Below are 114143 nucleotides of genomic sequence, written 5' to 3'. Positions count from 1 at the left end.
GGAAACTCTGGTCTGAGTCTGGAAACGCATACGAATTCAGTGGACACCTGACTCTGAGGGTCAGGCAGCCTTCTGGCTGTAAAACAGGTTATTTCATAATCTTATCTTCATTTTGTTTTTCACACCGTGAAAGTGATTTCATTTTTCTTGCTTCATGCTCTGCTTCATGAAGTCACCATATATTCTGAATTCCCCCAAAATGATGAAATATATTTCCGCTCAGATAGAAAAAAGCAGAATTGAAAGTTCCCTTCAAGGGTCCATATAGTGAAGAGTTCAGATAAGTTCCTTCTGCTGCATGCCTCGTCAGGTTTTTATATGCAAAAGCATTTATAGGTTGTCTGAAAGAAGCAAGTATTGAGAAAGCTATCTCTTGAGGATAATCTAACATTTCCCTGGGCTATGTGTTTTAAATAGTTCATATGTATATAAAATAAGTATATTCTACTGATATACTGTACGAATATAAATTGCTATCAGCACTGTACATTGCACTGTATGATTGAGTTGAAGACTGTTATTTTTTAACATGTTATTTTTTAGCATGAACAAGAAAATAAAAAAAGTACATACAGTAGCATACTCATTTCATCATTCGCACCACAGAAAAGGACATAATGTGCAGAGACAGGAACAAATATTGAAACATGGCTAAAACAAATATTGTTCATAGATTAATTCCTCTTCATTAATCATGAAGATTAATTTAAACAATGCGTAGAGGCATGGATGGTGCAGTGGGTAGCACTGCCGCCTCACAGCAAGGAGGTCCTGGGTTTGAATTCCCGTCGGCCGGGGCCTCTCTGTGCGGAGTTTGCATGTTCTCCCCGTGGCTGCGTGGGTTTCCTCCGGGTACTCCGGTTTCCTCCCACAGTCCAAAGACATGCCGGTTAGGCTGATTGGCGAGTCTAAATTGCCCATAGGTATGAGTGTGTGAGTGCGTGAGTGCCTGAGTGCGTGAGTGTGTGAGTGAATGGTGTGTGTGCCCTGCGATGGACTGGCGACCTGTCCAGGTTGTGATCATAATAGCAGGCTATTTATTATTATTATATTATACAACGTTATAATAGCTTTAGCTTTGATTTTGGGGTACATTCACATTATAGTTTCTCCTTGAATTATCCAGGCTTTTGAATACTTTCTGTTTTATTTGTTGTTTTTATTTTTTTACATTACATTATTGGCATTTGGCAGACGCTGTTATCCAGAGCGACGTACAACAAAGTGCATACCCATAACCAGGGATAAGTTCGCTGAAAGACCCTAGAGGTAAGTACAATTTCAACTGCTACCTCTACAACAAAGAAAAGGACAAGGGCCTTTTTTTTTTTTTTTTTTTTTTTTGAACAAACAAACAAACAAACAGAGCAAAAAGTCACCAAAGTTAACTATCCAAACACTGCTTACCTAGCCAACTAAAAATACCGATACACAAAGCAAGTCACAGAGACAACAATTAAGGTTCACAGGGAGGTAGGGAGGGATGGGGAGAGGTGCTGCTTGAAGAGGTGTGTCTTCAGCTTGCGCTTGAAGGTGGGGAGAGATTCTATAGTTCTGACCTCAACGGGGAGTTCGTTCCACCACCGTGGAGCCAGAACAGACAGTAGTCGTGAACGTGAGGTGGAGGTTCTGAGAGGGGGAGGTGCCAAGCGGCCTGTGGAGGCTGAACGAAGAGGTCTGGCAGGGGTGTAGGGTCTGATGATTTTTTGCAGATAAGCTGGGGAAGACCCTTTAACTGCTTGGAAGGCTAGCACCAATGTTTTGAATTTGATGCGAGCCATGACAGGCAGCCAGTGGAGGGAAGTAAGCAGGGGGGTGACGTGTGAGTATTTGGGAAGGTTGAAGACCAGACGAGCTGCTGCATCCTGGATGAGTTGGAGGGGTCTGATGGCGGAAGCTGGGAGGCCAGCCAAGAGGGAATTGCAGTAGTCCAGGCGGGACAGAACCATCGCTTGGACCAGGAGCTGGGTCGAGTAGGGGGTGAGAAAGGGGCGGATTCTCCGTATGTTGTATAGGAAGAACCTGCAAGACCGGGTCACCGCCGCAATGTTCTCGGAAAGGGACAGTCTGCTGTCCATCACCACGCCGAGGTTCCTTGCACTGGGTGACGGCGTGAGTGTGGTATCCCCTAGAGAAATGGAGAGATCCAGATGGGGAGAGGTATTAGCAGGGATGAATATAATTTCAGTCTTGCCTGGGTTGAGCTTTAGATGGTGGTTGTCCATCCAGCTCTGGATGTCCCTCAGGCAAGCAGAGATACGGGCTGAAACCTGCGTATCAGACGGCGGGAACGAGACGAAGAGTTGGGTATCGTCCGCATAGCAGTGGTAGGATAGCCCATGTGCAGTGATCACAGGGCCAAGGGAGCGAGTGTAGAGAGAAAAAAGAAGTGGGCCAAGGACTGAGCCCTGGGGAACCCCTGTGGCGAGGGGCCGAGGTGTCGATACCGAACCAGCCCAGGCAACCTGGAAGGAGCGACCAGAGAGGTAGGACTCAATCCAGTCCAGGGCTGTGCCACAGATGCCCGTTGCTGACAGGGCAGACAGGAGGATGGAGTGATCCACAGTGTCGAAGGCAGCAGAGAGATCTAGAAGAATGAGGATAGAGGAGAGGGAGGCTGCTCGTGCGGCATGAAGTGACTCACTGACGGAGAGGAGCGCAGTCTCTGTCGAGTGGCCCGATCTGAAGCCAGACTGATGGGGGTCTAGCAGGTTGTTGTTAGAAAAGAAGGAAGAAAGTTGAGTAGAAGCGGCTCGTTCTATAGTTTTAGAAAGGAAAGGAAGAAGAGATACCGGGCGGTAGTTCTGGATGATGGAGGGATCCAGGGTAGGCTTTTTTAGCAGCGGAGTGATGTGGGCCCTCTTGGAGGATGCCGGAAAACAGCCGGAAGACAGGGAGGAGTTGACAAGGGAGGTGACAAATGGGAGAATGTCAGGTGTGATAGTTTGGAGAAGAGAAGAGGGGATAAACCCACATTTTTTTGGCACATTTTTATTTATTTTTTTATTTTTTTGTATCTCAGATTCATTTTACATGAAGGTTTTGGGTTTATTCTGTCAGATGCTGCATGAACCAGGGTCAACCTCACTCAAGAAGAGATATTATGATGATGTTATTATTATTATTAATATTATTATTATTATTATTATTAACAATGTTATTATTATTAACAATGTTATTATTATTATTATTATTATTATTATTATTATTATTAATAATGTTATTATTATTTTTTTATTATTATATTATGAATAATAATAATAATAATAATAATAATAATAATAATAATAATAATAATAATAATAATAATAATAGGCGGCACGGATGGTGCAGTGGGTAGCACTGCCGCCTCACAGCAAGGAGGTCCTGGGTTCGAATTCCCGTCGGCAGGGGCCTCTTTGTGCGGAGTTTCTGCATGTTCTCCCCGTGTCTGCATGGGTTTCCTCCGGGAACTCCAGTTTCCTCCCACAGTCCAAAGACATGTAGGTTAGGCTGATTGGAGAGTCTAAATTGCCCATAGGTATGAGTGTGTGAGTGAATGGTGTGTGTGCCCTGCGATGGACTGGCGACCTGTCCAGGTTGTATTCCTGCCTTTCGCCCAATGTATGCTGGGATAGGCTCCAGCCCCCCTGCGACCCTGTTCAGGATAAGCGGGTTAGGATAATGAATGAATGAATAAACAATGCGTGTGTTGTGTGTGTGTGTGTGTGGGTGTGCAAGAGAGAGAGAGAGAGAGAGAGAGAGAGAGAGGGAGGGGTGGGGGATACTAAAAATAAATACAACTAAAATAACTGAGCATACAAAGTCTGTTGAAAATTGAAGTTCAAAGAAAGTCACAGGTAATAGGTAAATAGATGAGACAATTTTCAGCCTGAACCTAAAACAGGCAAGGACAGAGAATTGTGAAGTTACAAAGAATTCCAAAGCCATGAATGTCTGTACTTCATGATGGAATGCTTCCCAGAGCAAGCGTTTGACTACAAAGCTTTAAGAATGTATTTGTGAATTCAAATAAAAAAATTAAAAAAACATGTAAATAATATCACTAGACCTGTTAAATGTGCTATGTTCACTGTACGTTGGTAGTCTTCATCCATCCCGTCAGTGTAATGTTGTTCAATCAAAGGATTCTTTCTATATACTGTGAGGGTGGAGACCATTATAACACAAAATGGAATAGTGCTTAAATGGACTTGGAATTGTTCCCTTATTCAAGGCTATTTCTGGAAGGGGTGGCCCAGCCCTGTTCTCTCCGTACATTTTCCTACAACAGGCCAGCTCATTAATGCAGACCTCTCCCCATCTCTGCACCCCATCGCGCTCCTAGGGGGTTTCCCAAAACTTAGTGAAGTAATCTGCTCTGACTCAATAGTGAGAAACTCCCACAGCCACAGAAACCTGTGATTTCACAGAAATCAGTTGTGTTCATAATAGCAGGCTATTTATTATTATTATATTATACAACATTATAATAGCTTTAGCTTTGATTTTGGGGTACATTCACATTATAGTTTCTCCTTGAATTATCCAGGCTTTTGAATACTTTCTGTTTTATTCGGTGTTGTTTTTTTTTATCTCAGATTCATTTTACATGAAGGTTTTGGGTTTATTCTGTCAGATGCTGCATGAACCAGGGTCAACCTCACTCAAGAAGAGATATTATGATGTTATTATTATTATTATTAGTAGTAGTAGTAGTAGTATTATCATTAGTATTATTATTATATTATGAGTATGATTGTTATGCTTATTATTATGAATAATAATAATAATAATAATAATAATAATAATAATAATAATAATAATAATAATAATAATAATAGGTGGCAGGGATGGTGCAGTGGGTAGCACTGCCGCCTCACAGCAAGGAGGTCCTGGGTTCGAATCCCCGTCGGCCGGGGCCTCTCTGTGCGGAGTTTGCATGTACTCCCCATGTTACATTATTGGCATTTGGCAGACGCTCTTATCCATGTTTGCGTGGGTTTCCTCCCACAGTCCAAAGACATGCAGGTTAGGCTGATTGGAGACTAAATTGCCCATGGGTGTGAGTGTGTGAGTGTGTGAGTGAATGGTGTGTGTGATGGACTGGTGACCTGTCCAGGGTGTATTCCTGCCTTTCACCCAATGTATGCTGGGATAGGCACCAGCACCCCTGCGACCCTGTTCAGGATAAGTGGGTTAGGGTAATGAATTAATTATTTGTAGAGCACTTTTTTATACATGGATAGTAATAGAAAGTGCTTTATAGTATACAAACATAGCTTATTTAAAATAACACTTTTTGATAACAGTGAAAGGCTAGAATGAGTTTAAGAATAGTCTGTCAATAATCAAAGTTGTTCTAATTAAGATTCAAGGTAAAAAGAGTAGTCCTCAACTGTTCACAAAGCTTTCCTGTCTAATTGCTAAGGGTAGTGTGCCACACAGTCTTGGAGCATGGAAATATAAAGTATCAACAAAAGTTCTTTTCCTTTGGATATACTGAGTAAGCAGGCCTTGGCAGATCTGAGAGCTTGGCTAGGAACACACTCAGGCAGACCATCTCTGATGTAGCTGCTAAACCTTTAAAAACCAACAAGAGAATCTTAAACTCAATTCTAAAGGAAATGGGGAGCCAATGTAATGTGGCCAGAATGTGCTGTATCTCCTGTTTTAAACTTATCTTTCTTGATAGATCAGAAAACAAACTGGTATGAGGAACTACTTTCACAGTTTATTCTTGTGTGGCAGAAGATGCCATGAACTGAACAGTTTTTTGTTTTTTGTTTTGTTTTATGTGAATTATTGTGAAGGTACTGAGAATAACTTTATTAAATAAGCTGAAGTTAAAAGACATACGCAAACTGAACACATACCAAATGCTCAACAACCACCTTACTCATTTCCACGATGACTCAGCCTCCACTAAGCTAAAAATATAAATCCAGAACTTCAGGCAGAATCGCTCCTTTTGAAAAACCTAGCTGTTTTTATTTCACCATAAAATAAGATGCCAAAGAACAGCAACATACGATGCAGCCAACTTAATAATACTTGCAAAGATGTATTTGAGATATCTTAAGGCAAAATTTTAATGTACTCACATAAATCCTTGAGATATTCTGTGAATATTGGTGAAAGAAGGTGTTTCTTTGACAGGTTTCTGTTAAATGCATTACATTACTGGCTTAAAGTGATTCAGATTTTCCCCATGAGTACAGTATGCTGAGTGAGTGTTCTCAGAGCCCTATGTGTTGTGGCTCTCGTGCCCTGCGTACACACAGCAGATTTCAGGAACACGAGCAGAAACACTGAGGTACAGTGAACCGTCTGTCTGTCAGCCGTTGACAACGAGAGGCAGAAATGATGTCAAAGGGATGCTTATAGTCATTACACGATAAACCATATATTTGCCTTGATTACAATGATCCACTCTGGAATCTATTTTCAGCCCCCTTCCACCACCCAAAAAAAAAAGTTACGCCCCTCTTCCCCCCCCCCTTCTCCTCTGGCTTTTTAAGCGAGTGTGTGCTGGAGATACTGAAAGATCGGCGGGGAGCGGTTACATATACAGCTTCCTGGAATCCCCCCTCGGTGCAAGTAGTCAAAAGCAAAACGAAAAACCCTGCGTTCATACCCAGCACAAGCCCTGTGTCCTCCTGCCATGCGGAGCTGGGGTTGTCAGTAAGTTAGTAATCTTGCCGGGGCACTTGTGGGACCACATCTCATCTTTACTTCACTGGATCTACGGGAAGATCGCATTCACTGTGGGACAGCATGGCTCTCAGAACCAGCAAAGGACCCAATGTCGAACTTTTTATAAAGGTCAGTTCCTTTCTTATTCTTCACTTTAAAACAGGAGGAATATTTACATGTAAACACATACATATAAATATATATTTACAAGCATTATTTATATATTTATTAATTTATTTATGTTCATATTTGAGTCGTGTAAATAAATAAAAAATAACTATGATTGTAATTATACAGGAAAGGTAATTAATTAACAGACAATGATAAAGTTTTTTGGGGGGGTGTTTACTTACAGGATTTTTGTCTACAAAGAAAACCAAAGGTGCCCGTTCAGGGCATATATATTCATCATATATGAGTAAAAAATTTTGAACTTGAGAATCTATGACACTTTACAGCATTCATTTGGAGTGAAATATACAATCTGGACCTTTCATTCGCTCATGGCATTAATCAGTTACCAGATTGTAAAGGGGCAGGAACCCCTGGAACAGTCAGCGTGAATCAGGGGGCTTCTGCCCACTGGGCGTTAACGTGGTAAGAGGTCCAACAAAAACATCTGATCCCTGTTTGTTTGCGGGTGCTGCACTCAGTCCTCTGAGCAGCAGCGGCTGTGACTGGGGTGGAGAGCGCCCCCTGCGGGCGGTGCAGTCCGCGCGTTATCTCCGCTGGCAGACGGCAGGGGCTCCCCCCTTATCGAGGCCCAGACAGGAGGTGACGCTGCTCCCTCCCCCCCCCCCTCCGTCTCCTCCTGACACGCCCAACATCCTGCATGACCGCCACTGAGAGAACTGCTCTCTATAGTCCAATGCCCTACAGAACAAATAAATAATAATAAAAAATATATATTATAATAAATACATAAATAATAATAATAATAATAATAATAATAATAGTAATAATAATAATAATAATAATAATAATGTGGAACATTACATTTGTTAAAGGAACATGACTCATTAGGACATATCGCGCACATCAGAAAAGTCTGATAGTCCTGAAAATTGACATTGAAAATTGACTGACATTGAAAACAGTGAACTGAAAGTCAACCGGGTCGGCAGAACAATTGTTTTGGGTACAAAATTGATCAGATGATAGTATGCTGCAGATCAGTGTTTGCCCAACTCTGACCATTATTTTTATTTTATTTTTTTAAAAATTATTATTATGAACCAGATATGATATTTTCACAAGTAATTTGTCCTTTGCGATATCCATAATTTAATTTAATTTTAATTTTATTCTTCTTCCTTTAAAAAAAAAAAGATTAAGGAGTGAAATGCCCATAGAAACAGAGCTGTACAGAGCTTAGTTACAGTACAGAATGAAGAGTGAGCTACTATATGCTGGATGGTGGTGTAACCTCTGTGTGTGTGTGTTTGTCCTCAGGCTGGGGCAGATGGAGAGAACGTGGGTAACTGCCCCTTCTGCCAAAGGCTGTTCATGGTGCTGTGGTTAAAAGGAGTCAAGTTCACTGTGACCACTGTCGACATGAAGAAGTAAGCTTCTCTGTAGTTAACCAGCAAACACCACAATTTTCCCAGAATGTTCAGGAAAATTCCAGTTGGATTCCAATTTTGGCTGGGCGATGCCATTGTGATGGCAACATTTCTCAAACCAGGACTTCCCAACGCTGTCCCTGGAGATCTACTGTCCTGTTGTTTTTGCTCCAACCCTAACAAGCACACCTCATTCAACTGCCAGAGAGTTTGTTGAGCTGCTAATTAGTAGAATAAGGTGTGCCAAAGTTAAAACTACTGGACAGTAAATCCCCAGGAACAGGTTTGGGCAATAAACAATTTTATAACATTTTATTGTGGCAACCAAGTTCATCACTGCCCTCCATACTCCAGAGTGTCAAATCAATGTTAACAGAGCAAAGTGAAGCTCCCACTTACATCCCGTGCCCTTGTTCTGTAGGAAACCAGCAGAGCTCAAAGACTTGGCCCCTGGGACCAACCCTCCTTTCCTGCTATACAACGGGGAGCTCAAGACTGACTTCATCAAGATAGAGGAGTTCCTGGAGCAAGTCCTGGCTCCACCCAGGTATGAGGTCATGTATTCACAAGCTGGCCAGCTGTGGCTGCTGCTGCTGCTGCTCACGGTAGTTGAAACGGTTAAAACTCTCCAGCTTGTTACACAGTATTTCCAGAAGCATTCATCCGTGTAGCCATGTGTACACTCTATTGACAGTGGAGGTAAATTTTCCTTCTTGAAGGATCAACTTTCCCAAATATACCCTGAAATTACAGTAATGTTGTAATGAGTAAATCTTTCCGAGCAAAAAAGTTAATATATTGCTGGCTAGGGGTACGATTTTTTTGCACCTACTGTATATGGTACCACCCCAGCAAGCAAAAAGCATTTTACAAGGCCATTAACTCCACATTGCTCCAGGGGGGAATATCCCCTGCTTACTCTAATCAACTGTAAGTCGCTTTGGATAAAAGCGTCAGCTAAATAAGTGTAATGTAATGTGTAGTCGTAAATGCTCTTCTATATGTAGAAACTGTGCAGATTTGTGTGAGTCACGGGCACTGCCGACTCACTGACACACCGCACTGCACATGACTGCAACTGAGGTCTGCCTCCTCATCTCCTAGCTATCCCAGCCTCAGCCCACTGAACAAGGAGTCCTTCAACGTCGGCGCTGATATTTTTGCCAAGTTCTCCGCTTTCATCAAAAACAGCCCCACCAACACCTGTGAGTAAGCTTGAATTGGAAACGCATGGGAAAACTTACGCCATTGATTTCACTGCCTAACCGTTTCAGCACTGGAGCACTGGTGGGCACTGTGTTACTACTCAAATGAACTATGAAATATAAACTGGACTGGCAGCCACTGATTCAGTCCTGTTCATAGGGCAACATGGTCTCTCGGGCCCAATAAGAAAAAATCGAATTGTGATGTCCTGGTGGTCAGATGGGTATTCATTTTTAGAACCACATAATAATGATCAGGATGAATGGCATCATTTTAATAAGAACTGTGAATGAGGTGTAGACCCCTGTCCAGGTAGTCTTTACAGTAGGTCACTTGATCCAACATATGGATCTTGCTGGAAATCAGCTGTACACAGTAATCTCTCCCAGTCAGAATAATCTCCTCTCCTCTCTGTCTCCTCTTTTCCTGCCACTCAGTCCATGAGAAGGCCCTACTCCGGGAGTTCACGCGTCTGAACGACTACCTGAATTCCCCACTCCCGGAGGAGATAGACCACAACTCCACGGAGGACATCCTCATCTCCAAGAGGAAGTACCTGGATGGAAACCGCCTGACGCTGGCTGATTGTAACCTGCTGCCAAAGCTTCATGTCATCAAGGTGAGTAACAAAAGCTGCAATGATGACGCACTCAATCAATGTTCAAACAAGCGCGCCCATTTCTTATGGAAAGTCTTTCCATTGTGTGCCCACAGGACAAGAAGCACAGCAGTGTAAAGTATAAACTTTTTTTATTATTTTTTTTTTAGGTTGCAGCCAAGAAGTACTGTGACTTTGACATCCCCGAGCATTTCACGGGCGTATGGAGATACCTGCAGAATGCTTACGAGAGGGAGGAGTTCAGCCACACCTGTCCGGCCAATGTGGAGATCGAGAGGGCGTATCTGACCGTGGCCAGCCAGAGGAAATGAACACCTGCACATGCCACGCACTCCATGCCTACTCAGACTCCTGAACAGGATGGAAGCTGAATGAACCACCCTGAAGCTGAACTCTGAATCCTTTATGAATAACTTTTTTTATTGTTTTGAATTAATCATGTCTTTCAAAGTGCTGCCTGGTGGTCCCTTCCTAAGAACCACCATAGTCCTTCACCATGATCAAAAGAGTCATTGACTCTCAGAAATGAATTGCCTTGTGTTTGAGCAAAGTAGAATAATATTGTACATGAAATGCACTGTAGGGAAAATTTGGTCATCAAGAAATTGTTTCTCAACTTCATGAATAATATTCAATTTCAATTACATTTCACACTAATGACCATGTGTGCATTTAACAGTATAAATATTTTAGGAGCATTATGTTCATAGTGTAAATACATAGAATTATATATTTTTCATATATGTATGAATTGTAACCATACCTGTATATTTATTTTAGATTGTTTATGGTGTGACTTAAAATTAGATAATGTAAATTGGATAATGCAAGTAAATAATAAAACACCCTTATGTATTCACACACCACATTTAGCACTGAATACAGGATTAGGGGCAAAATGTCAAAGTGTCCAAAAACATTAACACCACGTCTCCCCCATTCAGTGGATAGGCTGAGCAGTATTTTTGTTTCATTTGGGGGTGGCATTAGCCCAGGCAGTAAGAGCAGTCGTCTAGCAGTCGGAGGGTTGCCGGTATGATCCTGCCCTGGGTGCGTCAAAGTGTCTCAGAGCAAGACAGCTAACGCCCAAATGCTCCTGACGAGCTGGTTGGTACCTTGCATGGCAGCCAATCGCCGTTGGTATGAATGGATGACTGAGAAGCAGCAATTGTTGGATAAAGGCGCTATATAAATTCCAACCATTTACCATTTTAATAGCATGTACCTTTTAATGCAATTCATCTCACCATAACTATATGCTTACAATTTTAAAATACCTATCAATACAATGTTTTTTATTATTTCTGTGCATGTGTACACGTGAGCATGCAAATACAGTGCACAGTATTTCAGTGTTTCACTTTTCAGTATTTACTGTATATGGGACATGTTTTTCTTCAGTATAAAACTCTGTTGCCCCCTTGTGGAGAAATAACTTTCATCGCTTTTTCAAGTTGATATGTTCATTCCGTTTTTTCTTTGTTTTCATGACTGATAAATGCAGTTTGACACAGGACTGGTCTGGCGCTACACACACACACTCAATCATTTAAACCATTTTTTACGGAGATCTCTTTATTGTCTGTCGCTGCTTTCATTCAAATAAAAAATATAAATTTTTATTCGATATATAGTTTTATTCCTTTGTACAAAATGATGTACACATTGCCTTTGATCTGAGTGATGAGCCTTTAATGTGGAACACAAGGGTGGGGCGGGAGAAGGGAGTGGATTGGAGACGGGCGGAGAGGACACAGAGTGCTTGTCCAGGGCTTGGCTGCTTTTCTGTCTTCAGTAGAGTGGACGGCCGTTAGTTTGTTACACAGTATTTCCAGAAGCAAGCTGTTCAGGGGCAGAACATTTTTTTAAATTACTGCACAGTAATACTCCTGGACTCCGATGCAAGGATGGAACCTGAATTTTTCTACAGAATTTATTTAAAACATACGATCTCATTGGGCTTTCTTGATGAGTAAATATATTGTGCCATAACCATTTAGCCGGTGTAACGGGTAGATGCTCTTACCCCTCTTGTTGGTCTTGGGTGAACCCTCGGACCGACGGAAGCCCTGGGAGCGGAGGTTGTCCGCCGCAGCCAGCTTCACAACAGCTGCCTTAATATAATCCACCTAGGGTAAGAATACACAGCGCGGAGCAACCGATGATGCACCTGTCCAATCACATTAAACAAGCTGTGCGATGACGCACCAGAGTGGATAGAGCAACGGGTCGCTTTTAAACATGTTCAAAGTAATACTGAGAAATGGAAACATTGATTTGTTTCCAATAATTAATCTGTTAACAGTGTGAAATTGTATTAAATTATATTTATTTACTGTGTGAAGCATTTTATTGTAATCCTGTAGTCTGTTCCGCATCGAGCCTATCTACGTTCTTTTCTTTCTGAAGCTGCCGCGACCTTATCTCAGTGGGACAAGCTTGTTAAATAAGTGTTGAATAAATAATGAATAAATAAACGGTGTGCCAATCAGTGCAAACTTCAAATTTGCCTGCACTCTTACCATGTTGCTCATTTTCTCCTGTTGTAAAGGATCTTTAACACCTGGAACAGCAAGGGAAATAACAATTTACATTAGATGTTTGCACTCAAATGTTTGCATTGTATGTGTGCTTTAGTGTTAGCATGATTCAATCATGAAGGTTTAAAGCATATGAGAAAAATAATTCACTGTAAATAACAAGATTCAGACTGGTAGAATTTTTTTTTTTTTTTTTTTTAAACCTTGGATTTCAAACTCCCATTCACTCCAGGAGCATATTTATTATTAAAAAATACATCAAATGTGTTGAAATGTTGTTGTTGTTTTTTTAAATAAAAGAGGTGCGGCCACCTTGTTATCAAAAGCACAAAACTGCGGTTTAAGCTTCTAACTGAAAAGCATTACAAGGCTAATATCCTCTCTCCTCACCTTTAGCCCAGGTGTCCCTGTCCCTCTCCAGTGGTAGCAGGTAGGGGGACATGTCTTTGACCACCCTCTGGTCCCCCGCCTCATTATTCCCCCTCTCTTCCATTTCCACCTCCAGAATCTGGTTCACATCTGCCAGTGAAGTATAAATATTTATTTGTCAACAGAGAGCATTGAACTCTCGATATGGCTCAGGCAGTAAGAGCAGTCGTCTGGCAGTCGGAGGGTTGCCGGTTCGATCCCCCGCCCGGGCTGTGTCGAAGTGTCCCTGAGCAAGACACCTAACCCCCAAATGCTCCTGATGAGCTGGTCGGCGCCTTGCATGGCAGCCAATCGCCGTCGGTGTGTGAGTGAGTGTATGAATGGGTGAATGAGAAGCATCAATTGTACAGCGCTTTGGATAAAGGCGCTATATAAATGCCAATCATTTACCATTTCATTTGAACTCATCTCTGCTACTCACTCCTATACGATGAGAGCAACAGGGAGTAATCACAATCAATAGACAGACTCGTAGCCTCACGCTACTAAATGGTGTCTGCAGTTGCCTGACCCACGATGACCTAGACTGAATTTTTACAATGATGGAAAAAACAGGCCAAAGACATAAATAACTGGTGGATGTCATGTTGTCTTTTCCTTGATGCGTGATGGTCTTTCATCTTAAAATTCTTGGCAATAGCATTGGTCATACACTTCATTAGGTATTTTGTCATTTTGACATACACTATAAAAAAAAAGGGTTGTTTGTCTTCATGGGGTAACCCTTTTCTGAAGCTCTTTATGGAGAATCCTTTATAGTAAGTGTGAAAAGTGTGAAGCTCCTAAATTGAACCAGTTTGCCCAATAGCAGAGCCTTAGGAGAGGTAAAAGGATATACCTCTACTCCTTGAACTGCATAGGGTCAATCTATGTATTATACTAAAGCAGAAAAACCTGTCTTAGTCAAGCTTTCAATGGCAACAATAGTGCAAAAATGCACACCTGACTGGCTCCAGCCAATCACTGCTGTATAATTTGTATTTCTTTACTTACACATTTCAAGGACATGAATGGACATATAAGCTTATTTGTTGCATTTGCCCTAGAGTTTCTGCTGAATTCAAAGGCAAAATTCAAGTCTGGTGATTTTATTTCATCATTTTTTTATATTCAATTTCAGAATTTGGAGATGTTACATTTTTGAGAAGTTTTTTTTTGAATAAGGTGCACATTTAAATTAAATCTTTACATATGCACCTGACATATTTGACCCTACAACTTGACATAGCTTCTTTTAGTTACTTTATTGTGCTTCTTGGTATTTATCTCAAATAGCATAGATAAGATTTAAATGCTGAACGTAGCCTACATGGTTGTGGTTGCCACGTATTAATTCGGTCCCATTCAGACCCAGGAGACCCACATACCCCCATGATAAAAATAATAATAATAATTAACCTTTCAACACAAACAAAATCACAAATCCATGTCTGAGTCTGTGAAGAGCCTCAGTCTACCCAACCCAAAAACAATCATGGAAGTGAATTTTCCTACCTTCCTGGGGCACTAAGTTTGTGCCAGTGTACAGCGGTGAAGCGTGATTTCTCCTTGCAGCGCAGACCACAGCCAAAAGGTAGAAGAGGGCACAGGACAGCATGGTGACAGTACCTTGGGGTATTCAGTTTTCTTCTGCTCCACCCTGGCTGAAGGATGACTTTTATACGTTCCGCGGCCATCCGCATTGACAGGATCGATTCATTATCATGTCATTTTTCCCCGATGTTAATGGCTGTGACGCGATGGCAACTTCGTCACAGATGCGATCTGATGTGCGCTGTCAATTTAAGAGAACACTATCTGTGCTTACACAGAGAGCCCTAACAAATGTTTACTCCCTACCACACCAATCAGGGGCCAGTCAGTCAGCTCAGATTCTTTATGTCTGACAGCCCTTTGTTGAGCTCAGTGCTGTATGTCCAGACAATGGAGCACAGTGATTGTACACACGTGTGGCCCACTCTTTTCCCCAAATGCCACATGTGGACCCTCACCTCATTCCCCTCGACTCCCCTCCTGTTACGAGAGACAACATTGTGTACCCAGCAATGTTCCCCACCAGATAGACAAGGTCATAGTAGGTGCTTGGGTGGATCAGTGCAAAAAGGGAAGTGTTTCATATCACCAATGTATCTACATAAATGCCTACTTTGACTTTTACCTGGGATTAGTACTTCATTGATATAATATAATTCCAGGGCAGAATATTGATAATTCATCAAAGAATTGTGTTACGAAGGTTTTGTGTCCCATGTCTAATGACATATTTTTAACTTGAAATGAAATTGATGGATAAAACATGTTTGACAGACATCTACAGACAGATTTGTTTGAATGTCTTTATTAAGCTTATTATTAGGCATTAAAGTGCAGCGTGACATGTATTCTGCTAAATGTGCACAACGTGCACAAATTTGGCGAAAGTCTTGTCGAGTTTTAAATGACACGGTACAGACCGCTCTGTCAAAATGAAAGCTTTCTAATACGACAGGATGAGAACATTACCGAAAGTCCTGGAGCTTAGTACATTGATGGATGACAGCGTCTACACTGTCTATTGGTATTGCTCCTTCAAGCTCATGTCCTGCCACTATTGTTCATTTACCCAGTCTCAGATGAAAAATAAGGTCTAAACTTAGAAGCGATGAGGCACAGGTCTGAGGAGATTGGTACTCTTTCTTCTTACAACAAGGGCATGGCCTGATGTTTCAACACCACATTACTAGTTGGAGCAGTTTAATTCAATTTTAGATTCTTGCAGAGTTTTTTGCATTCATATGCCAATCATTTTGTCACATTCATTAAAAAAATAATAATAATAAAATAAAAACATTCACTGTAATATGAAATAGAACATTGAAGCATTTCCATATGCATTAACGGAATGTCTCTCGATATCGTGTATTGGTATCGGTATATCATACCATAGCAAATAATAAGAGCACCATCTGACAGACTGCATAAGATTGCCATGCAGCAGATCAGATTTCAAAGAACAATATCTTCTACAAATAAATAACAGTAAAAAATGATTTCAAAAAGTCAGCCATTTCAGCTACTTCAGAGATATTATGATTTCTGTACATGGCTTGATACAAAGCTCACTAATCATGCAAAAAAATAATAATCCAGCAATATCTGTTTCAACAAATGTATGCTTCCCTACAATGTTTCTCTTAATTTTCATTAAATTCAAGTTGTATCACACTTGTTCACTTCACACACTTCACACTTGTTCCTGTGTTTCAACTGCACTTCGTTGTACGTCGCTCTAGATAAGAGCGTCTTCTAAATGGTTCGTAATGTAATGCACAAAAAAAAAAGTAATACAATATCAAATTTAATTAAATATTTACACATTGAAGGAAATATGAAATGTCCAATTCTTATAAGCATCATAATGGTATCTAGTATTTAAATGAAAGCTGAATTCCATGGTGTAAGTGTACAATTGCATCACCTATGATCATTTCATAGGGGAAGCATAACGTTTTAGGCACAGGACAGAGACATGCGCAGTGCGCGCTCGACCATCACATTTCCTGGAGTCCTGTGGTATGTTAATGATTTGCGTGGCCAGTTATTGTAACGTGTCTATCTATGGCCGAGGGTAGCGCTAAGTGGCCGTCGCTCGTCGAATGGCTGAAATGAGTACGGTCGACTGAACGGATCGACTGTTAAACCAGTACTTCTAGTTGTGTGAACTGGTAGGTAAGTGATGCTTCTGATGTTCCTTAGAATCCGGTCTGCTATTTGCCAAAATAACAATGATTGCGGCTTAACGTTAGGCTAGCTACTGTCGTTTCTAGACACGACATTACAGCAGCAAAGTTATTTTACAGGACGTGATCCATGTGTTTGTGGTCGTTTAGATAAATTGTTGCCACTAATGTACAGCACGCGAACCTTATATTTAGCTAACTAAAGTAAATGTATTCCTCACTAACCGCATAGGGATTGCAATGAAAACGCGTGAAATGCTATTTCTAGAAAACGGTTTACCTAGACTAACCCTAGCTAGGTAGGTAACAGTAGCTTGTATTGGCGTTTAAGTTTAATGTCGTATGAGCTGGCTGAACATAGTTAACGTTAGCTAGTTGACGATGTTAGTGAACGAAGTTGTTTAATATGGAATAAAACTGAATCGCTAATGATAGCTGTACAAAAATGCAATACGAACGAGAAGAGGCGAAGTTTCGTTGTGCCGTTAGCTACCCTGAGTCTAATGCCACCACAGCTAGCCTAGCTAAAATACTGTTAACGTTTAGCTCTTAGTCTTAGCTTTTACAATATAAAAGCAAAGTGTTGTGGCCCTAATCGTGTTATGGTTAGCTACCAGGGTACCAGAAACCAAAGTGCTCATTACTGACTGGATTTTAGATTTTTCTGCCAAATTAACCAATATGCAATTCAGCAAAGTGTCTTGCATAGCTATGTTTTGCTAGGTTGTTGGCGACCGTTAAGCCTTGTAGAGTATTACTGACCTCTCAAAACAGAGCGTCTTAGTGTGTATTAGTGTGTACTTAGTGTGTGCTAGATGGGCCATTCTATGTCAACTCCAGGAGGTTGCACAACAGCACCGCTTGGATCTTTTTGTGTTGGTAGGCAATTATGAGATGTATAATTCCTGAACTTGAATTTCATACTCCAATTTCATTTCCCCGGTAGAGCCAATTAAAACCGGGCGCTCCAATGGAAAAACTCCTTGGGGCTCAAAATGTGATATTTAGAGGTACAAAGCTTTGTAAAGAAAACCCCTAAATGTTTGTACATTTGTACATAGGAATATTTAAATAAATGTGGTAATTGCCGTTTAAAACCGTGTAAATTAACTCGTTGAATCGTGTGCCCATGTAATCTTGTATCCATATGAAGCACGCAAATATGATGCACACACTACACCAATGGTAAGATGTAACCTAGAATGGATCCTATAATTTAAAATAACTTGTTTGAACAGATGGGGCTAACCTCTGAGGTAGCCTACTGTTCAGTTCAACTGAGGAAAAGTGGTTTTAGAAACTGTCTTTTTCGCTCAGACTTTGTGGGAGGAAATCCTTATGTTACCGTATTCTTTGTTTTCCTAGTTTTCCGCTGAATATGCTGTCGGAGGGCAGTTCGTTCATGAAGGGCATGGCCATGGGGGGCCTTTTTTGCCTGGTGGTGTCGCTCATTGGCAATTTCAGCTCAGGGGGTCAGCCCAATGTGGAGCTGCACCTCCACCACCACCTCAAAGCGCCCAGCAAGGAGGAGCTGCAGAGGCTACCTGAGGCCCACAAGCTGGAGCTGAGCCAGAAGGTGCGCGTATACTGCCTCATTATGGTTCAGCCCAAGGCACTTCTTTACTGGGCCACTGCCAAGGACACCTGGAGTAAACACTGTGACCGAGCCACTTTCTACACTTCCGAATCAGCAAAGGCACTGGAGGCTATAGACCTTAAGGTAGGCAGTCAAATATTTTCACTTGTAATTTTTACCTGTTGGCTGTTAAATATATACAACGCAGACTAATTAGTTAGTGGACTAAACGTATTTAAAAAGTTCTAGTGATTTAGTGATTTGATTTTTTTCAAAGAAATCACAACCACTGCGTGTCTTGTAATTCCCCCCCCAAAAAAATGAATTCACTTCCTAAAATTGGGACAATTGGGACTGCAGGTGCAGTTAATGGGTAAGTGGAAATCCGGGAGAGCGAGTGGAATCTCACGCTCCGCTTCGTATTCCCTTCCTGCAGGAGCAAGACGAGTGGGCCAAGCTGCGGAAGGCCCTGAAGCACGCCTACGACAATGCCGGCGACCTGCGCTGGTTCTTCGTGGCGCGGCCCACCACCTTCGCCATCATCGAGAACCTCAAGTACCTGGTGCTGAACAAGGACCCCGGCGAGCCCTTCTACATCGGCCACACGCTGAAGTCCGGCGAGCTGGAGTACGTGGAGTACGAGAGCGGCATCGTGCTCAGCCTGGAGGCCCTGAAGCGCCTGGTGGGCATCTATCACGAGGAGGACAAGTGCCCGGAGCACGGGCGCGCCCTGTGGAAGCTGAGCGAGGAGAAGCAGCTGGCCGTGTGCCTGAAGTACACCGGCGTGTTCGCCGAGAACGGGGAGGACTCGCGGGGCAAGGGCCTGTTCAACAGCAAGGGCGTGGGCGCCCTCATCTCCGCCAGCCTGGCTGGCAACGCGCCGGACGTGGTGGAGGGGTGCTGTTCCGACATGGCCGTCACCTTCAGCGGAATGACCCCCAACCAGATGCACGTCATGATGTACGGCGTGTACAGGCTGCGTCCGTACGGGCACGACTTCCGCGACTCCCTGATCTTCCTGCCCCTGGAGGGTTCGGACAACGACTGAGCCTGCGGCGAGGACCGGTGACGTCGGCGCTCGAGACGGCCGCTGCTGCGTGGGCACTGTTCTACACAAGGTGGTAAATCATTTTTTAGACGTTTCATGTTTTATGACCAACACTCACAATGACACGTTCAGACTAGTACATGTTCAGCCTGCAAAGGGAAATGACATTTTAAATCCATTATAAAACTGTGTGGGTGTGGGTGTGTGTGCAATACCAAATATTGACTGTAGTTACCACCTTGTAGGTACAGTTGGAATCCTCATATGACCTGATTCACAACTGGTGTTGGAAAGACTCGTATATACTTACAATTTATTTTGTTTAAATTTTTTTTTCTACTTTACGATTTCCCAAAATGTAATTGTTTCCACTGTAGTGTCACTGGTTTATGAAGACATCAGTCACATGGGGACAAAAAAATAAGGCAGTTTTGAAAATGGCCTACCAGGAAGGAAGGTCCCCGCAAAGTACGGATGATAAAAGATATGCAAATGAGAAGCAAATATTCCAGTGAAATTTAATACCATGTTGCATAACTGTGATCGGCACTGTGTACCTTTATAAATTAACTTGGTCTTGACTGAAGATGCATCTGGTCAGTACATTGATCACAGTGGTGCTAATCATGATGGTCTTCTTCTTTTTTTCCTGAGAAAATGAAGGCTTTCTTTCCATGTTGAAACAGTACTTGGATCTGTGATCTGTATGAAATTTTTCTAAAATGTGAAATAGGATGTATGTTATTACTTATGTGAGTATTCCCAGCTTAACAAGTGCAATAAGATATATGTCCCTTCCACTGGGATACAATTCAGCACCCTTAAAATGTGGAGCTATAGTTATGAGAAAATAAATTCTAGTCACATCCCATCACATTAAAATGTTCTATAGTTCAACTTCTTTTGTCCTATTTTTCACCAGCCATTACATTTTTACCAGCATACCAGAAAAGATACATTGAAGGTGATGCTTTGTCAAAAATCTAAATGATGTAAATTGTACCTGCTTTAATTGTGCAAATATTTTTGAATGACTTTTCTATATTTTTGGGTAAATGTAGGACCTAATAAATTGTTATGTGGTTATGTTTTATGGTGTCCACATGATTGCTAAATGTTATTTTGAATCAATTTTAATATTAAATGGAAGACAAATACTGTTGCTGTTTTTGTTTTTTTTACACTTAACTGCATGACCCTGAGAATTACAGGTGTTTTTGATATTTGAATCACAAATCATTTTAGCCTTTGTGTAGTGATTTCCAGCCCGTAAGGAATGGCCAATATATATTGAAAGCCATGCTAATGCTAAGAATTACAATGGTGCAACAAGACCTGCGTGTTCAGTAGCAGTGTAATACTACAGTGTAAAGTCAACTTTTGTTAAGTTTGTGATGCCCAATCATATTCATCAGTGCTCATGCCATTGATTCAGGAGAATGCAGACAACCACATGCTTTCTTGTGAATGGTGATGCTAGCCATCTTCTCAGACGGCATTTTGCAAATTCAGTTTGCGGACACAGAAAGAAGATTCATGCACAGTGCCCAATCGGTGTCAGCAGGTGTCACTAGTGTGCAATGAGACGCTGTCATCCCAACTAACTGAACCCTTCCCCACACCTGGGTGAGGCTGGAACCAATTGTGAGTCTCCCTGTACGGACTCAAGGGTGTGAAGGAACATGTGAAAAGTGAGTGCTGTAAATGCAAGGTTTTTATTGTGCATCACATTTAAAGCCTCTGCCAGTTAATTACACAGTTAAGTCCATTGGTGTAAACAGTAGACAGCCAGCGCTGAGGCCTCCACCCGGGAGTTCCATGTCACTTCTGTCACTTGTACGTTTTCATGTGCCACAGTCCGTCGTTCAGATAGTGCACATTCTCGATCCCAATGCCCTTGTTGACCTTCTCGCTGTTTCCGAGAGGAAAATGGAAAATAAATGCAATCATCAGAAACGAGAAGAGCATCATTTGTCACATTCTTGAAGCTAGCGGCTGTACTACACTTCTTTTTTTTTTTTTTTTTTTTTCAAGGCACACTCCCCCCCCCCCCCCCTTCCTTCTTTGTGGTTTTATTTCCCAATCAGGAATGGATAATTGTATACAGAGTATCATCCCATCACTGCAGTGTCCTCAATTCAGGACATTACAGTGAGAACTACTGCTTAATAAGGCATTTCTCACTCCCCTTCTCCCAAACAAGAAGCACTGCCCCGTTTCCCTTAAAAAGAACACAATTTACAATCTACAAATTTCAAAACGGCAATAAATTCCACAAAATAGAACACTTACATGTTTTCTGCTGACATTTTCATAACCCCAACACAGAGTGCATGTTGCTTACCCTCAGCCATGATGGCCTGAAATAGACATGTTAAAGATGCCAACAGCTGGCTATGAGTATTGTGAATAAAGCATTCATTCATTCATTATCCTAACCCGCTTATCCTGAACAGGGTCACAGGGGGGCTGGAGCCTATCCCAGCATACATTGGGCGAAAGTCAGGAATACACCCTGGACAGGTCGCCAGTCCATCGCAGGGCACACACCATTCACTCACACACTCATACCTACGGGCAACAATCAGCCTAACCTGCATGTCTTTGGACTGTGGGAGGAAACCCACACAAACACGGGGAGAACATGCAAACTCCACACAGAGAGGCCCCAGCCAACCGGGATTCAAACCCAGGACCTCCTTGCTGTGAGGCGGGAGTGCTACCCGCTGCACCATCCGTGCCGCCGTGAATAAAGCAGATATAACATTTTAGACCTTCATTGTAGGCAAATAAATGTAGAATCCATAGAAAATGTATTGCTTCCCATGGTGTAGTACATCTGATATCTGCAAAGGATACGACCACTGTATCTGTGGCAGCCGGGTAAAGTTTGGCACCAGGAGATGTCAGTCCTGGGCACATGATATTGGCTCCACTGAGGACAAATTTGATGGCTCCTTTATCTACTTGCTGATGTGGCAGGATGAAGGGGTCTGGGGGGAAAGGTTTAAAAAAATAATCTCAGCAGCAGTTTATAAAAAAATTAAATAAGTAAGCTATGGAGAGTGCACAATGAAAACACATTTGCCTTTCCCCACTGCATATGTCCACACAATGGGGGGGCGATTTCACTAATTTACTACACCTCAAATATTACAGGATATTTTAGCAACTGGCTCTACGTGATGTGTATCGGACGTAGTTCATTAAAAGTGAAACGAACGGTTAAAAAGACGACCTTTTCCACAGTGATCCCAGCATGCATCAGGCGCGAGGCAGGACAATAATATGAATCGGTCACCAATCATGCTTCACACAGAAAGGCCCCAGCTGGGAGGCAACAGTGCTATCCATTGCACCAGCCCCGAACGGTGACGCCCCTATGACAATAATCGATTTGCCTACTGCACGGTTATATTAATGAGATGGTGAATTAAGTTATGACAACACTGAGAGGCCTTACATTTATGCAGCAATCTGAGTGTGGGGTAGAATGGACCTTCCCTCTGTCTGAAGAACAGCAGCTCACCATTTACTGTCAGGATCTCAATGTGTTCATGACTGCAAACAGGAGAGAAAAGAGAGAAGCACACATAACTCAAACCCTTCAGAAGTTACGATGGCCCCACACCCAAATGCAGTGACATTCATTAAAACATTAAATATGTTATTTAGGCCTGGAATTATCGTTCAACAATATTTCAATATTACAACCAAAATGATAATCTGAATAAATTCATCATCACATATCAACACAGAGATATAATTATGCAATAGTGAAAAATTAATTAAATTAAAAATTGTACATGTCGGACATGTTGTGATTACCATCGCACTATTTTGACAGGATCCTTTTTTGGCATTATATGGTTTAGCCATGACTCGATATCAGGAAATTGGTCCAAAAGCTGATTTTTGATGCCCTTAATCACGGAAGTCTTCAGCTGAATGCAGTTGGAAACATTCTCTTTTTCGTCAAATCTAAAACGACACAATTGACAAATGTCTGAAATAAAAACTAAACGGAACATACTACCTAAACAGATTTTATTTAGCTGAAAGACAACTATAAAGTTAACCCACGAACTGACTTTATGCTGTATAACAAGCAGCGATTATCTGTAGACCTATTTAGCTTGCTAGATTAGCTACAATCACGCTGTGAGATCTATGACTCAGTTAATTTAAATGTTTTTTTATACGAGCCAGACAAAGCAGTTGAGAACGTTAAACTAATATATAATAAGCAAAACTAACGATAGACGGGAAGCTAGCCATGTAATATTTCTTGTGTTGCTAACTAGCTAGTCATTCCATTTTTCTGTAATAGAGCAAACAAACCCAACTTTTTAAACATCCTCGTTTGTCGATCCCGGATAATTTTTAGAACTGCTTTATTGTTTTAAATTTGTAGATGCCAATACCAAAATATGTTAATATCAAGAAAAACCGTTTAATCATGCGTCTATCTAGGAACATCCACGCTTCCACGGCTTTGCAGCAGATGGCGTTTGATATTTCCAGTGCGACAGTGTTGATCGGTTTACGTTACCATAGAGTGGCACAGTTTCTAGAGGACCAAAATAACTTCAGATGGAAAACATCCACAGAACATCTCTTGCTAACTGCTAGCTAGCTAACGGTAGAGGTAAGTCAAGAATAGACAAATGTAATGTGCTTTTAGGCATGACGTACCAGGCAAACACGGGCAGTTATTAAGAAAAGTTAATTTACGCCGATAAATCAGTTAAATATTTGGTTATTTAGAAATGTTCATAAAATACGTGTGTTGAAATTTCAGAGAACTTCAAGTTTGAAGTTTGGCACGGCGCCATCTCGCGGCAAAATTATAAAATGGTCAAAGAATCATTAATATTTGGAAAGTATCTAGACTACGTAGCTACCTTGCTAATAGCACATAAAGTAGCTAACTTTAGCTTGGAAGCTATCTGTTTGCTAGTCAGCTATTACTTTTGCTGCATTTACGCATGGAGCCAAGTACTTCCGGTGGGTCAATTTGTCATATTTCAAAGTTAAACTTGTATTGGGGCTTTTCACAATAGGTCCATTACTTTTTCTAATTCATATTTAATACAGAACTTCAATGGGATAAACGTTATGTATTGTTGCTTGTTAACTGAAATATGATCTCACCATTTTGGGAGAATGCGTGAGTGTGCAAGAGGAAGCAGTAACCAGCCATCTTTCTTCTGCCAATAACAAGAAAGAGAGGGGTCTAAGTGGAGCAGTAGTTTCCATATAATACATGTTTCCAACTAAAAAGAGACGTAGCAGATCATTTTTAAATTTCTGGAAGCAAGGTTCTAGAAAGTACAGTGCTTTAACGGCCTATTTAGAGACTCTTAGGGTTAGCAAATAGACTGCCTGTTTGAAATTATAATTTCTTTTTTTCATGTTTCCAACAGGTTTATCTTCCCCTAATCCCCTTCCGCCAACTCAGGAGGCTAGAACAGCAGCTTCTGATGGTAATAACGGCACGGGAAACATTTTAACATCCAAGAAGAGAAAATTAAATAGCTCCGAGAGGGAAGACATTGATTCGATTTCTTCGCCTCCTTCTAAAAGCAATAGCCATTCTTCCTCGTCGCCCTCGGACTGTTCCACTTCTCATCACATCAAAAAGAAGTTGAGATTCGAGGACTCGGTAGATTTCATTGGACTGGATGTGAAAATGGCTGAGGAGTCTGCATCATGTTCAAACAAGACTAAAAACGCACTTCTGGCTGGTGGTATCGGGCATCATGCAAATGGACTGACGAAGACCACCGGTTCTACTACCTTTTCCAACAGCAAACCTGGAGCCGCCAAGAAATTAGTTATCAAGAATTTCAAAGGTAGCTAGCAAGCCAGCGATCTGATTTGCTTGGTATTGTCTTTTATTATCAAACGCATGACTGTGGTTCTGTACGAATGTTACCTGTCGATACCTAAAGAGCTACGCATTTAGTATTTCGCTGTGTTGTTGCATTGTTTTAATATCGCGATCCATGTTAATTGCATTATTTTATTGTGAGCTAGTTATCGGCCTATATTACCTGGTATTTCGGAATGACAGTACTGTCAAAAATACTTATGCGAAGTGACCTCGAACGAAACTTGTGTTGTGGATTCTACTGTCGTCGCAAGTTTGTCTTTTCCTCACTTCTCATTTCTGTATGATTATAAAGGAACCTTTTAAAGGCCAGCATGCAAGTACATTTGTGTTTTCAAGGAAGTGTAAGGAGTCCGACCGGGTCAAACATTTCTTGAAATGCCTTTTTTCGAAAACCCCCTTGTTCTGCTACAGTGTCAGTGGCCTTTTTGTTGACAAGGCCCTAACTATCCTATCCTTTTGATTGCAGAAAAACCAAAATTGCCAGAAAACTACACGGATGAAACCTGGCAGAAACTAAAGGAGGCTGTGGAGGCTATTCAGAACAGCACTTCTATCAAGTACAATCTTGAAGAGCTCTACCAGGTAGGATAGGGGCACTTCACCATTCCCCAGTGGCACCTCAATTTCCTTTTGGTGGTGATTACAGCCCTACCGTCTCTGCTCTCTCTCCCTTACAAGTCCACCTCATTAACCTTTCTGTCCCCACAGTGAGGTCTTGATGAAATGTGTACTTTGTATTTGTGGTTTTATAACTTTGGCGTTCTTGTGTAAACCATTAACATTTTGCATGGCTGGGAAAAAAGGGGTGGGGCGGCATGGCATTCTGCTGTTATGGTCATCTTCACAGCCAACTGTGTAATAATGGGTTCCTTCATGTGTGGTAGAATAGGGGAAAACATTGGAGTTTTTTTCAGTAATTTAGAATACCGAGTGTACTCCAGTGTAGTGTGTCTGTAATCGATTTGGAAATGTACTGTGCTGTGTTTTAATCACATGCAATGTGTGTGTACCATACAGTAGTCTAACTCATGATTTCATTAATACTGTTTATTTTCTCACTATTTCAGGCAGTTGAGAATCTCTGTTCCCATAAAATATCTGCAAAGCTCTATAAGCAGCTACGGATGGTGTGTGAAGACCACATAAAAGCACAAATTCATCAGTTCAGGGAATATCCTTATGCGTTTTGGGAAGATGGTGTTAAAAATGCTCATGCAGCTGTGAAGCAGTGTTTATGAAAGCTGTTTGCTCAAATTGGGAGAATTATATTTTCCCACAGACCTTCACAATGATGCGTTATGTGCATGTCAAGCTGTATTGTTATGACTGCACAGAAGGATTCAATCAATAGAACCTCCACGTAATACGTTTTATAATGCAGATATTGCAGTTGAGTATATTAAAAAAATATATTATTTGTATGTATATTAAATGTATTGATGAAGGACTTATGTCATACAGGCTAAAGTGTCTTTTCAAAAGTTGTTTGAGAACCTGAGATTTGTGGAGAGAAACTATTAATCGACATAGTTAAGTCTTTACCAGGTCACTTGAACTAACAGTGAATTTACAAGTTTAAAATACAAACATTCATCATTCTGAGGTGACTTTGGACAGAGTTTCCGATTACCCGATCATGACTTTATTTTCATCTAAAAATGGTGTTGACAGAAGATTTACTATTGAGAATAGATTCTGCTGCTTTACTTTCTTTAACTCCTCCTTCACGGATGCTCTGGACAGTGTTCTGTTCCTGAAGAAGATAGACAAGTGTTGGCAAGATCACTGCAGACAAATGGTATGAGCATTTTTCTGAATACAGTTTCTGTAATTTTAAACAACTTCAGGAATTAACTATAAAATGCACAGCATTGTTTTTTTTGTTTTGTTTTGTAAGGTTGCAATAATTTAGCCATCAGTTAATAATAGCCGTCACAGTGCTTAATTGTCTTGTATACAACTATTGGCACATAGGTCTAATGTATGTTCTTTTTATATCTTGATTTTAAGTAAACTAATTTATTTATTTTGCAATAATTTAGCCATCACTTTATAATAGCCGTCATACTGCTGAATTGTCTTGTATACAACTATTGGCACATAGGTCTAATGTATGTTCTTTTTATTTCTTGATTTTAACTAAACTAATTATATTTATTTCTTCTTGTTTTTGTTGTAACAGATCATGATTAGAAGTATTTTTTTGTTTCTGGATCGAACATACGTTTTGCAAAACTCAATGCTGCCATCAATTTGGTAAGTACTAATGCTGATATCCATTTTACCTTGAGTGTGAATGCAGGATATTCCAAGACCTTTTTTATCTGCGGTAGTAAACCTAAGCTATCTCACCATCCCATTGAGGAATTCAGTGAAAGTGAGCTCCAGTTTAACGCTGTAATAAATATTCATCCACTGTTCGGTGGAACCCTTCGGCTTGCCACCTCGGCGATGTCTTGTCAACCAGTGTTTAACGTGGCTGCCCTGTTTCCAGGGACATGGGGCTGGAGTTGTTCAGGTTCTACATAATCAGTGACCAAAAGGTCCAGTGCAAGACAATCGATGGCATCCTGCTGCTGATCGAGAGGGAGCGAAGTGGGGAGGCCATTGACCGAAGTCTTCTGCGCAGTCTGCTGAGCATGCTCTCCGATCTACAGGTGAGGCCTGGGTTTAGTGAGGGGGCGGCCCGTAACATAGCGGTTAAGGTCGCAAGGTCGGTGGTTCGATCCCCGGTGTAGCCACAATAAGATCCGCACAGCCGTTGGGCCCTTGAGCAAGACCCTGAACCCTGCATTGCTCCAGGGGAGGATTGTCTCCTGCTTACAGGTGAGGCCTGGGTTTAGTAAGGGGGCGGCCTGTAGCGTAGCGGTTAAGGTGCATGACTGGGACCCACAAGGTTGCTGGTTCGATCTCCGGTGTGGCCACGATAAGATCCGCACAGCCGTTGGGCCCTTGAGCAAGGCCCTTAACCCTGCACTGCTCCAGGGGAGGATTGTCTCCTGCTTGCAGGTGAGGCCTGGGTTTAGTAAGAAGTGTATTTGCTAATGTCTCTAGCCATTTTGTCATCAGGAATTTCAGCAACTTGGAAGACTGAAATGTATAATAGGTACGATTTTTGTGTTAAAACATTGTTACACGACCATTGTAAATCCCTTCCTATCGTTGAAAAAGGCTCACTGACATGTTGACTCACCCTCTGCCTGTGTTCATAGTCCTTAAATTCGGGTTTCAAAATATACAGTTGAAGGCTCGACACTCAGTTGATGTACCAAAACATTGTATAAATGTACAAGAATTCAAGCTCATTGGGTGAAAATCAGATCTAATTGCCACAGCCAAAGGCGGTTCAACATCAGCATGTTTACAGAGAAAGGGGAGGGATAAACAATGTTGTGGTTTGAAGGTGTTTGTTGCTGCTACTTCTCTCTTGACTGAAATTACTTATTGTACCTTTAATAGAAGAAAGCACTTTAATTGCTTTTATAATTTTTTTTCCCCCCCATTACATCTCCCAAGAACTGAAATTATTTACAGAGGTGATTTTTTGAGGCAGATTGTTTGCATGCATATCAGAGGCCCTTTTCATGCACTTTGGCACATCTCCAAAGTTCAGTTCGTACAGCAATACTATTTCTCCAGAGGTTTGTTTTCTGTTCGCAAATGTAGCCAAGACCTGAGAAACGGATATTTATGGGGCTCATTCAGTTTAAGGCTCGAAGCTGTGGTGCAGGGATGTGCCCCACATTTTCAGACCAGACCATGGCAGTGCCAACCGTGGTCCATTAGGCAATGCACACCCAGGCTGTGGGAGGGTTTGGTCCATGTTTCATTGCCCTCTGGCAACCCCCTCCGCCACACCTCCTCCGCATATGAAAAGGCTTCCTCCGACTCCACTCTGTACAAGCTTAGCTGTAGTCTATGGTTTGTCCACACTCGCACTGAAGCGGCAGTGGGGTTCGCGCAAATAAAAAAAATAAAAAAAGGATGTTTCGGTTTAAACGGGAAAGGGAACAGCACTGTACAGGCTGCTTAGGAGTTACTTGAAGTGATTTTTGTTGCTTTAGGCCAGATTGTCAGGAACTTCTCTTTATATTACGGTATCTGAAATGACATCAGAAACCTCAGAAATTGAACGGTTCCTTTAAATTAAGAGGTGCACAAAGAATACATTTTACCAATATATTTGTCCAGTTGAATTTACTTTTTTTCAAACGTAGCACTAAGACCCGTGACTTGATTTCCCTCAAAAATTGTTAATGAATGATGGGGCGGCCTGTAGCGTAGTGGTTAAGGTAAATGACTGGGACACGCAAGGTCGGTGGTTCTAATCCCGGGGGTTGCCACAATAAGATCTGCACAGCCGTTGGGCCCTTGAGCAAGGCCCTTAACACAGCATTGCTCCAGGGGGCGATTGTCTCCTGCTTGGTGTAATCAACTGTACGTCGCTCTGGATAAGAGCGTCTGCCAAATGCCAATAATGTAATGTAATGATGTCTTGCTGAGCGTTAAGAGCGTACACACATGAAGCCAGGTCGGTTAGATTTGGTGATTATGTACTGGCTCTGGGTGTGCAGTTTTCCTTTAAAGATGGCTGCTGAATCCGGCTTTCTCCCACTCCTGACAGATTTATCAGGACTCGTTCGAGCAGCGCTTCTTGGAGGAGACGAACCGCCTGTACGCTGCAGAGGGACAGAGGCTGATGCAGGAGAGAGAGGTGATTTATTCCCCATCCGGGAAAGCGGCTGAATATCACCGCAGAGCACATATCTCTCTGCTCTCTGCTTTACCCCAGTTTCACAGACACAGATTAAGCCTAGTCCTAGACAAATTCTGTTTTGAACGGAGATTCTCCATAGAAAAACTCAATTTAGTTTTAGGACAAAGCTTAATCTGTGTCAACCAGCCCATAGTGTGCCGAAACAATTGTGCACAAATTAAGCCCCCCCCCCACATTCTTCCTCTCAGTCTATTCTGACTGCTGTAGTCTGATCAGTTGTAAGGTACACTAGTACTCTGCTTATAAAATGTTTGTGTTCACATTAACCCTTTAAGTCCCAACATTATACCTTTTCCACCAATCAAAATGACTGATATACTATTGTTTTGAGCCCCTATTAAAACCCTACTAAATATACCGAAGCCAAAACCCCTTGGGATTTGGGTGGAGCCTCTCGGTCTTGTGACTGAAACGGTTATTACTGACTGCTCACATGAATCCCTTTTTCCCTGCTGATATTTTATGAGATGAGTGAAAATGATCGTTTCAGTCAAGCCAGACTTTCAGGACCCCTGTCCTTTTCCTTTCTTCCTAATTTTAATTCCTAATGTATTATTTTTTTCCCAGGTTCCTGAGTACCTCCATCATGTTAATAAACGTTTGGAAGAAGAAGCAGATCGAGTCATCACATACTTGGACCAGAGCACGCAGTAAGGGTGGTTGATCTCTATGTCAGTGATACTCAATCTTACCCAGAAAGGGCTGGTGTGATTGCAGGCTTTTGTTCCAACCATGCAGTTATGCACCTGATTCTACTAATCAAGGATCTTAGCACAGACTCAAATGGCTGATTAGTGCAATCAGGTGTGTAAATGCTTGGTTGGAACAAAAGCCTGCACCCAAACCAGCCCTTTATGGGTAAGCTTGTGTATCCCTCCTCTATATTGTATGTCTTTGTGCCTCATTGAGATTACGCATTGTATTCCCCATCCGAACTGATTAGAATATAATCTGTCTCCCCAACTTGTAGAAAACCTCTCATTGCTACTGTGGAAAAGCAACTGCTTGGTGAACATCTGACTGCGACGCTCCAGAAAGGTATGCCCAAAAGGAGAACTGTGCCTGAATCCTGACCCAGAAGCTGGATATTACAGTGCTGTTGGCTGTGGTGCTTCTGCTTGAATTAGTCAAAGTTTTAACTATGTAGTGTAGACTGACAAGGGGCACTAATCAAGAAAATCCATCTCTTTTTAGGGGGGAAGGACGGTGTTTAAGGGAAACCCTCACCCCATTGTCTTTTGAAATTGTCCTCAGGTTTAAATCATCTGCTGGACGGTAACCGTATCCAGGACCTCTCTCTGCTGTACCAGCTCTTCAGCAGGGTCCGGGGGGGTGTGCAGGCACTCCTACAGCACTGGATTGAGTACATCAAGGTAGGCAGGGTTACGCTCCAAAATCACTGTCATTTTTACACTGCATATCCACGATCAACAGTCGATAAATGTTAATTTGTTATTTGTCAATTGAGAGGTAAATTACGCAAACCGTTCATTATAAGCATGGCGGCATGGATGGTGCAGTGGGTAGCACTGCCGCCTCTCAGCAAGGAGGTCCTGGGTTCGAATCCCCGTCGGCCGGGGCCTCTCTGTGTGGAGTTTGCATGTTCTCCCCGTGTCTGCGTGGGTTTCCTCCGGGTACTCTGGTTTCCTCCCACAGTCCAAAGACATGCAGGTTAGGCTGATTGGATAAATTGCCCATAGGTATGAGAGTGTGAGTGAATGGTGTGTGTGCCCTGCGATGGACTGGCGACCTGTCCAGGGTGTATTCCTGCCTTTCGCCTACTGTATGCTGGGATGGGCTCCAGCCCCCCTGCGGGTTCAGATAATGGATGGATGGATGGTTAATTATAAGCATTTGTGTGCTGTGGAGACATTTTTGACGGGTGCATTGCCCTGTCCTACTTCAGCTAAGCCCTGTAGATGGCAGCAGAGTTTAAAAGGGAAGTGGATGGAAGTTGTTTTGTATTTTGGCTCCTGGGTTGAGCCGAGTGCGGGCGTCATGTGTCACTACGGGAGCCATGGTGTAATTTAATCTCAGGGAAAATCAATTTGGGATGGTGCAATTTAAAATATACCAAATTGCATCATTCTGTAACCTGTGCCATTTAGGCCTAATGCAGGAAGTCCCGTTCCCCATCTATGTCTTTAAAATGTACTTCATTAAATGTACTACAGTGTGCCTGTCTTTCCCCTCTTTAGATGGATAGATGGATTACATTTATGTTGCGCTTTTCTAGACACTCAAAGCAATTACAGTGTTCAGTGTTGTGGCACCTCAACTGCCACCAATGTGTTGCACCTACCTGGGTGATGCACAGCTGCCATTTTGCACCAGTACGCGCTCCACACACCAGCTTAGGTGGTGAGGGAGAGTTTTGTTTTTTTTGTTTTTTCCCAATTGAATCGGGGATGATTAGGTGCCAAGTTGAGAGCCAGGGTTTGCCCCTTAACCCAAATTATTTTAGCCACCTTGGTGTGCTACAAATTCAATGGACCATTGAAGTTCATTAGAGGCGTTGAAATAAACGATTTATACTTTTATTATGGTACCGTAGCATTACAATGAAACTGAAAGGCAGATAAAGCAAAAAAAAAATAAAAAAAAGAACATAAGCTCATGTCTGAAATGCTGTTGGAAGGTCAAGTGGCTTGATGATATGATGATGTCAGGAGAAAGTCGACTCGCACTGAGGTGATGACAGTGTTGTCCTGGGTGTCATTCTAGAATATCCCATAAATGCTTGGAAGTGCAACGCAGGCTCCGTGGAAGGGGTCAGTCTTCCGTTCTGCAGAAGCCTTTTAAAACGCTATTATATTCCTATTATATTATGTTCACTTCCTGTACCCACCACGTGGAAATATAAGAAAAAAAAACTAACCATGTTGGGTGCATTCACATTATGTAGGCCTTTGGACTACTTGTTGAACAAATCCTTGGTGAGAAAAGATTGATTTCAGAGAAAAATGGGAGCGACACTGGCTTGGGCGGTAAGAGCAGTCATCTGGCAGTTGGAGGGTTGTCGGTTCGATCCTGCCCTCGGTAGGGATGTGTATCGTTAGGATTTTACTGATACCGATACCAATACCGATACTCCTTATCGGTGCCGGTATTTATCGATACTCTTATCGATACCACGGCGTGTAATTTAGTGTATAAAATAAAGACGTTACAAGATGGTAAAAGATTCAATCGTTTTTTATTACCACAAGGGGGGTAACACCAGCAACATCATTAAACAACTGACAGCACCTGCCTTTTAAGCCCTTAGCAAGTCAACATGTGCAGTGCGAGGTATGTCATACAGCCTTAGAGGTAACTCAATGTGATAATGCTTCAACAGAACAGAAGCTTAACTTAAAATTACAAATGCTTCTCAGAATAGATTAAATAAATAAAAAACCTAGGGAGATGACCAAAGCCCTTGCCTACATGTTCAACCCAACAGACACATACATGTAAACAGAACAGTGTAGGGGAGGCGCTTCTCCTGACGCATTTAGCCCTAACAGTTTTTGTTAAGGAAAAGCAACATATTTACTTTCTCTGGCAGCAGCCGAGATCGCTCTGGACAGAGTGACGTCACGCTATACACTCGGATAAAATGGCGCTGCGCATGTTTAAAAAAAAAAGGGTAATTTAATTACTTATTATTTTAATCCAGCTTTACTGGCAGTCTTAAACCTTTAAGGATGTATATATTGGGAATCAATCTTTATTCCAATTTAAATTATGCCAACTTAATCTAGTATTTCACTTCCCCTTTAATGATTCATACACTCACCGTGACTTGATGAAGAAGCAATGTCGGAGTCTGCCTGCACGGAGGGCGGCACGGTGTTGTTAGCGTCTGCCGGGTTGCTAACTTTAGATGCGTTGTTTAGGCAGTCAAACACGCCAAACTCCTTCAGCTTTATGCTATGGGTAGGTAGACTGCAAGTGTTTCATGATGTTGCTGGTGTTACCCTCCTTTGACGCAACTACTTTCTTTCATATATTGCATTGAGCCGAGGATTCATTGAGTTTGATGAAGTGAGCCCATACCTTGGAGCGCTTAGCTCTTACAGCCGACATATTGACTACTAGAGAAAACAACGGGGCGCTGCGTCATAACCTGTCGACGGCGGCAGTGTCATAATTACGCGACGGTTAGGTAGACTTAAAAAATACCGAAAACAGTATCGTTTGTCCAGAATCTTTAGCGGTACGCTGGTACCGACCAATTAGGTAACCGGTAACCGGTACCAAAAAATACCGGCTCTCGGTACACATCCCTAGCCCTCGGTTTGTCGAAGTGTCCCTGAGCCCTGACACCTAACCCCCAAATGCTCCTGATGAGCTGCTTGGTACCTTGCATGGCAGCCAATCGCCGTTGGTGTGTGAATGTGTGTATGAATGTGTGAATTAGAAGTGTCAATAGTGCAGCGCTTTGGATATAGGTTATATATATATATATATATATATATCTCAACCATTTAAAAATAGTCTAATAAATGTGGACTGTGTTGGGTGTGCTGACATTTCACAGGCCTTTGGAAGCACAATAGTCATCAATCCTGAAAAGGATAAAACCATGGTGCAAGAGCTGCTGGACTTCAAAGACAAGGTGGATCACATCATCGACATCTGTTTCCTCAAGAACGAGAAGTTTGTCAACGCCATGAAGGAGGCGTTTGAAACTTTCATCAACAAAAGGCCAAATAAACCTGCCGAGCTCATTGGCAAGTATTTCCACTTCAGCCGCACGCAATCACCCAGTCAGCAACGGCAAAGAAAGATTGTGATCTGCGATTGGCAGCTGTAACCTGTGTTCAACTACTAGGTGCTGCAGAGCCATTCAAATTCTCTTACGCACCCAGTTGTTCTACACAGCTTATAGCTACTGTACTAGTGAGTAGTATTGGATTAAATGTCAGTGGCATATCTTCCAATGCATACACAATTGTGTTTGTTGTGGTGACCAACTTTTAAGGGCCATTGTTTCATATTTTATTTGCAGTCATATTTCTGGGCAGTATTACATCTGTTTGGCAATCTGGGAAATGCAAAAAAAACGTAAAACTTAATTCCATGGCTTGCTTTGCCAATAGAACAGGCCATGATGAAATATTGAGAAATGTGGCTCAGGAAATATAGAGGAATCCCATGAATTCCACGTGTGGCGCCCATGAACATGGACCTTGCCTGTTCAAGTCAGGGGAAGGCAATTCACTTCCACTGATCAAGAGTCCAGAATGGCTGACAATGGCCTTCAAGTGGTCGTTCTGTTGCCATTGGTTTCTGCCAACCAACAGCCAGGTGCTCACGGGCTGTCAGAACACGTTACACCAGAATTAATTTAGCATAAAAAAAGGGAATGTAATGCTATTCTAAAAATATTTTTTCCGTTGTTTTGCAGCTAAATACGTGGATTCAAAGCTGAGGGCGGGAAACAAGGAGGCAACCGACGAGGAGCTGGAGAAGATGTTGGACAAAATCATGATCATTTTCAGATTCATTTATGGTGAGGTACTCGGGCTGTGTTGGCTTCCATGTTCGCTTGTTTGTCGTGTGTCACTGCTCACCCTGTTCACCGTATCTGACTGGGGTTTTGCCCTTTGGATCATTTATTCTGTTACCAGTGGCCCGTCACAGTGACTGATACCGTGTACTAAAGTCCGGATGTTTAATTGGTCCTTTCTTACTGTTGTCGTCATATCTAGGGAGTCGGTCTACCTGGAGGTAAACTGGTCTTTTAAAAGCTGCCTTCTGGTTCATCAATGCTATATCATACAAAAAATGACCTCTAGCTTTCTTAATATTCAATTTCCAAAGGCATGGTACAAGTTTCTATGCATGTGCCTGCAAGCTTCTTCCTCTCAAAAACATATAAGCTACTAACTATTGCTTTCATCTGTTTTGTCTTTTTTTTTACTAACAGGCAAAGATGTTTTTGAGGCCTTTTACAAGAAGGACCTGGCCAAGAGGCTGCTTGTTGGAAAGAGCGCTTCTGTCGATGCGGAGAAGTCCATGTTGTCCAAGCTGAAACACGGTTAGTGCCCACAGAGCTCGCGGTGAAGCAAAATAAGCCCACCATTTCCTGTGTTGAATAGTAAGTGGCACTGTGCATGCCTATGACCCTTCCCCTTGCTTGGACAGTTGGTTCATGAGCGATTCTATTGAGCACCGTAATGAATGGCCAACCTTGTCTTTGTTTAGAATGCGGGGCAGCCTTCACCAGCAAACTGGAAGGCATGTTCAAGGACATGGAGCTTTCTAAGGACATCATGGTTCAGTTTAAACAGGTAAGAAAAAGAAACCTTTGACAAAAAAAAAAAAAAAAGACATGTTTGTATTCATCCAGATAATGGATATTTGAGGATGTCAACAAGGAGGTCACCGCACATCAACCGATTTAAAAATAAATTAATACATTAAAGAAAAGGGCTTACTTTGTATCCAAGTGCTCCAGACTTACCCTCAGTCTTAAGAAATATTTGAGACTTGAATTCTTTAGGTTTAATGTATGTGGTAAATGTGACAAACCTGGCAAGACTGGCAAGATTACATTCATAGCCTCTTCAAATTTAGATAAATTTTGCTTTAACATTCACACCGCAATATTCAGAATACTGTATTTAGTTCCCTGATTAAAGTATATTTTCTCTCCCTTTAGTATATGCAATGTCAGAACATCCCTGGTAACATTGAGCTGACCGTTAATATCCTCACTATGGGTTACTGGCCAACCTACGTGCCTATGGAAGTTCATTTGCCTCCAGAGGTTAGTGCTTCATCAATAATTTAATTTCAAACTGCATTGCTTTTATGTATAGTAAATTGTACGTTGTGTAATTGTTGATATGAATTGTAATTTTATACATTGTTGTCCTGCTTGTCATGGCCAGGATTTTTAATCTCAATGAGACTTTTCCTGGTTAAATAAAGGATAAATAAAATAAATACAAAATAAATATAATGGACCACTTGGAACAGGTTTTGGTTTTTTTTTTTGGTTTTTTTGGGGGGGTTTTTTTAAATGCTGCTGTTTCTATTTTCCAGATGGTGAAACTGCAAGAGATTTTCAAAACATTTTATCTAGGAAAGCACAGTGGCAGGAAGCTCCAGTGGCAATCAACGTTAGGACACTGTGTGTTAAAAGCTGAGTTCAAGGAGGTAAGAGAACATATGAATCTATACATTACACTGGAAAAACAAGTTGCTTGAAAGTTGCACGTGTTTACCTTTTCGGTTTTGTTCGTTTCCCCACAGGGAAAAAAGGAGCTTCAAGTTTCACTGTTTCAGACACTTGTGCTACTCATGTTTAATGAAGGAGAGGAATTCAGCTTGGAGGACATTAAACTGGCTACCGGAATAGGTTTGTGTGTTTTCTGTTTAGCAAGAATGGGTAGAATGCTAATTTGGACAGTATTTCATTAATTAAAAAAATATTATAATAATAATCTCCACTTCCAGGCCCCATTCTTGTGATACCAGTGGATTTGTATGCAAACACAACCCTTTGTTTTATCTACAAGTAAAATGGCTGCCTTGGGAGTTTTCTAAGATATATTATATTGCGGATATTAAGTGATCTTTGGCCTGAACTTGAATGGAGGGGGCACGCTGGTGGTTTATAGCATACAGTAAAGTACTGCGTGACTGAGCATAAATTTGACGCAGCAAGTCCCTTTGCAGTTTCACACAAATGACTTAAAAAACAAACTGCAGATGTGACATTAGCTTGCGTTGTCGCGTCGGTGCGTTTGCATGACTGTGTTCCTGTGCAGAGGACGGCGAGCTTCGACGGACCCTGCAGTCGTTGGCCTGTGGGAAAGCTCGGGTCCTCTCCAAAACGCCCAAGAGCAAGGACGTGGAGGACGGGGACAAGTTCTCCTGCAACGACGACTTCAAGCACAAGCTCTTCCGGATAAAAATAAACCAGATCCAGATGAAGGAAACGGTAGAGTGGGGGGGGGGGGGGGGGGGAATGTGTACATGGGCACTCGAAACGCATGCGAAAGATCTCGCGTGCGCACACACAAAAATGAGCACGCATGAAGTACTGGCCTGCAAACACTCAAAAACATTCGCCAGAACTGACATTGCTCCATGTCGATGCCTTCTTCAGGTGGAAGAACAAGCCAGCACGACGGAACGAGTCTTCCAGGACCGACAGTACCAGATTGATGCAGCCATTGTCCGAATCATGAAAATGAGAAAGACACTTAGCCATAATCTCCTGGTGTCGGAGGTGTATAACCAGCTGAAATTCCCTGTCAAGGTGAGGGTGGCACACGTGCACATTCCGTTGGTTTGGAATAGTGTGAATTGGAAAGTGAAGTGGAACACTTTTGCGTAAACTTGAGTACGTTTCATTTTCAGCGGCGCTGCTGGTGCAAGTAGCCGAATTGACCTTCTCTTTCACTTCTCATTGCAGCCTGCTGATCTGAAGAAGAGAATAGAGTCACTTATCGACAGGGACTACATGGAGCGTGATAAGGAGAACCCCAATCAGTATAACTATGTGGCTTAGACATAGAACGGGGCTGTGCTTCTCCCAAGTACCCGGTCTCTTATCCCAAGCTCCAGTGGATGTCAGCATTATAGTGTCTAACCCAGCGACTGGCAACTGAATGGATGTGGCTCCCACAGAATGAGACTTTTTTGGGGAAGGTTGGGTGGTGGGGGGTGGGGGGGGTGGGGTAGCGGGGCAGGGATCAGTTTTCCTGTGGACTGCATGCCCATTAAAGAGAATATTGTCAGTTTTCAGATTGCTGGTCAGTGAAACAGGAGTACCGTGGACAAAACGACAAACCAAGCTTTTTTAAGGAAAGAAAACTATTTATTTTGAAACATAGATCTTTGTCCATTGTATGTTTATGGCAATCTGCTTCTTGTTTTTTTTTTTTTAAGTCACCTTTCTTTTAAATCACTGTATGCCCCATGCAAAAGATCTTTCTAACACTGCTCTTACTACATGTAAAAAGAAAAGAGAAAAGCATTCTAATAAACCTAAGTTCATCTGTTCTTCTTAGTAGTGTTTTAGAGACCTGTCGGATGAATGTTGACAGTAGGATTTCTTTTCAGATATTTCTGACTCTTGCACAACCTTTGAGGTCTGAAGATTAGAGACTGAAATTTAGTATCACATGACCAGGCCACTCACTTGTACTGGCAAAATAATGGGATCATTATTCAATAGGAAACTATTCATTTTGTGCCAAATGAGTGCATTTGTAGGATCTGTTTATGCTGCTAAGTTTTAGTTTTATGTTGCTCCTTTTTAATGTATGTTCTCCTCTATAGAAGTTCTTTTGGTAGAAAAATCTAAAATTTATGGTGATGACAAGTCACTTGCATCACAAACACAGTTTGTTGACCCTTCAGTTGTATGGAAAATGTGGACACCTTCCCCTTTTTGTTTCCCATGCCACTTATTCAGTGTTATTGGCTCATTGCAAATTATGCATATAAAAATGTTTGATAAATGGATAATTCCCCCGTGTGATTCCACACCAATTCAGGTGTCTGTAACGAGCACTGCGTCTGCAGATTTAGGATTATATGTCTGGTGTGTTTGTGTGGGACATTCTGTTGTTGAACTACTGTGTTTCTGTCTGAATACATCATAAGCATTTATTTTTATAGCCACATATTAAAGAGAGTGCAAATTTCTCCAGTTTTCCTATTATACATTTTGTATACCTGGAACGTTTTCTTTCGCCCTGTGATTTTTTTTTTCTTTCTTTCTTCGAAGCTGCAACCAAATTGGGTTTTCTGTTTTGTCAAAGATATTGTGCACTTATGCTCTGAAGGCTTTATGCTACGATGATTTCTGGAGCTTAATGTGGACAATCGTTTGGCGCTACGATTACATGTAACTTCTCTTGTAAAGCTGTACGATTCTCACAAGCAGTTTTCAAAATTACAAGAATGTCTGCTTGGTATATGTAATAAAGCAGAAGCAGATGTAAACATACCAGTTCATGGCTGTGAAAATGGCAAGTATTCTCAAATGGTCGTGGTGCTACAGGGAGAAATGCACACACAAAAATGTAGCCACGGAATATATCCTCATGTGATCCAACAATTATCCGAAAACCCCTTCTTGACGTTTTATTTTCTGTGACTTTAAATACAAAGCTCTCGGTTTTAGCCTGCTCAGCCAAACGTCTACGCTTTAAGGATATTTTACTGAGTCTGTGGCAACCTAGTTTCCTGACGATTCTGACACGTGGTGTCCTGTTAACCACTTATCTGATCAGAAAGTGCCAACATATTTGCATAGGCTAGATATACGTGATTGATAATGTTACTCTGAATAATGAGTGCTAGTGGAAATGAAATGCAGAAAATAAAACCCTGGTCACTATGATAAATAAAATAGTTTACAAGTTCTGCGCCAGGGCGTCTATTGATGTTTTCATAAGTCTGCCAGAGAGCTACGTTTTGTTTTCGTTTTTTTGGTGGGAAACTCTTTCGTTTTAATCACGTCCGCATGATGTTGTGAATAATGTAAAAATAAACTAATTACAAATCACTTGTCTGAAAAATCACTGCAGGAAAAATATATTTCCTTTTTGGATAAACAGAAGGTTCTCTGTTCTATCGTGAATTCAGACCGACAGCTGCACTGCTTAGTATCATATGTTGCGTTAACATTCTCGGTTAATATCTGTTTCAGATATTTAAAAATTACAATCTATAAGTATATTATCGATGGGTCTGTTGGATACATTGGTAACAGTATTGACTCAAGGCAGGTCGGCAAATCGTAGATGACAGTGTTCGAAATAACATTGCGACCTCCTCTTGCAATGTGTGCGCGATAATGCTTGAAGAGTCCGCTGATTGGCTAAGAGAGCGTTGTACGTTGTAAAGCTTATCATATGACTTTTCATTTCCTGCTGATCTGTGGATGTCCGTCTGAGTGCATTCGAGCTCAAGCTGGCAAACGTTACCTGAAGTGAACAGAGATTACAAGCTCCTGCTATCATCGCTCATTTTCTGTTTAGTTTAATCGAATAATACACCATGTTTCGTTACGCTTGCATGACATTATTCCTGGTTCTAGGGAGTGGTAAGTATTTATATGGAGGGGAAATGTTTCATTTATTGCAGTTATTTTATTGTTTGATAAACATAATGAAAGTTTTATTGTGTGTCACTGAAGAAGAGGCCTAACGTTAGTCGGTTTTTGTGCTCCATCCTTTCATCTTAAATTCTAAGTTACCTGTGATCCCGTGGATGGTAACTAATTAACGTGAGTTATACTTTGTGCCGTCGTCTTCGGATATGAGTATCTACCGGTAGCTTGTGCTAAATCTCTTTAGTTATATCTTGCTGGTTACCTTGCCGCCGTTAAAATGCCCAAGTACAGTGTATATATATTGGGCACTGGTGACCTCGCTAGTAAGTCGGTAACGTTGGAAACTTTGTTATGAGCTGTACGTTATGTCCCTGTCAAAAGATGAAACGGTCAGTGGAATGGCGTTATATCTAGCTAATGCTAGCTAAATAACTAGAACAAGCTAGTTAGCTAACGTTAGCTATATCCGATACGTAAGTTGGCTAATTTAACGTTGCGAGTTTGTCACTCAATGCGCTTGTTTATTAACTAAATTATTATTTAGCTAACGTTAAAATTGGTCAATGTTCTACAGAATGGACGATTATTATTTCAGTAAATTCGCTTAACCACTGGTGCTGGTTTTATTTTATCTTTGCCGTAGCTAGTTCCATCTCGAAATGAATGCTTATTGCGGTTTGTCGGGGACATTAGAAAAAAAGGCAGAGGCTATCTTCCGTAGCTGTCAACAAGTACGTTTGCGAGCGACGTTTCAGGTCGACCTCGTTAGACACGTGACAAAGTAAGTCTGAAATGGAGATACAGTTTTTCATTCGCGTAAATACCGTATCGTTTAACCACTTTAAACGACGTTTTAGTGGTGTCCTTTAAGACGTGTAAAGCAGAAATATTAGCATTAACTATCTTTCACCAACAGTTTTCCGAATGAGCGAGTTGATCAGTTTGACTTCAGTTTGCTGCATATGATCGCGTAATTTTCTCGCGAGTCACACAGGAAGTTGAGCCATGTTATGACTTCACTGTAGTTTCTTCATCTCAAGCTGGTTTACAGTAACCGCAGAGTCTGCGGGTTGGGAGGAAAAAAAGGGGTGAATTGGTCAAGTAACAAAAGCAGGATTCCTTTGTAATTTTGGATACTCTTACAATGAATAGCTGAGACCGTGTTTGCTTACATTATTGCTCACAAGCCCATAATATGTGCAAAAATGTTGTTATGTTGGCACCCTCAATATTCCTTTTTTCCCAATGATGAAGTGCGTAAATGTTACATTACATTACATTAATGGCATTTGGCAGACTCCTGTTGATTAGTTAGTTTATTAGACTAAGCAGGGTTACGGGCCTTGCTCAAGGGCTCGAACCACCGACCCAGTCATGTACCTTAACCACTACGCTACAGGCCACCAGTAAGCCAGTGGAGACTGACGTTTCAGCAGTGTGAGGAAGGACATTACATTGAAACAAAAGCCATTATGCCAGCCAATACTATGGTATGGTGGACAGTAGATTAATGTTGTTTGTACTAACTATACCAACATTGTGTTTGTGTGGTGGCTCTGCATCCCGTTATATCCAGGTCTGGTTTTGTTATACAAGCTGCTGGTATGTCGGAAGCTAATTAACTTCCACGTGAATCCCATTGATCGAAATGCTGCTTACTCGATCCGGTTTCACTTTGATTGGTTACACATGTAATAACTTTTACTCATTACATGCTACTCATAAGCCATGTGTTACAACATTGCAATAACCAGTCATGCCTGAGTCACTATCGAATCCAAGGTCATGACATGCGCGAGGGAAAAGCGTATTCAAAAACATTCTGAGCCAAAAGTACTATATAGCATTGTAATCTCAAGTCTTATATAAAATGTCAATTCTTTCGAAACGGTCCTGACTAAATGTCTTCTCGGTTTCAGAAATCCAGCTCTCATACAGCACAGAAGCATCTGTGACGGATGCAGCCAAGAAGTTGTGTCTTTATGCTAAGTTAAATGTTAGCTTCACTGTCACATATGAAACGATTGAAAAAAAAGTAAGTAGTTTGTCTATTCAACATACAGCATGAATTTGTGATGTTCTGTATTAACAGTATTAACATAAAACGTTTTAGATGGCTTTATTCAAATGTCACAGATTTCTATGTGGCAGTGTGAATATAGCCATCATGCCTACCTGAGAAATTGTCATTAATCATTTCTGTAGAATTGGTCTGACCTGGAGTAAATGGATTAATCCTGCATTTGGTTGAATTAAAAATTTGTTTACCACAGTTTGCCAAAAAAAATTAAATGAAACAAAATGATCAGATATTTAACTTCACGTGTTTTTTTAAATTTATTTTTGTATTTTTTTCTCATTTTTAATCAGTACGTTACTTTCAATAAATGTTGGTAGCGAAAAAAAAGAGTTGCGCAACATTTCCTGACTTACTTCCTATCGTTTTCCCACACATTCTGTGCTAACGATATTGTGCTAACTGGATGTATCCGCTTCCCAGAATAGCACAGCTACATTCCCTCTGCCTGAGCTTGTGAATGCTGCTGGGAGCACCTGTGGGAAGAACGCCTCAACACTGACTCTTACATTTGACAAAGGCCACTCCTGGAGTGTCAGTTTCAAGAAGGAGAATGAAAGCTACAGTGCCCGTGACATTGTTTTCAAGTACAATCTCGGAGATGACCGTATCTTCACAAATGCTTCTTCGAAAGGTATGTACCTTTTGCATAACACAAATATTAAAGCCCCTCTCTACCATTAATGTATTAAAAAAATGTGAAGAATGGAAGAAAGCCTTGTTAGTCTCTGCTAACTGACATGTTGTTTTTTCTTCTTATTCTTTTGATTCTGTACAGAAACTAAAACCGTGACATTCAGCCCTTCCATTTCCAATGTGGCAATGGGCACATATTACTCCTGCAAGAGTGAGGATACCATGCAAATGGGTTTGGTTGTACAGTCACTGCAGAATGTGTCTCTGCAGGCATTTATAATCAACGGGAGCAAGAGTGACATTGGTAGGTGTATGAGATTATCCTGGGGAATAGGTTACTCTGATTTATCTCTGGTGTTATTGTTTTATAATTCTGATCACTGATTTTTTACAATCCGAAGTCAGGTAAGAAGTTTCCACCAGAGGTGACGGTGTCAGTGATTGAACAGATAGTGTTGGAAAGGATTGAAATCACTTCTGAGCCAGTGCTTAAAGTATTTCTTTCCAAAACAATATTTGGTTTATTGTGTGACCAGCTTTCTATGCATGGGTGTAGCTAGCAAGTAGAAAGATAGATCTATTGGTTTGGTGGAATGTATGAAATGTAGTGTTTTAAAGATTAATGTGAAGTATGTTGTATAGACAAAGTATTTTTGTCAATGACTGACTGTGGCAGTGCTCACTGAATTGTTGTCTAAAATTATTAATTATATCTGCCAGATCTGCACTCACAAAGACATTAGGTCAGTTATTTTGCAGCATGTGATTTACCTGTCACATAAAGCTCATTATGGCCAGAGTGGAACATGAGTTTTCTCTGCTGACTTTCTTCATCCATATATGGCATTCTGAAAATTGGCACCAGTGCGTCTCCTTTCATTGGTGTCAGGATAATTCTTGTTTTTCTCACGGAAATGTAGGAAGTTGTCAGCTTGCAAGTCTACCAACCATGCATGTGTGCAGTCTTCCTCTTTTCTGATGGCCACTCTGTTCCTTGTTACTCAGGCTCTGTGTGTCCCAAAGATGTCCCGTCCACCTCCCCAGTGCCGACCACTCACGTAACCAACACCACCACGCCTACAGCCGCACCTACAGCTGCACCTACAACTCCCTCACCCCTGCCCACACCCACGACGGGAAATTACAGCCTCAAAACTGGGAATAACTCCTGCCTATTGGCCCAAATGGGCCTGCAGATCAACTTCAAGGACGGTGGGGTATGTATGTTGCAGAATGTATTGGATAAAGCATGTCTACTGTTGTGTGCAAAATGCAATTTGGAAAAATATGGCATTATTTGTTTCGTCTTAAGTATAAGATGCATCAACAGTGGCTCACACATTTCATGGTGCTGTGTGTGTGTGTGTGTGTGTGTGTGTATGTGTCCGTGTGTGTGTGTGTGTGTTAGCCAGAGCCAGCTGACATGGCTATGTGTTGTGCAAGCCTAAAATGTATTCAGTCATTTCGGTTTTTTCGACCTACAAATATATTCCTATCATTTTGTATGTATGTTGTATTTCATGCTGTCTGAGATGCTCTGTGTGCTGGCATACAGTAAAACGCTTTGGAAATGCCTGTTATTAAGGAATGCATCCACATTTCTTTAAAACATTTCATTCTCCAAATGAGCTGGACTTTCCCTACTAATAATGGGTCTATAAGACTATCTGTATGACCAAGTGTAAGATTCCACTGTGCCAGAGTATGGGTGTGACACTGATGGAAACTTAACACATTGTACTGTCATAACCCGCCCCCTAGCCAAGGCACTAAGACACTAAACAACGGAAGTGTCTGCAAGGCCAAGGCAATGCATGTAGTCTTACTGTGTGCTACTGGAACAGGGTGAATCAAATGTTCTCTATTATCCATATTCAAAGTAATAGTTAACTGTTCCACTGTGCAAACAGCTATACGTAGAAAGCTGCAAGTGCCCACCAATAGTGTGCCTCTATACTGGTGGCTATCTAAGTAGACATGTATATGCCTCTGGCCTGTATAGCCTACAGTGATACAATTGTATATCTTGTTACAATGCTAGCATATAGGCTAGTGACGACGGGATGCAGGGGTCCTGAGTTCCATTTCATCATTCCTAGCGGTCATGCAGAATTCATAGGACCATTGTTACATCCGTAACTTGCGTTCTATGTTTTTCTACAACTGTTAGGTGTGCTGTGGTGAGAGTCAGAGGGGATGCAGTTTAATGTGAATGCAATTTATAATGCGGATTGTTCAATGAAGTGATACGCAGGAGGACTTATCCGCAAGTCTCACAAAACATCCACAATGCTGCACTGCAACTACCTCAATTATCCCGCTTGCGTTATCTCTGTATGTTCAGCAAACCTGGTTAACCTTTCGTAGTATAGCTGACTCACATTGTATTGCATTACCTGTGGTTCATTACCAGATCTTTATTTAGTGCCAACTTGTACCACACTCCTACTGACACCAACCTGTTCCTCGGTGCAACGGCTTTCCAGCAACACCAAACACGATTATACTGATTGGTTCTGGGAGAGTTCCGACTGAGGCAGTGGAGTGGTGGGAGCAATGGTGCCACGCTGACGAGACAGTCTCTTCATCAATCCTTGCTGACCCTGTGTCAGCATGGTAAACGCAATCCAGTTTCCTTTTGGGATCTGCTCAGAGAAGCACACTTCTGAAAAGCACTCGGCAGGTCCTCTAAACATGCATTTAGCACTTACGCAGAGCAACTTGGAGAGAACTTTTTATATACAGCTGAATATTTCTTGAAGCAGTTATTTTTAGCAAGTAATTTTTTTTTTTTTAGCAAGGGTACATTGAATGGGCCTCACCCAGGAATCGAACTTGCACGCTCTTAAGCGGTTATGGTTCCCTTACCATTGGACAACACTGTCACCTGAAATGTTGATGTTGCCGAGGGTGGGTTACCCTACCCAAGGTATCATCAACTGTGGCTCTCCTGGGTAATTAGTGCTACTGATTGGCCAGACTATCTTCACACCTGACTCACTTTACATTACATTATTGGCATTTGGCAGATGCAGGAGACAATCCTCCCCTGGAGCAATGCAGGGTTAAGGGCATTGCTTAAGGGCCCAATGGCTGTAGGGATCCCAGCCTTGCGGGTCCCAGTCATTTTACCTTAACCACTACGCTACAGGCCACCCTCTCTGGTAAAGGCAGAGGGAAAACCAGCAGTTCTCAGCCTTTTGAGGACCATGAGTTGCTGATCCCTGCCCTACATGGTCCTGTCTTTTCAGTAAAATAAAGGGCCTTTTGTTATGGGAAGATGGGTGGGTGGTGTCAGCTCAGGATTTCCTGTATATTTCCTGCATCTGGGACCAGGAAGGTTTGATTTGAGTGTTTTGCTCCTTTCGTCCAGGTTTTGCAGAAAATGAACGTTGATCCGCTCAGCCTTGAAGTGAATGGGGATTGCAGCGTAAACAAAAGCGACTCCACCCTGGTACTGACATCTATCTCAGTGAACCTCACGTTCACCTTCAAAGAGGTACGCTGTCCGAACCATGCAGCTTAACCCAGCACCCGGAGGATGCATTCAACGAAAGCTTTCACTTAAACACTAAATATACATTATGTGTACCCCGTTTCAAAATGGCGTGCCCTTTTTAAATGTTGAAGCGTTTAACTCCTTGAACGGTTCCGTTATGAATAACACACTCTTTTTTCAGTACCTAATCATTGTTTCTTTCTTTAATGTTTTTCAGGATGGGAAGAACTTTGTCCTGCATGCGGTGAGCGTCACGATAAGAAGCGCCAACGGTAAGTGAAAATGTTTAGCGCCCGCACGCGTGAACAGGGGGTGTGGTAATGCGCAGGTCGCTCTTCATCGCACGGACCTCGGAAGGGCCGAGGCTTGGGTGACCAGACGCAGACGAATGCTGAAGCCCCATTTACCCCCCCCGTGTTTCAGGCACGTCCTTCAGCGCGGCTAACAGCAGCCTGTCCCTCTGGAAGGCAGCGGTGGGGAGCTCCTACATGTGCAACAAGGAGCAGAGCTACATCGTCACCGACAGCTTCTCGCTCGACACCTTCAAACTGCACGTGCAGCCCTTCCAGGTGACCGGAGACAGCTTTGCCACAGGTATGCCGACTTCTGCTGCACAATATCGCTCTTAGTAGGGCTGTCATAATTGCACCAAAACATGCCATACAGACCATTCTAAAAAAATATATAATAATAATAATTAATTCACCATAGATAATGGGTTTCTTAAATTTTCATACCATTTTTCAGTTTTATTGAATGTAAAAGCAGGTGTGTTTTCAGGTATACAATGAGACACAACTGTAGGCTAAATGCACAAATTGTAGCATACCCAACTGGCCACGGCTAGTAGGGGGTGAGGGAGACCGTTTTCAGCTTGATGTAACCGTTTTGTAACTGAAAGTATCGTTCTCTTCTATGGTGACACAAAGACGAGTATTGTCCCTTTTTAGAGTCCATTGTTTTAGACATTGTGACAGGATAAGCACCCACACTTTCCTTTACTGGGGGAAAAAAAGACGCAAGGAAAAGAATGTACATTTGCATGATAAGCAGTCCATCAGGACGGTTATTCAATGCCTCAGGAAACAGAAGTCAGGAAATCCCCCCCCTGCCACCACGGGACTACTGTTACCGGTTAGCCGAGATTTAATTCCAGTCAGTGCCGTCCTCTTATCTCGAGGCACTTGTACATGTTCATACAGATGGCTTGAAGTGTGTCGGAATGTACGACTGTTTCATCAACTTACAAATAATTAGGAAATGCAATAGGAAATGGGTCAGGTCTAATGGGGAATGGGAATGTGGCAGTGACATCACTGCGGTGGCAATTGTCTTGCACGTGGGAGTTCGCTGAAATTTGAGCCAGGTTAGTCGCATTCTCAGAGGAGGTTCATTACATTGCATTACATTACATAATGGCATTTGGCAGACGCTCTTATCCAGAGCGACGTACAGTTGATTAGACTAAGCAGGAGACAATCCTCCCCTGGAGCAATGCAGGGTTAAGGGCCTTGCTCAAGGGCCCAACGGCTGTGCGGATCTTATTGTGGCTACACCGGGATTAGAGCCACCGACCTTGTGTGTCCCAGTCATTTACCTTAACCACTACGCTACAGGCCGTTCATCGCATCAGGTAGGCATTCCCGCCCGATTCTGGGAAGGCTGACCATTGCTTCTGAGCGCAGCATTGTTTAGTGAATTGATCTTGTTCACGGAGCAATGTCTGAAAGTGTGGAGCCATTGATGGTCTGGGTCTGGTCTGGAATTTTCAGCTATGAGTCATAGAAATAAACACACAATGTATTTTGGCAAACAGGGTTTTTTGCATTGCCAATGTACTTTACACAGGGGGAACAGCTGTACGGACTTCTCAAAAATGGTTTCCCCTTTAGCGGTCTGTTTTATGCTTGTGTTCTTAATTAAAAATATTTAATGGGCATGAACTTTATTTTCCTATGTGATCGTGGAAAAATCATAACCATGCTGATTGGCGTTCAGAATCGCATGCCTGCATTTTATAATGAATAGATTTGTGAATTTATTTTTCTCCTTTTGCTAAATAACAATGGGGAATCCTGTTCTGTGTATTGATTTTCTCTCTTTCTGTCTGCAGCTTATGAATGTGCACCGGATGACACCAGCATCTTAATCCCAGTCATTGTCGGTGCAGTTTTGGCAGGCTTGATTGTTGTTGTACTGGTCGTTTATGTAATTGGTCGACGAAGGTCCACCGTTGGATATCAGACCCTCTGAAACCATCCCTGATTTGTTGACTTGATTGATTCTGATTTGTGTTTTTGTTCCATGTCTGAGTTTCTGTTCGGGGGCAAGTGCAGGTTCCCATCTCCTCCTCCTGTTTGTTTTTCACATGCCCACCATGGCCAATGCAGAGATGCACAAGGGCTTGGTTGCTATGGCTGGGTATTGGTGTCACCAAGGATATCATTTATAGCCACAATATTCTATGTCCACCATTTGTTTTTTTTATTTATTTTATATTTTGTTGATGGAATTGCATTGAAATCTAAGCTGCATGCACAGGAAGCCCAATTTTGATTATTACATTTTTAATGTATCTTTTATTAATTTGCCCCAGATATTTCAGTGATTTGACACTAGTGTGATTTCTTTTGCCATTTTGGACCAGTGAACCTGCACTTGTTTCCTCCAGACCACATTCCTGCACTGTTTTTGGCCTTTAAATCTGTGTACACCTGAAGCTCAATCTCTGCTCTCGTGGCTTCACATCTCCTTGAGGTTTAGGGTTGAGAAACCTGAAAGCAAAGGTTGAGCCTTTAATTTTTTTTTCCTTTTCAATTGTTGGCATTAGATTTAAAAAGGGATGTCTGTACCATTTAAATTATTATTCCTGTGATAAGTGCACTCCATTCCTGATTGCAATCGCTCTTAAAATTGACCTTGATTGGTGATCTTTGCTGCTCATTTTAATATTTGAATATAATCTTTGATTCCGAAACCTTTATTGAACGTTAGTTTGTGAAATTGCACTCGAGAGCTTTTGTAGTGTGTGTGAAGATTTAATTTGAGCAGCACTTCTATTCATAGAGTACTGTTAGGAGTCGGTGTGATGTTATGTATTTTTGTACTTCTGTTACACCAACGTTTTTAATTCTCTAGTTGCCCTCCGTCTAGTGTTGGGATGATCTGCCCTCTTTATTGGATCCTTCCCTGAAGATCATTGATCTAGGGCCCCGTTATACGAGTGTCCAATCCTAACATAAAGGGCCGGTGTGGCTGCAGATTTTTGTTTTAGCCGAGAACTATGACACCAGATTCTTCTCATCAAGATCTTGATTTGAAGACCATAATTAGTTAATTGGTTCAATCATAGGTTGTAGTGCTGGACTACCAGCAACCAGTACCCACACCGGCCCTTTTCAGATGAGATTAGATTCCCTGGACCCTGACAATGCTGGTTGAGTCTGGGACATGTCGATGTCCCAGAATCTATGACTAGATTAAGCCTGCCCGGGCAGGGTGGGTCCAAGACAGCGAGGGTTTACTTGGATTACTGCCCCCTAGCTATTTACCATACAGGTGACCTACAGGTTACTCCTGGGATAAACCTCTCCTCCATTTGGTGTTTAAGTCTGCTGCATATTGTCTGGCTACTAGCTCCAGGTTAAGTGCATTGTATTAAGAGCTGGCAAACTTTGTGCTTGTCTCTTGGGTCTTGTGTTAGAACATGCTCGTAATTGAGGAGAAATGTCTTATCACCAGTTTGTGCCTTGCTTTCTGTAGTCTTGTTACACCCTGTCTCTCCTGTGTAGTCTTGTTACACTCCTGTCGCACCTAATAATCAGTGCAGGGTCAGTTAATGTATAACCTTCATTTAGACTGTAAAAGTGCATTCTGGGAATCCCAGTTGCACATAATTCAAAGGAACATTGTGAATGCTTTTTTTTTTTGATGAGGATTTTGTACGATATATTGTCGATATTTGAAACATTGAGTCTTGCGTATAGCTGCTGTACAAAATGTAAAATGTCACGGCATATAAAATGTATGTGCCTGGCCGATTACGATTTAATGTGTATATTAAATCGGAAAACATCTTGAATATTTCATAAAATGTTTACCCAGTATTCTCTATAACCAAATGCACTCTGAAAATAATGCATTCCTTTGCAAATGCCGCTTAATTGTTTTCTTAACACATTAATGTGATCGGTTTTTAGATTCCTTAACACTTAATGGTCTTCTTTTCTCATTCAGCTGAGGAATGCCAGGCTGATCTACCAGTGAACTACATTGTCCCCATAGCTGTGGGAGTTGCCCTTGGAGTTCTGATTATTATTGTGGTGGTGGCCTATTTCATTGGACGACGACGAAACCAGACCAGTGGTTATGAGTCATTTTAAATTGCTCTGCTCTTTCAGGTCAGCCTGCTCAGCAGATTTGTCTGTTGTAGCAGACTGCGGTCAAAGTTCATTCTCTCTGTCTGTATGTGAGTTGCTGATGGTAATCAAATGTTTCTCGCTATGTAACTGAATCTCGAAAGATGCTTGCTTGAATAACATAAGCGCACATATTAATAAGCAACCAATGGGTTTTTTTTGTTTTTTTCCTAAACCACTCCTTGATTTGGCACATTATTGATATGGAAAACTCCATTTTGCTGTCTACTTTTTTTATTTAAGTTTTAATGGTGGGTTTCCTTTCAGCATCGTGTTCATAACCATGGCATTGCATGTTAATGTATTTGTTTGACATTGTAGTGATGTGATAAATGTGGTCTGTTTGTATTATTGTATTTTTTTCAGCTTTAAGAAAATCACTATCCAGAATAAATGATTATTTTTTTTTTTTTTAGTTTGTGCAGTGGTCTTGGTCTTTTTCAGTGGGTGAAAAGTTGTGAAAATGCCAGAGGATTCAGTCCCGACTCTTAAAAATAGGACCCCCTCCTTTCTGATTTCTGGATGCAGCATGGAACAATGGTGAACCTGCCTTCTCTCTGGGCCACCTCTTGTAATTGGTGTAAATTCACTGAGATTGAACTTCAGTGTTCCTGCTAACATTAATCCTCTATTTCTGTCTGTTCGTCTCCCTTCCCTCTCCCCTTCTCTGCTCCCAGCTGAAGAGTGCTTCCTGGATGCTGATTTGAGCTTTCTTGTGCCCATCGCTGTGGGTGTGGCTTTGAGCTTCCTAATTATACTGGTGCTTCTCTCCTACCTCATTGGGAGAAGGAAGAGTCGCACTGGGTACCAGTCTGTGTAGCTCCTTCTGCTCTTCAAACCAGCACGACGGGCCTTGCTCTTCTTTCCCTCTCCGTCCTTCTAATGTTGAACACGGAGGGGATAGTCCTCGCCTTGCCTTCTGCTTTACGTTGCTGCATCTCCGTTGTAATTTAATATTCTTGCCAAATGGCAGTTTCTATGGTGACGTACAGTACTGTGCAGAAGTTTTGGGCACCTGTATAACATTCTGTACAGATAAGATTCTTTCAAAAATAATTCACTGAAAGGAAAGAAATAAACGTACTATACAGTTTAAATAACATTTTAGTCCTTTTGGAAGGATAGTTAAAAACTGAATCAAATCAATATTTTTTGTGACCACCCTTCGGTGTTAAAACTGCATCACTTCTCTGAGATAGCCAATGCTGTCCTGCAGTGAGTAGGGAAGCCAATCAGCAGGGAGGTTGTTCCAAGCATGTTGGAGAACTTGCCACAGTTCTTCTGCAGACTTTGGTTGGCTCCTTGCTTCTCATCTCAGACCACCTTGATCAAGTTTTTATGTAAAAAGTAGTCAATTGCTTACAGTAATATGTTAGTTTTTTCAATTAAATACAAAAATAACTCTTTTAATTAAATCTTTTGGAAAAATGAATATTTGGTAATCTCAAATGTGTACCTTTATACTAACACACAAAAAATACACATAAATATAATACAGTCTAGGGAGCCTAAGACTTCTGCACAGTACTGTATAAGCAAATAAATGAGGAATATTGAGGAACGGTGTACAATTTCAAAACCTAGAAGAAAAAAATTTGGTGTCCCCCAATTTTTACAGCCTACCTGTAGAGGCGTAGGTGAAGCTTGAAGTTAATAGAATGCTGGTTCTGAGCTTGTGCCAGTAATCCTCCTACATAATGTTCTCAAATCTGCATCAAATTTTAAATGTGAAGCGCATGAAGTCTTGTCATTTTCAAGACAAATCTTTTTTGTCCCAACAAACGAGCTCCTCTAAATATACAGTATTGTTTAATCTGTGCTCAATTTGCTTTTTATATTGTATGAATCAATTATTATATACAGAGTGATTGAAAACTATTCTAAATGAATGCAGACTATTTCAGAGATTCCAGTGTTCAGTTTTGGCGTTTTGTAAAGTAATGAATGCTTGCAGATATTCTGAGATATATTCAAACACCCTTAACAAGACTTAACTTGTAGTGCAATCACGGTCATCATTTTGGGTCTACAGTGAAGCACGCAATTTATTTGAACTCAACTCTTAATTATTTATGAATCACTTCTCAGGGAAAGAATGGTAGTATACACATGAAGGCTCAAATTTAATACACAGCTGTAACTGAAAATAGTCTAGTTCAGTCAATGTCATCAGTCACCTATGGTTGGAAATGAACGAGAGGAGATTTGCGTTTGTTATGTCATGAAGACGGTTGCACTTTTTTGGTGGATGAACTGATGTGTAACCAAAGCTGTGGGAGGAGACTGATTTTAGGAAAAGGGCAATATGCTCAATTACATCAAAGCACAGCATTTGGACAGGGGCCTTATTTTCATTCCTGAGCTGTATGTATTCCCCAGCCCTTCCAGAGCACTGGTACAGTAACTCCAGAACGAGGTGAAGAAGATGATGTCCAGTACTAATGTGCATGTTGCTGTTCTCATTATCAGTCAAGGGATGTGCTGTACATTTCATGGAAGGGGCGAATATAAGGAAATAAATATGCTTTCCTGTTTTGTAAAGCTGTGTTGGCTTCTATGCTTCGAATCGTCTTGTGATTTTCTGCAGTGCAATCTGATGCTGGAGTCAGTCTAGTGCAGTGATTCCTGGTGGGTGTCACATTTCACAGAAACTAAAATTATTATTTTATTATTCAAAACTATTTAATTCCTGTTACAGTAAGTTTCAATCTAATGCCCTATAGGACTTTGGTCAAAAAACAAAGTCATAAAGTAGTTCTCGAAAATGTAATCAAGTCAGTCAGGAGGTAGAGCAAAGGTTCACAAAGCAAACGACCTAGTTTTGTTCCTTATCAACACTTGTGACGTGAGTCTAGGCTTGTCTTATCACCACGACCATAAATATATTCATAAAACCCAATATCCCTGTTTACGTATAGCATGGAAGAGGTGAACAATTATGTCTGTTGTCGGATTTCATGCCAAATTTCTGGTTTTGATAATGTAATTTGCCCAATGATATATTTAATTTGCCATGTTTGATAAAGACATGACCTACTGCCAGGCTGTGCGTGTGTCCTTGGGGAAAGCAGTGTAATGTCGTCCGATAAAGGAGTGAGCTAGGATTGTTGTATCGCTGTGTAGAACGTTAAGGCAGAGTAATTGGTTGGAACAAAAACCAGCACACACACTGGCACTTCAGAAGTGGAGTTGTAGCATGCTGACCTGTAGCATGCTAACCCCTTTAGCATACAGAGCCCTGTAACATGCTGACCCCTTTAGCATGCAGAGCCCTGTAGCATGCTGACCCCTTTAGCATGCAGAGCCCTGTAGCATGCTGACCCCTTTAGCATACAGAGCCCTGTAGCATGCTGACCCCTTTAGCATGCAGAGCCCTGTAGCATGCTGACCCCTTTAGCATGCAGAGCCCTGTAGCATGCTGACCCCTTTAGCATGCAGAGCCCTGTAGCATGCTGACCCCTTTAGCATGCTGAGCCCTGTAGCATGCTGACCCCTTTAGCATGCAGAGCCCTGTAGTATGCTGACCCTTTTAGCATGCAGAGCCCTGTAACATGCTGACCCCTTTACATTACATTACATTACATTACATTACATGGCATTTAGTAGACGCTCTTATCCAGGCCTCTGTAGCATGCTGAACCCTGTAGAATTCTGGCCTTTATAGCATGATGGCCTTACATGATGGATTTACATCTTCAATGAAAAATGAAACCAGCACAGAAATGTAAGGTCTCAAATAATGTGATTATTAATAAAGGGATACACGGTAGACAAATACATTTTGCTGCTACGGTATTGCTCATTTTGTTCAAAGAATCAAGAGCATGGGTTAGAAGTGAATATAATCTTGAAGACTAATAAATAGAGAATTCAAATTTTATTGTATACATATGCAATATAAAAAACATTGTCATTGTCTCTTGTTCATGGTTGCTTTCTAATTATTATTTTTTTGAACTCTGTTGCTTATGGGGGTCATCATTTGGATTGACTGGACAAGACAAAACACTTTAAAAAGGTTTTGACAATATACAGTCATCTATAAAACAGTACATGAATTGATATGCTTATTGGCATCTTCGGAAACATACAGTTAACTGCTGTATTGAAATTTCCTTTTAAATGTGTGAAACGACAATTTATTAATAGTTCTACCAGACTAAGCATGACAGTGTGAAAAGTGTCCTGCAGTCATTTGCCCTAGTTCTATTGGTCACGTGTTCATTGATGTACATGAGTCTGCCTATGTCGTGTACAAACAGGAAAAGTGTTCCAGCCCATCGATGGAAGGGCCAGGAGAAGGGGGGGTGTGCTATGAAAAGTAGCTCACTTCCATGGCAACAGCGCCAGCTGTCATGGCTTCACCAGCGCCCTGGTTTTCTCCAGCTGTGTTGTTCCGGCGGTCGGCACGGTGACCGCGGGTAGGGCCGGCGGCGCGCTCCCCTACGCGCCCACCTCCAGGGAGAAGGACACGCCGCCCAAGAAGGGGTCGGCGGGCGAGTCGTTGACGATGCCCTTACCGTTCAGCTGGCATCGCACCCTGAGGTCGGTGTCCAGCCGCACTCCTGAGAAACGCACCGCCACCAGCGGGGAGGTGTAATTCACCTGGAGCGACAGGTGGGCAAAGCACGTACCCCTTTCAGTCACAACTCCGCCCATTGACCGACTGAGGAACAGGTAGAACTCTTGAATAACACAAGCAGCTTGGGAGAATCGGGATCTACTATCAATATGTAGCCGACTCAACACATTTCAGTTCTTAAGCCATACTTACATGTCTCAGTTTCCCATAGTAAGGATAATACATCATGCTAAAAATGTTGTTTGGGTAGAACTCAATTTCTCTAATCATCTCCGGTTCTGCTTTCTGAAAGTGTAAAAGTCAATGTCTTGGTAAACTATTTAATTTTCATATGATGAGTCATGGGGACAGAGACGGGATCGAACACTGTTACCTTAAGAGCACAGGTCACGTTGACTGGAGTACCATAACCTGGTAAGTAGCCAATAATCTACAGGAAAAAGGAAATGAATCCACTTTTATTATTTAGTAATAAGAATAAACACATCGAGTCAGTGATACAGGCCAGCCTTGAAAAAATGCTAAATAACTCCAAACGCAAAGTCCCAAAGAGCTTTTTGCTCTTGTCTGTGTCAGGGATACAGTATATTCAGGGGTGCGATTTCAGAACTGAGGTGTTCTCACTGGGCTCATTCCAATCACTTAATCATGACTGGAAGACAACATGTTTATCAAGGTCTTCTTATCAGGTCTGAAAGGCCAGTTGGGGTGTGTTTGTTGTCAGTAATATGCAGTGACCTTGTGTGTGTGTTTGTGTGTGTGTGTGTGTGTGTGTGTGTGTGTTTGTGTGTGTGCGCACGTATGTGTGTGCAGTGGGAGGGAGGGGTGTCACCAGAATAGTAAAAAAGTAAAAAAAATAATCAGGGACACCATTTGTCACCTGTTGTTTGAAGAAAAATTATAGGAGTCTCACTGTCAATCTAAAAGACTTGGTTCAATGCTCTATTTGTGACATTATTCACTTGGTGCTGACATAATATTAACTTATTTAAAAAGCTGTTAATTTTGCAATGTTACAGGTTGTGGCTATTAGTTGCTATCTGGAATGAAATGTACAGGAGTGAGTGAAATACACAGATACATAAACATATACGGCCACTCGGCAATGCATATGCTATACTCGCAACAGTCACAAAATATTTTGCCAAACGCATATCATCCTACCCGGATTGCAAAACGTCAGTTTGTTTTGTGGCTCATATCCGACAAACAAATTCGGCAATTTAAACGGAGAAACGAGTTTCTATTTGTTTGCATATTGTTTGCTAACGTTATTTCAGTACGTGAACATACATGGATACATTTATTCAAACAACCGTTTCCAAAGTACGTATTTATTGTCAATAAATTTGTTACAGATGCTGCGGTGGGAAATAATTGCTTTTCAATGTGAACCCTGAACACTGGAAAACGATAACTCGCATATGAAGCGCCATATAGGCTAGTCTACGTTTCTGAATGAGCGAATGTGAGATGCAATTGACAATAGTTAAGAAGATGTTCAGATCGGACACATCGGGATTCTGGGATTACAGTAAATAGTTATGTTTGCGTAGATTTTTACTTCCAACGTTCCCTGGTTACATATTAATTAGTGTCGCGAGGCGAACCGCAATGTCAGGTGTTTGTACAGGCTACTGTATCCTACCGTGGAACTTACAAGTGATTTTGTAGCTTTAAATGGGCTGACCAGGTGCTGACCAGGTGCACTCAACAAATACAGCATCTAATTACACAGTTGGTTTCATGGGTCTGAACCAGACATGGATCAAATATCTATTTAATGTATTTAAAAATAATCATTTAAGTCAGTGTTTTATAACTGCATTGCTTTCAGTTACTAGTATTGATTTTCACAACAATGTTAGGATGTTCAAGAGCATTCTAATCACATATCGTTTGTGATTTTACAACTTAAAGGGTTAAAATAATGTTAGTTTAGCTGTTCACATGCAAATGTGGAATTACGCTCAGATGAGATCATCCCTGAGATGTTTCAGTGAATCATCATCCTCATATGAAAACGTTGCAGAAAAAAAATGTTATTGTAAAACTATGACACATTTGCAGGAATGTTAGTTAGTTCTCTAAGTAATACTTTGACCCAGGTCTGGCCTGAATTGGCTGTTGATTTTAAGGTGAAAACAAAAAGCAGGGCCCTATAGTCTGGCAGCACTCAGGGTTGGGGAGCCCCCTCTTTCCATACGTGCCATGTGCACCCCCTGTCCCTTACCCGGTTCATCTGCAGTATGATGCAAGGCTTTCCCTGAGAGTAGCCAAAGTCAGGGTCCTGCAGCCCGGAACACCCGCCCAGCCAGGACCGCTTGAACTGGCAGGCTTTCCTCTCTGCCGCCTCGTCACCGTGGTGCTGTGAAAAGTACGCTTCGCGAGTGCAGGCCATGTTCCTCAGCTCCTGGGTGGAGTCGTTGTACGCTGCGGGGGGGGGGGGGGAGGAACCAGAGCAGACACACCCAAAGCTTAGCCCTGACATTTGACATTTTTAGTCATTCAGCAGACGCTTTTAATCCAAAGCCCCTTACAAGTGGCATACGTTCTTCAGCAAGCGGAAGTCCATAAATAGCAAGAACACGCACGTAGAGCATGACTCTGGGCCTGGTGGCGGCTCTCTGATGCGAAAACAATAGTTTCTCCTGACAAATGTTACACTCAATGGAAAAACTATTATTTTCATCTCTACTCCATATCTGGCAACAGTGCAGTGTTTTTGAGGCTCATTTGATACCTTTTTTAGACCTTTGATGGCTTAAAGCAATTTTGCCAACACATGTTCTGTACTGTATCTAGTCTAGTCCAATTCCCATAGAGATCCATTCAAATGCAAAGCGTTTTACTATCACTTGTAGGACAACCTGAAAATGAGATATCCAGACGTATGATGTTGATAGGTCACAGACATCAGGAAGTCATGGCATGCAAAGGATATGCAACAAAATACAAAACATTACTACTTTCAATTACATAACATTGTTGTGTCCAGAAATGGGGGGACTATGTATAAACACTGCTGTAATTTTTACAGAAAATGATGGGTCTTTGTCCCAAACATTATGGAGGGCACTGTATATTACTCAAAGCCAACTCACGTTCTAGATAGTTCTCCAGGGCTTCCACATATGTCACCCAGGAGCTGCGGTCAGAGGCGTTGAAGGTGATGTGGAACCCATTGCCGCGTGGCGACATCGTCAAGCCTACCAACATGGAAACAAAATGCCTTAAGACCCCAATCAGCCATCTGCCTTAGCTTGTGTATTTTCAATTCATTAGGTGAGCACATGGGCTTTGAGAATTCAAAACCTTTCCAATCCTACACTCGGTGTAGACCTATTCCAGAGTTGTGTCATTACTGAGACAGGTTTGAATTAATACAAATGTCAAACAGCCATTTTCTTTCCCAAATATTTCCAACTGACATATTTTGCTTTGATAAAAATGGTGTTTTCTGCTCCATTATGGGAGACAGCAGGCGGGCCAGCAGTAGGGGGGGGGTGGTCCTACCTGGTGGCACCACCCGGTCATTGTAGGTGGGGGTGTAGGAGCTGATGGACCACATCAGGGCCCACATGAAGGCTGCAGACATGGCTGCCAGGAAGACATACAGCGAGGTGTAGAAAAGGAGGATGAGACCTGGGAAGAAAGAAAGAGCAGATATTATATTACATTACAGTGATGGCATTTGGCAGACACTCTTATCCAGAGTGACATACTGTTGATTAGACTAAGCAGGAGACAATCCTCCCCTGGAACAATGCAGCGTTAAGGGCCTTGCTCAGGGGGCCCAACGGCTGTGCGGATCGTATAGTGGCTACACCGGGAATCGAACCTACCGACCTTGCGGGTCCCACTCATGTACCTTAATCACTAGGCAACAGGCCACCAAGATGATGTCACAAAGGCCGAGGCTGTAATTGATCATGGTGTTCTACAATCTGTCCTCTGCCAGCATTTCCTCGTTTGGAAAATGTGAATGCCCTTCCCTGCACAGTCAAATTTACAGGGACTGGTCTCAGCCTGAGGGCGCCATAGCCCTCAGATCACAAAAGGGCCTTTCTCCTTGGGATCAATGGGAACTCTCCCAGCTGCCCTTCCATTGGGAATCCCTGTGAACCACTGGCTACCTTCACAGCGGTGATCCATCGCAGACACGCAGACGGGCTGACAGCTCCAACGAGCCTGATCACCCACATCTAGCATTATGTCACCTATGCCCACACTCCTTTCACAGGATGTAAACAGTAAATGGACTGCACTTATATAGCGTTTTTCACACACACTCATTGAAAACACACACACACACACACACACACACACGCTCACATGCCAACGGCCTTGCAAGGCACCGACCAGCTCATCGGGTGCCATTTGGGGGTTAGGTGTCTCATTCAGGGAAGACTTCGACACACACAGGGCAGGGGACCGGACCAGCAAACTTCTAACTGCCGTTGTTGTCCTCTTCCCACCCCCCGATACCCCCCTCCCCGAATCCGACGCACTAAGAGTGATGTGTGTGAAACTATGCTATGCTAAGTAGTGCAGCCCTTTGACTGCTGCCAGCTGTAGGCTGCCACTTGTTAATGATATTAATTTGGCAGCTAAAGCAACTGCGAGAGAAACAAGAACAAGAATAAGAACAAGACAGTGATTGTTGTCCTGCCGTCTGTTGGAATTCCCGCCGTGGGTTCTTTTAAGGACATTGGTTTGCTTAGCATGCTAAATCTGAAGGGCAAACTGCATCGCTGGGCGGCAAGCTGTGGCCAAATGTATGCCCTACAATCATTGGCTCAGGACTCCACACAGGGGACTTTCACACTGGCTTGCCTGATGTAATCCTACATTTTAAAATCCGACAGTTGTCATGCATTGGCATACATCACGGGGTGGGAACTCTATTTCTGGAGTCGCATTAAACCTGGATTTCATACCTACTTCCAATATTTTATGCTATATGACATTTTTCACTACATTCATGGATAGGCTCATAACATAAATAACAGCTGAACAGTTTTGTTCTTGTGGTCTCTAAGTTAAATTCTTTCCTAAGGTCTAATCAACAAGTCAGGTGTGTGTGCAGCTAATTTGCTAACTGAGCCAGGAGTATAGGTGTAAAGAAAGTCCAAAAACAGAACTTCTAGTAGCTTCTACACCTATGTTCTTTTGCACTATGGATCTGTGGTGTATCTCTGTGTTGCCCTAGGCAGGACAGAGACTGCCACCAGGCCCAGAGTCTGCTCTAAATGCGTGTTTTGCTATTTATGGACTTTCACTTGTTGGAGAACTTATGCACTTGGCAAGTGGCTTTGAATTAAAAGCGTCTGCTAAATGTCTAAAAATGTAAATGTTAAGCTCAAGCTTTGGGTGTGTCTGCTCTGGCTCCTCCCCCTGCGGCATACGACGACTCCACCCAGGAGCTGTTTTTTTGTCACGCAGTTTTTTGGGAAAAGCACTAAGCTCCGTAAGGAGTGAGATTCCAGGGCAGCATGCAGTCGGTCACAGCAGCTCCCTCTGGGAATAATTCCCGAGCCACTTCCGTGTTTCTCAAGGCTGCTCTGAGTTATAGTCCCTGCACCTATGTAAACACTGTACTTTTGGGGGAAAAATACATGTTATAATGAAGGGTGGAACAATAAGAAAAGAACACCACACAATGCTACACAGAACAAATATTAAGAGATGTAAAATCACCACATATGTAGTGCCTAATGAAAGTATTCATTCCGCTTATCCTTTTCAACATTTTGTTATGTTACAGCCTTATTCCAAAATTGATTAAATTTTTTTTCTTTTCTCAGCAATCTACACACAATACCCAATAATGACAAAGTGAATAAGGTTTTTTAGAAATTTTTGCAAATGTATTGAAAATAAAAAACTGAAATATCAAACGTACATAAGTATTCACTCTGTTTACTCAGTACTTTATTGAGCCACTCTAAAATGTAATCAACGTAGACACTATGTACAGTATATTATCATTGTCAAATGCCAACTTGGGTGATGTCAGAAGCCTGGAGGCATGTACAATTCTTACAGCTAAAAAGTGTAATAATTTTTTACACTCTATATACATTTTCTACGGTATTTATGATGTACAGTAGTTGTGTCGTACCAATGTGTCTTTGAATGTCTGTGTCCTTTAATGTGTGTTCTAATAAAAATGTTGATCGCAAAAAGACACATATTTAACTCTAATACGAATATATGTATACTTATTGTGAGTCTGTCAGACATGACATGACTGGTCTCTGATGGGCACTGCTGACTTAGAAAACTTGCAGCTTAAATCCAAAATGTATTCTGGGGAGAGGTGGATCTTCGGTGCTTTGATGTCAGTGTGTAAAGGATTGACAAGTGACCACGTCTAGATACTAGTAGATACGCATTTCTAAATCCACATTGCTTTGAAGACTGTGCATGCAATTGAGTTTTCCCAGGAGCACCAGCTGCCTGTTGTTGACTTACTCCAGCTTTGTCCCGTTCGTCCCATGAACTCCCGCGACTCGGGGTTCCACAGAAACCTCTTGACATCAGCCATCATCTGCCCGCAGGTCCTCCTGGGCTTGGGCTTTGGCTTCCACTTCTCAAAGTTCAGATCCTCCGTCCCCAGGGGCTGATGCTCCTTCCCCCCCTCTTCCCCCTCCTCTGCGACTTCCTGCTTGCGCTCTGTCTCACCATCCTGCTTACATGGACAGTGAAAGAGACAGTGAAGAGGCATTCTCACCACTATACTACATTAATGGCATTTGGCTGACACTCTTAAGGCCCGCACACACCAAACCGACGGTCGGCCGTCGGACGTCGGTGGCGCCCTGTCGGCCGAGTCTTTCCGGTGTGTCCCGCACGCCGACACTCCGTCTGCGTGTTTTGGAGGGCTCCATGTTCAACATGTTGAATCGGCGTCGGAGCCGCCGGACGTCGGTGAGAGCTCTCTCATCGACGGCTCCGGGGGCTCCGACGCCGACCGTCGGTTTGGTGTGTCCGGGCCTTTATCCAGAGCGACGTACAGTTGACTAGACTAAGCAGGAGACAATCCTCCCCTGGAGCAATTCAGGGTTAAGGGCCTTGCTCAAGGGCTTAGAATATACATGGCCGTTGTTCCTGCCCCTAGGGATTCATGCTGCTCCCCGTGGGTCTCTTCGGTGCAAGAAGGGTATTGACCTGCAGAAACTCTCAGCATCTAGACTGCACTTACGATTCTTTGGAACGCCCCCTGCAGTCTAAACTAAACTATGTGAGCATCCTACGTTTTTCTTTTACAAATGCTGCCCTTCATGCATATCATGGTTTGTTTGTGTGTACATTCTCTAACTTTCTGTGGCACCAATATGCACACAGTATTAAGCCACAGTACTAAGCGAGTATGAACTCAACTCTTCTTTTAACACTTTGATGCAAATTGTTCTAGTGGATTACAGTTGAACTTCACGTTTTTAATATCGTTAAAACGCATGCATGGCGTCTTAGGACGTTTTGTTGCACGAATAATCTTTCAATCAAAACTTTTCCCTCGGAAGATCACTCACTGAATTTGTTAGACAGTGCGCGCGCAGTTGGTCTCCATCCAGGTCCGCGGTTAAATTTGACTCCATCATTCTTAAGAGAAGAATTTCCAAAATCATTTATGGCAGTCCACAAGCAATTTGTCAGTTGCCATTTGTCAGCTGTAGCCTACATCACGTCACACGATAAATAACAAAACAATAATATACTTTTAACTAAGGATAGTAATTAAATCTTAATTTAAACCGACAAAGAAAAATCCGAATAAATATCGTATTTAATAGCGAAAAGTTCTGAAATTACAATTCACAAATAGGCCTACCTATTTTTCTGGAAAAGCTGGATAGGTGTCTTAAGTCTTGACTTGAATGTTTTTATGTCATCAGAATATCAGATGAACTCGAGCGATATACGGAGGACCTCTCCCCAGCTAAGCAGACATCATTGTGAACGCATACTTGTAAGCGAGAGCTAGGGGGTGGGACAGAGTGTGAGAACCGCTGTTTTAAAGCAAGAGAATCCCTGTGGATCTCCTGGCAGCTATGCAGATCACACGCGCGGCGCAGTTTCATCGAGTCTGTGGTGCTTTATTCTTTCATTGATTTATTTAACCGTCAACTGAAAAGTGTTCTTGAAAATTATCACAAGCTAAAGAGACCGTATGTTTAGATCCTACACAGTTTCTATTGTATGCATTTTAAAATATTTGTTGGCCTTTTTCTGGGTGTGAAATTATAAATTACACAGATTTAGCATTTTTGAATAGGCTCCTTATAGTGACATGACTGTCATTACCATCATATATTGACAGAGAATATCAGTCTATTGATCAATGTGTTCATTGAGATTTTTTTCCATGTGAAGAATTAAGAATCAGAATTTTAATCAGAATTTTATATGGATAGGATATGAAGCATTTCGAACGGATGAAGATCCATTGCCCAATATAATGTGCGCTTGGGTGGCTAGCCAAAATAGCCTACACTGTGACGTTGTTTTTGCGGGAAGAGTTGTACTATGCTTTTCACATTCAAATCACAATCCTTTGGTTTTAGTTCAATATTCTCTTGTGCCACGGGGTGGCACGCTTTCCATAATTTATCACCCAGATCTAACTTCTAGTCCTAACCGGGCTCGCTCCTTTCGTTTCCCTCCCCTTTTGTGGTCGTCCGAAACAATTTTATCACCATTGTGAAAATAAAATAAAATAAAGTAGAGAACAAACCATGGAGATTACATAATACATGTCAACGCAAACGACGGGAAATCGTTCCTGGCGGAGGACAACTAGTTGCATATTTTCTAACATGTGTTTTAAAACTGGCAATCGAAAAATCGTGTTTTATTGTGATGTCACCATCACAGGTCCGGGAAATCACCCATTCTGATTTTCTGTGTTGCGTTATTGGGGTGGCAATTGTAAAGAGAGGGTGGTACATGCGCAGAACAGAGTTTTTTGGATCGTGCGCCGCGGATGAGGTGCGGAGAATAGGATGAGAGCCGCGGACATGGCAGGAGACGCAGATTAAAATGAGACCGCCGTGCACCACCAGGGACGACTGCTATCCGCGAATACCCCACCAAGCTAAGATTTCTTGAGCGTTGGCACTGACCACAAAGTTTTTGTTCGTGCCACTGAATAGATGTTCTGTTTTTCAAACATCCTTTATCATAATCCTGTATACACATGCGATAAAAATGCCAGCCGGACACAGCCAACAAGCCAATGGAATAAGCCTCTCCGATTCTATGGGTATGTGCAAGGTCAATGCAGTGGTTGAAGTGCATGGATGTAAAGACTGCTTCTTGTGTGTGAAATTTCTTGCAAAAATGCGAACTGCGATCGTTCAAACATAAACCAGCGTAAAAATACAATAGAATAGACTTGGCTATTCTGATTTACGTGATAATCGGTGTGTTTTCTTTGTCGTTCAGTATGTTGCCTTGTATTTCACATATTATATTGGCTAACCAAATTAAGGATTCTTTTCACAACTATTGGATCGTGGATGGTCCTGCGAGGCACAGTGGCCAAGCAGGAGGAGTCCGAAGGAGTTCATAAAATAGGCTAATTAAAAAAGATTCCAATGAAATAGCTACTGTAATTCGAATGTGGGTCTGAGCGTAGCTTTGGTGAGAACACGGCGTTCTATGAATAGATCTGTAAACTGGAATGTCTGTGTTTGTATCACTCGATTTTGTCCCAGTGTTGCTGTGGTATAATTGTGCAGCGGCCTCGATTGTGTTCTTTTCTTTCTTTTTGTCTCACGCTGCAGGTGTAGCTCATCTCTTTCTTTTTTTTAGACGTAGGCTAATACACGTCCATGACGTTAGCATTCCTGTGAATTTTATGCACGTAGACAGTCTGTTACAAACGTCTGCTCGTGTTTCTGAGCCTTAAAAAAATGTTTATTTACATTTGCATTTAGGCATTTAGCAGACGCCTGTATCCAGATCGGCTTGCAAGGCTAAAATAACCGTACTGTTCCTAGAAAAAGGATCATGCTCTCAACATGTTACCCACCGTAAATATAGAGTGTTTCCCAAATATCTAAACGTCTTGCTTATCTATGGCGTTGGATATATTGTTTTGTTACCAAAAACATTTATGTCCTAATCAATTTTTACTTTGTTTATCTTCACGTTTCTTAGCTACTCCTCCCATCCTTTTGGGGAGTTGTGGTATGGAATGTAGGCTAAAAGAACCACGATTCTGTCGAATTATTCGTGTCAGTTTACAAATATGGGACTGTCATGCCGATGGGGAGGTTTGCACACACAAAAAAAGGTTAGTCGTTAATTTTTTTGCCCATTTACAGTGCACTTTGGCCAGATACAGTGATATGTTGCGTTGAGCCATGCTTACAGAAGCAGTGCTGGTGTCAGGTGTGGTCTTGTTTTCCTTCGTGGGCGGTAGTGTAGTCTCGTGGACGGTGACCCATGTAGCTTGGAGCCTACAGGTTTGATTCGCAGTTGGGATGCTGCTACCGCTTCAGGTCCAGCTATTACTTTCTTATTCATTTATTTAACCACGTATGTTGTCTTCATTCATTCTGGATAAAAGCATGTCCTAAATGAATTGCTTTTCTACCTCAAGGATCGTTCAAGAGGAGGAAAAGGAAGTCCATCGTGGTGACAGCGTCCCTTTTCGTTGTCTCCGTTCTCATTCTCACCATCGGACTGGCAGCCACAACGAGGACACAGAACATCACCGTGGGAGGCTACTACCCGGGGGTCATAGTGAGTTTCAGTCCCGGAATGAACGCGGGATGAGGGCGAGCGAAACGGGTCTCGTTTCTTACCGTAAATTAGTACTTGTACGGCATTAACGGTGACAGTGACGTGGGACGAAGCGCTAACCTCAGCGGGTGTCATTTCAACACTATCCATGCTATAATGCTGTCGGGTTCAAGGCCAGGGAGTTCTCCGCACTTAATCATTCGGCTGTGTTGTCATATAACCGCCCAGTCCCATGTCCCCTGCCTATTAAAAGACCCTCTATGTAGACTCTGTGCCCTGCTCTTGGAATGCAGTAGGTATCCCTGCCCCGCTCAACTTGCCCAAGATCCCCTCCATTAGAAGTGTCTTATTTATGAAGCGCAGTGTGTATGCAGAGTTTTGTCCTAACCCACCAGTAAACCACCTGATTGAACTATTGAGCGAATTGTGGTCTATAATCAAAACCCTGATTAGGTTAATCGCCTGTTTAAGTTCTGGGCTAAAACGAAACATTTGCACCACACTGCCCCTTTTTTTGGTAATGATGCTCTAAATATATATCGTGTTGGTTCTAATATTTTAATGAACTTTAAGCGTACAGTACTGTGCAGAAGTCTTAGGCACCCTAGACTTTATTATATATATATATATATATATATATATATATATATATATAATAAAAAAAATTTTTTTGTGTGTGTGTTAGTATAAAATAACACATTTGAGATTTCCAAATTACTGTAAGCACTGTACTGTAAGTTTACTACTTTTTATATAAAAACTTGATCAAGGCTGTAGTCAAACCAGAAGAACTGCGGCAAGTTCTCCAACATGCTTGGAACAACCTCCCTGCTGATTGTCTTAGCCAACACTGTCCTGTCCTGTCCTCAGAGAAGTGATGCCGTTTTAATGCTGGTGGGTGGTCACAAAAAATATTGATTTGATTCAGTTGCCAAATTACTAAAATGTAATGTAAAATGTATAGTACGTTTATTTAGGACCTTTCATTTAATTATTTTTGAAAGAATCTTATTTGTACAGAATGTTATACAGGTGCCTAAGACTTTTGCACAGTACTGTAGCTGTGTCATTCCTGGTGTTGCATACATGGATGGTAATGGCTGTGAAACTGCAAGGTGATTCCAGCTTGTGCATCTTCTGTACAGTTGCATTTTGGATTCGTATAGGACGCATTTACGGTATCTGTACCTAGATAACCCATGGAATTGTAATATATGCTATATATGTCACAGCGGAGTTGTATATTGTAATATCTGAAAACCCTGATGATTTGCACATTTATGTAATATGTAATATGTAAAATATTTATTTGGTTGTGAGTTGTTGCAATATTTTTATCATATATTTTGACCTCAATATATTTTCAATACAGTGCATTTCACAAAGAAAATCAGTGCTTATCAGAGCCAAGTTTTATGTTATGTGCAGTAAACATCAGACCTGAAGCAGATGGTCAGCTCTGACTTTCAATGAGGGCTCTCAGAACAAGCTGTTGATTTGGCGACGATGGAAAGTTTCCTGATTTCCTCCATTTCATATTTGCGTGATACATTTGATCATTTCTCACGACTGACATTTAATGCTTCATAATCTAATGTGTGTTTTCCACAGCTGGGGTTTGGCTCTTTTCTGGGAATCATTGGAGCACATTTGATCGAGAACAAGAGGCAGATGGTAAGAGGTTTTAGATTACCCTCTTCATCCGTATCAATTTCTCAGCTAAACTGTGGCCTCGTGCATTTCAGATTCTCAACATGACATTATGAAGCACGGTTACAGTTATATTTAAAAATACATTTCTACAAATCTATTGGCAAATGTCTGGCTTCTTTTTTTTTCAATGAGTGATTGCCGGCCCCGCCCCTCCCCCCCCCCCCCCCTCCCCCCTCCCCCCTCCCCATGCGCAGAATTGCGTTTTATTTGCGGTGTTTTTGGATGCATATCGGACATTGGAAACATGTTCTCAGGCCAGTCGTGAGAAGCACCCAGAAATAGCCCCGGTGTAAGAGGAGGAGGACAGAGTGGCAGGCAGGGGTGGGGAGTGCAGACTGGGGCCTGTCTCAGAGCAGGATCGGCCTGGATGCTTTCTCAAAATGCTTTCACTCCCCTGAACCTAGAGTTCATTGCACAGAAGTAGTGTGCAACACAACAGCCGAGAGCAGTCGCATTCAGAACTACATTTGGCCAATGAGATGTCACCACACTTCTAGGACGCCACCTACATGCACAGGGGAGCAAACACCGATCATAGCCTTGGGTGCTGTATTTTGTGTTTCAAAGGCACAGTGCCAGCTTAAAGTAGTGATATTTACTTCTTCCCTTGGAGAGCCACAGGATGTGCCGGTTTTTGCTCACTCAGCACATAACGGATCGATTAAAGCGGTTGATTACAGTTAACTCGCCTCATCTTCTTGAGTCTGAATTGTTTTCTGACTTTAAAGTGAAAAGTCTCAGTCTCAGTCTGCCATCAAGAGTAATTGATTTGACATTTAAACCTACAGGCACAGATACAGTATGTGTACATTGACATATTTTAATTAACTGGCCAAAGGAAGTTAATTATTCACTCTTCGAGGAGTGGGTGGTCCTGGCAAAGCCACTGATCTTCTGTGCTTCAGCACAGGCATTGGCAGTGTGTAGAGTCCCCTCCTTAGGCCACCACCACTTCTATAAATCTGCAGACAGGGCAGGCCAATGTGTAACTGAATCTCTCCATCCATCCATTTCCTGATCAGGATGACGGGGTGGCTGCAGCCTATCACAGTGGGTGAGAGGCAGGAATACACCCTGGGCAGGCCACCAATCAATCACAGGGCTAACCGAATCACAGGGCTAACCGAACCAAATTTAGAGAGGATGTAGCGTGGTAAATTACATTACGTTACATTAATGCCATTTGGCAGATGCTCTTATCCAGAGCGACGTACAGTTGATTAGACTAAGCAGGAGACAATCCTCCCCTGGAGCAATGCAGGGTTAAGGGCCTTGCTCAAAGGCCCTACGGCTGTGCGGATCTTATTGTGGCTGCACCGGGGATTGAACCAGCGACCTTGCGGGTCCCAGTCATGAGGGACTAGGACTGTAACCCATATCCTCAATGTGCACCTAGACATTGAGAACATGTGCCAGGAGAGCTCTTCTTAAATATTAAGCTTACACTTTGCTGTGCAATATCACGTACGTTTGTCAAATGCCGTTGTATTTGCAGAGGCCATTTCAAAAATTCAATAAGGGGTTGGGCTCATTCGACATGTTGAGCATGGCTTCTCACAACATGTTGTCAGTGGATACTTATCTGCCTTATTTCAGATAGCCTCATTGGAAATGCACAGTGTTAGACAGTAAAATTTGTATTTTAGTCAACATCAAAGCACTGGGTATAAGGTGTGCAATGCTGTCTCTCTGCAGAAAGCGATACAGCATGCTATAACTGCCTTATGCTTTTTTTTTTTTTCACAAGCTAGGGTCACTGTCAGTGCTTGCATCCGTAAGTGCTTCTGCACACATGAAGTTTAAACCAGGCATAACAGAATTATAGTGTCACGGATATGGCACATGAGAATTCAGCACACAAGGCCATCTGGGATGTTTTTCTTAATAGACATACTGCGTTTGTTTGAAAAATACACTAACCTTGGGATTTTTAATGTCGAAAAAAAACATTTATAATTGTAGCCCAATATGGTAAATGGCAAATGGTAAATGGTAGGCATTTATATAACGCCTTTATCCAAAGCGCTGTACGATTGATGCTTCTCCATTCACCCATTCATGCACACACTCACACACCGACGGCGATTGGCTGCCATGCAAGGCCCCGACCAGCTCGTCAGGAGCATTTGGGGGTTAGGTGTCTTGCTCAGGGACACTTCGACACCGCCCGGGCAGGGGATCGAACCGGCAACCCTCCGACTGCCAGATGACTGCTCTTACTGCCTGAGCCATATGGCAAAAGAAGCCGTGTTGACTAACAGGGACAGCGTCAGTCTCCGAACAGCCCTACTGGCAGGAGGCTAATGAGCTGTGCAAAGGCTGAAATCTTACCCTGTCTGTGTTCTGCTCCTCTGACAGCTGGTGGCCTCCATTGTGTTCATCAGCTTCGGCGTGGTGGCAGCGTTCTGCTGCGCCATTGTGGACGGGGTTTTTGCTGCACGACACATCGTGAGTACTAACCCACACAGCTCACCAGGGTCCACCTCTGGTCCTCTCATTCCTGTTTCCTTACTTCTAATTAAAGGTACAGTAGGTACTCTCGGACTTCTATCGGTCAAGAGAGGAATGGCAGTAACAAACACCTTGAAACCACAACACTGTTTATCCCTCCCCCTTCTCTGTAAACACACTGACTTTGAAACGCCATTGGCTGTGGCAATTAGAACCAATTTTCAACCAATGAGCTTGAATCATTGTGCAGTTTCACAATGTCTTGGTAAAGAGAGTCGGGCCGTCAACTGTATATTTTGAAACCCGAATTTAAGGACTATAAACACAGGCAGATGGTGAGTCAACATGTCAATGAGCCTTTTTCAATGATAGGAAGGGATTGGTCTGTTTTAACACAACAATCTTACCTATTGTACATTTAATGTTATCTTTTGTATACAGTACCATGTCTATTTCACTATGAAGGTTTTCGGTCTAAATTGGTATGTATTCTCTGACCTTTTACCTTTGTGCTTCATCCTGCAGGACCTCAGACCTGTGTATGCAGGTCGTTGTGAATACTACACGAGTGTGTCAGCATTTGACCGGGACGTGAGTCCAGCTTGCTAGTCTTAAATCTCTCTATGACATAATGCGTATAAGTTTGTTTATTTTTACTGCACTTTCACCCAGTTTCCGTGGCCAAACAACATTCACAAAAACAAAACAACTGGCACTTGGGCCCATTCCCCTTCTGAATTGTACTATAGTGAATTATTACATTACATTACATTACATTACGTGGCATTTAGCAGACGCTCTTATCCAGAGCGACGTACAACAAAGTGCAAATCAATCACAAGAACAAGTGCAAAAGTAGACTTGAGAGGACAGTACAGTTCTGAGTCCTAGTGTAAACATACAGAAATTCAGAACCCTTGAAGAGTACAATCAGAATTATCCATGTCTTATATAAAGAATATGTCTGTTATAGATCAATCATAAGCTGAATCACAGTTACTGTATGTAGAACAGTATATTTTTGGAGTTTATATATCCGCATAATATATGTTGTCTATTTGTCTGTCTGTCTCCCAGGTTCACTGTCAAACAGCCCCTCGTGTGTCCTGTAGTTTGCGTGTTAAGAGCAACACCTGTTACTGCTGTGAACTCTACAACTGCGGCAAGTACGTGTTCTACTGCTGACTTTCACAGGGGCAGCCCGTCAAAAGGGACATCCACCTGCTTGTGTTCTGTCCTGTACTGTTAGTGTTTAGAGTTCAATCTCAACTCTCCTGCTCCACCCCATCTTAGTCCTAATCTGTTGAGTTTTTCTGTTTGTTTGGGTTTTTTCCACAAGAGTTCCTTTTTTGTTTACCTATGTTTCAGACAGCATCCTCTTTTGGATCGTCAAAATAAAGACGTTTTGAAAAAAATTAGGAAACCATCCTTGATTTGGAAGTAGGTCCTTCTTTTGTCCTGCCCTGCCCCTCTCCGCCAAATAATAACAGTCTGTGCTGTGGTGTTGTGGTTGCATTAACAGTCCTTGCTGTTTTTTCCATGGTTGTGAAGAGCTAACTTCCGGTGTGGAACACAGACAAGGGAATGAGTGTTTTAGATGCCCCTTTAATGCATGTCCTGGTTCCTCTTCATGGGATCACATTAGACCCGGCCCCATCTGGGGATTCTATTTGGGCTTCTGTTGCATCATGATTTGAACCATCTCAAGTTTTACAAGGCTCACACCAATCACGGGTTGTGGGTTGTGTGCTTGTAATGATCAGGTTATAACAAACAAAATAAAGCATTTTGAACATTTGTGGGAATGCTTCTTCGTGCGACAATGACGCAGTGTCTTGCAAGAGCATGCAGGTGGGCGAGGTGAAGCCACCGGGTTGGATTTGAAGGCTGGGAGTTCCTCTCCGCCTCGATCTCTCTTGCTCTCCTCTATCTCTCTCTCTCTCTCTTCATCCACCCCTTGCTGTGTGTTGTTTATTCCTGTCCCTCTGCGTTGTCCCTCCTCTCTCACACAGCCGCGTGGAGCTGATGGGCGGCTACCACGAGTACACAGAGGTACGAAGCTGCCAGGACGTGGTGCACCTCTACCACCTGCTGTGGTCGGCCACCATCCTCAACATCGTGGCCCTGTTTCTGGGCATCATCACTGCTGCGGTGCTGGGCGGCTTCAAGGACATGGTAGGATAAGACTAATCTGTATCTCTAGACGTTTGTAAGCTTGGCATCCGTCCAATAAACATCCTACAATGTCATTAGTACCAGCAAGTCAAACAAGCGTCTTCCAGCAAGTACTGATGTAGAGCTAGTGTTTTTTTTTGTTTGTTTGTTTTTTTAATCATCGTTCATCAGAAGAAATAACTGACCATTGTTTTTTTGTTTTTTTTTAAGCAAGACACACCTGATCAAGCTTATATTACCCTAATTAAGGATATGGTAATGCTTGAATGTCCAGCTTGACAAGGGCTTAAAGTGTGAATGAAATCCTGCTCGAGGGCTGTGTTCCTCCTCACTCCTCAGAATTAAATGCTGTGCAACTGAGATCCGAGATTATTGATTTCCAGTAGGTGAACAAACGTGGAGGGCTAATGCATACATGCGCTTCCTTGTTTGTTTATGTGAATGTTTGCCTACATCAGTATGGCCCTCCTGAAAGCCACAGCCGCAGCTCACGAAACGTCTGCATTGTTCCTCATTGATTTAGTTGCCATTTTCCTACCCCACCTATTTTGGCAATTCAGGGAAATTTCACGAAAGGCACAAAGTTGCATCTATGGAGCGGTTCCATAGCGTAGTGGATATCGCGTCTGCTTTATACACGGGGGCCAGTCGCTTGTAGGTGTAGAGCTCTACAATGGTAACGCCGGATAGAATCCACCCTTGGGCAAACCATGGGGTTAATAATTGATGCAATTTCTATCTAGAAATGTCCCACGTGTCCCATCATGTTTTTCCCTGGTTATGGGTATGCACTTTGTTGTACGTCGCTCTGGATAAGAGCGCCTATAGCCAAACGCCTATAATGTAATGTAACATAATGCTCTCGTTGTATTTGCAACTTCACAGAAAGGACAGAATGCCTCAATATGCAATGTTAAGTCATTGATTGAAGTAAGATGGCATTTTTTTAAAATAATGTGTGATTATGTGCAGGCACATCTGTGTAGGATTACATAAGTGGGCTTTGCTGGGCTAGCCAGTGTCACTCAAACACAGCTGTGCATATTTTGGGCAGACTCCCACCTCCGCCCCCGACAGCTGTGATCCAGACCCTCTGCCTGTCTCTCTTCCTCCTGAGGCCCCAGCTCCTACCACCTCCTACAACTATTACAACAGCACCCCCTGCCTGCCTCCCTACACTGCCTATGACCTCCAGGTAATAATCGCGCACACAAATATCGTCAGCATTGCGCAATGTGCTATGGCAAATATACCACTCCAATCTAGTGTGTAATGCTGGCTGGCGTAGTATGATAACATTTTCACAGTTCCCCTAGTTGGGGCTAATATGTGTCACCGGCATGACCCAATGCTCTGTGACTGCCATGGAGTTCACTGAGGATAAATGTGTCTTCAGGGCGAAATAATGAATATCAGCATTTTATCTGATTGCAGGGCCTTTCCCCCCCCCCTTTGTTTGTCCCTGTAGGCCCCCAGCATGTTCCCAGACTCGTCTGGCTTGTCTGATGACTCCCAGTCTGGAGCGAGCTCCTTGTGGCCTACCCAGATCCCTCCCAGCTACTCCCCGCCTTACTATCCCCCCGATGACAAGCCCCCCCCATACAGCCCCTAATCCAACCTGCTGTTGGGAACAGAGGCATCTTCTCCCCACTGACCATTTGTACAAACCCACCCGCCCCCCCCTCTCCCTCCTCCTTTGATCGACTGACCTGGCCTCGGGAGTAGGCCCTCCCCGTCTGGCTAGTCCTGAACTATGAACCCCACACCACCTCCACCACCTCACTGTCGACGTCATACTGAAGACATTTGTGGACCTCTAGTAACTTTCACTGTACGTAAGCCGTGTGGGACTCCTCCACACTGCGACTCTGCTGGACCAGCGTAGGCTGAGCTTCTCGGTGTATTTCGGGGGGGTTTGAAGGGGCGGGGGGGGGGGGGGGGGGGGCGGGCGAGGAAGAGGCTGTGACCATATGCAGCTGCAGAGGAGATTTGTCACGAGAAAAGGAGGAAGATCGCTTTTTGAGGTGCCGTTTCCAACGGCGTGCTGGCGATGGACACAGTTTTCCTGCGGCGTGGGGGAAGCGGGGGCTTTTCTCCATTTCGCAGCCTCCAAAGCCATGCTGAATGCAGCCTCTCAGTGACACCCAAGACTGTTTACAGATCTGCCTTAACATCCGTCAGCTTCCACGACAGCGTAACCTGGGCTGAACTGGACCGGACCGGACCGGACCGGACCCAGGATTCGGCTGGAGAACCTCGGATGTCTCCCTGCAATGCGACTCTGTCCCTTCCTTTCTGCCTAGACTTCATATCTGAAGGCTTTCTGTGCAAAGGGACAGTTTCCTGCCTACTGTTTGTACCGTCTTTTCATAAACACCGGTGGAAACATGAGTCTTGTTCCTTGTTGTAACAAATGCCTTCTGATTTCGCCCACTGTAGTTTCTCGCTTAAATAATTATAGATCGCTTTTGGTTTTTGATATTATTTCAGTTTTGATGTGTGTTTTCAATTGATCCAGACAGTTTCTTTTGTCTGCAATGAAGGATATTTTAAGATACTTACTAAAGTTGCTATTGACCTGCTGGCTTTTACAATGGCAAGGATCAGGGCATTCATGGGATCATGGTCCAAAGCTAGGAAATACTCTTGGAGTAACTCCTGCGCAGCTTAGACAGTGACGTTTCCAGAGACTGAACATAGCAGTGGTAAACAAATTTTTAGCATTTGTCCGCAATTATGACCTGTTCATTTGCCCCCTACAGGGGATGGGAGTCTCGGGTCTATGGAAGTCTATCGTCCATCGAAGAACCGTGTATTCTTCTACGCTGAAACTTACACTGCAAAAACAAGAGAATAGTGTTGAAAATATTTTCACTGCAACATGTTTTTGTCATCCAAGACGTTATTATGTAAATTAAATGTAATACTTTTTTCTGCCGGGTCTCAGGAAGATAAACCTAATGTAGTCATGTGCCGGTGCTTCTCAGTACTTCTCAAGTGATACCAAACTCTTCACTCCCAATATACACACATCAAGGAAAGATAATTGAAACGGTTTGCCTTGTAGACAAGTCCTAAAATGGGGTTATCACTAATATTTCAGTGTGTGTGGGTAGCATCCTGCTAAAAATAGAAACAGATGCCAAGATATTTAGAAAACATAATATTTTGAAGAATAATTTGGTGATATACACACAAATTCTGGAGGCATAATGTCACAGTAAGCACCTGTGAAATAGTTTCTGTTATTTACGGGCCCTGAAGACCTTGAAGACCTATTGCAAAGCTGCCACATTGGCAGAAACCAGAATTGCACATAACTGTCTGGGTCCATCGAAATCATGGATTAAAACAAATAATATTCAGAGCTGAAAAAAGTGAACCATCCCTTTAATACTAGTAGTTGCATACTTGCCTTCTCTATTCACCTCCAAAGCAGGTAGTTTTATGGTGCATAGCACACAGACTTTACAACTCAAATGACTCTGTGTCCTTCCTCACTGTACGCCCAATTTATCGTACATTAATTTGACAATGATTATCAAAATACAGATTGTAGTTAGTGTTAATGTGTTCATGCCATTACACACTCTTCAAAAAACTACATTTCAATTATAATAAAAATGTGAAATTCGTCATTGAGGCATATTTATAACTTTCAAATACTTTTTGCACTTAAGGTATCACAGATGTGTTTTATTGTAATTTCTTCTGAAAGCTGATATTCTCCTGTGAATTATAAACTTTTGTTATAATTGTTAGTTGTTGGGTAGCAACAATATTGAAGCATGAATTCATCTCTGTAGAAGACAGTTTTGTGCTGATCAGTGTTAGTTACCCATGTTATACTGCCATATCAAACCACTTGAATCAGATGGAATGTAAAGTCTTCCTGAATTATATTGTGGACAGGATTTTCTGAAGTCATATTATCTCATGTACAATAATGTACTTTCTTAAAGAAATTATTAAGTAAGGTTTTAAAAGTATAGAGGGAAAGTGCAATGTGGAGTCACTTCCATAATGTGTTAACACAACCCCCAGATCTGTATAAACATGTAATCACATTAAAACATTTGTACCATTTATATCACAAATGTCTACAGAAAATAAGCTGACAGGATAATTAGCTGTTGCTTTTTTCTTTTTTTGAAATGTTGTAGTTTATTTATTTTGATATAAATAAGTTCAGATTTCTGTGATTCTTTTTCATATCAGTCTGGTGATTCAGGAAGAGGTTTTCATGTATTTTAATTTCCAAATAGCAACTTAGTCACATTGCCATTGGTGATAGGGACTGTAAACCTCTGTCTGAAGAGTAGGATCTGGAAATATGTGTAATTTCTCCAGTGTATAGTGACAAAATGAAAAAGGTTGATTAAAAGTCAAATATGGTCACCATTGATTTACTAGCTCTTGACACAGAGCCCTCCTGATCAGCATGACTTTTAGCCAAATTAATAAAAAAGTGGCTGTTGCAATTATCCTTTTTTCAACTAGGAAGAGAATTTGGTGATTTCACTGAATTGTGGCAGCCATCTTGTTTGCCATTTCATTACGAGGTCTTTCTAAGGCTCAACCATGACTGACCAAGCAGTTAGCGAAGAACATCTCAAACATATTATATGATCAAAAACAACAATGGGGTAGCATTACTTGGTTTTGCATTTTTTATCTCACTGTGGTGGTGCAAAATAGCAGCACTGTAATGCCAAACTGAGCGGGTGATTCCAATTTTGGTCCCATGTGGCACTGATGTATATCATATACTTTTCTCGGTCCCTTCCTCGCCATCTACTCCACTCAGCTCCTTGGACAAGCAATGGTCCTGTCCCGCCTGGACAACTGCAATTCTCTGCTGGCTGGCCTTCCAGCATCCGCGGACCCTTACAACTGATGCAGAACACCGCGGCCCGTCTGGTATTCAATGTCCCCAGACGTTCACATCACCTCAGGTGACCTCCACCGGCTCGCCTCAAGTTTATAACTTTGGCACTCGCATACCTGGCATTTTAACGGATCAGCCCCTGCATATATTCAATCGCTTATCCGAACGTATACACCAGCAAAACCTCTCCGTTCCACCACTTCGAGACGCCTGGCACCTGCACTTCTCGGTCAGGACTGCTGTTCTGGCCGCACGGTGGTGGAATGACCTTCCTGTGCATGTCAGAACAGCAGTCTCTGACCACCTTCAAGCACAGACTGAAGACTCATCCCTTCAGATTGCACCTTTCGTTGTTCTACCTCACCTTGTTGTTTTACCATACCTCACCACCATGATTAGCCTTGTGCATGCCATAGATTATAATGGCACTTAAATATAGATGTTGTATTGTTGTACTCGGGGTATTCTAGCTGCCAACCATGGTATGCAAGTTGATATACTCTTCAAGGGTTCCAATTGTATCTATATGGCCACTCTAGGACTCAGAACCGTACTGTCCTCTAGGGTCCTCATCACACTTGTCCTTGTGTTCGATCTGCACATACTGTTGTACGTCGCTCTGGATAAGAGCGTCTGCTAAACGCCTGTAATGTAATGTAACATACTTACCGGAGCTTTTAGTCCCTTGTTTTCAGTGCACTTTCTAGGTTTTTAAGCATAATGTGATCAAACAATAATAATCCTTACTGTGTTTACTTCTGCATTGCCCCAAAAACAATGCTATACAAGTGACTATCTTTGTTTAGTTTTTTTTTTTTTTTTTTTGTACCTCCTAATGATCAAGTACTTCGTTCCGTGAACCAGAATCAAGCACAATTATGGCAATACAGTAGCTTATAAATATTATAGCTTTGCAACATATTCAGTAAAATAACTCAAATATAATGGTTGATTACTGTAGCATACAGTGCATCCGGAAAGTATTCACAGCACTTCACTTTCCCACATTTTGTTATGTTACAGCCTTATTCCAAAACGGAATAAATTCTTTTTTTTCCTCAGTCTCAATTCTACACAAAACACCCCATAATGACAACATGAAAGAAGTTTTTTTTTTTGAAATTTTTGCAAATTTATTAAAAATAAAAAACTAGGAAATCACATGTACATAAGGATTCACAGCCTTTGCCATGAAGGTCAAAATTGAGCTAAGGTGCATCCTGTCTCCACTGATCAACCTTGAGATGTTTCTACAGCTTAATTGGAGTCCACCTGTGGTAAATTCAGTTAAATGGACATGATTTGGAAAGGCACACACCTGTCTATATAAGGTCCCACAGTTGACAGTGCATGTCGGAGCACAAACCAAGCATGAAGTCAAAAGGAATTGTCTGTAGACCTCCGAGACAGGATTGTCTCGAGGCACAAATCTGGGGAAGGGTACAGAAACATTTCTGCTGCTTTGAAGGTCCCAATGAGCACAGTGACCTCCATCATCCGTAAATGGAAGAAGTTCTGAACCACCAGGACTCTTCCTAGAGCTGGCCGCCCGTCTAAACTGAGCAATCGGGGGAGAAGGGCCTTAGTGAGAGAGGTGACCAAGAACCCGATGGTCACTGTCAGAGCTCCAGCATTCCTCTGTGGAGAGAGGGGAACCTTCCAGAAGGACAACCATCTCTGCAGCAATCCACCAATCAGGCCTGTATGGTAGAGTGGCCAGACGGAAGCCACTCCTTAGTAAAAGGCACATGGCATGACCTGAAGGACTCTCAAACCATGAGAAACAAAATTCTCTGGTCTGATGAGACAAAGATTGAACTCTTCGGCGTGAATGCCAGGCGTCATGTTTGGAGGAAACCAGGCACCGCTCATCACCTGGCCAATACCATCCCTACAGTGAAGCATGGTGGTGGCAGCATCATGCTGTGGGGATGTTTTTCAGCGGCAGGAACTGGGAGACTAGTCAGGATTGAGGGAAAGATGAATGTACAGAGACATCCTGGATGAAAACCTGCTCCAGAGCGCTCTTGACCTCAGACTGGGGTGACAGTTCATCTTTCAGCAGGACAACGACCCTAAGCACACAGCCAAGATATCAAAGGAGTGGCTTCAGGACAACTCTGTGAAAGTCCTTGAATGGCCCAGCCAGAGCCCAGACTTGAATCCGATTGAACATCTCTGGAGAGATCTGAAAATGGCTGTGCACCGACACTCCCCATCCAACCTGATGGAGCTTGAGAGGTGCTGCAAAGAGGAATGGGCGAAACTGCCCAAAGATAGGTGTGCCAAGCGTGTGGCATCATATTCAAAAAACTTGAGGCTGTAATTGCTGCCAAAGGTGCATCAAAAAAGTATTGAGCAAAGGCTGTGAATACTTATGTACATGTGATTTCTTAGTTTTTTTTTTTTTTAATAAATTAGCACAAATTTCAAAAAGACTTTTCATGTTGTCATTATGGGGTGTTGTGTGTAGAATTTTGAGGGGAAAAAATTAATTTATTCCATTTTGGAATAAGGCTGTAACATGTGAAGCGCTGTGAATACTTTCCGGATGCACTGTATGCTAGATACATTTCAGGTACCTAAATATGCATTCCTCTCTGACCACATCTCTAGTGATTATCCTTACCAGGGCACCATTGGTGGAAAAAGTGTTTCAGCTTTCTTTGCCTGAAGCATATGAATGAAAAATAACTAAATGTCGGTTATGTATTTTAATGTTCTATATTATGCAAAGCATCAGGAGGGTGAATATGCACCATACCTTGGCCAATGCCTGATGCAAATTATTAATTCTATCAAACAGATTTCAGTTTCAAAGACAGAAGAATTCTCATCGAGATCAACGCCATAAACTTTTATTTCCATTTTGTATAGCACTAAGACCTAATAAATAAGTTTTAAAACAAGGTAAACAAATGTTAAAATGAAAAAAAGGTCTTTAGTACAATTATTTACACAACACGCAGTTGTTAATGTCTTCAAAAACCATAAAAGCAAAAACTGCTTTTATTCTCCAACATATTGAGACAGAAAATTACTACCTGCATAATATATATTTTGAAAAAACAGTCAAATATGCTTTCTACTGAAAAAATGCAAAGCAGCTACACAGACAAGACGAAATTAGAAAAAACAAAAAGGACATTAAAATCACAATTCCTGCACTAGGTGCTGCCTCAGAACAGCACTGACATTCTGAATACAGACATAAAAAGTTATTTGAATGACAGGATTCCCGTTTTGCACTATGAGGCAAAAGGTCTAACACTCCGCACCACCTAAGTACAGTACAGTAAGTACAGTAAGTGTATTTTAGCATCTTGAAACAGTACAAACGAGTCATTAAAAAGAGAGGATGATATATGGCCAGCATATAAAAAATAAAAAAAAACAATGTTCCAAACATCAAACAGATGTCCACCCATGGTTTAGTTGTTTCAAGAAAGGCAGTTTTTCTTTTGATGGATTACCCATTTAATATGCAGTATCCCCCGACTATGCTTTTTGCTGAGTACAGAGGACTACTGCTGCTAAATATAAAATTAACCATTTAGGCCTACTTTTCAATGGATGAAGCTGAAATTGTCATCAAAAACGACAAATTCAGCAATTGCAATTCCTCCTTTCTTCACCGTTCGCCATTCACTTTAAGTGTGGCGAAAACGTCATAATGATTATATTAAAACACTAGATCTAACCATCATACTATTCACGTTAGCTTATAAAGCACCTCTGACAAAGAAACTGGTGTTTGGACCTTTTAAAAAAAAAAAAAAAACCCTTGGACCTTTGCATTACCTGTTCTGTAACACTGAAAATAATAGTTATTCCATGGACAGCATGACTGGATATCACTAGTGACACTGTTGATATCAGGGCATTAGTTAGTAGCACCTTCTTGCGTATGGAACTTTTCTCTTCTTTCTCTGCACAAAACTATGAACATGTGCTATTCAGCAATATCTGTCAATCATCATACAATCAGTACAAAGTCAGTACCAACAATTGTACTAAATAGGCTTGATTTTACAATGTCATTCAGAAATCTATATAGTGCTCATACACTACATAGCTACTGCAGTTATATATACACCAAATCTCATGTACAGCTTGAGGTTGTGTTCTGCAAAATGACACAATAATTAATAACAGGTCCTCGGCATCTTAGCAATGCAAAGTCATGACCACTAACAGAAAAATAAAAGCAAGTATACAGTCTATTCATGGCCAATATCAGGTGAAATATGATTTCTCATGTCTTTGGTGGAGGTTTGCTTTCTGTAATCAGGTCATCCTTTCTACAGATACCCTACCACATCTCATCACTCTAAATTGTGTAACGAACAGAATAAATGGGATTCAAAGTACTTTAATGTCCACCTTCAGTAATTTAACTGTAACACAGTGTTGTGGGTGCTCCAAGGGGGTTTTGCTAAGTGCTGATAATTGGTTTGTACATATTTTTCAATATGCTCTGTGTCCAGAAATATGATGATATGATATTACGGGACAGCAAGCAACTTTCAAACATACAGAGACAATACATCACCAAATGACAAAATTTGACGAAAAATTTTAAAAGGCCAACCAATTCCAAAGACCACTAAGTTTGTGCTGATGTACATGGGAACTTCCTACATACATACGACTAGTTTAAAACAACAGCTACACTGTAAGGTATAGAACTCCATCCTGGACCCTTGAACACCACACAAAAGGGGAAACCCTGCTTAGAAGGCACAATTCCCAGCAGTAAGCCCTCCCAATTCAATAGGTCTCTCGTACGCCAAACTCGAACTTTGATGAGCCCTTAGCAGAATTCACATTGGTCTCTGGGTGCTGGGCAAGTGCCTCTGGCTGGCCATGTGCCCCAGACAGGCCACGTGGAACAGGCGAGCCGTGGCCTCCAAGGGGGCCGTGAGCACCAGGCGAGCCGTGTGTAATTGGTGGACCATGAGCAACAGGTGAGCCATGAGCACCAGCAGGCCCATGAGCAACAGGCGAGCCATGAGCACCAGGGGGACCGTGAGCAACAGGCGAGCCATGAGCACCTGCAGGCCCATGAGCAACAGGCGAGCCATGAGCACCAGCAGGCCCATGAGCAACAGGCGAGCCATGAGCACCTGCAGGCCCGTGAGCAACAGGTGAGCCATGAGCACCTGCAGGCCCGTGAGCAACAGGTGAGCCATGAGCACCTGCAGGCCCATGAGCAACAGGCGAGCCATGTGCACCAGGGGGACCGTGAGCACCTGCAGGCCCATGAGCAACAGGCGAGCCATGAGCACCAGCAGGCCCGTGAGCAACAGGTGAGCCATGAGCACCTGGAGGGCCGTGAGCAACAGGCGAGCCATGAGCACCTGCAGGCCCATGAGCAACAGGCGAGCCATGTGCACCAGGGGGACCGTGAGCAACAGGCGAACCGTGTGCCGCTGTTGGTGGGCCATGGGCAACAGGTGAGCCGTGTACAACCGGCGGGCCATGGGTAACGGGTGAGCCACGTGCCCCGGGTGGGCCATGCATGACTGGTGGGCCGTGTGTAAGAGGCGAGCCGTGTGCTCCAGGGGGGCCGTGTGCAACAGGCGAACCATGTGCTCCAGGGGGACCATGGACAACAGGAGAACCATGTACAATGGGTGAGCCATGTGCTCCGGGTGGGCCATGTGCTCCGGGTGGGCCATGCATGATTGGCGGACCGTGGGCAACAGGGGAGCCGTGTACTCCCGGGGGACAGTGTGCGATAGGCGACCCATGCACTCCAGGGGGGCCGTGTGCAACAGGGGAGCCCTGTGGACCCGTTTGGGCACGTGCCGCTGGCGGACCGTGCGGAACGGACTGGCCATGTCCGACGGGCTGGGCGCGCGCTCCCGCAGAGCCATGCGCAACGGGCTGGGCACATGGTCCCTGAGGGCCGTGAGCGACCTGCTGGCCGCGCACTCCCGGCTCCACGAACAGATCATCCCAGTTGACCGGCTTGCCCTGGCTGGACGGGTGAGGCCCCTGGCCCGCTACGGGCCCCTTTGAAGGATCCACATGGAAGACCGTCCCGTCCTCCTTGATAATCGGGATTCCCCCAGAGCCGTCCGTGACGAAGGAGTAGGGCTTGAACTGCAGGGTCTTGCAGGGCAGGAGGCGGTAAAGGTTGTTGTTGGTGTCATCTTTCTCCTTTCTGCCGGAGGGGTCCTGGTTGTGAACCTGCTTGCAGTGGGAGGAGAGCAGCTGGTAGTTGATAAAAAACTCATTGCAAAGCAAGCACTGGTAACGGCGCTCACCGGTGTGGTACACCTCATGCTTGGTCCTGTACTCTGCGAGGGCGAAGACTTTGTCGCAGAAATGGCAAGGATATTTCTTTTCCCAGGAATGGGTGTTGAAATGACGCCTGAGGCTAGTCAAGCAGACGTAGGGACGCTTACAGATCATGCACACGTAAAAGGTCTTCCCATCCATGATCAGCTCGTAGTGATCGTCTTGCTCAACCTTGGCCTTCTTCTTGCTCGAGGCCCCTCGAGGGGAGTGTGGAGATGCATCCGGACTGGAAGAAGGGGGCACTTGGGACTTCCTCGCCCTGCTGGCTTTTGAATCACCTTCCCCCGGGTCCTCTTTCACAGGAACAATATCGTACGTGTTCTCCCCAATGTTGGCATAGACCTTGCAGCCAGTAGACAAGGAATCAATTTCCGATGCCTTATCTAACGTTATTGTCTTTTTTAACGCAGTGACAGATTGAGGGCTGTTCAGTCTTGCCCCGTTTTTGGCGCAGCCCAGTGACCCAACATCTGATAGCTTGTTTTTAAAATCCAACACTTGGGTCGTTGCCTTATCCAAACATGTAATTTCCTTCTTCTGAACCCCCAACATCTGTTGGTTTTCTTTTGGCAGGGAGCTGGTGGGGGATTTGGTGGGGGAGCGGTTAATCTGTGCTGGGGTAGCTGGTGCATTGCACAAGGAAGAATACGCAGGGGACTGGTGTGTGCTGGTGTTAGCAACGGGAGACTCCACTGGGGTGGGCTGAGAGCTTGAGTCAGGCTGGGCATCCGATGAGCTACTGTGGAGAGAAGGATCATTTCCCTCCCGCTTTTCAGAGGAAGATGCATTGTTGTCACCATCCTCCTCTTTTGTTACAGCTTCACTTGATTCAGAACTTGCGGTTTTCTTTTCATTGGACACCACCTCCCCCACAGAAGATCCATTTGCATCAGTCACGTCTGAGAACCTGGAGCTGTGGGACGTGCTGCAAGGATCTTCTTTGTTTTGTGACACTTGCTTTGAGATGAAGAGAACATCACCCTTGTCCAGGTCATTGGCCTGGTCAAACTCTTCCGCATAGAGTGAAAATGCCTCAGTTATAATGGATGTGCAGCCTGATCCAGGCACCTGGCTGATAAGATCATTCTTTTGTCGTGCATCCTTGCATTTCAAACGGTCCTCCCCAGACTCTTTTGACAGACCAGGCAATACCTTGATTTGGGAGAGCGGCACACGCAGATTAGCGAAGAACTTCACACCCAAGGCCTGGCCAGCAGAAATTAGCTCCTCAAATATATCGGAAGGAATACGGGTGATCTTGGAACTATAGATGTAATTTAGGATTACATCAAAGATCTCCGGCCTGACAAAATCCAACTCAATCACGTGTCCAGCGGCAGAGAAGCGCTGGTGAAAATACGTGCTGGATCCTGACAGGATGTTCCTGTGGGCCCTGAATTTGCGGTCATTTATAATTATGGTGACGTCACAAAACAATCCAACATTCCGCTGTTCGTTGATCGACTTCAGTAATGACCCTGGATATAGTGCATCATTCGCAGAAATCAGCTTTAAGCTCGACATCCCTATAGAAAGAGCAAAAGAAACGTGAAAAATTATTCAGAGAAAAAAAAATGCTAATTTAAAAACCATAAAACAATAAGACACTTTACCTTTAAACAAATTGAAAGCGAATTGGGGGGGGGGGGGGAACTAGATATACAATACATCTTGGAGAGTAAATGCATTTTGACATGGACGACATCATGACATTGACTTTTAATTATCCTTTGTCAAGTGAAATATTTCATTTCTGAAATGCATTTCGCCACATGTTCGTGACAATACAACCATGTAATTTCAGTATTAACATTAAAGCGAAACATATTTATTTCTGGCACACATTGAAATCCAATCACATTGTAACCTACTGCACAACATAATGGGTCAACTTCAGCTGCAATATTTCTATCTACCGAACAGGTGGTCATTCAGAAACAATAAATAAATAAATAAAATACAAGGAAAACCTTTGAACAAATATTATTTAAATTGCAAGGACTCTGTGAAAGTTTATCCTTATCCATACGTTACTATACCCAGGCAGGGGCAAATTCTTTTGTTTTGATTATGATGCATGTAGCTCGCCAGCTAACGTTAGCTAACTTGCTACAGATGCAATTGCTGCCTTTCTGATCTCACTCTAATAATTTAGTTTGCCTAAATAAACAATCAAAAAGCTTCCCTGTAGTTGTCTAAATACATGTAACACAATATATGAGCGTTTGTATAGGTCACTAAAAAGGCATTCCCTAGAAACGACAATTCACAAGTTAGTAAGAGGCCTACGCTATGAAGCCTTGTAAGCTAACTGGCTAGCCTGTCTTCAATCCGTCAGCGTTTGCTTGCGGGCAACACAAAGTTCAACAAGCAAGCGATCTACCTTGTCAATTCTTAGCACGCGCGCGGACGCTTGAAGCAACTGTACTGCAAAATACTGTTTTTATATACAGCTAGCTATCAAAAAGAATATATAAAAAAATAAATTACTATGAGAAACTAACAACAGCATTGCAAATACACTGGCTAGCTAGCTAACTAGCGATGTAAACGGGGGAAAAAAGAAAACCGTTCTCTCAATGAATCTTCCTTCCTGGTCCACGGAGGGTTGTGGCCTTATTTGCAGCGACCTGATCTTTTAAATTAAGGCAAATCCATACACCAAATCAATTTGTGCAAATGATGATATAAACCGCGAATGTATTATTTACCTGCAAAGCCAAGCAGTATGTCCTTGCTTTATGTTTCCAATATATCGCCAGACAACAAAACGCCGCACTCCCTTTTCCTGCTGAAACGACCTGCTAGTTAATCGCATGACCAACAGGAGTCGCAACCCGATAATTTCCTTTGAATCGCGTGTTTTCAGTGTAGTCGCCCCTTGAATTGCACCGTTAGGTTAGGGTGAACCGTGTCGTTTCGACCAGCTAGCAGCAGTTCTCCACTGCGAATTTGTACGTTTTAATTTATCTAATACCGATAACTTACATACTGCGCTACACATTCCACTGCATATTCTTTCGTTAGTCGCTGGCTAACAAGTTAGCAAACTTAGCCAATGCAACCAGCTAATGTTAGCTGTCAAAACAGCGTAGCTATGGCAAAAAATGAGTTATCTGGTGAAAATGTGAGATAGCTACATATAGCGTCAAGTTAGCAACTGGCGAAGAACGAATTACTATACTGATTAACTAATTTGTTGGAAATGTGAGGTTACGTAACAACATACATTATGTAATACAACTACTTAAATTGTTCAAAACGTACACGTTTAATACTCGACTCGGAACTACGGACACGTTTCTTGAAGCACAGGGGTCAGCTTACATCAGCCCACACCACTCGGGCACAACAGGAAGTAGCCATGTTGTTCAGTTCACACTTCACAGTGAGGAATTTCCACAGATCTGTGGGTATTCCAACTTGTCTTTAGAGTGGTCTTTTTTCGCCATTAAAAAGGAGTTAAAACTAAGAGTAAAAAGATAGGGTCGCTAATTTGTCAAGACGGATTTTAAACGTAGTCCGAGTTCTGTAACTTATCTAGCAGTAACTAGCTAGCTACTTGGCTAACTAAACAAACGCAAACCATGCCATCCGTCAGTCGGTCAAGGAGTCGAAGCCCGGAGCCTAAAAACACCCACAAACGAAATGGTCGATCCAAGAGTCGTGACTTAAGTCCGGCCCACCGCACAAACAAGAAACATGATGGAAATTCCATCAACGAAAGACTTCTGCGATTATGCGATTCCAAGGCGGGTCAAGTCACTGGTATTTATAAGAGAAGCAACCGGAGTCGGTCCAGGTCTAGGTCCAGATCCAGATCCAAGTCCAGAAATGAGAGACACGGCCACTCATCTCGTTTTGCGCAATATGACAGAAAGGATAATGCCTATTGGCATTCGAGGGAAGATCCCTTTATGGCCAGGTAAGAAGCTAGAGATGTCGATGTTGTTAATCAAAATAACAACCGAGTGACTAACCAAAACATTGACAGTATTAAAATGTCTGGACCGATTATGTTTTCATCCGCCGATTATGTTTTCATCCGCCAATGATTCTGCCTTGAATAACTCTTTGCCTGTAATATATCCACGCTGGGTGGTTAATTGTTAGAGATACTCAGGTGATGCACATAAGAAAGGCATTGGTTTCTGTGTTCTATACGAGGACAATGAACGTTACAATTGTTTAAACTGTTTCTCAACTTCAGACGGCTACAGGAACGGGAGAAAATTGGGGAATTTGGGTCACCTGAAGTGTGGGGCTATTCGCCAAGAGTAAGAGATCCAGAGTAAGTGAATTTCAGTGTTGAATTCCATTTCATACACATTTATAAAGTAATCGGTGTTAATCGGCTCTTTTTTCCTGACCTGTTTGACTTTGCATAACGCATAACGTCACTAAGGTGTATAGTGAAGATGCACTTCTACCAATACGGGTTTATGACGAACATTTTCCTTTTTTTAAAGTTCTGATGAGCATACCCCTGTGGAGCAAGATGTGAATAAAGGCAAATCGAGTTCCAGTTCTGAAGGTAAAATCACTTCAACAGCGAACCTTTTTTTTTTTTTTTGCCAAACCGTAATTAATGGGACAGCCATTGTTTGTCCAGTCTTTACTACAAATGAAAGCGCTGTAAATTAGGTGTGAACACGGTGTTGTTTAGCTCACGAAGGCATAATGCATAAACACTTTAACTAGGTGATCTAATGTGCAGGAGAAAAGAGAAAGAAACGAAAGAAGAAGAAGCGTAAAAAGAAGCACAGGAAACACTCCGAGGACAGTGAGTCTGAAAGTGACTCGGATGGTAAGGAGATTGCCCAGCATGCATCATTTTAAAAGCACATAAAACGTAATAACAAATAATGGATTGGATTTGTTTCCCACTGTTTGTCACATGATCTCAGAGCAGAAGGGAGGAAACTCACTTCATCCACCTACTTGTCTCTGCATCTAGCCTAATATCACATTTCTCTTTTTGTGTTTTTGTTTTGTAGGGGAAGAAGTAAAAAAGAAGGAAAAGAAGAAAAAAAGAAAAAAGTAACTTCCGCTCATGTTCTCTCTTACCGCCTGTCTCTCAAATTCATATATATTTATGTCATGTCATGTCTTGTCATGTTTAGGTCATGTCATGTGGGTACGGAGCGGCTTCACCTAATGTAATTTATTTGCACTTGAAATAAAAAAATAATGATGTCCTCCAAACAGGGGGGGGGGGGGGGGGGGGGTCATGGCGGGATTAATAAAAAAGGATATTTAAAAAAAATAGTAATAACTGATTGATTGACTCATGTCCTATAGGAAGAAGTCAAAAAAGAAGAAGAGTAAGAAGAGCCGCAAACAGTCCAGTGAATCGAGCAGTGATCAAAGTGAGCAGGAGGAGGACCCCAGTGGAGAGCTATGGGTGGAGAGAGAGAGCACAGGTCCACTGATTGTGGGCCCTGAGGTTCCCCTTACCCATCTGTCCCAGGAAGTGGGTCTTACAGAGTGGGTACTTTTCTGGTCTTTATTCGCTGTGTTTGTGTGTGTTTTGTGCTTTAAAATGGAAAGATAACACGTGATGAACTTGTATTCCCACTAAATGTAACATTCTTCCCTATCTAGAAGTAAAACATACTTTATGAAGTTTGTTGACATCAACTTCTTAAATCTGCAGTAAATTATATATTTCAAGCAATTATTTAAAGACTGACTTCAGCAAAGCTAAATGTATGGAGCTAGGGAAGGTACTTGCTGGTAATCCATTATGAGTTTATGGTCTTATTTTTCCCATTTGTACTGCTTAGACATGAGTCTGTTCCTTACATTCCTTACATCACTTTCTACCACATTAACCCAACAATTGGACTAATGGGGTAGATCTTTCTGATCTTTGCACACAAAAACAGTTTTTCTTCAGTTGGCCTTTGCATTAAACCGTGATAAATGCTGATATGTTCCTTCTCCATTCTAGTTTTGGACACGCACTGTTGCCCGGTGAAGGTGCGGCCATGGCTGAGTATGTGAAAGCTGGCAAACGTATCCCCAGAAGAGGTGAAATTGGACTGACCAGCAATGAGATTGCAGACTTTGAGAAGTCAGGCTTTGTGATGAGCGGCAGCAGGTAAACAGGCAACCCCACAAACAGAGGGATGTCAGATGGGGTTATGGATTGAGCAGATTAAACTTTAAGGCGTACTGCTTGGAAACATTTTGAATAAGTGATGTAAAATGATGAATTTACCCTTTAAGGTGTAAGATCATGTATGTGTGATTAGAATGTTCTTAACTGAGCACAGTCTTATTTTGGCTCCTCCAGAGTTGGCTCCTAAAAATAATTAAGGCTTAATATTTACTTTCATATTTCTCCTCAGTGTGATGTTTGATCTGTGTTTTTATAAAATATAACATTATAACACATCGCCTCCAATCAAAGCATGTGCAACACTTAATTGATCTGTACACCTTTCCGATGGCATGATGCTGTGCAATCACGCCAATCTCATCCATTCTGAAGATTTCTGAATATGACTTTACTGGAAACTGATGCCCATGATCAGAGTTGGCTCTTTGTTTGTGCCGTGTCCTGAATCTGCAGTCATTGCTTGTGCTTGGCCCCCAGCGTGGTCTTTTCTGGCTGTATTTAAACATTGGAGTGCAGAGGAGAGACAACTTCTTATTGGTTATTGAACGCGCTTCTCTCTGGAGTCTGTTTAAAACCTGCACATTATTTATGATTCTCGACTCTCTCCCCCGTTAGGCATCGCCGCATGGAGGCAGTGCGTCTGCGAAAGGAAAACCAGATCTATAGCGCTGACGAGAAGAGAGCATTGGCATCCTTCAATATGGAGGAGCGCAGGAAGAGGGAGACCAAGATTCTGTCCAGTTTCCGTGAGATGGTGTACCGGAAGACTAAAGGCAGTGACAAGCCATAGGCTGTACATCGCAACTTTAAGTACTAAATATGTGAAATTGGTGGTTTTGACAAAAAAAATATTTTTTAGATATGGAATATTTTTTAAGCTTTGTCCCTGTTATCTCTGAAGTATCTTGATGTTTTTGTACACAGTTGTCATCAGTAACCTTAATGACAATAATCCAATTCTGTCAATGAGGTAAAAATTTAAATGTTGTGTAAATCATTTCAAAATCAAATGGAGAACATTGTATGTAATGGTGATTATTAAAATGATTAAAAAGAAGGGTCACTTAATAATTACTTTGCATTACTGGGCTGTTTGAACGCATCTCAATGTGGTTATTTTAGTTTTGAAGGACATTCTGGCTTCTAAGTGAAATATTTTCTCATTTTTTCAATACCTTGCTTTTTCCCAGCCAATATCATGAAAAGGACTTGCAGATATATTGCCTCATAACTATAAGATGGGAATGCTGTGTGAATACATAAGGCACAAGGCACACTTTTAACCTGTTGGTGCACAGAATTCTACATCTGGCAAAGAAGTACACTTGTTTAAAAGGAGCAAAATTAATAAAGCTTGCTGTCATGTTGCATTGTTTTTTGTCTTGATGGCTGGTGAGACTTGTGGATGCAAGATTTGTACTGGATAATTTCCAGGTTAGACATGTATTCCTTAATGTTTTCCTTGGTGCTTAAGGCACCAAGTCAATGAAACAAAATGGGTTGTGTAGGATTGTAATCTGCTGGACGTGTTCTTTGCTTTGAGCTCTTGTCTAATAGTTTAAATAAAGGGAATATTATAATCATAGATATACAGTTCATTCTATTGAGATAAGTCTTTGAAAAGTCTTTGAAAAACAATAAATAAATTAAAAAAACAACCACCAAAGATGCTAAAATGGTGAGAGGTAGCCAACAAGGCTAGCCAACAATTCATGGAGATGGAATTCATAATCTGGCCCAGAAATTGTGATTTGGAATTGAAATGGTAGTTGGGTCAGTCAGAAGAAGTCATAAACTAGAGAGGTTGGATATTTCAAAATTACATTGTGTAAAAGAAAATGTAGCATAGCATATAATAAAGTGTTATAAACCCAACTTAGACTCATACCATCTCTGGTGACGTGAAAGGGTTCTTCCAAATAAATACTCCACAACATTTGAGATTTCTATTCATGTTGGCATTCTGTAAAAAAATATAGGATTTGAAACTTGAGAAAATGATTTTGGTTATAGTCTCCATCTTTATTTTGTAGGCCTTTGATCACATAGAAACCCCTCAGTGCTCTTTATGAAACATGATCATTTACGGTTTACTTCATCCCATATTTTAAATCCTCATGCGGTGTGTGGGTCCCCCATGGCTCTTTCTGTCAGCTGATGCCTTTCAGGATCAAGAGCCAAAGATCGAAGCAGAGGGCAGCCATGGTGATCATTGCTTGGAACTAAGGTGACAAACAGACAGTAAAGATCAAGAAATGATCAGGAATTAAATTTTGCTTCTAAACATTGGAACTGTAATCTTATAATGTCTGTGAAATGTAAATAGTTTTGAAAGCATGACTAAAGTCCATTCACATGAAGCATTTAGGCAGACGTAATACTTGCAAACAAAGAGAAGCACAGTCCATCTGTCTTGTCCTTGACAGGCCATGCAAATATGATGTGGCTGCACACATTTACATTTATATCGTTATTGTAATATGTGGCTATTCACAATGTTATATACTGGATTCACAATAATGCTTCAATATTTTATTTTATTTTCATAGTTTGTCAATCTGTTGAATTCTCAGAGAATGTTAAGATGAAAAAAATTCTGGACTGTTTTATTGTATGGGTGGAAAAAGAAACAAAATGTTAAAGCCTTGAGCCTGTTGTAAAAGCTAAGCTAATATTGACATTGTCACATTGACCATGTTGCTATGAATCCTATTGAGCGGTGATTTTCATTCCAAGTCATGGCAGACTGCTGGATCTGCTGGTTATTGTTTTCACCTTAATATCAGCAACCGATTCAGACCAAAGAAACAAAGTGAGGCGATTTAACTGCATGATCCACTGCTTTAATCGCTCAATAAAGTGCAAACAAGTAAAAACAAAAACCAGCAGGAGCTGCAGGCTACCAGGACTAGGAATGAGGGTCACTGCCATAGACCAGGGCTGCCCAACCCTGTTCCTGGAGATCTAAGGTCCTGTAGATTTTCACTCCAGCCCTAAGAAAGCGCACCACATTCAACGGCTAGAGATCTTGTTGAGCCGATAATTAGTAGAATCAGGATTGGCAGATTAGGGTTGAAATTAAAACCTACAGGTAGATCTCCACAAACAGGGATTGGCAGCCCTGAGTTACTTACCCATATGGGTGCAATGAGGCCTGTATCTGTTTAGGGTTTTCATGTCAACTTCTGGCCCTAATGACTTAATTATCCATAATATTTACAGTAACACAAATTTTAGCAGCATTTCTTGATAAGCGCATAAATGACAGCCAAAGACAATTCTTGCGTCCCTATATGAAACTATATTTTACTTGAACCAGTGTTGGTGTATACAGCCAATTTGCTGATTTAGCCAGGGTAACTGGTGGAAACAAAAACCGGCATTATGCATATACACCAGGCCCTCTAGGACTGAAATTTCCCACCCCTGCTCCTACCTGTGAGAAAGGTTGTCTGCCGAAATGCTGACCCATGCATTGTCATCTCAGGGGTGCAAGAGGAGCTCTTCTGCTCTTCCGACAGGAAGGTGGAGCAGGTGTCCAAGTCAGAGATTTCCCTGGGAAAGGGAGCTGCCGGTTTCTTGCTTGGGGATTTGGAAGGTGTGCAGCCCATTATGGCAATTGTTGCTGTTCTGCATTTGAGGCGAGAGAGCTCATGTCCCCTCCCACTGCACATCTCTTAAGCAAATGTGAGAGCATGTGCATGTGTTTGCACGTGGACGTTGTTCCTGGTCTTCTTACTCATTAAGCATGATCTCACGAACCGCTGGATCCCAACAAAATTGATTTGGTCATAGTTCAGTCTCTGCCACTCCAAATGCCTGTTGACTGTTTTCAAGACTGACATCCTCTGCCAATTCAGGAGAGCAGGTCAGCAGATACACCCACCGAAATGTAGACCCCTACGTTTTTAAACAGAAACACACACCCTGCAGTCCCTTTATTTGGTGACATTTATTTGTCCTTATTTGTTGTTCAGGAAAGACAAGTGAGTGAGACATGGTTTTTTTGGGTTTTTTTTTTTTTTTTTTAACCAACAAGACTCTGAACGTTATTATTATTATTTTTTACTCCTGCCATTTCTACAATTAATTCATGTTGCAGGATTGCATTCTGGCGGCACGGATGGTGCAGTGGGTAGCCGCCTCACAGCAAGGAAGTCCTGGGTTCGAATCCCCGTCGGCCAGGGCCTCTCTGTGCGGAGTTTGCATGTTCTCCTCGTGTCTGCGTGGGTTTCCTCCGGGTACTCCGGTTTCCTCCCACAGTCCAAAGACATGCAGGTTAGGCCGATTGGAGAGTCTAAATTGCCCGTAGGCATGAGTGTGTGAGTGAATGGTGCGTGTGCCCTGCGATGGACCTGTCCAGGGTGTATTCCTGCCTTTCGCCCAATGTATGCTGGGATAGGCTCCAGCCCCCCTGCGACCCTGATCAGGATAAGTGGGTTCAGATAATGGATGGATGGATGGATTGCATTCTTGCAGATGTACAGTATTTTTTTAAAGCACGATAAATCATGCATCTACCATTTCAGCCATGGGCAAAATAGGCATTTTGTTTTTCTCAATTGTTTACACACTACAACTGGTTTTGTAAGCAAAACATTGTCGATCATTCCATCAGCTAGCAGAACAGGCTAATTTCTCATGATAAACACAATTCACCAGTGTGAGATATGTATAAACACTATTCACACGTTGCACTTTCAGTTCTAACTTCCCCCACTGTATTTTGGATGATCACTTATTGAGCATAATTATTTATTCCTATTATTTCCTTCAATAAATGGAAATAAGCCACCCACATTAAGTTCGGGTTGATTTGTCTGTTCACCACCCCCAGCCATGTATCGCTATTTATGTAGATTACAGTATGTTATTGCAAAATATATAGCTTATGAAAAAGCATATGGTTACAGATTCATTAACACCTTTTACAGTCAATGTTTGCGAGTAGTTTGATTTTGCCTTTGAAGTTTGTACAGATCAGTATGTGGGTCTTGGTTTTGTGTTTAGTTTAGGGAAATAGTTCATTTCAGGAAATGTCTTTGAGAAACTGTAAACTGTTGAGAAACGTCTGCATTTATATAGCGACTCTATCCAAAATGCTATACAATTCATGCTTCTCATTCACACACACCAACGGCAATTGGCTGCCATGCAAGGCAAGGCACCAACAAGCTCGGCGGGAGCAATTGGGGTTAAAGACACTTCGACACACCCAGGACGGGATCGAACCAGCAACCTTAAGACTGCCAGACGACTACTCTTACCTCCTGAGCCAATGTCGCCCCAGCAATGAGCAATATAGACAAATATGAATACTTAGTCATTTTAATAATTATAAATCCTTTCACATTTTAATGCACAATCAACAATCATGACTGGTGTCTTCAGTTAATGTTTTCCAACCCCTAAAAAGAACAGAGAAATGTTAGCATCCTCTCGCAAGAACAGCTGTCACACTTCAATTTCACTCAGACAATCATTTTAAACATCAAATCGCATTTAAAAACGAAACCGCTTCTTGTATATGTGTTAGATTTTACCTTGGGCTGCTTTCCATCTCCAAACAATCGCCTGTCCCTGGCCAGCAAGTGATGCTGGTACATAGTATGTGCAGCGCTATTGGACTGAAAATAAATAAGTGGTTAATGGATTTGCAAGGCAATTTAGCGTTATGTTAGCTAATGTTATATCCCATAACGTTGCAGCAAATGCAGCTCGTTGTCAACAGTGGTTTAAGTCCGACAATTGTTAGCTGCTTCCACACACCGTTTCGGACGGATTTACATGTCGACATGTCCAAGTTAGCTAGCTCGCTTAGAAAAACAACGTTAAACGGTTTACTCGCTTATGATAGCTAGCTTAAGTCTTTAGTTAAAAAAGAAGTGTTCGCTAAATTTGGCTTCTTTCACTGAGGTACTTACCATTTTCTTATTTGTAAATTTCTGGATGTGAATCGTGGCGATACCAGGAATCATAAGACAAACAGCCATTATAGCACAACCGGGCAATATTTCATACCACATGGTCGTCGATTTGCGGCCACTGATATTTTCTGAATAATAGCGCTGAATAATTTGTTAATCACAAATTATATTAAACCACCGTCCTGAAAAAGCTTTGACGGTCATTCACTTACTTCCGGTAAAAGAATTGTGTTTTCGAACCAACGAGAACCCAAAAAAGGCTGATATAACCAAATAGCGCCATCTATCTTGTTGTGATGCACTGCATTATAATGACAATATTGTAACTTAGTTTTACTACATCATGATAACGCATGAATAATAGTTTGTTGTGGTGTTACTAACAGCAATCATTTTGATACAGTGTTATGGCATTACAAGTTATTATCCATTTAAAACTGCAACACTATAAAATTGTGAAATTTTTAAATATGACACTTTCCAAAAACATGATTTATTTGGGGGAGAATACATATTTTACGATAATTTTACTTTCGGTACTTTCGGTGCGTCAGTGTACCAATTGCTGGTTCTTCTAAATGATCAAATTGTTTCTGTTCCACAGCTCTCGTTTCTTATCGCGTTGTTTTAGGGCGACACTAATAACCAATCAACGATTACTTTCGGTGTTGCTAACAGAAAGAAATCCTGAATCTACAAAAAAAGTTCAGAGGTTCATTCGTACTTCGGATGATCTGACTAAAAACAACATTTTAAAATGAAAGAGGACAAAGAGAATGCCCGTCCGAGGGAGAAAAAAATTGAGACAAAATGTGAAGAAAACGAGAAGCAGGAAAAGCCTAGTAAAGAGAAGAAGGAAGCGATGACAAAGGTAACGAGCGCGAAGGGGATGGGCAGGCCTGCCTCGGCTTCATCACGACAACACACTTACTAAAATAGCGACCTACCGTCTGATGTAGCCGTACATGAAGCCTGTATTTTTTTTTTTTATTCAGACAGCTGCAATGCAGTTAAAGTAGATTACATATGCACAACGTTATAGTTCGTAGTACAGTTCTTGATTTTAAGTGACACTTCGCTAACGTTAACCGAACATGTTAGCTACGTCGTTAGCTACAAAATGATCAACAGCGAACAGTTAGCCAACGTCACTTCACTATCAAGCAAAAAGAGACATCGATGTTGCCTTTAAGTTGGTTTGATACAGCAGTTTAGACTATATTATAACGGTGATACGCACAGTGTTTAAGTGGGCCTGGCGTTACAGTGAGGAACAGCGATCTTGAGTTAGATAACGTTACTTACTGCGATCGCTGACACTGGTGAACTTTTTGATTTAAAAAAATGTATAAATTAAACACACACACACACACACACACACACACACACACACACACACACACACCAGAAGCGCCATTAATGAAGTTCGTGGCATTAAACGTGCTCTTGCGAAAAACTTTCTTGTCTGATATTTTTAATCTGCAATAATGTGACGTTATCTATTACAGATAGTGGTCCGCCGTCTCCCACCCAGTCTAACTAAAGAGGAGTTGGAGGAGCAACTCCAGCCCCTTCCCGAGGTTGACTCCCTGGAATTCTTCTCCAATGACACGAGGTGACTTCTAGCGCAGTTACACCATACGTAAAACCAGACTGTTTTTGGAAAATTAAATGAATACCACTAAGTTGAGGGCAGCCTGTGCCTTAGTGGTTAAGGTACATGATTGGGACCTGGATGGTTGGTGGTTCAAGCCCTGCTGTAGCCACAATAAGAGTCGAACAGCCGTTGGGGCCCTTGAGCAAGGCCCCTAACTCCACATTGCTTCTGGGGGTGGTTGTCCCCTGCTTGGTCTAAACAAGTCGCTTTGGATAAAACCATTAGCTAAATTAAATTATTTATTTAAATTATTATTTGATTGGTGCTAATATTGTGTTCTGTAGAGAACTGATTATTTTTTTATTTTACCTTCACAGCCTGTTCCCCTACCTGTTCTCAAGGGCTTATATCAATTTCAAGAACCAAGAGGATATTGTCCTTTTCCGAGACCGGTTTGATGGATATGTTTTCATAGATAACAGAGGTGTGTCCTGCTCTACTTGGTTGTGACATTGTTGTTGTCTGCCGGTGTCATGCAGTGAAAAAGTAAATTGCAGATTTCATTAATGAATGCAATATGTTGCAAGCGTAAAATAAATCTGTGCAGTTTGTAGCTTGTCAAAGTTAGGTTTTTATTGCTATCTAATAAGCAGTATATTAACACATTTATTTTTGGACCAGGAATGGAATATCCAGCCATTGTTGAGTTTGCACCTTTTCAAAAGATTGCCAAAAAGAAGAGTAAGAAGAAAGATGCAAAAGCTGGTACTATTGATGAAGGTAATTACAAAGGCAAGGTTCTTGTTTTTGTTGTTAACCTACAGCAAATTACTGTGATTAAAGGTACAATAAGTAAGATTTTTGTGTTAAAACATTGTTACAAGACTATTTTAAATCCCTTCCTATTATAGAAAAAGGCTCACTGACATGTTGACTTGTCCTCTGCCAGTGTTTATAGTCCTTAAATTTGGATTTCAAAAATATGCAGTTGACGGCCCGACACTCTGTACCAAAACATCGTATAACTGTACAATAATTCAAGCTCATTGGTTGAAAATTGGTTCTAATTGTCAGAGCCAATGGCGTTTCAACGTCAGCACGTTTACAGAGGGTGAGGGATAAACAGTGTTGTGGACTTGTTGCAGCTATTCCTCTTTTGATCCATTAGAAGGTCGAAATGACCTATTGTACCTTCAAACACAGGAATGTCTTCCTTTTTTCTCTCTCTCATTTTTAAGATGCTGACTACAAGAAATTTCTGGAGTATTATAATGGAGATGACGAAAAACTGACATCTACTCCTGAAACGCTGCTGGAGGAAGTAGAGGCTAAAACAAAAGAGTTAGTCGGTAAATGACACATTTGATGCCTCTTGTACCAAATAAGTAATGCATTAATTTGCAATTGATGTGCGTATCAGAGTAGTTTACATAAATATAGAGTGAATTTTTAACTTGTTGATTTATTTTTTTTCTTCAGCTAAAAAAACAACTCCTCTCTTGGACTTCCTTAAAAACAAACAGGTAAGTATTTATCCTCTGGGGTTTTTAGTCGTACGTGCCGTGAGTGTGGCCGGCATGGATGGTGCAGTGGGTAGCACTGCCGCCTCACAGCAAGGCGGTCCTGGGTTCGAATCCCGGCCGGGGCCTCTCTGTGCGGAGTTTGCATGTTCTCCCCGTGTCTGCGTGGGTTTCCTCCGGGCACTCTGGCTTCCTCCCACAGTCCAAAGACATGCAGGTTAGGCTGATTGGAGAGTCTAAATTGGCCGTAGGTATGAGCGTGTGAGTGAATGGTGTGTGTGCCCTGCACACACCTGGCGACCTGTCCAGGGTGTATTCCTGCCTTTCGCCCAATGTATGCTGGGATAGGCTCCAAGCCCCCCCCTGCGACCCTGTTCAGGATAAGCGGGTTAAGATAATGGAGAAGTGCTCGTTAAGAAAGGGTCGGGTCTTCCAGCGGATCCGGGAGGAGAAGAAGGAGGAGCGGAGGCGACGGGAACTGGAGCGCAAGCGACTGCGGGACGAGGAGCGCCGCAAGTGGCGGGAGGAGGACCGGCGGAAACGCAAGGAGGCGGAGAAGCTGAAAAAAGGAGAGAAAAACCACGAGAAAGAGGGAGACAAATCTAAGGAAGAGCCAAAGATTAAGGTATTGGTATGGGGCCGGGCTCGGAATCCCTTGGAGTTTGCATAATTGTGTACAAATTTAATTCTCCACTCGGGTGAAATGTCATATTTTAAGGCTTTTTTTTAACCTGCTCATGTTGGTTAAAAATGAAAATTTCTCTCTCTACCTACATTTCACCTATCTTTGATAATGTCTGAGGTACGTCAACTTCAACTCTGTGGAGTTTTTTTTGTTATTCTGTGTTCACATGTTTAAAAATAGATTCCATTCAACTATACTTTACAAAATGGTGCTAAGGTGTTTGACTGGGACCTGGAAGGTTGGTGGTTCAAGCCCCAGTGTTGTCACGATAAGATCAGTGCAGCTGTTGGGCCCTTGAGCTAAGCTCTTAACCCCACATTGCTCCAGGGGGGACTGGCCCCTGTGTAGTCTAATTGTAAGTTGTAAAAATGTCAGCTAATGAAATGAAATGTAATGTAATGGTGCTCTTTGTTCTGCCCGTGTTCAGCTCTTGAAGAAGCCAGAGAAAGGCGATGATGCGGACTCAGAAAAGCCCAAAGACAAGGTAAAGAAGTCCGAAAAGGACAAGCTGAAGGAGGACAAGGCTTTGGGCGGCAACGACTCGAAGAAGCGGCAAAACAACGAAAACCGTGAGGACCGGGGAAGGAAGTGAGTCCCTTGATTTCGGTTTGTCTTTAACGGATTTTCCTTTTTATGCCGAGATGGGGAAATCGACCTGCTCTAAAATGATACTCACTCGTTGGTTTGTCGTTTGCTTGGAGCAGGCCAGAGGACGAGGGGCGGAAGGAGCACAGAGACCGGGACGTGGAACGTGACCGGGAGCGTGACCGGGAGCGTGACCGGGACAGGGACCGGGACCGGGACAGGGACCGGGACCGGCGTCAGAAAGAGAAGGAGCGCTTGAGGAGACAGGACGATGAGAGACGGAGGAGGAGGGACCGCCACGATGGGGAGAACTACCGGAAACGCGACGAGGAGGGAAAGAAGGAGAAAGACCGTGTCTGGGAGAAGAGGAAGCACGAGAACACCGGAGACCCCCCTGGTCACGCTGATAAACCCGAGAAGCCCTCCAAAGACGACAAAAAGGACGACAGTTCCAAAAGAGACCGTGTCAGAAACAAGGTAGCTATCAAGTGATCCAAAGCATGAATTTCTGTCTTCATGTAGCTTTCTTAATCCCAGTTCAGACCAACTGTGGCAGCAGGGTGGTTAGCAAAATGAGAGGGCATAAATGAAATTGGTTAAGGATAAGCATAGATATTTAGGAAGTATCTTTTCCTCACAGAGTGGTCACTGTGTGGAGTAGCTTGCCAGGACATGTAGCGGAGGCAGAAACACTGGGGGTTTTCAAGACCAGGATTGATACGGTGCTATTATAAACTAAGTATTTTATAATGCTTAGTTTATAAAACCTAAGCATCCTACCACTTTAGTGGTATGAAAAGGCAAGCATTGGTGGGCCTGCCCTCACCATTATGTTATGTTGTGACATTTATGACAAATGTTCATTAAAAAATAATTACAATATTGTGGGGTAAAGACCACAGATTCCACATCAACACGACCATTTCAGAATTCACTATATCCACCATAGCAGTTGGTACAGTGGCTATGAGATTTGACATGTTGAGTCTCAAAGACCCCAGCAACCATTTGCATACAATTACGTTAGCGTTTTTATCTGAATCTTGTGTCATGTGCTAATGTTGCGCTGCATATTTTCGATCCCCAGTGTAGCTACACTAAGATCTGCACAGCCGTTGGGCCCTTGAGCAAGGCCCTTAACTCTGCATTGCTCCAGGGGAGGATTGTCTCCTGCTTAGTCTAATCAACTGTACGTCGCTCTGGATAAGAGCGTCTGCCAAAAATGCCATTAATGTAATGTAGTGTAATCTTGTGTCGTATGCTAATGCTGCGCTGCATCTTTTGCAGCTTTAAGCTTGCGTGACTTTACACCGGGTTGTGTTTGTGAACTGTTAGGATCGCCCCGCCATCCAGCTGTACCAGCCGGGGGCCAGGAGCCGCAACCGGGGAGGAGACCTCCCGGCCGCGGCGGACAGGAAGCCGGAGGGCGAGGCCAAGAGTCCGCGCGAGAAAGCGGAAGACTGACGAAAACGAGCGAGAGAGGAAACGCTCGAGAGAGAGACGAGCGAGGCCTCGGGCGTCGAAGCGAACTCAGCCGAGGACGGGCGTCGGGGGGGGGCTGCCTCACTCTCCCTCCTCTCCCTCCGCGACATACGTGCCTGTGTCTCCCCCCCAGTGCCTGAACCAGCCCCCAGTTTTAGTCTCTGCCTCTGAGAGAGAGAAAAAAAGCCAGGGAAAGCTTTCACTTTCACAAAATGTCAGCTCAGAAATGGGGGCTTGCTACGAGAGGCCAAAGCTCATTGGACCAAGTGAACCGAAAGTGACCTTACGTAGGACACAGAGCCAAACGTTTGCTGTACTATGCAGTAGAGTAGCTGTGGTTCATATAATGCATTTGGAAGGCCAGCTCCTTAATGAGTTAATGCCTACACGCCGTGCCCAAAAGAGGGACATATAGAAAGCTCCTCTGCCTTTTTATTATTATTATTTTTTTTTAAGTGTGAAGGCTCCCAATGACAGTATCCTGTTCTTCCTCACCTAGTCGGTCCCGTCACTCTTTAGAAAGCAGTGTATATGTATGACTTAATTCCACACGTGCTGTCAGTCCATTTCTGTGGTTCCCAAAGCATGTGTGCACAGTTCTGTTCCTGTCAAAAGGAGCCTTTCTTTGGCGGAGCTGTTTGGTTTTGGTTCTGATGTAGGGCTAAGGATGTGCACGACGGCTGCATAGTATGCTACTACAGCTTGCAAGCTTAAAAATAACTACTCAATTTCAGGGGACGTCTGCTGCTCCCCACAACTGCTCACGTGACATGAAAGATGTGTGAAATAAAGTACATTTGTATAACCCGTTTCACTATTGGAAACTTGCTGTCAATTCTGTAATCTGAACTGGACAAATGACAAGGTGCATAATTAGTGAAGATGATGGTTGCACAGGGGGCAGTCACAAGGCTGGGTTTGGTCTGGAGGCGGAGACTTACTGTGCCTTTCTTCACTGCAGCCTGAACGTGAGGTCACGTTCCCACTTAAAGTACAGTTTTTTTGGTTTAGTTTGTACACACGTAGATCAATTCAGGAAAAATGGCTGCTTTTCTAATCGGTTTGACCACTCTGTTTGTACAAGACAAAGCGTCATAAGCTGGTGTGAAGTGCAACCATATTACTTGGACAGGGACGTGTGGTTCTGAATAGATTGTGAATGGCAATCGTAAGTGATGGCACTGTTCACATTCACCAAGCACAGCCTTACTTTCCAGTCCGTTGCGTACGTTGAACATTAAATTTATTTCCTATAATGTAGAAACCATAGAAATGGATCAGGAGGTATAGAAGGAATTGTGCCATAAAACTAAAACTTTAAACTGTGTCAACACTCTCATGCTATTGATACAAAATTACATTTTAGAATCATCTCACATTTACCCATTTAAGAAAGTGCATTAAATGGCTGGAGGCACCAGCTGAAGAACTCGAGCAGCATGGCATAATGGGCTAGATGTGTACCTGCAGTTTGAGAGAAGCTGTTCTAAAATGAGTAAATAACACAGTTTTGCTGAGATGCCCTTGCCATACATTTTGGGTCATGTCTCTTCATACCCTGAAATAAAAATATTTTTTATAATTAGATTGTAAAACCTTTTTCTTTTTTTGAGATTGAAAAAAAAAATAGGAAAAAAGTTGGATGGTCTATATTTATCCAACATGCAAAAAATTGAAAATATAGTTGTCATTGGTGAAAAGAAGGTAAGCACACTGATCTTTGATTCGCCAAAATCTCTAGTGATGCCTACTCTTGACTTGAGGAAGAATGAAAGGACTTTGGTTGACGCTTGTTGTGGAACCTCATAATTAGTTAAAATCATGGTCCTCGAGAATAGTTGTTTTTTTTCACTGTCCCTTTACCTGGGTGTCCGGTGTGGAGGCAGTCTGCCAGTGGAGTTACGCTGAACACGTAATGCCAATTAGCATTACGTGTTAGGCAAATTACCTGGGAGAAAGAAAACCAGAGGCAGATTTGGATTGGTAGGCCTGGTTTCCTAGGATTGAGCACTTTGACATAATCATGCAGCATAATCATCTCACATTGTGGACAGCAGCTGCCAGATCTCCAATTCATACAGGATGCCAAATCAGGTTAAATCAGTCAGGAATGTTTGAACAGGGAGTATATATGCGATTTCGTGCCAGGCCAACAAAAATAGAAGTCAGCGACTATATGGATGGCCTTTGAGGTCAAACGTGTCACTTTCATTCACTATGTTATCTGCTGCATTTATTAATGAAAACATTCAGTAATTTGTTACATTTATTTTATCATGTTTATTATGTCGGCGGCACGGATGGTGCAGTGGGTAGCACTGCCGCCTCACAGCAAGGAGGTCCTGGGTTCGAATCCCTGTCGGCCGGGGCCTCTCTGTGCGGAGTTTGCATGTTCTCCCCGTGTCTGCGTGGGTTTCCTCCGGGTACTCCGGTTTCCTCCCACAGTCCAAAGACATGCACGTTAGGCTGATTGGAGAGTCTAAATTGCCCGTAGGTATGAGTGTGTGAGTGAATGGTGTGTGTGCCCTGCGATGGACTGGCGACCTGTCCAGGGTGTATTCCTGCCTTTCGCCCAATGTATGCTGGGATAGGCTCCAGCCCCCCTGCGACCCTGATCGGGATAAGCGGGTTCAGATAATGGATGGATGGATGGATGTTTATTATGTCTGATTTAAAATCAACATTAGAGACATAATAGATATAGAAAATGTGTTTTCATTGACACGTGTCTTATCTCAACCTAACACTCGTTATATTGACATGAATTGCTTACAGTGCAAATGTCTAATATCTAGATCTGTTTCACTGTCTACATTCGTCCATCTATTCCCATGTACACAGATCTGTTTACATTTTGATATATTTGTCTGCATTATCTGTGCCTGCCCCTGTAACACCCTTTGTTTATATCTGACTGTAGATATGTTTGTCATGCCTGTAGGCAAATACAGTACCTTGTTTGCCAAGAAGAGCCTTCTTTTCTCTGCTGACTATGCATTCACATTAAATAGATTTTAAATGGATACTGTAGCCTTCTGTGATGCCTATAGAACACCGAGTCACAAGTGGCCTGTGAGCCTACCAATAATGCTGTGAGGTCAAATTAGATGTCACAATACTTCACTGGTGAGTATATATGTGGTAGGCTACCAATTCAACTTTAATCATTACCATCAATACTGTGGAAGAAGGTTGGATTCCTTTGCTGCTCCTGGCTATGGAATGCTACTACAGTATGGTGAGGTCATTATTCCTGTGTTATTTTTCAGTTTTTCCTCCTTTTCTTTGCTGACAATGTGTGAATTCACATTAAATTAATTTTGAATTTAAATAGATATGGTTGGATCTGTTGAATAAAATAATTAACGGGATACATTCTAACTTCTGGCTATGGTATTAGTACAGTGGTAGCATAGTACAGTCTTTTGCTCATATCCTTGTGTTATTTTGTAGTCATTTACAGTGAATGTTTTTCTAATCCACCAAAAATAACATTTGAGAGAAAAGAAAATAATTCGCTGGATATTTCCTGGAATGGCCTGTTGGAATTTGAGTTTTCATTTTTGAATTTTAAGTGTTCTTTGCATAGACACGTGTTCTCTCATTACCTTCAGGACTATTATGAACGAAGGTTATCAAGGCTGTTTGCAGACGTTTCGAGGATATGTTATGAATTCTGGATGCGGTACTGCAGTTTGGTAAGTTCCATTGGCGTCAAAGAGCAAGGTTGGATATGTATTTTAGAGGGCCACACGTTTTGCTGTTGACTTGATAAAATTGACTGGTACAATGCTCTTCTTTCTCAATTGTTCTTCATTCTGCTCCCTCATTTCTGTAAAATCTCATTTCATGCTCGTTCAGTCCCTATCCAACGTAGCTTCGGCGTCTCTCCCTGATCATAACTGTGGTAGTTTCTCCGTCCACTGGGTGGCGCGAACGCAAATCACATAATTTCAATCCTATCATTTCCCAGAGTTCTCTCTTTTCGACTACCGCCATTGTGGGGAAAGGAAGGTAGATTCATAATGGTGAGGAAAATATCGTTTAACATCCTCATGTATGCAGATGTAAATCAATGAATTGATTGTAGTAACAGTGGAATTAATTGTCAACTCACATTTTGATATAAGAATTTACTTGCTTGGACGTACAAAAAGACAAATATTCCTGGTGCCGCTAACCAGATCGTTGTTGCTTTGCGGATAGTTGATGCTCATTTGTAATAACGTGGCAAAAATGTGTTTTGGTAGTCCTTGCCTAGTCGAAATGTATTACCTGTTCAGATTGCGGATTTACAACTAACATAACTGGATATGCGTGTGTTGTACGTGCGAGCTAACTAGCTATATCAATGTATATAACGTTATCAAGTACTAAATTTAATGTATTTTCGCTCTTAGTCTTCTCACAAGACATTCAGGATCAAGCGCTTTCTGGCGAAGAAGCAGAAGCAAAACCGACCGATTCCACAGTGGATCAGAATGAAGACAGGCAACAAAATCAGGTATATAAAGCCGTTTCGTGTACAGCCATATAGCTACCGCTGTTCACTGGCTAGCCAACTTATGTTCTGCACCGTGGAGACTTCAGTTTAAATAATTTGCGTGCTGGGTTAGCTAGCTAACCAGTGAGCTTTTGCAGGTGCAAGATTTCTTTACAATTGTTTAGTTTCTCTATGCTTTGGTCCAGCAGGTTGCAATTACAGTGCTTCATTCTGTGGGAGTACTGCCATTATCCTGCTAACAGTAACCAACTGCCGTGGAACCTTCTATCACATGGAAAGTTCCATGTGGTGATTCTCTGTGGCAGTGACATAAGATGCCTATGCTATAATAGCCGTATTCGCTGTTAAGATCATACCGTAAATCCTCAAATTGTGGCCGGGGTCTTTTATTTACTTAGGCTGCACAAAGCACAGGCCTTTATTTGGGGCAGGCTTGTATTCGAGGCAGGCCTTTATTTCTTATTAGGCTTCTGTTGTAGAATTTTATTCTTAGAAATAAAGTAAAAAGGCTACACTTAAAGTGGGCCAACACTGTTCAACACTTCCTGTAACCGTTCAGAAATCAATTGGTGTAGGCTAATCAGGAACACCGTTTGGTAAGTCATAGTGTCAGTCTTAACAGACTTAGTTTATTGCAAATATTCTCTAACACAATAAATCAGATGCAAGTCCAGAATCCATAAAATAACAACTTGCCAGACACGCCTTCATGAACAATAACAAATTAGCGTAGATAACAGCAAGTTAAGGATCTTTTTTTCCTAAAGTGCTTTTTATTGTGAGACATTTTCGTTTGGAGCAGCATACCGGTAGGCTATCAAAAGATTTACGCTTTGGTTTGGGATTTAATTTACTTTTGGACTGTTTGATTCTATTGCTAAATGTTGGAACTGATGGGCACTGAAATCTGGGGGGTATTTGATGGTGCACTGTTAAGTTATGTCGTTGAAAGAATGTCGGGATTTCCACCCGTCTGTTTATTGCGAGCCAAGGCAGCCGCTTTCATTCATTCATTGAACGTGCGCTGTGCTGTAAATACATGGAAACCTTATTGCGTAGCCAAGTAGCCTAAATTGAGTTAATTTTTAATTTTGCTTGCTTTACTTTTTATTAAATTCGTAGGCTGGAATGCCTCGCGGCAACAATTGTGTTTAAATGTATACTGCTTCAGCCTTTGGCAAGCTACTCAGAAGGGGGCGGCAAGCGACTGGTAGCTTGAGAGCAACGTGTTGGAGACCCATGGTGTAGGACAACGACTTTTCATTGGCAACAGTATTAAACCAACCAACAATATAAAATATTAAGAAGAGTTATTTTATTTCATTGCGTTAAATCGAAACAATGTCTTCTAGTGCTCATGGACTGATAGCCCTACTGATAGGCTATTATCCGAGGCCCGGCTTCAAATAGAATCCCGGACACAATTTGAGGATTTACTGTACGTATCATTAATGTCTACAGATGTAACGTGAATGGTCACACAACTACAAATGCTGTAGGCTATACAGTTGACCACAAATGTAAAATGTCCACTTCTAGTAATTAGTTGGTTTTTAATATGCCATTTTTTGGAAGTGACTTGGACACCTATTGGGTTGAGTAGAAGCTTGTTTTTGCTTGGGAGAAAGCGTGTCGTATGTTTTTAAATGTTGCATTATTGGAAGAGAAGATCCAATCTCTATTAGGTGACCGCTTTTGCATGCACTAACTGTCGACTGTATTTAGGTTGTCATTGACACTGAGTGAATGCTCACCGTCGTGTAGATGTTTTTGAATTAGCCCTGTAGTAGCTCAACCTTCTGTTTTCGTAGAATTCCGCCACTTGAATTGTCCTTGTCAACTTGACGCAATGATAAAAGATATATCGAAGCGATGTCACTTCATTGGAGAAGTTGCGTTATTTCATATTAACGGTCAAAAAGACTGTTGCCCCATGGGCTTCCTTCCACAAACCGATAATACTGAGTGACATCACAGTAGTCAAAAGCATCAAATAAGAATATTCAAATGAGATTCATAAAATCGTTCTGGGTATTGAAGGAATATAATAAATGTTGTGTAAATGCCCCCAGAGAAATGTGGGGTTAAGGGCCTTGCTCAAGGGCCCAACAGCTGCATGGATCTTATCCTGGCTTTTCTGTCACCTTTATTACATTTGTGGCTCAGCTGTTTTCTTTTGGTTTGTTTTTTTTTAAATGCTTGTCACTTTTGTTGAATAGTAATACCGCTCACAATTGTCTCACCCTTCATTCCACGGGTGCCTAACTCCAGTCCTGGAGGGCCACATTGTCTGCTGGTTCTTTCATTGGCTACGTGCCTTATTTGGCTGCTGATTCAAAGGAAACCACAAACACCAGCAGACACTGCGACCCTCCAGGACTGGAGTTTGACACCCCTGCTTTATTCCACCTGTGATCAACTATGCAACTACTACTATTACATTGGTAGCTTTTTCTTTCTTTTTTTATTATTATTTTTTTAAACACATTTGTGATCAACCGTGGGTGGGGTTGGGCGCTTGACCCAAAAAAACCAAAAGAAAAAAAACGGATTTAACTGGCGTATATTTTTCGACTCACAGGTACAACTCCAAGAGGAGACACTGGAGGAGGACCAAACTGGGCCTGTAAAACTGCCATCCTCACATGGCTCCCCGCGGTCTTACCCTTATCCACCATGGCCTCCTCTGGGCCCAGACCAGAAGAGACGGCCATCACATGGAACCACAGCCTCTCCTATTTTTTTTTGTACAGATACTCTGCTCATCGTTGTGTGTGAACAATAAAGATGGATGAAATGAAATGGCAAAGTTGGCAAGGTCCACTTATTTTATTTATTTATTTTTAAATGGATGTCGACTGACTCACGAGTGTAACACTTTCATAGTTTACATGAGAACCATTACAGCTGGTGTGTGTATGAATGGGTAAATGCGAAGCATAAACTGTACAGCGCTTTGGATAAAGGCGCTATATAAATGCAGGCAATTACCATTTACAGCAGGGGTCTCCAATCTTATCCTAAAAGGGCTGGTGTGGGTGCAGGTTTTTGTTTTAACCCAGCAGTAACACACCTGATTATACTAATGAACTAATCGTGGTCTTTAATCAAGACCTAGATGAGTAGAATCAGCTGTCTTAGTCCTGTGCTAAAACAACAACCTGCACACACACCGGCCCTTTCTGGATAAGATTGGAGACCCCTGATTTACAGCTTGCCTTATTGATTGGCTTGAACAGCTGCTTTCAAATCAACACAACTGTCCTGTGCTTGGAGGACCATCTTGTGGATAGGCCTGCATGTTTCATTTTCATGCTTCTGATCAAGAAGAATCCCTGGAATCAATGGCTATATTGTGCTTGGAGTGACTTTACTTGCCTCGCTGTTGTAACAGAATCTAGGGAACCTTTAAGAAATAACACTTGAGGGGTATCATTGGATTTTATTTGGAGTTAAAGAAACAGTGTAATTAACAGGGAAGACGCCAGAGATTATCAGGACATTCTACACAATTGTCCCTTTGGCTGAGCTGCAGGTCTAGTCAGTTCTCCGTTCACAAGTGGCCTACTGTTGACTTAAAACAGTGTGGTTGGCTATACTACACTTGGCAGTCGGCTTTATATTGGCTTAGGTGTCGTTATGGTAGGCCTATTGTTTGAAGACCCGTTTTGAAAACCTGTCTTGCAAACCTGTCGTACAGGGTATTGAAATTTGAAAAAGAGAATTAGCTGTTTTGAGTTTCGGACTGTATTGAACTGCACAACACCAAAGACACGCACGCGGCAAGCATGGGAACAGAATTGTTTTTAGTTCTGTCATTTTATGAATAGCCGAGACATTAAGCAGTCATAAAATGCAGATCATATACAAAACGTGTATTACAATAAAGTGCATATTCTAGCAATAAAAAATGGGGGCTATAACCACAAACGCAGTGATAGCAGGCAGCATATTTTTACAGATAAAAAAAGTCACATCTGTGTAGCAGGCTACTGTCTATTCAAATTGATTGCCTAATTAGGCCAAGAATCGGTGTTCCTATCCTGTTAGGAGTCCGCACCCATGCTGCTGTTGACAAAATTTAGTACGGGTGACAGAAACTTTCTTAAAGACCCAAACACTGAACGGTTATTTCTCCGTTCAAACGAGTCTACCTCCTCCTTCTCTCCTTTAGCGTCACTTTTGGAGTTTTGTGCAGCAGTCCCACTGTTGTTATTGGCATTGTGACACCCAAATGCCCCGTACTCATAGTCCGTCCCGCCCAACAGTTCCCTCATCTCCGCAGGGGCGTTGGTCTTCAGGTACTGCCACGCTCTTCTACCACTGTAATCCATGGCTTCCAAATCGGCACCAAACGCGCCGACCAAAATTTTAACCACCATGTACTGACCGTGCATTGCAGCCAAGTGAAGGGGGGTGAGGCCCCCGCTTGCTTTTAAGTTTACATTTACAGGGGACCCCTCCTTTTCAGCGTACTTCAGCAGCTTTACCAGTGTTTCATCCCGGCCGTTCTTTGCCAGCCAGTGGACCACGGTGAAGCCACTGACGAAATCCTTTTTAGTCAACAAACTGAAATCCTCGGAGAGATAATCCACAATGGTGTCAAAATTTCCGTCCACAACCGACAGCATCCACGCATGCTCCATGGGGTCCAAAACCCAGAACGCGTTGTTGTTGCTTTCTTCCGTGCTATATGCTGCTTCGTTATCGCCGTCTTTAGAAGATGTGCTGGAGCTATTGGACGAGACCAATATACTTCCGAGCCCACTGTGCAAACCGTTGTTTACAAAAAGGTCTTTTAAGTATTTTTTTCGCATGGCGGGGGTAAGGGAGCCCTTCTCTGATACTTCCCCCGATAGTTTCAGTGAAGCGCCGTAGGTACCGATGGAGCCGGGATCACCTACCTCCTGTTGTCTCTGCAGCCTCGACCTGCGTGTTGAAGCTTGATGAGTACCAGCCCTGGACCCACGGGCAGCGACACTGGCATATTCGCCAGCCGCCCTGAAAATGTCTAAAACGTGGGAGCCTTTTCCACTGGCATTCGCTGTGTCGCATCCAGATTCCTCCTCCTCAACTCGCGGCGATACTGCTCCGCCCAAATGGGAGCTGAAATTAGCGGTAGAGCTGATCCTATCTGACAGCTCTGGGATGCTAGAGCTGTCATACATGTTGGCTCGCTTTCTCTGTAGTTTTCTCCTCGTTTCCCGAATGATGTTGTCTTGCTGATAACGTATGCCTAATTGTGTACGCTATCGCACGCAAGGAAGTTGTCCAAAGGGCGAAAATCTGTCGGATCCCTTTTCACTTTGGAGAGAAACAAAGTTCAGTGTCAGTTACGAGGGGTGGCCTCGCATTATTTACCTACTAGGCTACATTTGCAATATTCAAATCAGTAGCTCAAAACACCTGCATATAAAAGACTGCATATAAAATAGCTTGGTACGTTTAAATTGCTTTTCCGAGCAGCGTTTTCCATTTTCCCGTAGCATAGGCTATAACACTAATTTTTTAAACCGTATCAAACTGTCTTTCGGGGGCCTGAAATCTCTAGTTGATATTTAAGCATTAGGCCTAGGATATAGGAAACTCTGGTCATGAACTAACACCCATTAGCCTAATTGTTTCACCTTGTGTCAACTGTAGCCGAACGATGTTCCACTTAAGAGTCACTAACCTACATTACTGATGACGTGATTCGCGAAGAGAATTTGATAATTTAGCTACTCCTTCGCTCTACTTTTAAATAGGCTACCGCAAAGTAGCAGAAATATAATATTCTCATTTTATAAACAACAGAACACGTGACCTATTTCCCCACTTCAAGCCCAAGAACAATTTTTTGTTTGTTCTCACCTGTAAAGCGAAGATCCACGCACCACATTCATTTGCATTCGTCGGAAGTTTGTCATAGAGAATACTCCACAGTCCGTAGCCTTATTTTAAAAATAGCAGCACATTTTGTATAAAATGCAGAAATGTGGATGTTTTTAGACGATAGACTGAAGATCTCATTTCCTTCCCAAAACGCGATGGACTCTGGCAGCTCTGCTTCTCTTCTCTCTTCTTCCCTCCTCCTTGCCCCCACTCGAGTTGCTAATACAAAGTTCAACTTAATCCCTACCAACTGTATGAATACCCGCGGGCCATGTGATTGCCTTATGCTTACTGTTAAAGGAAACGTGTAGGAGTGAGAAGCGTCTCGGTCGCTTTTAATGTGTAATGTATTAACAAGGATTCCGCTGTGGCAGCTGGAGAGCGAAAATATTTGGCCGAGTAGAAGAAATGCAACTTCCTCCCTCTAATGCAAATATTTATTTAATGTTTCAAGCTTCAAATAACTAGTGAAAGTTCACATGAAAAAACCCCCACAAAAACATTTCGTAGTTGCAAAGCTCGACTTAATAGGATTGGTTGAATTGGGTAGGTTATAGACTGAATTTGACAGCTTCGCATAGTGTTTGTATTCAGATTCTGTAATCTTTGTACCATCCATGAATAGTATGTCCTTCAAGTATAACATGGGTGCAAGTGGTGTTGCTGAATAATTGTAAATTATTTGTTCTGAATGAAGTTTGAATACCAGAGTAGTAACTATGGATAATTGATTTGTATAAATTGCCTTTTTTACGCACGGACGCTCACACACTCGTTCACTGCGCAGAGACCTTTTGTGGGGCAGCTCAAAGTGGAAAAAAAGGGCACACCAATCTAGAAAAACAGTTTACAACTCCCTATTATTTTACGGAACATATTTTACCTAAATTAATGAATGAAAGTGGGTATTTTTTAGACTTTTACATTTTTTTATTTTACTTCTGCTGCTGTAGCCCATTCTCTTCAAGGTTTGTTGTGTGTTCGGAGAGGCTTATCTGCATACCCCTGTTGCAACTCATGGTTATTTAGGTTACTGTCACTGTTCTGTCAGCTTGAACCAGTCTGGCCATTCTCCTCTGGCCTCTCATTAACAAGGCATTTTCACCCACAGAACTGGTTCTCACTGGATTTGTGTTTTGTCCCATTATCTGTAAACTCTAAAACTGATGTGCTTGAAAATCCCAGGAGATGAGACGTTTTTGAGATCCCCAATCTCAATCCACCTCGTCT

The 114143-nt window shown here is 42.3% G+C and overlaps 12 protein-coding genes and 1 non-coding gene across 19 annotated transcripts; 9 read left to right on the top strand and 4 right to left on the bottom strand.

Annotated features, from left to right (window-relative positions):
- Positions 1-6510: 6510 nt before the first annotated feature.
- Positions 6511-11689, top strand: clic2 (chloride intracellular channel 2). Its single transcript, XM_061236223.1, has 6 exons — positions 6511-6804; positions 8128-8237; positions 8659-8784; positions 9342-9442; positions 9881-10062; positions 10212-11689. The coding sequence occupies exons 1-6, from the start codon at positions 6757-6759 to the stop codon at positions 10371-10373; spliced, it is 729 nt and encodes a 242-aa protein (XP_061092207.1). The 5' UTR covers positions 6511-6756; the 3' UTR covers positions 10374-11689.
- Positions 11679-14648, bottom strand: urp1 (urotensin-related peptide 1). Its single transcript, XM_061236224.1, has 5 exons — positions 14526-14648; positions 12993-13121; positions 12585-12625; positions 12089-12191; positions 11679-11904 (listed from the first exon to the last, which is right to left on the bottom strand). The coding sequence occupies exons 1-5, from the start codon at positions 14626-14628 to the stop codon at positions 11873-11875; spliced, it is 408 nt and encodes a 135-aa protein (XP_061092208.1). The 5' UTR covers positions 14629-14648; the 3' UTR covers positions 11679-11872.
- Positions 14649-16553: 1905 nt separating this feature from the next.
- On the top strand, positions 16554-20531 carry c1galt1c1 (C1GALT1-specific chaperone 1). 2 transcript variants are annotated; one of them, XM_061233651.1, is made up of 3 exons: positions 16554-16735; positions 18116-18470; positions 18763-20531. In XM_061233651.1, exons 2-3 carry the CDS (start codon positions 18129-18131, stop codon positions 19372-19374), a joined length of 954 nt encoding a protein of 317 aa, XP_061089635.1. In that variant the 5' UTR covers positions 16554-16735; positions 18116-18128; the 3' UTR covers positions 19375-20531. The 2 variants fall into 2 exon arrangements, with proteins under 2 accessions (XP_061089635.1, XP_061089634.1); XM_061233650.1 differs by having other exon boundaries at positions 16554-16739.
- Positions 20532-21070: 539 nt separating this feature from the next.
- Positions 21071-23916, bottom strand: mcts1 (MCTS1 re-initiation and release factor). The gene is made up of 6 exons (XM_061233652.1): positions 23721-23916; positions 23203-23355; positions 22838-22935; positions 22234-22367; positions 21667-21734; positions 21071-21286 (listed from the first exon to the last, which is right to left on the bottom strand). Exons 1-6 carry the CDS (start codon positions 23729-23731, stop codon positions 21205-21207), a joined length of 546 nt encoding a protein of 181 aa, XP_061089636.1. The 5' UTR covers positions 23732-23916; the 3' UTR covers positions 21071-21204.
- A 664-nt stretch (positions 23917-24580) lies between these two features.
- On the top strand, positions 24581-38699 carry LOC133123301 (cullin-4B). The gene is made up of 21 exons (XM_061233649.1): positions 24581-24860; positions 24961-25229; positions 25737-25852; positions 26338-26441; positions 26999-27068; positions 27453-27526; positions 27765-27927; positions 29895-29984; positions 30615-30697; positions 31018-31085; positions 31302-31420; positions 34573-34765; positions 35443-35547; positions 35965-36075; positions 36243-36328; positions 36700-36807; positions 37086-37199; positions 37296-37401; positions 37814-37986; positions 38155-38307; positions 38464-38699. Exons 2-21 carry the CDS (start codon positions 25067-25069, stop codon positions 38557-38559), a joined length of 2295 nt encoding a protein of 764 aa, XP_061089633.1. The 5' UTR covers positions 24581-24860; positions 24961-25066; the 3' UTR covers positions 38560-38699.
- A 2247-nt stretch (positions 38700-40946) lies between these two features.
- On the top strand, positions 40947-54286 carry lamp2 (lysosomal-associated membrane protein 2). Of its 3 annotated transcripts, none has more exons than XM_061235234.1 (9): positions 40947-41106; positions 43035-43150; positions 43616-43826; positions 43971-44132; positions 44834-45045; positions 47202-47327; positions 47545-47599; positions 47751-47921; positions 52423-54286. In XM_061235234.1, exons 1-9 carry the CDS (start codon positions 41061-41063, stop codon positions 52563-52565), a joined length of 1242 nt encoding a protein of 413 aa, XP_061091218.1. In that variant the 5' UTR covers positions 40947-41060; the 3' UTR covers positions 52566-54286. The 3 variants fall into 3 exon arrangements, with proteins under 3 accessions (XP_061091218.1, XP_061091216.1, XP_061091217.1); XM_061235232.1 differs by lacking the exon at positions 52423-54286 and adding an exon at positions 51564-52158; XM_061235233.1 differs by lacking the exon at positions 52423-54286 and adding an exon at positions 49441-51689.
- Positions 54287-55603: 1317 nt separating this feature from the next.
- On the bottom strand, positions 55604-67281 carry atp1b4 (ATPase Na+/K+ transporting subunit beta 4). Of its 3 annotated transcripts, none has more exons than XM_061235195.1 (9): positions 66934-67281; positions 63866-63935; positions 62805-63018; positions 59844-59972; positions 59432-59536; positions 58561-58760; positions 56701-56757; positions 56520-56612; positions 55604-56350 (listed from the first exon to the last, which is right to left on the bottom strand). In XM_061235195.1, the coding sequence occupies exons 1-9, from the start codon at positions 67230-67232 to the stop codon at positions 56189-56191; spliced, it is 1329 nt and encodes a 442-aa protein (XP_061091179.1). In that variant the 5' UTR covers positions 67233-67281; the 3' UTR covers positions 55604-56188. The 3 variants fall into 3 exon arrangements, with proteins under 3 accessions (XP_061091179.1, XP_061091180.1, XP_061091181.1); XM_061235196.1 differs by having other exon boundaries at positions 66709-67071; XM_061235197.1 differs by lacking the exon at positions 66934-67281 and adding an exon at positions 64165-64279.
- A 3746-nt stretch (positions 67282-71027) lies between these two features.
- On the top strand, positions 71028-75033 carry tmem255a (transmembrane protein 255A). The gene is made up of 6 exons (XM_061233484.1): positions 71028-71063; positions 71154-71243; positions 72324-72412; positions 73259-73421; positions 74476-74616; positions 74890-75033. The coding sequence occupies exons 1-6, from the start codon at positions 71028-71030 to the stop codon at positions 75031-75033; spliced, it is 663 nt and encodes a 220-aa protein (XP_061089468.1).
- Positions 75034-87475: 12442 nt separating this feature from the next.
- Positions 87476-92107, top strand: LOC133124682 (NF-kappa-B-activating protein-like). The gene is made up of 8 exons (XM_061236091.1): positions 87476-88540; positions 88826-88906; positions 89085-89149; positions 89333-89422; positions 89613-89655; positions 89917-90102; positions 90569-90718; positions 91355-92107. The coding sequence occupies exons 1-8, from the start codon at positions 88203-88205 to the stop codon at positions 91527-91529; spliced, it is 1128 nt and encodes a 375-aa protein (XP_061092075.1). The 5' UTR covers positions 87476-88202; the 3' UTR covers positions 91530-92107.
- Positions 92108-97308: 5201 nt separating this feature from the next.
- upf3b (UPF3B regulator of nonsense mediated mRNA decay) lies at positions 97309-103359 on the top strand. 2 transcript variants are annotated; one of them, XM_061234896.1, is made up of 10 exons: positions 97309-97537; positions 98175-98281; positions 98641-98747; positions 98945-99043; positions 99502-99612; positions 99743-99786; positions 100220-100408; positions 100896-101056; positions 101170-101530; positions 102389-103359. In XM_061234896.1, the coding sequence occupies exons 1-10, from the start codon at positions 97424-97426 to the stop codon at positions 102515-102517; spliced, it is 1422 nt and encodes a 473-aa protein (XP_061090880.1). In that variant the 5' UTR covers positions 97309-97423; the 3' UTR covers positions 102518-103359. The 2 variants fall into 2 exon arrangements, with proteins under 2 accessions (XP_061090880.1, XP_061090881.1); XM_061234897.1 differs by having other exon boundaries at positions 97311-97537; positions 101173-101530.
- A 3149-nt stretch (positions 103360-106508) lies between these two features.
- LOC133124357 (large ribosomal subunit protein eL39) lies at positions 106509-109848 on the top strand. Its single transcript, XM_061235493.1, has 3 exons — positions 106509-106563; positions 106936-107039; positions 109621-109848. The coding sequence occupies exons 1-3, from the start codon at positions 106561-106563 to the stop codon at positions 109667-109669; spliced, it is 156 nt and encodes a 51-aa protein (XP_061091477.1). The 5' UTR covers positions 106509-106560; the 3' UTR covers positions 109670-109848.
- On the top strand, positions 107221-107352 carry LOC133125356 (small nucleolar RNA SNORA69). The gene has a single exon (XR_009708433.1). It is a non-coding gene; the product is annotated as a small nucleolar RNA SNORA69 (small nucleolar RNA).
- A 618-nt stretch (positions 109849-110466) lies between the features above and the next one.
- On the bottom strand, positions 110467-113101 carry LOC133124979 (ankyrin repeat domain-containing protein SOWAHC-like). Its single transcript, XM_061236616.1, has 2 exons — positions 112893-113101; positions 110467-112343 (listed from the first exon to the last, which is right to left on the bottom strand). Exon 2 carries the CDS (start codon positions 112205-112207, stop codon positions 111086-111088), a length of 1122 nt encoding a protein of 373 aa, XP_061092600.1. The 5' UTR covers positions 112208-112343; positions 112893-113101; the 3' UTR covers positions 110467-111085.
- Positions 113102-114143: the final 1042 nt, after the last annotated feature.

Source organism: Conger conger, chromosome 3 (genome assembly GCF_963514075.1).
Source record: "Conger conger chromosome 3, fConCon1.1, whole genome shotgun sequence".
Taxonomy (NCBI): Eukaryota; Metazoa; Chordata; class Actinopteri; order Anguilliformes; family Congridae; genus Conger; species Conger conger.
The sequence above is the reverse complement of the archived record's forward strand: the minus strand, read 5'-3'. Positions and strand labels throughout refer to the sequence as shown.

What these genes read in the sequence shown, in the direction of transcription:
- urp1 (XM_061236224.1), bottom strand. Translation starts at nt 14,628, where the DNA reads ATGCTGTCCTGTGCCCTCTTCTACCTTTTGGCTGTGGTCTGCGCTGCA. An exon ending in AGGAGAAAATGAGCAACATG is followed by an intron (nt 12,192 to 12,584) that starts GTAAGAGTGCAG and finishes TTCTTACCCTAG; the next exon opens with GTGGATTATATTAAGGCAGC. An exon ending in ACCCAAGACCAACAAGAGGG is followed by an intron (nt 11,905 to 12,088) that starts GTAAGAGCATCT and finishes GCCCCTGAACAG; the next exon opens with CTTGCTTCTGGAAATACTGT.
- LOC133123301 (XM_061233649.1), top strand. Translation starts at nt 25,067, where the DNA reads ATGGCTGAGGAGTCTGCATCATGTTCAAACAAGACTAAAAACGCACTT. An exon ending in TACTTGGACCAGAGCACGCA is followed by an intron (nt 30,698 to 31,017) that starts GTAAGGGTGGTT and finishes CCCAACTTGTAG; the next exon opens with AAAACCTCTCATTGCTACTG. An exon ending in ACTGGATTGAGTACATCAAG is followed by an intron (nt 31,421 to 34,572) that starts GTAGGCAGGGTT and finishes GACATTTCACAG; the next exon opens with GCCTTTGGAAGCACAATAGT.
- atp1b4 (XM_061235195.1), bottom strand. Translation starts at nt 67,232, where the DNA reads ATGGATAGTGTTGAAATGACACCCGCTGAGGTTAGCGCTTCGTCCCAC. An exon ending in TCATACTGCAGATGAACCGG is followed by an intron (nt 56,758 to 58,560) that starts GTAAGGGACAGG and finishes TTTTTCCTGTAG; the next exon opens with ATTATTGGCTACTTACCAGG. An exon ending in ACTATGGGAAACTGAGACAT is followed by an intron (nt 56,351 to 56,519) that starts GTAAGTATGGCT and finishes CTGTCGCTCCAG; the next exon opens with GTGAATTACACCTCCCCGCT.
- upf3b (XM_061234896.1), top strand. Translation starts at nt 97,424, where the DNA reads ATGAAAGAGGACAAAGAGAATGCCCGTCCGAGGGAGAAAAAAATTGAG. An exon ending in AGCTGGTACTATTGATGAAG is followed by an intron (nt 99,044 to 99,501) that starts GTAATTACAAAG and finishes CTCATTTTTAAG; the next exon opens with ATGCTGACTACAAGAAATTT. An exon ending in TAAAACAAAAGAGTTAGTCG is followed by an intron (nt 99,613 to 99,742) that starts GTAAATGACACA and finishes TTTTTTCTTCAG; the next exon opens with CTAAAAAAACAACTCCTCTC.
- LOC133124357 (XM_061235493.1), top strand. An exon ending in AAGACAGGCAACAAAATCAG is followed by an intron (nt 107,040 to 109,620) that starts GTATATAAAGCC and finishes TTCGACTCACAG; the next exon opens with GTACAACTCCAAGAGGAGAC.
- tmem255a (XM_061233484.1), top strand. Translation starts at nt 71,028, where the DNA reads ATGGCAAAAGAAGCCGTGTTGACTAACAGGGACAGC. An exon ending in TGTTGACTAACAGGGACAGC is followed by an intron (nt 71,064 to 71,153) that starts GTCAGTCTCCGA and finishes CTCCTCTGACAG; the next exon opens with CTGGTGGCCTCCATTGTGTT. An exon ending in TGGGCGGCTTCAAGGACATG is followed by an intron (nt 73,422 to 74,475) that starts GTAGGATAAGAC and finishes TATTTTGGGCAG; the next exon opens with ACTCCCACCTCCGCCCCCGA.
- lamp2 (XM_061235232.1), top strand. Translation starts at nt 41,061, where the DNA reads ATGTTTCGTTACGCTTGCATGACATTATTCCTGGTTCTAGGGAGTG. An exon ending in ATGAAACGATTGAAAAAAAA is followed by an intron (nt 43,151 to 43,615) that starts GTAAGTAGTTTG and finishes TCCGCTTCCCAG; the next exon opens with AATAGCACAGCTACATTCCC. An exon ending in CGGGAGCAAGAGTGACATTG is followed by an intron (nt 44,133 to 44,833) that starts GTAGGTGTATGA and finishes CTTGTTACTCAG; the next exon opens with GCTCTGTGTGTCCCAAAGAT.
- mcts1 (XM_061233652.1), bottom strand. An exon ending in ACTCAGATTGCTGCATAAAT is followed by an intron (nt 22,368 to 22,837) that starts GTAAGGCCTCTC and finishes CTTTCCCCCCAG; the next exon opens with ACCCCTTCATCCTGCCACAT. An exon ending in CTGCCACAGATACAGTGGTC is followed by an intron (nt 21,735 to 22,233) that starts GTATCCTTTGCA and finishes TGTCTATTTCAG; the next exon opens with GCCATCATGGCTGAGGGTAA.
- clic2 (XM_061236223.1), top strand. Translation starts at nt 6,757, where the DNA reads ATGGCTCTCAGAACCAGCAAAGGACCCAATGTCGAACTTTTTATAAAG. An exon ending in CAAGTCCTGGCTCCACCCAG is followed by an intron (nt 8,785 to 9,341) that starts GTATGAGGTCAT and finishes CTCATCTCCTAG; the next exon opens with CTATCCCAGCCTCAGCCCAC. An exon ending in CAAAGCTTCATGTCATCAAG is followed by an intron (nt 10,063 to 10,211) that starts GTGAGTAACAAA and finishes TTTTTTTTTTAG; the next exon opens with GTTGCAGCCAAGAAGTACTG.
- LOC133124682 (XM_061236091.1), top strand. Translation starts at nt 88,203, where the DNA reads ATGCCATCCGTCAGTCGGTCAAGGAGTCGAAGCCCGGAGCCTAAAAAC. An exon ending in AAGAAGAAAAAAAGAAAAAA is followed by an intron (nt 89,656 to 89,916) that starts GTAACTTCCGCT and finishes CATGTCCTATAG; the next exon opens with GAAGAAGTCAAAAAAGAAGA. An exon ending in CAGGAAGTGGGTCTTACAGA is followed by an intron (nt 90,103 to 90,568) that starts GTGGGTACTTTT and finishes TCTCCATTCTAG; the next exon opens with TTTTGGACACGCACTGTTGC.
- LOC133124979 (XM_061236616.1), bottom strand. Translation starts at nt 112,207, where the DNA reads ATGTATGACAGCTCTAGCATCCCAGAGCTGTCAGATAGGATCAGCTCT.
- c1galt1c1 (XM_061233651.1), top strand. Translation starts at nt 18,129, where the DNA reads ATGCTGTCGGAGGGCAGTTCGTTCATGAAGGGCATGGCCATGGGGGGC. An exon ending in TGGAGGCTATAGACCTTAAG is followed by an intron (nt 18,471 to 18,762) that starts GTAGGCAGTCAA and finishes CCCTTCCTGCAG; the next exon opens with GAGCAAGACGAGTGGGCCAA.